Genomic DNA, 144,179 nt, shown 5'->3' with positions numbered 1-144,179 from the left:
GTTTCATCATCAACTGCCATAATTCTTCAATCTCCATCTCTAGCAAATCCTTGGGCTAGTACATACTCTGCCATTGCATCTCACTACACGTTGTCCATTCATATTTAAACTATTGATTACTTTCTTCAACTTTTTCTACTTCAGCTTCTGTTATTACTCTTGAGATTTCTCCAGATACTGTTGTAGATATTGCTTCCACCCAAACTTCCTGAATATTCTTGAATATATCTCCCTCTGCAACATCTAATTTCTGCTCCTTGTCTGCAAATTTACTTTCCAATGATTTAATGTTTTCATTCCATGGGCTAAGTACTATCATGGAATCTTCCTTTTCCTCCTTCATTTTACTGTTCTCCTGTGCCAAATATTTTTTCTCTTTGCACCAGTATCTTCATCACAACCTACAATAATACACCAATTATCAGAATTAAAAATATAAGGCCTCATTTCCTTTTCCTTCTCTGGAAACATTTCAATTTGATGTTCTGAGTTTTCCTCTAACTCCTTCATTAGCACATCAGTATGCTGATTTAAATTCTCAAAAGAATTCACGAGACTGTCAGCTAGTCTCTCTTCCACACCATCTGTTTCAATGATGTCTTCCTGCTCTTGTCCACTGTAGTGAACTTCTTCATTCTCATTCAGCTCTAATTTTACAACCTGAACACTTACTCTTTGGTTTTCTAGCCTTTTCTCCAAAAGACTTAACTCATGCCATAAATTTTCCATCTCACTTGGGATTTCTCCTAAAAGCTATGTACAATCATCACTATCTTCTTCTTTGTCGCAAGCATAATTTCTTGGTGACTCTACTTCTTCATTATTGATTAGAATAAATTTATGATCCTCCATCTTTGTGATAGTTTTAGATGTCTGTCCATCACTCTTCCTTTGGCCATTTAAGAAAATCAATTTCTCTTTGTCCTTACCAATAACAAATTCCTTATCATAAGACATAACTATCTCATCTCTACTAAAGATATTTCCTTCACTAAGCAAGGAATTTATGGACTCTTTCTGCTGTAATAACTCAACTTGATCTTCATTTGAAAGACAGTCATCATCATACTTTGCTTGGAAACTTTCAACTTCACTCAAGACAGTTCCATAGGATGGTTTGTCTTTTGCAATACTTGCATTCACACACAACTTGTTAGTTTTAAACCACAAGACCTCATGATGTCACTTGATGATTCAATCATCAAGTCCTCCTGTTGTTCCAAGTCCTCTACGTGAATTAGAAATATTTCGATGGTCTTCTCTTCAATCTCCTCAAGTCCTTCACTTGCTTGCTTGATATCCTTCTCCACTTCTTCTTTCTTTTGGCCATCATCGTGAGTCAAACTTCCTCTACTTTCAGTCCTTGCAATATGCTAAAAAGTAAAACTTTTTCCCAACTGTGTATGAGCATTTACATGAGACCTATCTATCTCATCTTCTTTCAAAACAGAATTTAGATTCTGCCTGTCTTCTTCCTCCTTTATGACAATATCAAAAAATTGTATTTCTTCACATGTTTCACCTGCAATCATACACAAATTATTAGATTTAAAATTATGTGACCTTTTGGTCTCTCTCGAAGTTTCAGTCTTCAAGTCTTCCTCCAAATACTCATTTATTCTGAGTAATTCTTCCTTCAGTTGAGCATTCATCATTTGCTCTTTCCTCTTCTGTAGTTTATGCCACCTTATCTTTCTTCTCATAAGAAAACCACACCTCTAGTCTTTCTCATTCCTCTGTAACAGTTCCATCAATACTTCAAGATGGACTATTATCTCAACCTTCTCCCTCTCATATTCTTCTTCATTCATCTGTCTCCATATGCCATTTGCTTTGGCATATTCTTTCTTCACTTTGTAGCTTTTCTCTGAACCTCTACAATGACTATCAGTAGTCATATTCTTCTCCATCTCTATGAGTTCTTCACCCACTCACTATGAGCTGCACAAGTCTTTGCAACAACAAGTCCTCCCTACTGCATGATACCTCACTAAGCTTCTCTCCTTTGAGCTCAGTCTTTTGGCATCTCTCTGGTTCTCTCCTCTGGAACCATATGAGCACTCCATGCTCTAGACTTCAACTCATCTGCACTTTTGAGAACACAATTGTCCTCTTGTATTTCAAACACAAATGAAATACTAGGTTTTGGCCACTCTCTCTCAAAAACCCTTACCGGCTTCCTTCATCACTGCTCTTCAGGTTGTGATCTTCTTGCTGAGATGCTTCACTAATTACTGTTACCTACATATCAATGATATTTAAAACAAAGATCATTCCAAGCTTTCAAAAGCTTGTTGCTACCAAATTTCTATGGCCACTTTAAAATGCTTCTGCTCAGCTTCCTTCTGAGAACACTCTTGTCCTCTCTATCCAACCTTCAGTCGGATTCTTCAGGTTCACTGCCACTTTTTTTCCAATCTTTCACTCACTATACAACTTTCCTTGTCTGTCTGCTTCTATCAATATTTACTCTATCTTTAACCTGCAAAACTCAAACCAAAGTTAAATAAAACAATACTTGTATGATTTTATAAGCAGTCTCCATCCACTCTTCACATTCGAGTGAATCTCCATTTTCCTCAAGAAAACAAACATTGTTGTGTTTTCTTTATGCTTCTGCAATCTCTTCTTAAGAGTATCACTTACTCTAATCTTATGTCATGCCTTCTACTTATCATATTCAAATAACCTGATCTCCTCTTTCTTTCGGAATCACACTTGCATTCTGCACAATTCTGCTTTAATTAAAAAGAGCTTTGACCAAATCTGATACCAAATGATGCAGCCTTAGCTGAAAATATCCACAGTATGCATACAAATGCATGTCATATTCATGTCCCAGGAATTTCCATCTCATACTTAGGAAAACTCTCTTAAATCAAGGTTTAATGTTCTTAATTAAATGCTTAAGCAGAAACGTTTGACATAGCTATCCAAGGTCTAAACCTTAATAAACCTTTGAGTGGAAACTATACGACCCTTCAATATCTTTGGTTAACTCTTATTACCCGTGCATATTAACCATGCTATATTTATTCCACTTTATTTCTATTATAACTCTTGTATAATAGAAATTACACATAAACCATTTAACCCTTCATTACTTTACCATTCTGCCGATTCACACGACTTTGCACATTTACCGATGCTCAACCTGCGCTTCAAATATGCACCGTTGATTTCTTCCTTCAGATCCAACGACTATCGCATCGTCTTCTCATCAACTAACTTGGACGATCTTTACCGTTGATCTGCTCCATCCGATCCAATGGCTGTTGCATCACCCGCTCAACTTTTGTGCAGCCAAATCTCCATCGTAGATCAATCATGCTTGATCCAATGGATATCGCGCAATCTCACGCTCCAACTAGCACGACTGATAAAATTTCATAAGCATGCGAGAAAAGTTTTTTTTCTGTGCTACGTGGCGCCTCCACGTTTTATCATGTAGAATTTTGAAATACCACTTACAGCCTTTAGGCCGTGCGAGATACCACTTCCGCCTTTAAAAAAAATTCTGTTATCACCCCAAGAAACTCTCCTATGGTTGTATCTCGGATATGCTCAGGAACATTACAAACTCAAAAAAATGTTGGAAATGGATGAATGGAAGGAATGATGCATATTCAAGCCAGATAACCACTTATACTATGCTTAACTCCAAACATGGGTGAACACCCCCATACTACAAGGCTTTAGACCACCAATTATTCATAGTTTGAGGATTAGGTGAACATGGAGAATACTGACCACACCAACAGATGCACAAGACCGTGTGATGGCTGGCTGCAACCAGTAAAGAGGTCTGCAAATCTATTTCATAATGCACAGACAGGATGACAGCTCTCTGGCATTAAGTAAATAGAAACCTGCATAACACATTCAATGATACATACTAGACTTCAACACAGAGGTGGGATGACAGCCCCTCTAATGCTAAATATCAAGAGCACATGAACAAATGCATAACAGGCACAGCCTAGAACAGAGTAGAAATGGAAAAGTGAGCAATTAACAGCGAAAGAAGCTTGTATTAGCTGAAAATGAAGACCAGACGCTGCAAGTATCAAAGTAGTTACAGTCTCCAGAAGTTGAACCTTACATCAAAACTACAACCATCAACCCTGATTACATCTGTGTTCTGGGTATATATAGAGTTTGTTTACAAAAATGATCTGCTACCAAGCGTGGAGGGGTCATAAGTGACCACCAACCGCTTTAACTCACTGATGGCATCTCTGCTACAATCTGCTTGCTTTAATGAATGAATTTGATCTTTTTTGCTGCTCTGTTGTCCTTCTCAAGCAGGTGGAGTGTAAGATGGATGAAACTCCATAACTGATAAATGCGTTGATCTGCTCAAGGCACATCCTCTTCCCTTCAGCCGTACTGTTTCTTGAATGAGGTAGTTGAGGATCTGACACAAACGGTACCGGGACTGGCTATACTCGTCCTTCGGATGCTCAGAGAAATTAAGGAGCGCGGTCTTCATGGTGGGTAGACGAACTAAATGGAGGAACGAGGCTGACCGTCGGATCGTGCAGATGGACGGCGGGGATCGTTTTGCAGGAGGAATTAGGAGATACGGGATCGGAGTGGACACAGGCCGTTGGATCTCAGGCATGCAGATCCAACAACTATCGGGAGTCGAAGGTACACGAGGGATAACGAGCAGGGAAAACAGTTTGGCGGTAAGCGGTATCCCCCGCACTGCTTTTCAAAGGTGGGTGGTAATCGTACGGAGGCTCGCAATCATAATCATCGGGTGACGCGTGGTGGATGGGACATGGTGAAAACCATGTTGATCATGAGTTAACGTGTGGGTGGCTTGCAAGAGCGAGAGGAGCGAATGTCGTCCAATCGCGGCGGGGATGATCGGACGGTGGGAAACAACTGGGCGAGTTATGTGTGGCGTGGGACCGTCAGATCGGGGTGTGGCGATCAACGGTTACGGTTAAAGATGACGATGGGTTACGGTGAAGACCTTATGGAGGCACGTAGACATGTGGGCGCGGGTCATATGGGTCTCAGGGTTTTAATGCCTGGGGCTTAAGAAGATCGTGTCATGTGATTTTAAACGGAAGCAAAGGAGATTAAGAGGGGAGTGGGCGAGGAATGGAAAAGGGAGAGGATATCCAGCGTAGGCCTTCTTTGAGTAGAACCAAGGACCGATTTCACTTCTTCTCCTCGGAAATTAGCAACCTGTAGCAGAGCTAACACTGGCTCCTTCTAGGGATGAGATCCTCCCTGTGAGGTCTCAAGAACTGCAGACCAATGCCTTCATACAAAACAAGCTTAAAAACATTGCCTAGTATTCCATTGGGCATGGAGTCTAATTAAGTCTATGCTAAAACCTGTAAAAGAACATGCTTACAATCATAAATCTTCAAAAACTGGCCATCTAGTGGACCATCAAAACTGTTTTTTCTCCTCTCGGCCGGCCTATCAGCCGGTTCATCATAGATCTGCAAAATTGGATTGATTTGATCCTCTACCTCAAAGAGTTTAGGGCATTTGACCTTGTTAGGTAGAGATGGTTTGTATTTCACCCCCTCTTTGTATGCTCTCATCCTTGGATGTTCTTCATAGGAGCCTTTGTACACCTGTTGAATGACAATGGTTGTTGTGCACTTGTCTGTGTCATTTGTGGCCTGCACAATTAATATAAATGGTGAACCAATGTATTCTTGTGTGGAGGACACAAAGACATCATCTGCTCCTGCATTTTCCTTGGAACAGTCCACGTCCAAGGAGGAGTCCCAAAACTGTGCATCCTCTTCCTCTGTGATCTGGCAAGCTGCCCTTTCAAGCTGTGTGGAGGCCAACTGGGCAGGCATCAAAATATCAAGACTGAGATTGTTAGTATCAGCCTTGGGCATCGAGCTATGGCCTACCTTAGTGCCTAATGGGAAATTATGAGGGCTTGTCTTTGGAACAGACGAAGAAGCACAAGATGATGGGGAGATTTCTTCTCCCTTTTTGATCACTGGACTGGGGATAACAGCAGGCCGGTCAATTTGCAGATCTGCATAGTCATGGGAAGATGGGATGGCTTTAGGCTCGAGGTCTTCGAGGATGGTGGGACCTGCTGCTGATTGCTTCTGCTGATAAGCTTGTTGTTCTGCAGGTACAACAAACTCACGAGCAGTGCCTCTGGATAATGACTCTTCATAGGCAGCTCTGGTTAAGAAAGGGGCACTGCCCTTATCTTCCAAACCATGGACCTCCTCCTCTTCTTCAAACTGCTCTTCTTCCATGACTATATTCTGAAAAAGGGTCTTCACCCTTTTGTCTTCGTTTGCATCTTTGTTTCTTTGCAAAATCTGCAACTTCTCCTTTGCTCCTCTATATAGATTTGGCTTTGGAAGAGCAAAGGTACTAGGAGCTCTTGCTTCCTCAGAATGTTGCTCGGCCATTAATTTGGAAACTTCAGAGGCCAATGAATCTATCATCCTAGCCAATTTATCGATCTTAGGATCAGAGGATGATGAGAGCTCTCCTCCCCGTCTTCTCCTATCAGCATTACCTCCGAGCCTCTCTGCAGCTATGATGTTTGATTCTACTTCAAAGGCTGCATCTTTCATATCAGCCAAAGAAGCACATCTTCTTTCTCTTAACAGCAGGCAGAATTGAGAGTCGAAGGCATTGGCATAAGTGAGCATAGCAGAAGTAAGGGTGGGTTTCACTTCAGCTGGCATTCTGTTGTACATATGATTGAATCTGATGTTGAAATCAGATAGCAACTCAGCATTCTCCCTCTGCAAGTTCCCAAATTCAGTGTGGTAGTAGAGCAGATCTTTATTATCCCCCCAATGCTTTAGGAACACATCATCTAAGGCCTCAATGTCTGCTATAGACCTAGGGGCTAATTCTCTGAACCATTTTCTAGCTTCTCCATCTAGGTTTTGGACGAAAACCCTCATCCACACATCATCTTCATTGATATTCGGGTTATCAACATAGCTATAAAAAGACTCAAGGTGTTCTTCAGCTGATACTCCCTCTGTACCAGTAAACTTAGGCATATATTTCTGATAATCTCTTGCAAGCATGGCATTCAAAGAGACAGGCAAGACCAGGGGTCCATACTTAGCAGCAACGATTCTTTCTATCTTTGTGGGAGCTTGCTGGCCTACCATGACTGAGGTGGGTGGAAGGATACTAGTAGATTGAGTAGTATGGATCAATGAAATGGATAACAGAGACAGAGGAATATGATGGACAACATGGGATGCTTTCTTTGGGCTGAAATCCGAAAGGGAAATGAATGAACAGGAGCTTTATGAATCTCTGAAGGTGATTTCTTCACTAGCAGAGATACATGGGATTTTTTAGGCTTACCTGATCCTGATGCTCCTTTCTGCAAAATTTTCTTCTGCTTAACGATCTTCTCAGGGTCAGGCACTGGTTCAGCTGGTGATTTCTGAGGATTTCTTTGAGCATGTCTCACAAACTGAGCCAGGACTGTAATGTGGAGTCGCCAAAGGATGGTCTTCCTCCAGTGGAGTTTCCAGATAGATGATTACAACCAGAAATGTGCCCAGACCTTGTCTATCATCAAAATCTGGAACTATGTCGTCTCCCAGGGAAGCTGAGCTTCAATCTCCCCTCCCCGGCAACGACGCCAATTAATGTTATCACGCCAAGAAACTCTCCTATGGTTGTATCTCGGAGATGCTCGGGAACATTAAAAACTCAACAAAATGTTGGAAATGGATGAATGGAAGGAATGATGCATATTCAAGCCAGATAACCACTTCTACTATGCTTAACTCCATACATGGGTGATCACCCCCAGACTACAAGGCTTTAGACCACCAATTACTCACAGTTTGAGGATTAGGTGAACATGGAGAATACTGACCACACCAGCAGATGCACAAGACCATGTGATGGTCGGCTGCAACTAGTAAAGAGGTCTGCAAATCTATTTCCTAATGCATAGACAGGATTGCAGCTCTCTGGCATTAAGTAAATAGAAACCTGCATAACACATTCAATGATACATACTAGACTTCAACACAGAGGTGGGATGATAGCCCCTCTAATGCTAAATATCAAGAGCACATGAACAAATGCATAACAGGCACAACCTAAAATGGAGTAGAAATGGAAAAGTGAGCAATTAACAGCAAAAGAAGCTTGTATTAGCTGAAAATGAAGACCAGACGCTGCAAGCATCAAAATAGTTACAGTCTCCAGAAGTTGAACCTTACATCAAAACTACAACCATCGACCCTGATTACATCTGTGTTCTGGGTATATATATAGTTTGTTTACAAAAATGATCTGCTACCAGGCGTGGAGGGGTCATAAGTGACCACCAACCGCTTTAACTCACTGATGGCGTCTCTGCTACAATCTGCTTGCTTTAATGAATGAATTTGATCTTTTCTGCTGCTCTGCTGTCCTTCTCGAGCAGGTGGAGTGTAAGATGGATGAAACTCCATAACTGATAAATGCGCTGATCTGCTCGAGGCACGTCCTCTTCCCTTCGGCCGTACTGTTTCTTGAATGAGGTAGCTGAGGATCTGATACAAACGGTACCGGGACTGGCTATACTCGTCCTTCGGATGCTCAGAGAAATTAAGGAGTGTGGTCTTCATGGCGGGTAGACGAACTAAATGGAGGAACGAGGCTGACCGTCGGATCGTGCAGATGGACGGCGGGGATCGTTTTGCAGGAGGAATCAGGAGATACGGGATCGGAGTGGACACAGGCCGTTGGATCTCAGGCACGCAGATCCAACGGCTATCGGGAGTCGAAGGTACACGAGGGATAACGAGCGGGGAAAACAGTTTGGCAGTAAGCGGTATCCCCTGCACCGCTTTTCGAAGGTGGGTGGTAATCGTACGCGGGCTCGCGATCATAATCATCGGGTGACGCATGGCGGATGGGACGTGGCGAAAACCACGTTGATCGCGAGTTAACGCGTGGGCGGCTTGCGAGAGCGGGAGGAGCGAATGTCGTCCGATCGCAGCGGGGATGATCGGACGGCGGGAAACAACTGGGCGAGTTATGTGCGGCGTGGGACCATCAGATCGAGGTGTGGTGATCAACGGTTACAGTTAAAGATGATGATGGGTTACAGTGAAGACCTTATGGAGGCGCGTAGACGTGTGGGCGTGGGTCATATGGGTCTCAAGGTTTTAATGCCCGGGGCTTAAGAAGATCATGTCATGTGATTTTAAACGGAAGCAAAGGAGATTAAGAGGGGAGTGGGCGAGGAATGGAAAAGGGAGAGGATATCCGGCGTAGGCCTTCTTTGAGTAGAACCAAGGACCGATTTCACTTCTGCTCCTCGGACATTAGCAACCTGTAGCAGAGCTAACACTTCCCACGTGCTCAAATCAAAACCTTTAAGGAAGACGCTTAACCAAAGGTTTAGCGCTTAATCTTAGTATTAACCCTTAACGCTAACACATAGTTTACTCTCTACCATCCTCTTCAATCATTGTTATCCTTCAATCTGGGCGATCCGACGGTTTCCGTGATTTGTTGTTTGATACTTTCTATGTCATTGATCTTCCGTTTGACTCCTTCCTGAGCTTAATTACAGTCCATCATTGGAACTGTTTAACCTCCAATTTTCTATGTACATTGTCTCAGCGCTCTGCCCTTCTCGATTTCGTTTGCACACACATATCTTATGCAAAAACACTTCATTTATAAATAATTACAATTTAATCACATATGTACTCTACACAGGATTGAAATCGAATTTCTATATTCGTAAATTTTTTGGTTTGAAATCGAATTTCTATATTCGTAAATTTTTTGGTTTTAAATCGAATTTCTATATTCGTAAACAAGTATTTACATAGTTTCTTCTCTTAGGCATGATTTCCAATATCAGTGGCCTTTGTTTCCCTATCTGTCGTAGGCTTACAATCAAACTCCTCTAATTCCTAACTCTCTAACTAACTAATTCTCTCTATGCCTTTTAGGATTACATTTATACAAAAGGTTTTGTAACCCATTTTAGTTCAAATCTTTAATTTGCTCATCAAGTCCTAAAATCTTTCAATGATCCCTTAGGGATCTCAACAACTCAACTAAATCCTAAGGATTCTCTTTAATCCCCAAAATCATGAAACCAATTCCTAATCTAAGATTTACAATATTTCAAAATCTCTCAATCCTCACTAATCACTCACCATCATTCATGTTCTCCTTCATTCGAGAACATTTACAATATTCCTCACAATATTTAATTAATTCATATTCTTAATATCTCTCATAAACTTACTTAAAAACCTTAATAATTACATTAATTTAATACTCAGGAAACCAACTTCCTTAAAACAAAATACCCCCTATGTCTACTAAAATGCAATGATATTTCTGAGCCGAATGCTCCTTCATGATTGAATTTTCTCTGTGCCAACTGTACTGCTACCAACATTGCTCTACGCTGCTTAGAATCTGACTACTACTAGCTACTACATCTGTCAATTTGGCACCTGACTGCACCAACTCACACTAGTCCATCTTGATAATATTGATTATGGGTTGTCGTAGAAAGGTCTTGATCCAAGAGGTGGAATCCTTAATGATCCTTCCCATCTTGTAGCTCTCTAGGGCTATAACTCCAGATCGCCCCACCTCACCCCTGGAGGCATCTCGACAATCATGGAAAATGCTTCCTCCAGTGTGGAGGAAAATTGTCGATCTCTGCGGATGCAACTTACTGATCATGCTTCTCCTCCTTGTCCTTTTTTCTGAGAGGACACTGAGTGTTGTAGTGGCCCAACTCACCACACCTGAAGCACTTGATCTTCAAAATATCCTTCTTTCTTCTGTGCTGCTCTTGTTGCCCCTTAGATGTAAGGGTCACATCCTCCTCTTCCTTTAATCCCTTCATCCCATTGTCTTTGCTGCAATTGATGGTGGCCTTCACACGATCATGCCTCATCTCCTCTTGTTGTAGATAAACCCACACACATTCCCAATCTGGTAGTTTTTCTCTGCCCAGGATACTCTAGACGAAAGCTTGCCAATATTTAGAAACATTTATCATCTCTAATCGTATGAACTCTAAGGGTTGGCGCATTGACCCTACTGAAGCTAGTTGGTCCTGGACATCCATAAGCCTCGTAAGGAAGGGGTCTACACACTGCCCTCTCTGCATCCTCGTGCATCTCAACTTCTCTTCCAAGTACATCTTCCGCTGCTCGGAAGATCCTTCGTATAACGTAGCTAATGCTTCCCACATTTGTCGGGTAGTATCTTTTCCAGCTATGTGAGATACCACATGATCTTGAACTCCATCGAGAATGAATCTATTAGCTCTCGCCATCTCCTTCTTATACTTCTTGAGCAGATCTGCATCGGCGGGTATAACTACCATGCTATCGACATAAGTTTTGAGATCATGCTCATCTAGAAGGTAGGAAATCCTGGCCTTCCAGATCACATAGTTGGAGGCTCTGTCCAACCAATCTTGATCTCTCAACCTAGCTAATACCATCTGTCTAAAGAAAGTCGATTTTTTCCTCTTCTCCTTTGCACAACTATTGCCCAACTATTCGCACTCCCTTTTGGAGTGAGAAATTATGCACACAGTTATTGTTGCTCTACTCAGACAATTCGAACTTCTTGGCTAGAAGTCCCCTGAGGAAAGAATTCCCTCAGTGTGTGCTCTCCTCTCCTTCTGGCACTATTTTACCAGCAACTGCTGCAAAATGACCGCATCCCAACTAAAGATCTGCTTTGTGTGGAAAATGCTACGCTGCTCCCTCTGCCTCTGCGAATCTTCGATCCAAAAAATTTACTCTCTATTGACTCACTAAGAGAAGTAATTTTCCACGAAAATTAGCCCTTCTGGCCAATGGAATGCGCAACCACTTTGGGGTTTCGAAATGCTATCTATGCAATATTTTCAAACTTCCTCTTTCGCCTGCAACTGAGCTATTTTTCTTATGATATGTGCTTTGATACCATTTGAAAAATCGGTTACCCGATTCCTACTGCAACAAACTGATGATATTTCTCCTATTTGTTAATTACTTGAACAAATTACTTGTAGTTTTCTACAACAAATATTGAAATACATACATTGCAGCCTACACAAATAAATATTGTGAAACTAAATACATCACATGAGAAAAATAAATACACACACACACGCACATCTACATGGTTGTTTTTGGACAATGTCCCCGGAAAAACCCAACTCAGGAAAACCGATGCAACAACTTAGGGTTTTATTATTATGCAGTAGTTTATGAGTACAAATCATTGGATGCCTAAGTTGGCTATCTGATACAGAGAAAAAATGGCAAAAAGTTAGTGATAAAAAATCTCACCCTGATTCGAGAGATCTGACATTGATCAAGGACAGGCTGGCTAACCCCACATTGCCTGTGCGCAGCTTCTACATCAATCCTATGCAGCTTCGCGTCACATTTATTGGCCTCTGCGTCACCTCCTCTTCTGATCTCTTGCTATCTGGAAATTTGACCCTCTGACCCTCTGGTCTCACACCTTGGCTTTTGGTACTAGATCTCGACTCTCCCAACTTTATTTTGAACTCCCTCTGAAGCTCTACATTGCCTCTGCTTGGCACTGCATTGCCTCTCTAAACTGCTCTATGCCTTCTCTGCCTTGCACCCTCCAAATCTAGAAAACCCTCCTCCAGACTACTATCCCTGCCCCTCACTGTAAGAAGATCACTCGATCTCACTCTGACAGCTCAACGCTGCTACTCTTGAGAAATTCGATCTCTGATCTCTCAATTGATGTGTTCTCCAAGTGCCCATCGAACTCCTACTTGTAATCTCTCGTTAGAGCTCCAACGACCAAGATTAAAACAAAATTAAGGGATAAGATTAAATGGGAGTTGATCTTAATCTTCTTCTAGAAGATTCACACCTGATTTAATTAATACCCTTTAATTAACCCTATTTCCTAAATTTAGACTTAGGGAACCATTTAAAAAAGTTAATTATTTTAATTAAATCATCTATAAGTGGAATTTTCCAAAACAAATTTTGGGTATTAGAGAATGCATGTGTCTTAGCCTCTTTGAAAAATCTCGAGGAAAGAGCACATCTGATGCTACAAAAATCAATAAATCTGCCATATCAAATCTGTGTTTAACCCTCAACTCACTTGGCTTCCCTACAAGAATAAACATCCCATCAAATAGTCCCTAGAAGGCTCCACACAACCTTCCCTTCCTCGTTGAAGTAGTCTCCTTTCTACGGCCTTCAACAGAAATATCCTTGCTCCCTTTGGCCAAGTTCCTTTAGTTCCTTAGCCTTTTTGTTGCACTTTGGATGTCCTAAATGAGACACAATCACCTCCTATATATACATAATAGAAGGGCTTCTACCAATGTCCTCCATGGGCTTCTCCAGCTTAAGTTTAAACTTAATCTGAATTTAAAATGGAGCTATGCTGGTTTAATCTCCCCCTTTAAATAGTTGTATTCCACATGAATACCATGGGCCATTTTTTTTTATTTTAATTTTGAAGGTTATTTTTAATTTTATTTATTTTATTTTGACAAAATTAAAATGTTTACATTACATTACATTAGTCTTCTTACTTTATTTTTGTTTTTATGTTTTTATTATTTTTTAATTGAGTGGACATATAGATGTTAATGTTAAACATTTATGATTTTTAATTAGGGCCTACATTGACATTAGATTAAATTTGTTAAATGTTAAATTTTAAACATTTATACTTGGCATCTACCCCATACTGGGTTGTAGATCGTGCCTCTGGTGCTATAATAATTTTGTAACCATATTTAAATTTCATTAATAAGCACATAAAACTTAATACTTACAATATAGCAAGATTTTTAACTATAAATATTCGCCCCCGCATGGATATTATTAACCACACCATACCATGGGCCAATATGATGGCTCATCAATACCACATGTCCAAAAACCATCTCTCATTTCACTATCAAAATAATACTTCTGAATTTAGGCTTCTGTGATCCATATTGTGTATATTGGAAAAATATTAGAAAAAATCACACACGAGACTTTTTTAGTCGACATGTTTAAACGTTTCATGTGATTTTTTTTCTTCTGAAAATCTCCAATATACAAAATAATATTTACAATATAACAAGATTTTTAACCATGAATACTTACCCCAATTTACCATGGATATCATTAACCTAACCACACCATATCATGGGCCAATACCATGGCTTATCAATACCACATGCCCAAAAACCATCTCTCATTTCAAAATAAAAAATTACATAAAATAAAATAGAAAATTATTAATTAAAACATTTTGACTCAATGAAATTACATAAAAATAAAAAAATAATTAATAATTAAATCAACTTAAATCCATCTTAACATTGGATATATTAAAGTATGAAATAGATCAAATCTCTAGAAATGCAAAACTTTCTTTAAATTCTATATTCTTTTTTAATTACTAATATTCTACATCTTTCTTATAACGAAATTCCAATAAATTTGTAATTTAACACGCTTGGTGTACTCAGTCCTCTTTCCTGTAAAATGATTTCAAATATTAGAAATAAACTTATATAATCATCAAAATTACTTGATGTACAAAAATTTTACCTCTACACTCCACTTGCGACAATGTTTTTTAAAAAGGACCCACCCCTCCTACATTGAGGAGCCATAAAGTTGAGGATGAATAATCCTCCATAAAGTTGAGGATGAATAATCCATAAAACCGTAATTCATATACCCATGATTGATTCCTCTCCAAGCGTTCAGAAGTATCAACATTCCATAATAATTTTTTTTTTCAGGTGAATTGGTATTTGTTAAATATTGTTAACAACAAAAATAACATATTTTTTTTAAATAATAAAATAATCAAAATTACTAATAACAACAAAAATAACATTTTTTTAAATAATAAAATAATCAAAATCAAAATAACGTATAATATAATATTTTCCCTAATTAAAAATAAATTATAATATATAATATTTTCCCTAATTAAAAATAAATTATAATATAAAATATAAATTATAATTTAAAAGATTATCTCATATAAGAGTCGATTTTTAAAATATAATATAAAATATAAATTATAATTGAAAAGATTATCTCATATAAGAGTCGATTTTCAAAATAAGGAAAACTAATTTTAACTATATTTAAAGTTCAACTTGGTGCGATATATTAGAATAAATTAATTTAGTTATTAATAAGTTTATTAAAAGATAAGTTTAATAAATTAATTTAGTTATTATTATTAATAAGTTTAGAATCTAATTTTTACTAGCTATTGCATTTGTCACTTTGGCACCTAACTGCACCAACTCACACTAGTCCATTTTGATAATACTGATTATGGGCTCTTGTAGAAAGGTCTTGATCCAAGAGGTGGAATCCTTAATGATCCTTCCCATCTTGTAGCTCTCTAGGGCTATAACTCCAGATCGCCCCACCTCACCCCTGGAGGCATCTCGATAATCATGGAAAACACTTCCTCCAGTCTGGAGGAAAACTATCGATCTCTACGGATGCAGCTTGCTGATCATGCTTCTCCTCCTTGTCCTTCTTACGGAGAGGACAGTGAGTGTTGTAGTGGCCCAGCTCACCACACCTGAAGCACTTGATCTTCGAAATATCCTTCTTTCTTCTGTGCTGCTCTTGTTGCCCCTTAGATGCAAGGGCCACATCCTCCTCTTCCTTTACTCCCTTCATCCCATTGTCTTTGCTGCAACTGATGGTGGCCTTCACACGATCATGCCTCATCTCCTCTTGTTGTAGATCAGCCCACACACGTTCTCAATCTAGAAGTTTTTCTCTGCCCAGGATACTCTAGACGAAAGCTTGCCAATCTTTAGAAACGTTATTAATCTCTAATTGTATAAACTCTAAGGGTTGGGGCGCTGAACCTATTGAAGCCAGCTGGTCCCAGACATCCATAAGCCTCGTAAGGAAGGGGTCTACACACTGCCCTCTCTACATCCTCGTGCATCTCAACTTCTCTTCCAAGTACATCTTCCGCTGCTCGGAAGATCCTTCGTATAACGTAGCTAGTGCCTCCCACATTTATCGAGTAGTATCTTTTCCAGCTATGTGAGATACCACATGATCTTGAACTCCATCGAGAATGAATCTATTAGCTCTCGCCATCTCCTTCTTATACTTCTTGAGCGGATCCGCATTGGTGGGTATAACCACCACACTATCGACATAAGTTTTGAGATCATGCTCATCTAGAAGGCAGGAAATCCTAGCCTTCTAGATCACATAATTGGAGGCTATGTCCAACCGATCTTGATCTCTCAACCTAGCTGATACCATCTCTCTAAAGAAAGTTGAATTTTTCCTCTTCTCCTCTGCACAACTATTGCCCAACTATTCGCACTCCCTTCTGGAGTGAGAAAATATGCACACAGTTATTGTTGCTCTGCTCAGAAAATTCGAACTTCTTGGCTAGAAGTCCCCTGAGGAAAGAATTCCCTTAGTGTGTGCTCTCCTCTCCTTCTGACACTATTTTACCAACAACTGCTGCAAAATGACCGCATCCAAACTGAAGATCTGCTTTGCGTGGAAAATGCTACGCTACTCCCTCTGCCTCTGCGAATCTTCGATCCAGAAAATTTACTCTCTATTGACTCACTAAGAGAAGTAATTTTCCATGAAAATTAGCCCTTCTGGCCAATTGAATGCGCAACCACTTTGGGGTTTCGAAATTCTATCTACGTAATGTTTTCAAACTTCCTCTTTCGCCTGCAACTGAGCTATTTTGCTTATGATATGTGCTCTGATACCATTTGAAAAACCAGTTACCTGATTCCTACTGCAACAAACTGATGATATTTCTCCTATTTGTTAATTACTTGAACACATTACTTGTAGTTTTCTACAACAAATATTGAAATACATACATTGCAGCCTACACAAATAAATATTGTGAAACTAAATACATCACATGAGAAAAATAAATACGCACACACACGCACATCTACATGGTTGTTTTTGGACAATGTCCCCGGAAAAACCCAACTCGGGAAAACCGATGCAACAACTTAGGGTTTTATTATTATGCAGTAGTTTATGAGTACAAATCATTGGATGCCTAGGTTGGCTATCTGATACAAAGAAAAAATGGAAAAGAGTTAGTGATAAAACATCTCACACTGATTCGGGAGATCTGACATTGATCAAGGACAAGTTGGCTGACCCCACGCTGCCTCTGCGTAGCTTTTACATCAATCCTATGCAGCTTCGCATCACACTTGTTGGGCTCTGCGTCACCTCCTCTTCTGATCTCTTGCTATCTGGAAATTTGACCCTCTAGCCCTCTGGTCTCACACCCTAGCTTCTGGTACTAGATCTCAACTCTCCCAACTTTATTTTCAACTCCCTCTAAAGCTCTATGTTGCCTCTACTTGGCATTGCGTTGCCTCTCTGAACTGCTCTATGCCTTCTCTACCTTGCACCCTCCAAATCTGGAAAACCCTCCTCCGGACTACTATCCCTGCCCCTCACTGTAAGAAGATCACTCGATCTCACTCTGACAGCTCAATGCTGCTACTCTTGAGAAATTCGATCTCTGATCTCTCAATTGATGTGTTCTCCAAGTGCCCATCGAACTCCTGCTTGTAATCTCTCGTTAGAGCTCCAACGACCAAGATTAAAACATAATTAAGGGATAAGATTAAATGGGAGTCGATCCTAATCTTCTTCTAGAAGATTCACACCTAATTTAATTAATACCCTTTAATTAACCCTATTTCCTAAATTTAGACTTAGGGAACCATTTAAAAAAGTTAATTATTTTAATTAAATCATCTATAAGTGGAATTTTCCAAAATGACTTTTGGGTATTAGAGAATGCACGTGTCTTAGCCTCTTTGAAAAATCTCGAGGAAAGAGCACATCTAATGCTACAAAAATCAACAAATATGCCATATCAAATCTGTGTTTAACCCTCAACTCACTTGGCCTCCCTACAAGAGTAAACATCCCATCAAATAGTCCCTAGAAGGCTCCACACAACCTTCCCTTCCTTGTTGAAGTAGTCTCCTTTCTGCAGCCTTCAACAGAAATATCCTTGCTCCCTTTGGCCGAGTTCCTTTAGTTCCTTAGCCTTTTTGTTGCACTTTGGATGTCCTACATGAGACACAATCACCTCCTATATATACACAATAGAAGGGCTTCCACCAATGTCCTCCATGGGCTTCTCCAGCTTAAGTTTAAACTAAATTCAAATTTAAAATGGATCTATGCTGGTTTAATCTCCCCCTTTAAATAGTTGTATTCCACATGAATACCATGAGTCAATACCGTGGGTTATCAATACCATGGGCCATTTTTTTTTATTTTACCTTTTAAGGTTATTTTTAATTTTATTTATTTTATTTTGACAAAATTAAAATGTTTACATTACATTACATTAGTCTTCTTACTTTATTTTTGTTTTTATTCTTTTATTAATTTTTAATTGAGTGGACATATAGATGTTAATGTTAAACATTTATGATTTTTAATTAGGACCTACATTGACATTAGATTAAATTTGTTAAATGTTAAATTTTAAACATTTACACTTGACATCTACCCCATACTAGGTTGTAGAGCATGCCTCTGGTGCTATAATAATTTTGTAATCATATTTAAATTTCATTAATAAGCACATAAAACTTAATACTTACAATATAACAAGATTTTTAACTATAAATATTCGCCCCCGCATGGATATTATTAACCACACCATACCATGGGCCAATATGATGGCTCATCAATACCACGTGTCCAAAAACATCTCTCATTTCACTATCAAATAAATACTTCTGAATTTAGACTTCTGTGATCCATATTGTGTATATTGGAAAAATTTTAGAAAAAATCACACGAGACTTTTTTAGCCGACGTGTTTAAAAGTTTCATGTGATTTTTTTCTTATGAAAATCTCCAATATAAAAAATAATATTTACAATATAGCAAGATTTTTAACCATGAATACTCACCCCAATTTACCATGGATATCATTAACCTAACCACACCATATCATGGGCCAATACCATGCCTTATCAATACCACATGCCCAAAAACCATCTCTCATTTTAAAATAAAAAATTACATAAAAATAAAATATAAAATTATTAATTAAAACATTTTGACTCAATGAAATTACATAAAAATAAAAAATAACAAAAAAAAATTAATAATTAAATCAACTTAAATCCATCTTAACATTGGATATATTAAGCTATGAAAGAGATCAAATCTCTAGAAATGCAAAACTTTCTTTAAATTCTATATTCTTTTTTAATTACCAATATTCTACATCTTTCTTATAATGAAATTCCAATAGATTTGTAATTTAACACCCTTGGTGTACTCAATCCTCTTTCCTATTTTATGTGAAATGATTTCAAATATTAAAAATAAACTTCTATGATCATCAAAATTACTTGATGTACAAAAATTTTACCTCTACACTCCACTTGTGACAATGTTTTTTAAAAAGGACCCACCCCTCCCACATGGAAGAGCCATTAAAGTTGAGGATGAATAATCCATAAAACCGTAATTCATATACCCATGATTGATTCCTCTCCAAGCGTTCAGAAGTATCAACATTCCCATAATATTATTTTTTTTAGTGGAATTGGTATTGATATATCTGTGGTGCAAGATGGGAATACGGATCAATTTGAGATAAGGTTCAATTTATGAAATTAGCCCATTGGATGTATGTTGGTCCTGCTCATATTGGAACTCTACGAGTAGCTAGTTCATTAAAAAATGTCCATGCCATTATGCATGCTCCTCTAGGAGATGATTATTTTAATGTAATGCGTTCTATGTTAGAACGGGAAAGAAATTTTACTCCTGCAACTGCTAGTATAGTAGATCGTCACGTACTAGCACGTGGATCTCGAAAAAGAGTTGTAGATCATATTATTCGAAAAGACCTGGACAAGCGGTGGAAACTACCAAGCTAGAGTACAGTAGGGGCAGAGGGAATTTCCGGTGGAGCGGTGAAATGCGTTGAGATCGAAAAGAACACCAATATTTTTTTTTTTTTTTAACAAAGTCAGTTGCTATATTAGTGGCTGAAAAAAGGAGAGGAGTCAGAGCTCTTGAAATACATTAGATATCAATGGCAGCTTGGATCAGGGGAGTTACAAAATAGAGATCTCTCCTTGATCCTTTTTCTGCTTGTTCTACTTCTAAAATTACCTGAGCTACTATAAGTTCTTACATATTGAGACAACCAAAATTGACATTTGCAGAACATTTTAATCTATTTCAATATGACTGATTTGCCTTGCGGTGGATTCCTCCGGTTTTTGATCCACTTCATCCTGTTTGGCACTTGAGGAACTGGGGGCTGCTTTATTTCGCTTGTCCATCATATACTGCAGGATTGAAATCGATTCTTCCGCATGGCTGCATCGATTTTATAAGTGACTAAACTGTTCATGAAGAGAGGCAACCCTATGCAACAAAAGGTCTATTTCAGCTCGATATTTCTCATTCAGGATGCGGTTCTGGTCTTCAAGCCTCGTCTCCAAGATCCTCTGCTGATTCTCCAAGATGCGTGTTATAGACATTTTTGTGCCTTACAGCATGAAGCATGAAATGTCAATAATCTAAGGGATCCAAAGTCCCTAAACATGTTGTTCCTACCCCTAGAGGAACAAGGTCAGCAAACCACAGCACTGAAAATCAGTTCTCCACCTGAAAACACTCAAAAACAAGCTAATTCTGGATCATGTCAACTGCTCCACTGAGCATCTGCGCTGAATGTCAACTGCTCCACTCGGTACCTGCGCTGAATGTCAACTAGGATGAAGGCTACTTGCGTTGGGCGAGTTTGGCCAAGTGGCACAGTCATTCCTCAAGGTGTCAATGCCCAGGAAGCTTCCAAAATGACACTTGGATCAGGGAATTCGCCTAGTGATGAGTAAGAGGGTCTAGATCTCCAAGTGGAAGCAAGAACCTCCAAGTGGACTCAAGAACTGAAGAATAACTGAAGTGGGAGAGGACACTAGTCAGCTCCATGCCAAGCTCAAGCTAACTCATCCTTTCTCCAAAACTCCTATATATAGAGCTCTCTCATGAGGTCTAGGGAGGATGGAATCTTGTGACTGTAAGGAAGTGCTGTTGGTTTGAGTATAGAACTATTGGGTGATTTGCTTGAAGGAGGTGAAGAGGAGATTTCTTTCTATTGGGAGGTGATGCTGGATTGGGCCTTTTATGGTTGTATTACTTCCTGAACTTTACTTCTTCCATTAATAAAGCATTTGAGGTTCTTCTATATGCATGTGTCTCAATGGCATATTGATACTTGTATATTTGATTTATTCTAATCCTTGAATCAATTATGAATGTATGCTTCTTGGAGTTTCCCTCTCTTGTTATTTTGTAGGATCTTGGTGTAGCTGGGCCAGTGAAAGAGCAAGGAGTTGGGAGCAAGCAGCAAAGAGGGAAGATTGGATCAATCATTAGCAAAAGACATCGGTTAGTGGATCTCTTCCTCCTCTCTCTTACATCTCATAAAGAAGTAATCTTGAATAGCTTTGCTTTGATTGTTGCTGAGGTACTATCACCCTTAGAGTGGGATAGGGTCATTCCGTATTGGATACTTTTCCCAACAACAAATTGGCGACTCCGCTGGGGATCGTATCTTGTTGGTTGTTTGTGTTTTTGCTATTCATTTCATAAACACAGGGAATACCGAATCGAACTGCATTTGGATCTTTCAAATGCAAAGTAGAGGGCAGCTACTCTAGCTCAGTTTCTGGGCATGTTTATGATTTGAAGAGCTGATTCACAAGGACTCTTAATAGCTCTTAGTGATAGATTTTCATCCTCCTTTTCATCCCTTAGTGTGTACTTGACCGATAGCTTCTGATTTGGCCAAAAACTGTGAATTTTTTAGCAATCTGTGACCCGGAAACTGAGAAAAACGAAAGTTTGAATCTTCAGTGCAGGCACTGTGAAGGCAGTCTGCATTTCAGCGTAGTTCCCGAAGGGGCTACCTACGCTGAAGGTCAAACTGCCAGTGTTCTACCTGCGCTGAACCAGTTTTGCCTAGTGCTACTGGGGTTCCCTCCTGTTTATTGCCCTGTTTTCACTCTTGTTTTTGCAGCCTGTTACCAGTCAATGTACCTATCTGAAACCAACTTTCCTTGCCACTATTCCGCCTCGGTTGTATAAAGAAACTGTGTTTGTTCTTTGTGTATTTCTTGTATCATTTGCAGTTTCCCATAACGAAAGTGAACCAGTCTTGCTGTGGCCTCTTAGATCTAGACCTGTGTAAAGTGTCGTTTTGATCTTAAGAGTTAGTTTGTTTACTGTTCATAGATGATTGAGCTTTTGCTTTCGTCATATGGTTTGAATTTATATATTTCTAGTGTCGAAACAAGTAAATCTTAAGGTGTCTTTTGATTTTGGACAAGCTTGTTTGCTTTCACTTGAAATTGAATTCAAAGTTATACAACAGCTTTCTTTTTGTATCGCACCAACATTAAGAAAGAGAAAAGAAATACTTGCATTGTGCATGTGCATTATGACAGTTTGCATGTTGATTTAGGAAAAAGTGCATTAGTGTGTGCTCTATGATCTGTGTGAAAAGATGATGTCTTTCTTTTCCCTCAGTAGTTAAGATTTTCAAAGTTGAAAGATTGAAAAGCTTGCTTATCATCTTAGACTGCATTTAGGAGTGTTACTATACATCTCGTGGTGATCCATAAAGGCAAACTGCTAAACAAGATCAACCTTAAAATAAATTGAATTTACATAACAACGCATTGAAACATAACGCAAACACATAGAGGTCTAAGCTAGAGACGTGTTACGGCGTCGTTAAACGTGATATCTTAGCGTTGAGTGGTTGGGTGATTCCTCCACGGTGAAGCGATAAGTATCAATACGGACTTGTGCTCCCACGTACCGTCGCGTATATATTGGGAGACACCTATAGGAACAAAGCCTTTATCCATAGGAAACCGTGTCGGCCGCCCTACTGATCGCAATGCAGTGAACACAGCATTCACGAAGATCGACCACTCGTACCGTAAAACGTATTCTGTGGTTTTGCGAAAAGTTTGGCACACCCTCTGCCTAGAACTCCAGAGCAGTTTCTTTTGGCCTTTTTCAAACTCTATAACTGAAAAAGTCCATCCGAGCATTTGTCACTTCGGGCTCGTTAAAACATCGAAGGAGACTAGAGTCATCTTTAGCTTTTTCTCGACTCTTAAAAAGTGAAAAAGGAAGTTGTGTCTAAAGCGTCGTTATAAAATTTATTTTAAACGGAACATAATCACCTCCTATTCCTGCGTTGATCTGTAGGTTGAGAACATGGAACGCCCCAACCAAGGAATTCCACATGATGGAAATCCTAGTCCTTTCTCCTCTTGGGGAGAAGTTGGTGTGCCCCACATGGCCACATTGTCGCTTCCAGGACTGACAATTGGCCTGCCAATTTGGCTATTCTCAACCAATGCAGTTCAGAACACCATGGTTCCTGAACAGTCGAGTCAACAATTAGATCAGTCTAGAGCTGCCCACCAACCTTCTACTTCCTATAACTCTTCCTCCAATCCTTCATCTTCGCAAGGTAGAGCCGGCAAAAGCCAAGCTCCCATGGAGAAGAAGGAGAAGAAGAAGAGAGAGAAGAAGAAGAAGGAGCCTAAGGCGACTGGGGGCAAGCAAAAGACATCTAACAAAAATCCACACACAGCACAGACCGGGCCTAAATCGCCATGTGTCATATGTAAAGGAGACCACTTCCATAGAGATTGTCCCTGTATTCCCCGGATACTAAGGGACTGGTCCCCTCGTTTGCACAATTCGGGAGCATCAACCTCTGACAGCCAGGTTGAATGCTTACCGTCAACCAGCGAAAGTGAAGGTTCAAGACAAAGAGGGGGAGCAAGATCCCCCTGCAGACTTTGTGAAGGCGATCATGCCATCCACCGTTGTCCCTTCTTAGACGAAGCGAAGAGAGTTTTGGAAGATCGCCCGGTTTCACCATTAAGACTTCCTCCTGGATACAAAAAACTCGTGCCAAGTCCTTCGTTGGTTGAAAATACAGCTGGCCCGCTCAAGTGGTCAGCTGAAGCGTCAGTCATTGAAAATGAACCTACTGAATCCAGACCAGACGAAAGTCTAAAGGTCAATACGGCAGTTGACCCGGTTCTTCCTTCAGAGGTTTCATCCTCAGATGACACCGTCACTAAAGATTCATCTTCAAATGACACCCTCACTGAAGAGAATAAGGATGACACCATCCAGATTCTTTTCATCAACACAGATTCTGATAAGCATCAGGGCAATGCGCCCATTCCTTTATCGCAGGAAGGAACATCGTCAGGGTCATATCCGGCCGTGTATTCGCTCCCACCACCAAGCAACCTGGTTGTATCCTTTGATTGGAATCAACTAGGCAAACCCCGGTTGCCAGCCAGTATACCATTCAGAATCATAGTCCAAATTTATAGAATGGTGATGGCTGGCACTATCATTGATGAAGGGGCATCTGTGAGTATCCTTTCCTCTGTTGCTTGGAAAGCACTGGGTTCCCCGGCGCTTTTGCCTGAGATAAGAAATCTCTCAGGTTTTGATAAAGGAACCAGTCGACCATTAGGGTTCCTCCCCAATGTGCCTGTTACATTGAAAGGGAAGACCGTTCAAATGAACGTGATGGTCGTTCAAGGACCCTTGGATTATAACCTACTCCTTGGACGAGACTATATATATTGCATGGGAGCTATAGTCTCCTCACTCTTTAGAGTAATGTGTTTTCCACACGAAGGAAGAATGGTCAAGCTCGTAGACCAACTTTCATTTCCGGGATCACGCATCGCAAATAGTCAGATACCAACCCTGAATGGTCTATTCACCCAAGAAATGTCTCCACCCCCAGTCCTCATTCCCGATGAGTGCGAGTGATTCGGAAAGACGGGACTGGAACCCAGGGGGCATGCATCCTGGTCTGCTTCGGGCAGAAGAAACCTTGGGTATAAGGTAGAATTTCCGCGAAAGAATATGACTAGTCCGTACCCCGTCCGTGGATGGAAGAGGGGTTGTTCTAGAACATGATTCTTTTGATAAGGTTACTTGTTTGACAAAGGTCATTCACCATTGTCTACTTCGGTAGACAGTGCCGAGGAAATGTTTTCGTTTGATGGTGTTAACAAAACAATCTTTGGGTAACCAGGAAGAGGCAAGCCTCACCCTTTAAAACAAATGTTTTATCGGATAAGTAGGGGCAGCCTTGAAATTGTACTTTATACCTAGGGGCATGCAAACCTTTTGGAGTGCAAGCTAGGAGCGGTTATTTATCTGTTTTTGGGATTAGCCGTTTCCGAACTTGCATAAAGAAAGGATGAGAGGGAGCATAGCTTATGTGAGGCGCAAGCTCTATAAAAATTGGAGTCTCACAGGAGACATTTCTTATCTTATGACTGGTATATCGAGCAGTTTTACCGCGGAATTTATGCTCGTTAAAAAATAGAAAAGCGAGATCCGAGCAGTTTTATACATAGTTCATGCTCGTTAAAAAATAAACATAAGATCGAGCAGTTTTACCGTGGAATTTATGCTCGTTAAAAAATAGAAAAGCGTGAGCAAGAGTTTCCTCCAGAGTTTAAGCTCACTAAAAAATGAACCTATCCCGGTAAATAACCATTGTGATCGTAAATTTATTAGCCATAAAAAGCCTTGGTCGTGTTTGCACCTGCCACCTCCATTCCATTTGGCCGATCGTTCGCCCCCATATGATTGTTTACCCATTTTGAGGAACAACTGCGAAGAGTAATTTCACCTAGCCATCCTTGTGACACTGCCGTGATTGGAAAATTCCAACCTGTACCTGGAATCTACTGCTATCCCTGTTTATCACTCGTTCCTCAAAAGACGAGTCTTCTTTGAGCTCTTTTCATCTGACTCGTAAAATATGAAAAGTTTGCCGAGTTTTGGCCTTCCAGCTCGTTAAAAGGACCGGAAGAGCTATCCCTCCTCTAGATTTTAATCTTTTTGGACCTGAGGGATTATTACACAAAAAGGTCGAGCGCTTGTTTTATTCGGCTCGTTAAAATTATCGAAAACTCATCCCTTCTGTATTGTTTTATACTTTTTCGGACTTAAGGGATTAGATGACGAAAAAGGAATTTTGGAGTTAACTTTCCGTACCTTTTCAGACTCTCTAAAAATGAAAAGGACCAAGTTTTCCTTGTCGTTAGACTCGTTAAAATGATTAAATAGCGACAAACTTGTCTTTAGACGAGAACGAGTTTCCCTATCGCTAGGCTCGTTAAAACATAGCGATGGGCTTGCCCGAAGGGCAGGTTATAGAACAATCATATGTTATCCTCCTCAAGCTTGACAAAAATAAAGAGGTACTAGTCAGAAATGACTGGGGAAAAATTGGGAAAACCTCAAAGCTTTAATGGTAGCAAGTCGCTCTTGAACATGACACTTTTCCTCTGTATCACATCGGGTTGGGTTGTTTCATTCACCGGTCTCATCACCATGGTCCTCGCCAAACCATCCACATTTGGGGTAATGCTACCGATCCATCGCATCAGTGTCGTTATATGTTCAGGAGATATTGTTCAGAAAGAGTCAACCATGTCCCATCCACTGCCATACATTATCCTTCATCCACCCATGATCGCCACCCTGAATCATATTTCACAGATTGTTTTCACCTCCACTAAAATCATTAGCTCCGTTCCGTGTCACTGATGTGGGATTCATTAAGGCCCTCCTTTGACGGATCGCTTCTTGTCGACTTCAGCTCATCATCCAAGAAGTTGATCTAGGAACACCGCCCTCAGTACTTCGAAGCTTGCATGCCTCAATGGCAAGTTTCTCACTTCCGGCGACAGGTATACATCAATGACCTTCGACCAGAAGATTTTGCGTGGTGTTCGACGCCAAGTCCTTTATTCACACCACGTAAATTGTACTGCAGTACCTTGAGGGTCATTATCATTATCGGTGATTCCTCTCGCGCTTGTTAACGGTTTACATCATTGACCGGTAATCAAGCGATGTCTTTCCATGTTCGACTTCAGCGCAATTCTCACATGGATCGACTTGTACTTAGAGTGAAGATCGAACGAGTTTGAAGACCCCGGATCTAGTTTCATCCATCCGGGCTGCGATATATATTCAGGAAACATAAAGACATTTGACATGTACATCATTGCAGCAGATGATCATCCTACTCAAAGGATGATAATTTCAGCAGAGAATTATCAGTCTATCATCAGACAATCGTCTGTTCTATGTACCAAAATGAATTTGTAGAGCTGAGCATGGGAATGCCCGCCTTAGCTAGATCATGAAAGCAGAATGAAAAATAATGTATTGTATTGTATTTTATTACAGGTCACCTCTCAGCGATTGAATGAACTTCGGATCCTCCTGATAAAGCATTTCACCCGATAAACGACCTCATACTTTAGGGGGCAACTGTTATAGACATTTTTGTGCCTTACAGCATGAAGCATGAAATGTCAATAATCTAAGGGATCCAAAGTCCCTAAACATGTTGTTCCTACCCCTAGAGGAACAAGGTCAGCAAACCACAGCACTGAAAATCAGTTCTCCACCTGAAAACACTCAAAAACAAGCTAATTCTGGATCATGTCAACTGCTCCACTGAGCATCTGCGCTGAATGTCAACTGCTCCACTCGGTACCTGCGCTGAATGTCAACTGGGATGAAGGCTACCTGCGCTGGGCGAGTTTGGCCAAGTGGCACAGTCATTCCTCAAGGTGTCAATGCCCAGGAAGCTTCCAAAATGACACTTGGATCAGGGAATTCGCCTAGTGATGAGTAAGAGGGTCTAGATCTCCAAGTGGAAGCAAGAACCTCCAAGTGGACTCAAGAACTGAAGAATAACTGAAGTGGGAGAGGACACTAGTCAGCTCCATGCCAAGCTCAAGCTGACTCATCCTTTCTCCAAAACTCTTATATATAGAGCTCTCTCATGAGGTCTAGGGAGGCTGGAATCTTGTGACTGTAAGGAAGTGCTGTTGGTTTGAGTATAGAACTATTGGGTGATTTGCTTGAAGGAGGTGAAGAGGATATTTCTTTCTGCTGGGAGGTGATGCTGGATTGGGCCTTTTATGGTTGTATTACTTCCTGAACTTTACTTCTTCCATTAATAAAGCATTTGAGGTTCTTCTATATGCATGTGTCTCAATGGCGTATTGATACTTGTATATTTGATTTATTCTAATCCTTGAATCAATTATGAATGTATGCTTCTTGGAGTTTCCCTCTCTTGTTATTTTGCAGGATCTTGGTGTAGCTGGGCCAGTGAAAGAGCAAGGAGCTGGGAGCAAGCAGCAAAGAGGGAAGATTGGATCAATCATTAGCGGAAGACATCGGTTAGTGGATCTCTTCCTCCTCTCTCTTACATCTCATAAAGAAGTAATCTTGAATAGCTTTGCTTTGATTGTTGCTGAGGTACTATCACCCTTAGAGTGGGATAGGGTCATTCCGTATTGGATACTTTTCCCAACAACAATGCGCCGCTGGGCCCTGACTTCTTCTGATTCGACTTGCAAGTCCGCACAATGCAGACAGTTTTAGTTGCGAGCCATATTTGTTGTTGAGGGTGAATGGGATGAGTAGCAGATGCAAACAAAGGTAGGGATAAAACTCACGGCATAGGGGGCAGAGAGGATGGAGGTAACATAACACTCAGCAGAATTTTTGAAGGTCTGAAACCGCCTGTAGGCGCAAAAGACAGTCAGATGGGTAGATAAAGGGAGGCCTGGCCAGAGGTTCGAATCGATACTTAGAGGGCAGAGACTGTCTCTGGAACAGAGGCAATGCGTCACTAAACAATATTGTCCGCAGGAAACCACTTGAAAACAAGAGCGCTTGGAAGCCAAGCGTCGGAGGGAGAAATAATTAGTGTTGGTGAATGAAGGAAGGGGGAGTAATATAGGAGGGAGCTGAAGGGAGATGAGGCGGGAGAGGGGCCATCCAGTCACGGGATGAAGGAGGGTATCCTGCTGGCGAACCTGAAAAAAATCCTGAAGGGTCCTTGAATCAGATCTGTTGGGAGATCTGCCGGCGAGTATGATGAGTTTGTCACGCTTGATGTATGTATTGTGGATTTCGTGTCCTTGGAATATCTTGTTGCAGAAAACAATCCCATTGACAGCCCAAGGAACATGATTCATTTCGACCCTGTCAGTGTTTTTGAGCTTGGCGCTGATGATTTTGTTTGGAGTCATGGCAAAGGTTGAAATGTTTCCTTGGAGTTGCATCTTAAGGTGCCAACTGGTCTTCCACACGCACTATTGGCGCTGTCATCAGCCTTCTTATTAAGGTTTCGAAGAATATGGTAATATTGAATGTCTTCCATTGCCTGGTGGAGGATTTGATTACGTCTATTAATTTGTTGAAGCAGAGTGTTGGGAGAGTTCTGCTGATGGACCATTAAGCGGATTACAACAGAGGAGTCCCCAAATACCATTGCTTTCTTTATTCCCAGTTTGCCTAACTGAGTTAGGCCCTGAAACAGAGCTAGAGCTTCAGCTCTGTTATTCGAAACCTTCCCTAGACTCCACTCATAATGAAGGATACACTCCCCATTGGCATTAATAATCAGTCCCCCTGCTCTAGCTATACCAGGATTTGATTTTGATGCCCCATCGAAGAACAAATAAAAGCAGTTGCTGCTTTGTATCCAATTGGCAAATTCTTGTTCTTTTAGTCTGACTTTCCATGATCTAGCTTTTGTGCCTCCCTCCTGTTACCTTCCTGTACATTATGATGTCTTTCCAAAATGTAACTTATTAAGTCTCGTTCCTCAACACTATATTTTGTTACATCGATTTTCCCAGTGGTGTTGATTGAAATAATTTCCAAAGCAAGGATTTTGGCTTTGCTGCAGGTTGTTCGTGTATTTGAGCTCTTATCTTGAAATTTTTTTTTATTTCTAGCTAGCCAGATTCGCCACAGCAAGGTGTGAGGGAGAGTGTTCCATACTCTCTTCACCAAGTTGCTTCTTTTTTCTTTCCATGGACAACATTTTCTCCATTTGTAGATTGTCTGAGCTATGGTGTGCTGAGGTTCCCAATTTAGATTGCCAATGGAGGACATCTTTTTCTAGCATTCGACAGCAAAGGGGCATTCTATGAATAAATGATGCATTGTCTCTTCGGCCTTTCAACAGTTGGGGCATCTGGATGGGCCATTAATGCCTCTTCTTTTTAGGTTCCTTGCTGTTAGGATTTTTCCTTTCAGCAAAAGCCATATAAAAAATTTAATTTCTAGGAGAGATTATGCTCGCCAAGCAATTTTCTAATGATTCCACAAACTCATTTGAAAGGTGTTGATGGCCTGCTCTAACTGTATAATTTGTTCTTGTTGAATCCCAACGAAATCCATCTGTTTCATCTTCTTTGATAAGAGCCTTACTATGGAGGAGCGTCTTCAGGCAGCTGAGACTAGGTTCTAAAGCGTTGGGAATTTCTGGGAAGGACCAACCAGTCCAAACATGGGAATGAGGGTCCCAGCTAGAAAGTTGAGGTAGATTATGGATACCTCTATTGTTGAGATATTTGATGACTGGAGTGGCCTCTTTATGCATAATCAAGGGTTGTTGTCCCAGGATTTTGTCAGTTCCAAAGTTGATGCTGGCTCCCCCCCTGGGACTTTCGAAATATTTTGAATCATAATAGGAAGTGCTTTCTTGCATAACCTCCAGATTTTAGTGGAGTCTCTGTTGGGGATATTGGAGTCAAGAAGATGCTGCCTGGGAAAGTTTAGATATTTGATCTCCAGCACCTTTTTCCACCACGTTGAGGGTCCTGTTATTAACCTCCATACAGTTTTCACACCAAAGGCCAGATTTAAGAATTTTGGAGATCTGATACCAAGACCTCCTCTATCTTGGGTTTGGATGACATGCTTCCAGCCGACTAAATTAAACTTGCTTTTATCATTCTTTCCCCCTTGCCAAAGGAAATGGCGAAGAGCAACTTCCAACTTATGGTGAAAAATGGCAGGAGCCTAATATAGAGAAAAGCGATAAAGGGGAAGGGAAGTGATACTTGATTTAAGGAGGATGAGCCTGCCTGCAGGGTTGAGCCATAGTGTTCCCCATTGTTGCACTTTCCTCTTTACTTTGTCAATGATCCTGTTCCAAGTTTCAGCCTTCAGAGGGCCCAAACTCACTGGCATGCCCAAGTAGGAAAAGTGGGTCCATTCCAAATTGCATGTGACACCAAATATGTTTGCAATGTTGTGGGTAACATGGTTTGAAGTGTTCCATCCGTAAATACAGCTTTTGAGCTGATTTACCAAGCCTCCAGAGTACCCCATAAATTGATCTAGCAGTTTCTTGAATCGTCTTGCAATTGTAGTGGAGGCTCCCCCAATTAATAAGGTATCATCAGCAAACTGTGAGTGATTAATATTTTTTACTCCATTCCCAAATTTGATACCAGTTATAAGACCCACTCTTCTATTGTGGTCCAAAGCTTGACTGAAGGATTCTGCCATGAGGATGAAGAGATAGGGGGAAAGGGGGCAGCCCTGTCTGAGACCCCGGGATGATTGGAATGCCTCACCTGGTCTACCGTTGATCAGGGGGGAGATCCAGGGCCCGGATATACAGGCAACAATAAAATTAATGAAGGGAGTTTCGAAGCCCATCTTATTTAAAACAGCAATTAGGAAGGAGTGCCTTACTCTATCGAAGGCATTCGCCAGATCAAGCTTTAAGACAAATCCTTTCTCTTTCCTGGATAGACTTGAATGGATGGCTTCTTGAACAAGAAGAATGGAATCAGTGATATGTCTGTTGGGCAGAAAACCTCCTTGATTTTCAAATATCAAAGAGGGGAGGAGGGGTTTGAGTCTGGTGGCTAAGATTTTGGTTAGAATTTTGTATGAAGAGTTGCAAAGGGAAATGGGGCGAAATCTGGAGAAGGAGGAAGGCCGGTTTTCCTTGGGTATGAGGGCTAGAAAGGTGGAATTGGTGAATCCTCCAAGTTTCCCTTTCTTTTGCACCCACTGAATCATCTTTGTCAGGTCTTTTTTTATTAGAGTCCAGAACTCCCTGTAGTAGCAGATGGGGAATCCGTCAGGCCCTAGTGCCTTTTTAGGATGCAGGCTCCAGATTGCTCTTTTAATTTCCTCTTCTTCAATTTCTTTGCTTAGATTGTCATTCATCTCCTTAGTGACTCCTTTGGGCAGATGCTGGAGCAAGTCAGAGTAGTCTTCTGCCCCTTTGACTTCAGTTAGGAGGTCCATGTAGTGCTTAGAGGCAGCATTCCTTATGGCTTCTTGAGTGTTGTGCCGATTTCCTTCGCTGTCCAAGATTGTATTTACATTGTTTCTGAGCTTTCGAGTAGTGGCTTGTTTCTGGAAGTAGGCTGTATTTTTGTCTCCCCCTTGAAGCCATAATTGTCTGGATTTTATGCGCCATTTGGTTTCTTCCTCCCTATTAATGTAGCTCAACTGTGCGTATAATGCGTTCTCTTGCTCTTTATTTTGCTGCGATAGTCCATGCTCTTCGATCCTTGCCTGCACATCTTCTAATTCATTTTTGACTTTCTTTTTGGTCTCCTCTGGCTCCTGATAACTTTCTTTGGCCCAATCTTTTAGTGCCTTCTTGGTTCTTTTTAATTTGGTTTCCCAAATAAAACATGGCGAGCCTTCCACATGCTAGCTCCAAGTTTCCTTAACAATTTCTCTGGCTGCAGGAATCCGATTCCAAAGAGGGCTGTATTTAAATGGAATAGGGCCAAGAGGACAGTGGGTTTCCAAAGTTAGTGTGATGGGATAGTGACCAGAGGCGGAGGTATTGAGGATGTTGGTGTATCCTATAGAAAATGATGAGAGGAACGAGATAGTGACTAGAAATCTATCTAGTCTTTCCATTATGTTGCCACTGCCAATCCTACGACTGCTCTAGGTGTATCTACGATTTTTTGGAATAATATCAACTAATTTATGATCTTGAATGATGGTCTTCAGACGGCCTCTGAAGGGATCTAGAGCGAAGGTTCCTCCCCTTTTTTCATTGGCATGCAAGATTAGGTTGAATTCACCTGCGACTATAATATTTGTATTTCGTTCCCCATCAATGCTTGTCTTCAAATCATCCTAGAAAATTTCCTTTTCTCTGTAATGGTTGGCTACATAAACATTATATATGATTACTGTTTGATTGCCTGTTCTGTTGTCAAGAGTAGTTCTGATCCAGTTCTGGTGGGGGTTTGCTGCAGTGCAGATCCATTTGCTGCTGTCCCAAATGGTGACAATTCCTCCAGAGGCTCCTCTAGATTCGCTAATGCTTCCTAAGTATTGTTTCTGCTGATCTATAATTTTTTTCATTTCTTGCTGATCTTGTTTTGTCTCCTGTATCAGCATAATTTATGGCTTCTCATTGTGAATTAGATCTCTGAGGGCAACTGTTTTAGAGGGGTGCCCTAAACCCCTGTTGTTCCATGAAAGGATTTTCATCATGATGCATTGGGCATGCGGAGAGGTGCTCGCCTCTCTTGGTCTTTGCCACTTGTCTCTTTCTCTTGGTGTCCAAGGATGAAGGACTCTATTGGAGTTTGTGTGCCCATTGCTATGTCCTTCTGGGCATTCTCGTCCCTATGTTGCTTAGTGGATTTTCTGCCAGGTCCCGGTTTTTTGTATGTATCGCTGGTTGCTCCATGTTCTTTTGAAGAGCTTCTGGTGATCCTTGATGAGAGGGGCTCGAGAGGGGTTTGAGTAGAGATGATCTGAGGTAGATGGGAGTTTGGGGGCTCTGTGGAGGGGTTTTCAGGGGCGGAATCGACAGTGGAAAGGATAAGAAAGGGGTTGGAGGAGGAAGGGAGGGGCAGTTCAGGAGGGAGAGGGCCAGATGGAAAGGGAGAGGAAGAGGAAGGACGCTGGTTAGAGGGTCCAGGGTTGTCAGAATCCATGGAAGGCTTGGGGGGGGGGGGCGGGGGGGCTGATTTCTTCTTTTTAACAGGTTCCCAGTGACCGTCTTGCTCATCATTCTCTACATTAACAATTTTAGTGCATCTGTTAGCAAAATGTCCGTATTCGTGACATACCTTACATTTAAATGGTATCTGCTCATGGTCCAGTTGTTGTATATGGCTCCAACTGTCCACTTTTAGCTTTATTGCTTTAGGCAGTCCTCTACCTAGATCCACTTCGACACAGATCCTTGCGCAGGCTTGCATGTTGTCCTTGGGCTCGCTTCGGTTAATGTATTTGCCAACAGCATTCCTTATGGCCCGAACCGACTCATCTCCCCAACAATGGAGAGGTAGGTGAGGGAGACGGACCCAAACTGGAACGGCACTGGGGATATCTGTCACGTACACATATGGAGTAAAATTTTTTTTTATGATGATTAACCACCATTTATTGACTCATACATGCATTCCATTTGATAACCTTATGAATACATACTTATAACATTTATAATAGTCAAGAACTGTTCGAATATCTATACATTTATTCGCATACAGATAATACAGATTCAAACTATGCAACCAATTCTAAGGTTCGCTGCGGAGTAACCATAATCTATTTAATTGGCGGTATAAGGTAATGTCCGAGGATGCAAAGGGTTTATATGCACAACCCAATATGGCTGTCAGTCCTTAAAGGCGTAATTATAGCAGCTTATCCCGAGATATCTGAATGTTTTAATGCTGTGTCCGGCCTTGACTTCGGAGTCCAGTTGGCGACGGCAGCATCGTCCATTTGGAAAGTTCAACGGTTAGATGGCATGCTGCCATGTGCGCCCGGTGCTCCAAGCACCTACGGCCTGACACCTCGGGCATACCAATTTCGCGCCTGGAGCCTATCGATCCCAACCGGCTATCGAACGGTGGAAATGATTCTCTGCAGATCAAGGGTTGAGACCATGCCACGAGTCGGTAAGAAAGGTATGATATATAATATATGTGTGTTCTCATTCAGCTCAGTTTTGTTTTTTCATTTCATTGCGACTGTGTATCGCAGCGCTGTGGCGATTCACCTACTCCAATACTCATGCGGCTTCATCCAACTCTAAGCTCCGGTTCTGTTCTACTTTAGCACGGTTGACTATCAGGTATATGATGACACTACCCAGTCTCGTTGTTGTCTGCACCAGTTCCTTTTCTCGTTACCATATTTCATTGATTAACCTGAGTTCTCTTTTTTTTTTTCTGGTTTGGCTAATGTGCCCAGGTGGATGGCTTGTCATTCACCATCGAGGAAAGGAACTTCTTCGTTCTATCTGCTAACCTGATAACAGGTAGATTTGATTGCCGCCTAACTTCGTTTGTTTAATCGGTTCAGGGTAAAAGCTGAACTCTTATTTTACTTGACAGGAATGCCGGGTAACACCACCGCGGCCTGGGGTCCCTGTACCAATTCGGGGTTCACCTTGGTTTCAGTCTTTGCTTGTCGGGGTTCCTACCCTTGTTTTAGATGATAATCTTCGGTTAGGAGATGATACAGGCTGAGCATTGTATGCTTGGCCGTAACCCCTTTATATGTATAACTGTTCAGCTATGAAGTTTGTTCTTGTTTGTACACAGACGGTATTATGTTAAGCTTTGATACTGAACTTGAGGGTTTGGTTCCCTGGTTATTGTTTATTCAATTTAGTGTTCCTAAATTGATGTCATTAATTGTCAACCCGGGGCTCGTAAGCTGATGAAGTGAAGGTGTACTATATGTACTTAAGCAACCTCTTAGAGTTTTTGTCGTTTGGGGGTGTTGTTTGTGGTTGATTTATCTTCGTAAAATGGAGTGGTGATTTATAAACAGATGAGTGATGGTGTGTGTAAAGTGAATTCTAGATGAGTGAGAGTGTGTGATTAGTGATTTCTAACTACTTGCTGAAAAGGAAAAGCTTGAAGGAAATAAGTAACTTAAAATAACTTGAAAGCAAAGAACCACTTTCTAATGGCATTAGACACCATTCATGCTGCTGCAAATAAAAGGTAAGAAAATCACTTAAAAGACCAATGATAAAGTTTATCTCTTCCTAACTCTCTGCCTCTAACACATAGTACTGTGTAAGACACGATTAGGAAGTAGCTAAAGATAAGTCTAAGAAATGATAAAAATGAGAAAAGTCTACTTTAAAGACTAGTTATGATGTTCAGCTCTCTCTAACTCTCTGCCTCTAACACATAGTACTGTGTAAGACACGATTAGAAAGTAGTTAAAGATTAGTCTAAAAAGCACCCAAAGCCAGCTGCAAGTTATTAATATTCTGATCTCTAAAAGATAGACAATTCATAATAAAGAGATCATTCATATGTTAGCAAACCACTTTGAGAAATAAAACTAAAAAAATCAGCTATGAAAATAAAGTAAAGGCAGCAACTTGAATCTGTCAACTGAAACTACCACTAGATATTTAAGCAAATACACAAACACAAAATCAATCTCGGGCTTAAAAACCTGCAAAAGAACAATGCTGATCAGCTAAAAAGAAAGGCTGGAAATGAAATAACAAGAAAGTAAATTACGCTGTACATGTTTCAACTAAGAGAAATGCTAAATAGAAATAAGGAAATGCTGCATATAAAATACATAAAATACTTTACAAGGCTAACATGAACAGGGGCCCTCCATTCATATCATCCAAAAGAGACTCAAGGAATTGGAAACTTCAAAACAACACTGTTTCTATTACTCCATGTGCAGAAAAATACAGCTCAGAGTGCTAGAACAGCACTATAAAAACAAAGTCTTCGAATGCTCTAAAATAACAACAAGTTTATAAAATGCAGCAACTAAAAAGTAACCTTCAGCGTATGCAAACGCTAGTTTTATAGGCATCTGAAAGACGACCTAATGCGTACAGCTAAAACTGGAAAACTAACTAACTGTCATGCGTAATTAAGGATCAAAACACGTCATAAGGCTGTGTGGATGAGCTGGAGGTTCTGGTCGTTATGGGCATTGAATCCAGAGTTGGATTATGTCCCCCACGGCCTGCATAAGACGGACAAGTCACTGTTTGAACTGACGTGACCCAACAGCTTACGTATCACCGTTAAGCTGCCTTTATTGACCGTAACTTGACCCTCGTTGACCGGAGGTACATATGACGTGGATGGCTGAACAGATAACACAGGAACCTCGAGCACCTTGATTCCTAAGTACCCATGTGGCTCATTTGGCAAAATGACACGTGGAACCTTGAGATTAACAAAAAGGCTGCGGGATCATCAGATGGCTGCGGAATCAGTAGATGGCTGCGGAATCAACAGATGGATGCCTGTAAATACATCAAAATCTAAACAAAACAGTCACACATTAGCAAAATCCCTAAATCATGCTTAATGCCATCATATGTAATGATCTGGGTGAGTTTATGCAGCAAAATAGAGCAAAAGGGAGAGATAAGTGAGGGAAAACTGTAGGAAATGATGGATAACCAAGTGTAAAGTGGAGACTCTACATACCCCCACTGCGAGGGTATTGCATGTCCTCATGCAATCAAAAACATGGTTCAGTCCACCTGCTGGGATGCCTCAGCTAGGACATCCAGCCTTCTCTTCTTTCTCTGTGTGGCCACATTGACCCTTGGTCTTTTCATCAAACACCTGAATTTCAGATTGATTAAAGCTCTGTTTAATTTTCTGCATCTCTTCTTGAGCTTTTTGTTTTCCTTCTGCCACAGACCCATATGAAGCATGGTGTTATCTTGGACCATCTTGTCCACATTGCCCTGTATCTTCAGTTTTTCATTTTCTTGTTTGATGTGGCGATTTAGCACCTCTAGCTCAAATATTTCCTGCTTCAGTGATTGGACTTGTTGCTCCAAGGGTTGAGCAGTGCTTGGCCCAGCCACTGCTTGTTCCAGCGTCTCCAGGTAATTGTAAACTTTTTGTTGATCAAGGTCAACCTCAGGTGACCGCCTTGGGCTATGCTCATACTGAAATTCGGATCCTTGTTCAAATTCAGGCTCATGCTCAAATGGACTTTCCTCACGTGGAGGACTGATCTCAACATACTCAGTGTGTGAAGGAATTTTCTCCAAGTCAAGACTTGTAGCACCTTTTTGAGGTGTGCTTAAGTCAATAAAGAATGACTGTTTACCCTTTGTGGCCCCTACTTTTCTGTTTTATAATCTGCTGCTCCTTCTCACAGAGGTGGTACTCTGTTTTCCTTTTGGTACTTTTTGCTTTTGTTTTTCCACCTTTTTGGAAAGGGCAATTTCATGGAGTTGAGCCAATCCTTGTGCTAAGGGCTGAGTGTCTTCCTCACTAGAATTCTCAGGAGTGAGGTAAGTTTCTTGAGCTATGGATTTCCCTTTATCTCTCTTTTGTTTCTTCTTACTCTCTTTTCTCTTTTGAGCAATTTCTTGGGCAAGTTCTGAAAGAGTTTCTGTGATAATTCCTTGAGCTGTTTGACCAATGTCCACAGCAGGCTCAGGATCAATATCATGTTCAGAATGATGTACATCAGTTTCTTCTACAATCTGCTCTTGAACAGTTTCCTCTTGGACAACAGTTTCCTCTTGGTCAACAGTTTCAGGGGTGGCCTCCTTTTGTTTTCTTCTACTCTTTCTAGGCACAGAGGTTTCTCCTGCTTCCTCAAAATGGTTTCTCACAAGAAATTTCTCCCAGGTATCTCTTTTTGCTTTCAACTGTTCCTCAACTAGCATTTTAACAAGACCATGATGACATAGATGTGATTCAATGTTTGTTGGGTTCTTTTGGTCCATTGAACACATTTTTCTAAGACTTGAGAGTAGAAAATATGGAAGGTTAATATCATCTCCTAAGAAATGCATCATGACTTTGGCATGGTAAACATATAAGACTCCAAACCTTCCCTCACAAGTAAAGAATTTTTGCACTAATAACAGTAAAGTTGTCCATTCTTCCTTGACATAAGTAACAGGAATCCCTTTTGTAAAAATGTTGGTATCCATACCTGGGTTCTTCAAGATTTGCTTCCACTGTTGGTCTTGTACTGATCGGTTTTTAAACCATCTTTCTCCAGTTTGTGGAAGGGAAGTGGCTTGTGCTATGCTGCTCTCAGTGACTGTAAACTTCAGGTCCCCTATCTCCACTTGATTATCTTTATCCCTGAAGGAACGTGCAAAGGCCTTCGTAACCTCTCTGTGGTAACCTTTGAATTTCTGGATGCATTGGAGCCAGTTTGCTTTCTGCAACGCTTCTTTAACTTGAGGATATCCCTCCAGAAATTTTGAACCCTCGGGTTCTGCCCTTAAAAGTTTACCCATTGACTCTACGGCTCTGTTCTTCAAACTTTTGGAAAAGGGAGGTTACACGGCTTCAACAGTAGCCTTAACACAGTGAATTTACGGCTCTGTTCTAAATCAAAAGGCTACACGGCTTCAACAGTGGCCTTAACACCGTAAAATTACGGCTCTAATGTAACAGCCGTAACACTGATAACCTGGATTAGCAGAGAGGAAGACGTAAAAAAAAAAAAAAAACAGAGTATGACTGAGGTAGCAGCGTAGTGAGCACAGCGGAATGAGGGAAATGAGGAAATGAAACAGCGTGAATGAAATGGAGTGATACGAGCGTATGAGGGTTATGAAGTGATGGGTGTAAATGGTTAGGTCCTTAGGCTTCGGTCACAGGTCTCCACTTGGCTGCGGGATTATGACTTAGAGAGACGTAGTACAGCAGTCTACGTCACTTAGGTACGAAACCCTTAATGAAAGAGCAGCCGCAATCCAGTTTCAAAATCGTGATGAATCATGACCGATGAGTGGGGAGATACGTGGATTTTTGGTCGTATGATGGATAAAAACGGATAATCATTACATTAAATGGCAAGAAACATAACCCCGGAACTTTAGCAAAATGAGATAACCGTAAGTTTAGGATTTTAGATCATACCTCAGGTTCGCGTTTGAATTGCCTTTGATTATTTTCCACTAACCCTTCATTGTGTTGTTGCTGTTGCATGACCCTTTTCCACTTATTGTTGATGACTTCTGAACTGTAACTTTTTTTTCAAACAGACTGTGTTTTTTTTTATGCAGGTGCAGAGAGCTGCGGAATCGTTAGATGGCTGCGGAATCTGCAGTAGTACCCTCCGGCTGCACAAAATAACTTTAGTTGTCTAAAAAAAATGACTTTATTGATGGAGTGAAATGTAATGAATGGATGGATGATAGAAAGAAATGAGGTGAAGTGAAAGGGTTGAGATGGTGAATGAGGTGGATGAAATGGTGAAATGAGATGGAAGAGAGAGATTTTTTTTATTGGAAAACATGAGGTGTCAGGTGACCCTGATTTTCACCTCAGGTTTTCTGTATGAGACTGCCAATCAAAGATTGGTTTTCAGGCTCATACATTTATTTTTCTTTTTTTTTCTTTTTTTTTTTTTCAAAAACCAAAGATTAGGCTGATGGAGGAGAAGAATCCTTCTCCACCAACCTGATTGCAGAATCTTCTTTGAACAATTTGACAAACTCTTCTTTTGAGAATGGCTTTTGGTAGATTTTCAAGCGGTGTCCATTCACAATAAGAGGAGTATGAAATTCATCAATAGTTTTTACTCGAACTGCTCCATTGCTAAAGACTTCATCAATCTCATATGGCCCAAGCCAATGAGTTTGAAACTTTCCTTTGAAGTCTTTGAATTTTGAATCAAACAATAAAGCCCAATCTCCTCTCTGAAACTTTCTTTCTTTGATATGACGATCATGCCATTTAGATCTTTGGTGCTGAACTAGATCGGTCCTTAGAATTGCATCTTGTCTTATTTCATCTAGCTCATTTAGCTGGTCCATTCTGTGTCTTTGAGCTTCTGAGAGGTTCATTCCCAATTGGACTGCCATCTTGAAGGTCTTGATTTGGAACTCAATGGGGAGCAGGACTTCCTTCCCATAAACAAGTTCATAGGGAGAATGTCCTGTTGTGTTCTTCCATGTAGTCCTATAGGCCCATAAGGCTTCAGGGAGCCTTTCCGCCCAATCTCTTCTATGAAGATGAACAGTCTTGGTGATAATGCCTTCAAGAACTTTATTGGTAGATTCCACTTGGCCATTGGATTGCGGATGGTAGGGAGTAGATGTTCTGTGCTTAATCTTATATTCCTCCATCAGCTTCTCCATCAATTTAGATGTAAACTGGCTGCCCTGATCTGTCACAATTTCCCTTGGGACACCAAAACGAGTGAAAATATCCTCAAAAATAAATTGAACAATTGAATTTTCAGTGGCAGAAGGCAATGCTTTTGCTTCTACCCACTTAGTAACATAATTAGTACAAACCAGTATATACCTCTTTTGCTTTGATGGTGGATTAATTGGTCCAACGAAATCTAGAGCCCATTTCTCAAAGGGTTCGATGCATACCTGAGGCTATAGAGGCATTTCATTTGAAGGAGTTGGTTTCCCAACTCTTTGGCAGCTGTCACACATTCTAACATACTGCTTTGCATCTTTAAAGAGAGAAGGCCAATAATATCCTAGAGAAAGGATTTTATAGGCTGTCCTCTTGTCAGCAAAGTGCCCGCCGCATGGTTCATCATGACATGCCTTAAGGATGTCAGGAATTTCATCTTCCCGAACACACCTTCTGATTATACAATCTGGCCCTGTTTTGAACAATTCATTAGAAATCCAAGAATAATGTGCACTCTCCTGAATTATTTTCCTTTTCTCATTAGGAAATAAGTGTAGAGGAAGCTTCCCTGTAACAAGATAATTAGCCATATCTGCATACCAAGGAGTCTTGGTAGTCACTGCAAACAAGTATTCATCTGGAAACTTATCTTCTACTGGAGAATCCTCATTAGTGTTTTGGATTCTAGACAAGAAATCAGCTACTGTGTTTTGTTTTCCAGGTCTATCTAACACAGTAATGTTGAATTCTTGTAAGAGTAAAAGCCATCTTGTAACTCTACCATTAGTGACAGGTTTGTTCATTAAATATCTTATGGCAGAGTGATCAGTATGGACAAAGGTTTCATAGTCGGTTATGTAGTGTCTAAACTTGTTGATTGCATGTACCACAGCTAAGAACTCTTTTTCTGTAACAGTATAATTTAACTCAGTGGGAGTCAAATTCTTACTTGTGTAATAAATGGCATAAGGGATCAAATCCTTTTGTCCCAAAACAGCTCCTAGAGCTGTATCTGAAGCATCAGTAGAGATGTGGAAAGGGAGTTTCCAATTTGGCCCCCTTAAGATGGGTGCTTCAGATATTCTAGACTTTAAAGCTTCAAAGGCAGATTGACACTCAGGATCCCATTTAAACTCACAGTCTTTGGTAAGCAATTTGAAAAGAGGAGATGCTATCATAGTGAAGTTTTCAATAAATCTTCTGTAATACCCAGTAAACCCAAGAAAACTTCTAACATCCTTCTGGCAATTTGGAACAGGTAACTTAGAGATGACTTCAACTTTGGATCTATCAACCTTAATCCCATTTCCTGAAATATGATGTCCTAAAACAATCCCTTCAGTAAACATCATAAAACACTTTTCATGACTTAAAGAAAGATTTGTTTCCTTACATCTTACCAGTACTTTTTCCAAATTTTCCAAAGCTTCTTCAAATGTATTACCATAAACTGTGAAATCGTCCATGTATACCTCTACACAATCATGAATCAGATCTGAAAAGATTCCTAATACAGCCCTTTGAAATGTAGCGGGTGCATTGCACAATCCAAAAGGGAGTACTCGGTAGGTAAAAGTTCCCCAAGGACAAGTAAATGTGGTTTTGTCTTGATCTTCAGGTGCTACCTGAATTTGATTGTACCCACTAAAACCATCCAAGAATGAGAAATACTTTTTACCTGCTAAAGTGTCTTGTACCTGATCAATAAAAGGTAGAGGAAAATTATCCTTTAAGGTTTCCTTGTTCAATTCTCGATAATCAATGCAAACTCTCCATTTACCATTCTTTGTGGGCACGATAACCAAGGGAGAAACCCATTGGCTATCTGAAATGGGGTAAATGAAGTTTACCTTGAGCAATTTCTGGAGTTCTTCTTTCACGATTTCCCTAAGGTTTGGATTCATCCTTCTTTGTGGTTGCCTAATAGGTCTGCTATTTTCTTCAATGTAGAAGTGATGAATACAATTCTTAGGATCGATTCCTTTCATGTCAGTGTATTCCCATGCAAAGGCAGTGGAATGTTTTTGCAACAGTTTAGTTAATTCTTCTTGTTGTGGTCTTCCCAAGTTTTTGTTAATGTTCAATGTTTTTCCTGGAAGGATTTCAACTGTAGAACTACAAAACTCTTCCATTGAGAAGAGAGACATCTGTCTAGAAGAGAGATATTCAATATCTGCATCTATCTGAAAATGTGTAGAGTCATATTCTAGAGATACTTCAAAATTTTCTAACGTATTTAGAATTTGACTGTCTTCACTAATCTCAGAGATGGTTAGAACAGGTTGAATAGTATCTTCATCCTCTACCCATTCATCTTCTCCTATTTCTGTTATATCTTTTGCTAGGGGATACAAGTTGAATTTCTTGGTGGAATTACCATCTGAGATATACATGTCCCCAGACCTACAGCTTATGAAAGCATCAGCTGTGGCCAGCCAAGGTCTTCCTAAAATAAGAGGATGTCCTCCTAGATTATTCTTGGGAGTTAAAATCATAAAATCAACTGGATATTCCCAAGAATCTAGAGAGACTGGAATATCTTCCAATACACCATCAGGTTTAATGATTGATCTATCTGCAAGCTGTAGCAAAGTAGGTGTAAAGAGAAGGTTAGGAAGCTTTCACTGATCCATGGTCTGTCTACTCATGATGTTGATTGCAGCTCCTAAGTCAATCAAAGTATTTGGGATTTCAACCCCATTAATATGAGTTTTGACAATAGGGCTACCGGGATCTACATATTTTTGCATGGTAATCTTACCCATCATTATGTCTGCAATTTTTCCAACTAGATGTATCCTTTTAGTATCTCTGGTTCTTTTTCCTGTTTTCTTCAAACTCAACTCCTTTATTGTCTTCGCTAGAATGGGAATTTCCTTAATGGCTTGTAACAAGGGGATCTTGATACATACATTCTTCAATTCATCTAGGAAGCTATAGTCAGGCACCCATATCTGCTTTTCCACCCCTTTGTCAATTTGCAATCTTTCAGGAAAAGGAGGTGTAGCTAAAGGTGTAGGTTGCTCAACTATGGGAGTTGTAGAGGTTGATTCTTTTTCTTTTTCTTTTTGGATATTTTGGTTTTGAAGTGATACTTCAGAACCTTTATTGACTTTGAGAGATTCCTCCTCAGAAATGCTTGGTTGTTGAACACTTGTAGAAGGTTGATCTAAGATTCTACCTGATCTAAGTTGTACTTCATTGAGAGGAACAACCATATAGGTAGGGAATGGTTGACCTTCCGTCATGTAAGCATTTTGAGGGTTCCTATTATTTGGATTTGGTAATGGCTGAGAGGGAAGTTGGTTTGATTTCTGCTGGGATTGAAGTGCTAGTTGAGAATTTTGATTTTGTGGAGAAGGTTGTTGTTGTTGAGGGTATGGCAATGATAGTTGTTGACCTTGGTTTGGAAGTTGTGGAGCTTGCTGATTCTGAAATGATGGAGGATATTGATAGAATTGAGCAAATCTCCCATACGGATTTTGCATGCTTTGCATCCATGCTTGGAAAGCATTTTGAGGTTGAGGCCAAGGTTGTTGCCAAGGATTCCAATTTGATTGGGATTGAGAATTCATAGAGTTGTTAAACCCTTGATTCTGTTGTCCTTGCCAAGGTCTCCTTGCAATAAAACAGAGAGATTCAAGTGTATCTGGATCCTCTTGAAAGACTGCTTTGAGGCCAGGAATTGAAGGACAATCCTTGGTCTCATGAGTTTCTGAGCAAATTACACATGTTTCTACAACGTGTGCATCTAAGGGACATTCCTTTAAAGCATGTTTCTTTCTACATTTCGGGCAAAAGATAGCCAAAGCCTCAGCTTCTGCTTTTTGTTTATTGTGAATCTTAAGGGTATCAAGTTGTTCACTAAGACTCCCTAAGATGTCAGTTTTAAATTCATCAAGCATACTGCAGATTTCAGCCCTACTCACTGATCCTGTTGCAGATTTATTTGCCCTAAGGAGAGAAGGATCTCTAGGCCCTTTTTGAGTTTTTGATTTGCCCCTTGAGAGATGGATACAAAGTTCTGCTATGTCATTGAGAGAAAGTTGAGAAATATCCCCTTTTCCCATCATGTTTAAGATGTCTATCCATTCATCCCTAATGGCTTTTAATAAGAGGGCTTTTAAGGTCTCTTCATCCAAGGTATTCATTTTTGCTCTTTTCAAGTTATATTGAAATCTTTCAAGTAAATCTTCTAAGCTCTCATCTTCTTTTTGTATCATTTTAAAAACCTCGTCCTTGTGATTAGTAGGCATGCAATAGTCCAGATACCTATCCAAAAATGTCTGTTTCATTTCATCCCAAGTCCTAATGGATTGAGTGAGTAACCCCATGAACCATTTCAAAGCTTGATCCTTCAGTGTTGAGGGGAACAATTTTAATTTCTGGGAATCATCCAGGTAGTCATAAGTTCGACACACCACTTCGAACTCAAACAAAAATGTTTCAGGGTCCTCAGTCCTTAACCCATGGAAGTTAGGGAGGACAGATGGTGATATGTTTTTCATGGTGGCTCGGGAATCCTCATTAACAATGGGAAACCCAAATGAATTATCCCCATTTCTATTTCCTCCTCCAATGGGACCTCTACCTCCATTATTGTTATTGTTGTTTCCTCCTCCTCCTCTACCTCTACCTCTACCTCCTCCTTCTTCCTCTGCCATGATGATTCTCCTAGGGATTTCAAAATCTTCTGGTTCCTCTACAAAAGGTGAATGAGAAGAGATTTCTCCTCCTTCTTCAGATGATTCCAATTCCTCAATTACAATTGGTCTTCCTGTAGGAGAAAGAGAAGAGTCTCTTCCTGGTTCAAACTCAATAGAAGGTGTAGGAGAGTCAACTCTTGGCTCTTGAATTCCAGGAATTCTAGGACTAGGAGTTTCGGTTGGAGATAAGGGGGGTGTCTCTTGTCTATCCCTTGAAGCAGATGGACTTGTAAAAATTGAACTTCGAGCTCTAGCTAAAAACCTTCCTCTAGAATCTCTAGCTCTATGCATGTCATTTTTTATTTTTTCTTCAAGTCAAGTTAATAGTTCTTTTTCTGATCTTCCAGTTCACTCTAGGTGCAAGAAGAGAGCATACTCAAGAAACTACCAAATCAATAACTTTCTCTTTTCTGATCCTCCAGATCACCTTGCAGTGCAAGAGGAGAGCATACTTTGATAGGTTATCAACTTCTTTCCTTGAAATCTTTTTTTATGTTTTTTTCTAAGAATATGGCTACTTAATTTCACTTCCCCGGCAACGGCGCCAAAATGTTTAGTCAATTTAGTGTTCCTAAATTGATGTCATTAATTGTCAACCCGGGGCTCGTAAGCTGATGAAGTGAAGGTGTACTATATGTACTTAAGCAACCTCTTAGAGTTTTTGTCGTTTGGGGGTGTTGTTTGTGGTTGATTTATCTTCCTAAAATGGAGTGGTGATTTATAAACAGATGAGTGATGGTGTGTGTAAAGTGAATTCTAGATGAGTGAGAGTGTGTGATTAGTGATTTCTAACTACTTGCTGAAAAGGAAAAGCTTGAAGGAAATAAGTAACTTGAAATAACTTGAAAGCAAAGAACCACTTTCTAATGGCATTAGACACCATTCATGTTGCTGCAAATAAAAGGTAAGAAAATCACTTAAAAGACCAATGATAAAGTTTATCTCTTCCTAACTCTCTGCCTCTAACACATAGTACTGTGTAAGACACGATTAGGAAGTAGCTAAAGATAAGTCTAAGAAATGATAAAAATGAGAAAAGTCTACTTTAAAGACTAGTTATGATGTTCAGCTCTCTCTAACTCTCTGCCTCTAACACATAGTACTGTGTAAGACACGATTAGAAAGTAGTTAAAGATTAGTCTAAAAAGCACCCAAAGCCAGCTGCAAGTTATTAATATTCTGATCTCTAAAAGATAGACAATTCATAATAAAGAGATCATTCATATGTTAGCAAACCACTTTGAGAAATAAAACTAAAAAAATCAGCTATGAAAATAAAGTAAAGGCAGCAACTTGAATCTGTCAACTGAAACTACCACTAGATATTTAAGCAAATACACAAACACAAAATCAATCCCGGGCTTAAAAACCTGCAAAAGAACAATGCTGATCAGCTAAAAAGAAAGGCTGGAAATGAAATAACAAGAAAGTAAATTACGTTGTACATGTTTCAACTAAGAGAAATGCTAAATAGAAATAAGGAAATGATGCATATAAAATACATAAAATACTTTACAAGGCTAACATGAACATGGGCCCTCCATTCATATCATCCAAAAGAGACTCAAGGAATTGGAAACTTCAAAACAACACTGTTTCTATTACTCCATGTGCAGAAAAATACAACTCAGAGTGCTAGAACATCACTATAAAAACAGAGTCTTCGAATGCTCTAAAATAACAACAAGTTTATAAAATGCAGCAACTAAAAAGTAACCTTCAGCGTATGAAAACGCTAGTTTTATAGGCATCTGAAAGACGGCCTAATGCGTACAGCTAAAACTGGAAAACTAACTAACTGTCATGCGTAATTAGGGATCAAAACACGTCATAAGGCTGCGTGGATGAGCTGGAGGTTCTGGTCGTTATGGGCATTGAATCCAGAGTTGGATTATGTCCTCCACGGCCTGCATAAGACGGACAAGTCACTGTTTGAACTGACATGACCCAACAGCTTACGTATCACCGTTAAGCTGCCTTTATTGACCGTAACTTGACCCTCGTTGACCGGAGGTACAGATGACGTGGATGGCTGAACAGATAGCACAGGAACCTCGAGCACCTTGATTCCTAAGTACCCATGTGGCTCATTTGGAAAAATGACACGTGGAACCTTGAGATTAACAAAAAGGCTGCGGGATCATCAAATGGTTGCGGAATCAGCAAATGGTTGCGGAATGCCTGTAAATACATCAAAATCTAAACAAAACATTCACACATTAGCAAAATCCCTAAATCATGCTTAATGCCATCATATGTAATGATCTGGGTGAGTTTATGCAGCAAAATAGAGCAAAAGGGAGAGATGAGTGAGGGAAAACTGTAGGAAATGATGGATAACCAAGTGTAAAGTGGAGACTCTACAGTTATCTCGTTGAAATGTTTTAGAAAATAAAGGGCATGAGAGATTCAGTAAGTTTCGGCTCTATGTATAATGTTCCTTTTGTTTATTCGCCTCCTCGGCAATGGCTATATATACAGACTTAATGTTTCAGGATTTATACTATTCCTTTCTAATTAAATCTTATTGCATGTCCATCTTTTCAAATGCTGAGTTCATATGTGCTCTTATGTTTCGATTTCAATGGTTTTCTTCTGGTTTTGCGTCCGGTTTAATGCGGACAAGGCGACTCTTCCATAACAGAGTTGCTGGTTAATCTTGACTATGTGCTTATAGATATATAATACATTCATTAGCTCTTTTCAGGGTATTATAGTGCTCTGTACATTTATTGTTTTACCATAGATATATACATGTATGTGTTTTTCGTGCCAAGCGACACCACTGTGCGGCTGTAACAGAAATGCCGAGGCGTTTAACAAATTTTCAATGCCAGTCTCCGGATTCGTTTCACGGTTCCGTCGACCGAGGTTTAAGGTTTTTTTCTTTTTACCATACTTATACGAGGTCGTAGTTTATTTACTTGGATTCATTGTTCTGGAAATCATACTAAATTTATTCTCTGGTTATATTCCCTTGCGGTTATGCGTAATTTACAGTTTATTCAGCAAGGTTTGCTCGCGTATTTCTCTTCATTTTTTGAATAAGTCAATGACTGGGCTATTTCTTTTAGTTTTGCTGAATATAGAAACGATTAGACTTCTATTTCATTTTCTGTCTATGAAGAGGGTTTTATTACATTCTCATCCTTGTCTTGGAATTCTTGCTTCCGCCTTAGTGGCAGGGATTCGTTCGATGTATCTATTCCTTTCATTTTTAAATAGAGAATACAGGTTCTAACTTTATGGGTCACATACAGTCTAGTATTCTTTTTCAGAAGCAGAATAAACGAATTATTTCCACTGTTTCTTTTTCTTTAAACACAGACTCACGCAAGTAATTTCTCAGTTAACAGGTTTAGTGAACCTTACCTGCTTAACAACAAACCTGTTTGTATTGCTTGTCAATCCACCCGTCCGTAGGAAGATTCTTCTTTGATCTTCCACCCCCAAGCACTTGCAGATCCTCTCGACTGCAATTTCACTGGCCCCGCCAGTAATCGCTATCTGGTCCTAACCAGACGTAGCGTACACAGGAAAATTCCTTTCCTCATCATATGCCATCTGATCCTCACCAGACATAGCATGACCTTTTTTTCTTTTTTCTTTCTGCCATCTGATCCTTACCAGACTTGGCAATCTTTCCCCTTTTTTCTCTGGGGACTCAACTACCTCCTGAAGGTAGTTAGGGTTCCATTGTAACTGCTTCCACAGTTACTAACCATGATTAATCATATGCTCAGCTCAAATAGTACTAACACAATTGTTTTTAATTAACATAAAATTAATAACAGAGTTATATACTTTTTCAAATAAAGTCTTTGTTCATAATTACTTTTACTATTTACCAACATTAACTTTTCACGAGGGATGTTACAATATCCAGTTCCGGATCGAAATCTGGGGTCCATTTATTGAGGTAGAGACCCCTGGAATCCATGAAGTACGGCCCATTCCTGAAGATTAAATCCTTATCTGCTTTGGATTCGAAATGGAATGTGTAATACCCTTTTCCGCAGAATCTTATTGATATTTTTCCTCGGATCTTGTCTGACCAATTTCGTTCGACCCATCTTTGAACTGTTCTTGGTGATGGCCAAAGGCCTGTAAATTGCCCTATGAGTCCTTTCTCAGCAAGGGATAGCGCTGCCATGCGAGGAAGGGTTGGAGGCAGCAGAACTTCTTGAAGAACATCTAGCTTCTTGACAAATTTCGAAATTGCAGGTCTGGGGCGCTGGGGAGGAAGTGATTTTACCAAATCTGAGAAGGCTTTTTGAGGATCGTGGTCCTCCTGAGGCGGACCCGTGAGGGCCATGGTTGGGGCCAAGGCCCAGCCGCTGCGCTACTGGTTGAGGTCGATCTCTTAGGGCATGATCAGGCGCGCGCGTAGCTCCAGTGGGTCGTCTCACTCTCGACTTTAGAAACTCTGTATTTGTTCAATATTATTAACAACAAAAATAATATATATTTTTTTAAATAAAAAAATAATCAAAATTATTATTAACAATAAAAATAACATATTTTTTTTAAGTAATAAAATAATCAAAATCAAAATAACGTATAATATATATTTTTTTCCCTAATTAAAAATAAATTATAATATAAAATATAAATTATAATTTAAAAGATTATCTCATATAAGAGTCGATTTTTAAAATATAATATAAATTATAAATTATAATGGAAAAGATTATCTCATATAAGAGTCAATTTTCAAAATAAGGAAAACTAGTTTTGACTATATTTAAACTTCAACTTGGTGTGATATATTAGAATAAATTAATTTAGTTATTAATAAGTTAAAAAAAAATTAATTAAATATAATTAAATTAGTAAATATAAATATTTTTTGGCCAGGAATATTTATTTTAGTGATTTGCCTTTTTCAATTGTGAGGGTTTAAGTTTCTAAAATAAGTTGAGTTGTTGGCTTATTTGTAATATATCTGAAATAGTTGCTTGCTGCAATAGCGAGAACAAATCTTGTAAAGTTATTAATTCTTTAAAAATTTAAAAAACACAATTAATTTACTAATTTTTATGGACAATGTAATTAATCCAAATATCTCTAATAAATACTTTGTATAAAATTTAAATCAATTTTGATTAAAATTTTATTATTATTATTTTTAAAGATATGTTAAGATTTTAAAAATAATAAATTAAATAAATTTTTGATTACTAGATGATGGAGAATCACATTTGTGGGTTCGAAACAAGTCGGCTACAATTTTTTTTTATGTGATTTCTACCTAAAAACATACTAGAAATTCTTTTATATTATATTTTTTAAGAGTTTTATTTGATAACTGAAATATTTGAAAACTTTCAATTACTAATTATTTATTTGGGCGATTTAATTTATGAATTTTAATTTTACTTATTAATTATAATAATTATGACAAAATTGGTTTACAATTGACATACTTTAGCAATTAAAGATGGTAATCTATTTGCGCAGGATAAATTTGTATTTTATTTGATAGGGACATTTTAATTGTGTAGAGTTCACTGATTAAAATTTTTATAAATTTACATTAGCACTCTGGACAAATTTCACCAAAAAACTTTTTAAAAGCCATACTTTATTTGTGATAAGCTTTGGAGTTTTTTCAGGCATATTTTCTGCTAGAATTTACTTAAAATCTTGTAAAAATTTATTGGAATTATAAATATAAATTGTGAACTTTTAAAATTTAAACATCCTAAAAGCTTTTAGAGTGTTGAATTTATATATATAATCAAAAAAATATATTTAAAACATCAAAATATTATAATTTAACCCAAAATTGTTTAACAAAATTTCGATAAAAAATTTCATAATCTAAAATAGTTAAACAATGTCGGTAATCACCCAATTTTGGCCAAAAATTTCAAAAGACAAAGCACTTCCAAAAAAATAGGACACTTAGAATATGGCCACTGGAAAGCAATCCAGTACACGCATATCAATTTTGGAAATGGATTCGACAGTACACTGGACGGTTTTCAAAATTGTTGTCGGTAGAGTAATTTAGTCAATTATCATATTTGAGACTGGTATCATTTGAATTTAGCCTGCCTCTGAAAAATCATTTGAATTTAGCCTTGTCAAGGTATTTTAATGTGTCAATTTCAGGAATCTAAATTTATATAATTCACAAATTTGAACAGAGATTACATAATCAGATTCTCAGGATCACAGCCGGACGGAAAAATTCAAATTCCCCTAAAACGTGTAGCATTCTTACCTAAAATTCTTATCAATCTAACCAAAGAATCGGATTCTCGTCAAAATTTATGAAAGTCCACCGGAAAAAGGAACTCGATTTGATACACGATTACCTTATTCCTTCTGTCAACTGGCACCAGATCAGCACTGCTCTGTGCTCTTTGACTCAGTACGCTAACGAGGTCACAATTTTGTTGGGAAATTTATTGAAATCTCAATAAAATTTGGTAAATTTTTTCGGAAATTAGGTTACAGCAATCAAATTTCAAGATTTTGGAGATTTAAGATTTTGGAGGCCAAAAGTTTTTTGTACTGAATCCATTTCCACTATTAAAAATTATTATTCAAACCCTTCCAAGATTAAATTTCTTGAAAATTTTCTTGCCAAACAGGCAAAATTGTGAAAGCCTATCTGTTCTCTTGACGGAAAATTCGAGTGGCTAGCGCTATCAATTGGACTGAATCCATTTCCACCATTAAAAATTACTATTCAAACGCTTCCAAAATTAAATTTCTGAAAAATTTTCTTGCCAGGCAGGCAAAATTGTGAAAGCCTATCTGTTCTCTTGACGGAAAATTCGAGCGGCTGGCGCTGTCAATTGCCTGAATTTGACAATGTAAGTGACGTTAACGGGAATCGCGGCACTGAGTAGACTTTTTTGACGGCACATGACGTTAACATCTAATGCGTGGGAAGCACGCCGCTTGCCACTTTCACGGGGATGGAAGAGCGTTCCAATTGTAGCATTTAATGCCAATATTCAGCATCCGGTCACGTGAGCCGGACGAAGACCGGACTGTGGGGCCGCCGCCCCACTCTCAGGCACCCGTGAATCTGTGAAGCGGGCGATGTACCGAACATTTAATGCTACTTCGAGTCGGCAAGGAGGTTGCACGGGTGCGCAGTCACATGATGTGGATTTGTTAACAGATAATGTTGTGATGGAGATAGTTGTCGAGTCTCAGTCAGCACTGGCAAGCACCAACCGTGAGCTCTTTGGGTTAGGGAGCTACCTGGTGTTTTGCCACGTCATATAGCGATTTTTATATGCCACGTGGCTGGAAAGCAGAGGGGAATATTCATGTCCTTGTGTTCAAAAAAAAAACTCTAAAGTGTGTAATATTCTCATGGAAAATGAGTGGTTGAGAAGGTACCGGAGGGTCCAGAGAATTGTCAACTTTCAAAGTGGTTGGATTGTGTGGTGCAAGCTTTTAAGTTGATATAATATTATATTTTGCAGATAGTTCTGGAATATTATCATTGTATGAAAATATATCATTATTAAATTCTTTTAGCAGGTTTATACATCTTTGTTTAAAAAAAAATTATATTAATATATTTTATAAAATTAAATTATATAAAATATTGATATATTTTTATAATTTTTACTTATGTTATTTAAAAAATTTATAAATAATAATTTTAAAATGAAGAGCTTTTATTTTTTATTCTTTTAATTATTTGTAACAATAAGTTCGTGTGTTGTATGAAATTTGTAATATTAAAATTATGATAAATTTTTGTATTTTCAATTTTTTTTTTTTTAATTTTAAATAAATTTTAAAATTTGTGTTTTTAAAATTTAAAATTTATTTATTTTATTATTATTATTATTTTTTAAAGTTGAGATATTTTTATGAAAAGAAAGATTATAATATTGTTCGTAATTTTCACAAAAAATAACTGGTCTCATTTCCATTGGAGTTATTGGTTAGTATATGTTCTACTATTATTTTTACATTAAATAAAATTGACTATAACACTATCCAAAACAAAAAAATGTTCCGATGACCAAAAAAAAAAGCATAATTAGAACACAAGAAGTTTGTTATTTGAGATTTGAGATTTAAATTAGGTTACTAGAGCTAGGTCTTTCAATTTAGTGCTTGGGTACTAATATCTTGAATTCACATTATATGTACTTCTCCATATGCATTAGACGAGCTTCCAAGCGATCAAGATTGTCTTGCAATCTCCATTGGCTCCTTTGTAGATCATTAAGGAACTTGGAGATGATCTCATTTCTACCATCATGCTTCTCTTTGAGAACTTGCCTTAATAACATCTTCAACTGCTAGTGAAGAGTAATCGTTTGCATATACTGATTTCTTCTACCCCTAGTGTGCCTAGGGTCCAAGAGCCAATGAGAGACTTCATCCAAAAACTTAGAATCCGAAAAGAGTTGTCTCTCCTTGCATATAGTCCTTTTAAGTCATTGAATTTTAGCCTAAGTGCTTGGAGAGGTTGTTCCTTGGTAAGCAACGACCACCTCCTAGACTTTCGCCTCAATACGAGGCCTAGTAGTCTGGCTGCGCTCCCCAACACCTTGTCGGCTATGCCCACACTTGTGTGGCATGATGACCCAGACTTTCCACCAAACCTTATAGCCCCTGAGGAGGCTACAGTTGCAGTTCCCCCGAACCCCAGGCCAAACAAACTCTGCGAGCGTAGACTGAAGATTCCAATTGTAAACAGGGACTAAACACCCCTACTTTCCAAAGTATTAGAGCCAATAAAAATCCTCCTCAACACCTGCAATGGGAATAAAAAGAAACGAAGCAATGTTGACATTCTAAGACCAGAGCCACGAGAAAGCAATGAATAGAAGAGGGAGTCAAGAGGCATGCAACCCAAAAAAATAGAATATGTATAAAAGAAACATAGCTTTAAAGAGTAAACCAGACTGAAAATCCACAACTTTTACTACAAAGAGGAACAAAAGACCTAGGTTACCACAACTAAAACATGCAAAGCGAAAAGCCCAAAGTTACCACAACTTACATCCTAAAAGAAATGCAAGCACTCTATTGCAAACCAACGTATAAACATTATTCCTCTTTGCACCAAACACAACTAGGAGCTGCATGATAGACATAAACTCTCTTCAACCCATAATTCCTATCTTTTCTAACCTTCTCCAAGCAAAAATAATATCCAATTACTTCCCCATACAAAAAAGTTTTGCTTTTAACAAGATTATGACACTCCAATCTTGGCTAGCATTCCCCAAGCGATAATTCCCACTCTAAACCTCCATTCTATTTAGAGTACACCAGCAACGATACTTAGAACCAGGCTCGCAATACCTAGAAATCTCCCCTGCAATCCTTGGATATCACTTACAAGATTCATAAACATGCTAACCCACATAAGGATCAAGAGAGGAGGGTTAAAGATCTAAGGTGTCAATAAATAGGTGTGGTCTTTCCACAAATGGTGCATGGGTGGACATAACACGTCTCCCCCTTCCTTGTTCCCCCTCCTTAATGGTCCCTATACCCTGCCACCGCATGAGCTCCATCCCCATATGTTCCTTCCACCCACATCAGGGTACTAGTTTTTCTAAATTTTATTCCGTTCAGAATAATTATACTTTATTATAAAATCAAAAAAACATTATACAAATAACAAAAAAATATAATTTACAGGAAAAATATAATTAATTACGTTAGGAGTTTAGAAATAAATATATTTTTTTATTATCAATTTTATTAAAATTTAATTAAAAATAAATAAATATTAATTAAAATTTAAAAATAAATAAATATTAATTATTGGGATTGTACAATTCAAATGTAATTGGAGTTTTAATTTCAGACCTCTGTGATCCATATCATTATTAAAATGAATTTCGGAATAATCTCATCGTTATTTTAGAGTCAACGTTTGGAACCATCAAAATGAATTTCGGAATAATCACATGGTTGTTTTGGAGTCAACTTTTCGAACCATCTATGGTGGTTCATCCTGAGGACAAGTGAACCACAATAGATGCTTCGAAATGTTGTCTCCATTATTCCAAAATTCATTTTGATAATGTAATTGGAGTTTTTCATGAAAACTAAATTTATTTTTGTCTTCAAAAAATTCAATTTTAATAATAAAAAATTGCAATTTAACCAAAAAAATTATGGTATTGCCTAAACATATTATTAAGAGTTTTTGGGTGAAATTCCATTAATATTTTTTTTGTCCAAATCTTAATTGTTGTTATTTAAAATGGGCTTTTGACTACATATATGGATGCGAAAAAACCCTAGGCCAATTGTGGTAAGTTTACAACTCAAACTTGTTCCAAAAACCCTCTAAAACATAGAACATATAGACTACAACTATACAATGTATTACAAAATGTCATATAAATTTGTTGGTTATTTTAGTGTGAAATAAATTTATTAAAAAATTAAATAATTTTTTTTTTTTTTAATTTTAAATGTTATATGATTTAGAATTTTTTTTTTTAATTATTATCTTGAATATTTCAAACTTTTAGATCTCTCAACACCATTAGAAGCTCCTTAAAATCTGTTAAAAACCCAGTGAACCCAATGGATAGGAAAGGTGTTTATGTCATCCGCTGTTCTTGTGGAACCTCATACATTGGCGAAACTCATCCGTCAAAGAATTAAAGAACACGACAGTTGACATCAAACATGGGAGGTCTTGCTCTTCAGCTTTGGTTGAACATGCTGAGAAGACTAAACACCATATATGCATTCAGGAAGCTAAGGTTATTGCGAAGATTTCTCATTTTGATCTGACATAGTAAGTTTAGGGAAACCATTGAAATTAAGAGGAGATCAAGTAATCAAAAACCGAATCATAGGAAAATCAGTACTTGTTGGGTTTTTCTCCTTCTTCGTTTAGAGGTTTTGCCAATTTCCTGTTTTTTCTTTTTATCTCATTGATTTTGGTTTCTTCTTATTTATTCCTAAGTTTTATTGATTCCCCTCTAACTTCTTCATTTTTAATTTTATTAGTTCTTAATTTTTATTCCTCCATTGGCTTAGGAGGTTATTTTTGGTTGATTTTCTTATAGATTATTGTCTCCCTTATTTTAATATTATTCCTAGCCTCTATTTATGGAGTGGGTTATGATCCCCATATATATATATATATATATAAAGTTATTCTTAGTCAAGTCATCGTCCTCGTTGTTAATTTATTTTTAGTAAATAAATAAATATCAATATTTATTTATTCACGTGTGTTTCAGTTAAGATTAAATTAAATTTTTATTTAAAATAATAACAATAATAATAAATTATATTTCTCCTTTGCTTAAGGTTATTTTCAGTTAAATTTCTTTTAAGGTTAATATTCTCATTATCCCTGACCTCATTCAAATTATAATCATTTATTTATTTATGTATTTAATCTAGTCAAAGTTATTTTTCTAGGATTTTAATTTATATTATTATATATATATTTAATTATTTAAATTATAACTAAAATATATTTTTTAATTAATTAGTTCAAGATTAAATAAAATATATATTTATCAATATTTTAATTAGTTTAAGGGTAAATAATAATAATATCAATATTTATTTATTTACATTTAACTCAATTAAGATTAAATTAATTCTTTCTCTATTTTTTACTTAGTCAAAAGTAGTTGTTTCCTTATAGCCTTTAGAAAGACTAGCCTTTAGAAAGACTAGCCTTTCTATTTAACCTACTGCCAAGCTTTTTTGGTATATAATTTGCCCATAATCTAATGCTAAATTTTAACATTACATTAAAATGTTAAATTCTATAAAGAATAGGGTAAACATAACTTTTTAAGCTTCCAATCTTAAATTGGATCTCAAATTCACTCAAATATGAAATTTCAAATAAATTTTTTAACTGTAATTTGTTAATTAGTTAAATGTTTTGTAGATGTTATTGCTAAATTAATATTTCATCTAACTTTTTCCTCTGTAATTTAGGGATACAATTTAAGGTGAATTTGTGATTTCTTGTTGTTTAAATTGCATTTTTGAATGCATAAATGGATTCATTACCATGAAAAACTCTAGAGCACTTGAACTTTGCAAATTAAACAAGAACTTATGATTTTTAAAAATCTCTACTATATTTGGATAGAATTGACAAAGAAAAAATATATAAAAAAAACCCATTAAAAAAAATAAAAATATTTATACAAATCAAATTTAAATAAAATAAAATAAAAATAATAAAATAAAATTAAAACTTTTGAAACTTTAAATTTAAATTATCTATTATTTAAAAATATTTAAAATAAATAATTAATTAACTCAAAATGAACTATAATAATGAATGAAATACCATTTTCTTAGCATATCAAATAACAAAATAAATATTCAAAAATTAATAATAAAATCTCAAGCCTATTATGCAATAATTTATTTTATAAAATTAATTTAAATATTAAAAATAATATATTTCAACTAACCCATTAAAAGAAGAGTTAAATTCACTTTTTTATATATCCGTATAAAGCTATATTCACTTATCTCTTTGAGTTATTTAGTCACTCTCCTTATCCAATTATTTGTCATTTTTTCTTTTTCTAAATAAATAAATATAATTTTTCAAATTATTATTATTATTTTAAGTTTTTAGATTTTTCAAATTTAAAATTAACATAAAAATCCAACTTGGTCAAATCATTCTTTTAATAAAATCCCGTAGCTACAAAAATAAAAAATAAAACACTATATATTTTCACAAATGCAAGAACAATGCCCAGCCCCTAACTATGGGAGATTGAGCAGAGGCAAACTTCAATGCTAGGTTAGATCAGGCTACCTATATCATTTGGGATTCATCTGCAACCTTTCCCTAAAAGCTATGGAAATTGACAATAGCTGGTGATACCCAAGCAAGCTATTTATTAAGGCAGATGGCCTAGCACTATATAGTTGAGAGTGACGTTAAGAAGAACCAAATCTTCAACAAAGGGTATGTTACTTTCTGTTTGCAATTAAGAAGGGTCATATTTAAAAGAATCACAGGGAAAAGAACCCATAAAGTACACAGGACCCTTAAGTGATGTTGTAACATGGTGGAAAGATCTATCACAGGGAAAAGAACCCATAAAGTACACAGCACCCTTAAGTGATGTTGTATCATGGTGGAAAGAGCTATCACATCAATCTGGTACTTATATCTTGAAAATGGAAGAAAGCATGAGTAAGGATCTTTTCTCTGGCCATCTGGTGAATGGACATTGGGCCTCCATTAAAAAGAATTGAGATTCTTTGACTTTGGCATCATATCCACGGATCAATATTCACCTTACAAGGTTTTGATTTTGAATGAGTAAAGCTGACTGTTCAATTTTCAAAGCACTCAACTTGTTCCTATGACTTGGAAGCTCTAAGTCTCACAATGTGATTCTGTGCAATTTTCATGATTTTGAATGAGTAAAGCTGACTGTTCAATTTTCAAAGCACTCAACTTGTTCCTATGACTTGGAAGCTCTAAGTTTCACAATGTGATTCTGTGCAATTTTCATGATTTTGAATGAGTAAAGCTGACTGTTCAATTTTCAACTCCATGTTTATTGACCACTCAACTTCTTACTATGACTGGGAAGCTCCAAGTCTCACAATGTGATTCTGTGCAATTTTCATGATTTTGAATGAGTAAAGCTGACTGTTCAATTTTCAACTCCATGTTTATTAAGCACTCAACTTCTTACTATGACTTGGAAGCTCCAAGTCTCACAATGTGATTCTGTGCAATTTTCATCCTAACAACCTGCAGCCCAGCCCAGCCCAGCCCAGCAGAGGGTTGAAACATTTTTCACTGGAGGGATTGCCACACAGGGGAAGCTCAATGATGGAAGGGAAAGCACCAGAACAATTTTTGGATGTCAGGAAAAATGTCTGTAACAGAGTTGCGCTCCTGTAAGTACACTGGCATGTGCATCTCTTGTCGTTGCACTTTCTCATATGACGATTTCTGGAGAATCCCAACCTCAATCAGTAAGGGAACCCAGCTTGTCATAGTTCCTTGTCTAGAAGTGGTTTGCAGCAGCTCTCTTAAGCTTTTCATTAACAGGGATTAAGATCCGGAACCTTCTTCCTTGACCCTGACCCGTTCAACTTTATCGTTGTCACTCCAAAAATCACCCCTGTCAAATGCAACTAACTGCTGCTAGATTCACCTACAAAGCCAGATTTTTCAACAGCAACTCAGAATTGTTACCCAATAACATGACACTGGGAAAATGATGGTTTGTTGTGCGGTCTGAAATGACCAATAACTGTGCTGCTACTATTCACAGCGGTTAAACGTTTGGGTCACTGAATTTGTGAGGTTAGTTTAGCTTAAACGTTTTGGAGACTTTTACGCTTTGGATTGACCAAGCACATTGGAATCTACATTAACCATTACCAAAATTTAATAATCATACATTATGACTTAAGAAATGGTCATTAACTACTTACAAATTTTTGATAATCATACAAATCTGACATGAAGTCCCACATGGTCTTAACATCAACAAACATATGTTACCTATCAGTCTATATATATATAATCTTTAAATAAACATTTTTTTAACAATGTAATATATACAATTACGGTGATTTAGAGCTTTGGTTATTTTTACGGTCAATCTTTAAAGTAGTTGTTTTTTTTATTACATGGAAAATAATTTTATATTTTATATGAGGAATATATATATTTTCGGTCTTTGAGGGACTGTGTAGACTCAACAACAAGACTAGAAGTCCTTCCAACCAAAAATTCATTATATCATTTGTGGTAATTGAACTTGGATAAGGAAGATAACAATCATCCCTCCCAACCACCCAAAATAAACCCAATTGACATATTTTACTTCTGTCTTTATGTGAAAAGCTAATAATCTTATCATCCTATTATATAAATGTTCCCAAGACACCATAGAATTTGATTGCTAAGTGAAATGTCAATTTCATAACCCTCTTTCTATGGTTCACTATCTAAATTAAGGTGATTTTAAATAGTAAAGTGAAAATAGCATAGCTCTTGAATCTATGAAGTGTTGAGATTTAAGAGAAATAGAATTTGATTGCTAAGTGAAATGTCAATTTCGTAACCCTCTTTCTATGGTTCACTATCTAAATTAAGGTGTTTTTAAATAGTAAAGTGAAAATAGCATAGCTCTTGAATCTATTAAGTGTTGAGATTTAAGAGAAATAAAAAAAAAATCTGGGTTAAAATATGGTTGGCCTTTTTAATGCAGATGATCGCATTACACTAAGACACCTTACAGGAAGTAATGAACATCTTTCCCACTTGGGATGTAAAGCACGTCACTTTTCCTTAGTGCATATATCAGTGGTGTTGCTATGCCAAGTTCAGAGTGTCTACTGAAGTTAGATGAGACCCTATAGATCTAATGGCAACTAGCAGAACTCAATCTGGATTTTTTCTCTTTGAAATACAAACTATAATAATGTGTTTTTGGATGTTAGTTTAGCAGGTTTGACAGTGTTTTGTTTGTTGTGGCATCGTCTGTTGTCTTCTATTAGAGATGTTGAAAAGGTTAATTAGTCCTGGTGTGCTGTGTTTTACTAGAGATGTTGCAATAGTCAATTAGTCACTAGATAGAGAAGAAAATTAGTGTGTAAAGTGAAGTGAAGAGAAACTTTCCTTCTTTTATTTTGACATTTTGAGATGACAAAGCTTTAAGCTAAAATGTAACTTCATGCTTATTAAAGACTCAAAATTGATAATTTAGAATGTTATCATCCTTTAGAGAGTGCCATTAACAATTTCTCTCTTGATAGGTCAATTGTAACTAAATGAAAAATAGAGAAAAAAACAAAAATCAATTATTCATCTCACCTAACAAAATCTCTACCCACTAAGTTCTAAGATTTTCTCAGACCTATAAAAGATCCAGTTTCCATGACCCTTATCAGAAAGGCTCTCTCTTGGAAATTCTAGTCAAACCCACTGCTTTACTTTTTTTTTCTTATGTTAACCTGATCATATATATGCACTTGGAACCCAAATCTTCCAAACCATTGTGTTCACCAAAAAAAAGCCACGTAACTCTAAATGATCATCCAAACACAAAATTATATATTGTCCACCATATTCAGGATTGTTCTGTGGGGATAATTGATGATAAATGAGGAAGTCTTTGCTATTGCATTGGAGAGATGTAAGGTTAAAATATCTATCCCTGTACTTGGCATTTATGAGATATTTATTAATCAATAAAAAAACAATCGGATTGTCCTGCTGTACAGGGTAACTTCTTTGACCCACATGTGACCTTCACCTTCTCATTCACTAACCAAGAAAACATGCATTTGATGCACTGTAGAATCTCTTTAACATGTCCTTTTTAAAATGCCAATTACTAGTCTGGTGGAACCACCTCTTCTTTGAGTACAACGCATGCTTGCATCACTCGTGATGGTTCATGCTTTCTTGAAGGTGTAGAAGTCCAACAGCTCTACCACCTATAATAAACTAACCCACTGTTTATTTTACTTTTTGCTCGAGTCTTTGAACATAGTTGCAGGCACACTCTCAACTAAGGAACTATGTACACATTGTCCCTCTGATCATACCCTATCTATGCTTTATTCACGATCACTCAGACAAAGAACAGCTTGCATTACCATCATTATTGTCAAGCTTATACATGTCAAGGACTTAAGCAGTGATTCATGAAAATAACGATTGGTTTTGAGATCAAACCTGGAAAATAAAGTAGTTCAACAATTTACATCTTTCTATAGAACGTAGTATACACAATTCAGCTTTTCATGAATCCCACAGGTGCAAAAACTGCGATTTTTCCTTCCAAAATGACGCCAAAGTCCTAATCATCCACCACCATAAAATGTGCTATCGATGATACTTTAACGACTAAGGATTACAGGCAACTTTGCAATCAACTAGCAAGGGTTCACACACAGAAAGAAACAGACTACACAAACAGAAAGAAATGATTACTAATTCCCGCTTTACGAGATCATGTCAAGATCCAAGTTTCACAATTCAACGGATTCTGGTTAAATAATGTAAATACATGACCAATAACTTTTTCATGAACTATCCCAATAACAAATACTGTGACTCATGGTTCATAAGGTGCCACTTAAAACAAAATGATAAATGCGACATGCTTGCATATCTAGAAGACAAAAAATATATAAAAATTAGCAGTAGACTTGAAGAGCGTCTATTCATAGCATGTTTCAACTACTCTTGACAGCGGGGAACCTGATGACATGAGGATTCTCCTGATAATTACCGCAAAGAATGTCCAATCCAACTCTCCAGACAAAGATGTAAAGGTCATGCAAGGTCTATGCTTTAGTACTTTTTCCTTTTAGCCCTTCATGGAGAAGCTACATGCTGAACAGCACTTGTATTATTTATCTATTTTAACACAAGAATAAAGACAATGGTTGACAATCCTAAGATGCAGCAGGCAATTAAATATTGATAACATAAAAAGGTAAGTGAAACTGGAAGCACAGTAACGAATGGCATGGCACTGCCAATTTAGTTTTCTTTTTAAAAGGGGTTTGGTTTACAAAATTTAAAATAATGGTTCTTGGTAGTAGAAGACAACACATCAGCGAAGAAGAATTTGACTTTTTGAGCATGCCTAATGAAGGTCCTATATTTAATGTGCATGAAATTTTCGGAGAAGCTTCCTCTTAATTCAATAAGAGCAGGAAAGCAGCAATGCTGAACTATAGGCATTGTGAAGATAGAATCAGTAATGGTATGAAACCCTCCAACTGAAAATCGTTGGGTATGCACAAAAGACATACTTCCCAGGTCAGCAGAGTCCCACTCATGCTCATAGCCAACAAAACAGAGATAAAATAATGTTTATAAGGTGCGCATTGTACTTTAGTACAGTGTGATGCACCTTTCGAAATAGTATCGGACAAAAACACTTGTCTTTTATGGCTTTAAGGACATCCATCTATTTGGTTCCCGCAGAGTCTGCTGTGAGGGACTCCTGGGGCATCTATGGGTTTGTGTCAGCCCGTGAAAATTCTTAGCGGCAGGCACAGAGTTGAATTGCTAATGACCATTATCGGAATATTTCTTTTAAACATTTGAAAAGAAATCAGAATTTCCCTTTACTTTGTCTCCATGGCAGATCTCTAACAAATAAATACAAAGATATCCAGACTAGAATCAGAAATCGCCACTGTTCAACTGGCACTTTACTAGAGCTATAGGGCAGAGTCCAGGCCTTGGATGATTGAGCCCAGAGACATTCCAAGCACCCAAGTGTGATCTGTCCAATACCTTTCCAACTCATAAATAATTTTTATATGCGAGACCAACCCCACTTAAAAACAGCATACCGTAGTCATTGCAATAAAATATTAGAGGATGCAAATCTTTCTACTTAAGTCTCAAATAAATGCAATTGCCATTTTTTTTGCTAATTCCCATCTGCCAAGCTGGAGTCTGCAGTTCCTGCAATACATTCCATTAATAGCGTCCTCTCACAAACAGAGAGATAGGTGGATGTTTACCGATAAAAAACAGGAATGCATAAACAAATTTTGTTCGTTCCAGCTGATTGCTCTAAGAATCCAAACGGCAAAAATTGCTTCAATTGAAGCATATCCTCATCATGCAAAGGAAGCAGCCCAGATAATCAATCTATAACACAGTCCATGCAGCAGAAACATTAGGGGAAACTAAGAGAATTCCAACAGCCATTCAGATCATATCTAAGGCATGGCTGTAAAACTGTAAGGCATGCAACCAACAATCCTTTCTCAAATGCAACAGAAATGAGAATAACCAGAATTGAACCATTTAAGAATTTATACGGTTGTGATGTCTTAAAGATAATTGTACAGATTTCGTGGATTTGTTTTTGAAAATAATACGATCCTCTATCATTCCCATAGAAAAGTAGCAACCTTTTCTCTGTAACAATGTTGTTCCATCAGAAATTGTCTGTTGATGAAAACGAACAAGAGATTTCTTGATCTTGGTTCGAAGTCTTCAAGTTCAGACTTGTTACCATCTATGGACAACAGACAAAAAGGGGAAAATTGTGCCAAATATCCTTACAAAAGATCATACATCGAATAGATAGTTCAATTATTTTGTATCTCCAGAAGCACCCAGATATTCAGTGGCAAAAAAGATCAGGATGCAGGCATCAACGCATGCGCAATCTGGTGTGTTCTCAAACATTCCATGGATGTGAACAAGCAGCCACAGATGTTACACTGTACATGTGTAAATCCAGTGTTTATCACAGGTCCCAGCATCTTCACTCTCTTATCAACACTCTCAGCACAAGCAGGTACTACAAGATCCTCCTCTTCCACTGGCGGCAGTTCATTCAGATCGAAAGGAAGCTCTCTTTCATTCCTAGCCAGTGCCTTTGGTTTCTGTTCTGTTGAAATCACACTGCTTGCTGTCTCTGTAACTCTATCCCCAGTCCAATGGCATCTCTTATGACCCCCAAGAGCTTGACCTGAGGGAAAGACCTTATGGCAGATCGAACACTCATGACCTTTGACCTTCTTTGATACTGCTACCAAGTCTGGGCAAACTTCTTGCTTCAAATGACTGAGATTGGCCATCTTCTCCTTTCTCGCAGGCGAAGAATGCATATTGTCAGCAGCAATTGGATACTCTATCCTTAACAGAGTACCTTCTTCAGTAATCTCCTCCTCTGTCACATCCTGCCTTTCATCATTAACAGTGGTCATAGCATAGCAGCCCTTAACTTTTTTATGACTTGCTCTATGACCTCCCAGAGCCTGGTGAGAATTGAAAAGCTTCTTGCATGTGCAGCATTTGTATTTTCCAGCAATCAATTCTTGCCTCCTCCCCAAGAAATTCCCAGATTCACCAACCTCAGCAGGCCTGCTAGCTTTATCAGTCTTTCGTTTCTTGGTCTCCTTGATGCTCTTCATCTTCCAATCCAGATCCTCTTCTCCTCTTGCTTCCAACTTGATAATACTCCCCTCTGATGCTCTCTTCCCTGACTGCTGTGCCTTGGAATCAGAGACTGATTCCTCCTCTGTCATTTGTCTCTCAACATGCTCTTTCCCCTTCTCACAAACCTTATTGTTAACAGTAGTGTCATTGTTATTGTTATTACTAGTACTACTTGCAAGCATGAAAAGGAAATAAGCAGTATCTCTATCGTCCTCAAGTTCCTTTTTATTTGTATTTACCTCTGCTTCTTCTTCTTCGTCTGCATCATTGCCATCCTCAGCTTGAGTTTGGCTAGTTCTGACTGGTCTCCTCCTACCGCGCTTAGCGGTCACAGACCATCTGAGGAAATTGCAGGTTGCCTGCTGCCGAGGCGCTGCTGTCTTCCCCGCCTTCTTGCTTTCTGCATCGCTCTCATTTTCTGAAGCCTGGTCTTCTTCTCTCTTCACTTCAGGGTACACCAGATCTTGGGACTCTGGTGAGCTCTGCCAAAAAAGATCAGAGCTTGCAGCAGCAACTGAGGCACTATTGTTGTTAGCGTCAACAGCAGCAGTGATATCATTAGTGGTGATGGGATCAGTATTAGTATCATCAGTAGGGGGCTGAATTCCCCTCCATTCCCGTTCAGGATGGCACCTCATGTGACCAAACAGGGCTTTAGACGAGCAAAACTCTTTTCCACATTGGTAGCAGACTCTGGAGGAATTGAAACAGTTATGTTCAGTCAACTCCGTGCTGAACTCCTGATCTGTCAGCCTGGTGCTCCGTTTGGGATTCCTCCTAAGAGTATACAGAGCCGCCATCCTATGCACAGACCCATTGCTCAATTCTTGTCCACCATCCATACTCACGTCTTGCTCATCAATATTCATATTATGCTCATCAAGTCCTTCATAATCCTCCTCTTCATCTTCAACCTGGTTGGTATTGGTGTTGGTATTACCACTGGATCTGCTGGTGGGTACGTCTGCTTTCTTCACTGTCGATGAATAATAATCACCCATCTGATCAGGGCTGAAGGAGCTATACATGCGAAGAAGTGAAGCCTGCCCTGTCTTAGGCCCATTAGCCCCATGGACCCTCATGTGGCCACCCAGAGCCCTCCCTGAGCTAAAAATTCTATGACAATATCTACAAACATGGGATTGCTTCCCACCATTCCCCCCGAGTCTCTTCACAGAGCACATTGACTTCAGCTCAGAGCTAGAATTCCCTCTGCAAACCAGCTCAGAACCAGTATAACTCACCATGGATGATTCAACATGGGATTCATCAGATTCCCTCATGTGACTCTGACCCAACTCCGAATTCCTCCCCGGCCTGCACTTAGGATATTGGATCCCATGGCTACCCAACCTCTTATACCCCACCATCTCCATGCAACTCGAATTCTCTCTTGCATGCCCCAAATTCTCCTTGCAGGGCTCGATCCCGTGACCCATTCTGAACTGGGGAGAAAAAAAAATAGCAGATCAATAATAGAAAAGCGCACACACACGCACCCCCTATGAAGGAACGAACCAACAAATGGGAAGCTTGACTGTCACGTTCTCTTTCACTCCGAATTGCTCGCTCAATAAGACAAACCCACTTCAAACCCACCTCGGAAATCATTCATATCAAGCTGCCCAAAAAAACACACACTATACAACTCCATATCCAATCATATCCAATCGGGTCTCTGCGTATTCTTCCCAGCTCACCATTATTGTCATTATGATTCCATTATCTCCATTATTATTATACGATGAAATGAAAACTGCAATCTACCGAGAGAGCTTTTTCCTCTTTTATTTTTTCCCCCCTTTGGCCCGGGATCTATCCACGATCCCGCCTCTGCCAATTTGGGGGCCGATCAAACGTGAAAACGGCGAGACCCAATAAGAATTTTATCGCCATTTTCCATCGAAACAAAGCCACCACCCGACGATAACGACAAAAATAACCGAACCACCGGAGCTCCGCCCGTCCTGACCTGAAAACCGTCGCCCGACGTGTGCACCGTTAACTCCGAGGCCGGGAAGACTAAAAGACGGCAAGTAGTCACACGAGATGGATTACATGCATTACTAAACCTGGAATCCGACGTGGCGTGATACTATTGGCCAGACTGCGGGCCCGGCAGGGAGCCGGGAGTTGCTCGCCTGACTGACTACCGCGATTGGCCTCGGGATGCGCGCACATGATGATGACGTCATTGATCTCATTGTGTAATGATGGGTGACGAGTGGTGAGTGGCGTGAACACAAATTCCCTCTTCACCTCATCGATAAAACAAAAGAAATAAATAAAAAGAAATGAGGGGCAGGAACATTACTAGTGCAAAAATTTTATCATTTCTTCGTTGCTCAAGAGGGGTACCTAGGAACCTCGACAAGGAGAAAGGTTGTGGGTCCCCTAAGGAACACAGTGAAGGTGGTTGGTTGAGATGGTTCACTTGCCTAGTTTAAACCGGTGAAGGTGGTTGGTAGAGATGTGGTTAACAGTAGTTTAAACCAGTTATGATTTTGATTTTTGATTTTTTAAATGGATTAAAAATTTAAAAGAATGGTTGAAAATGTAAATATTAATTAATTTAGGTGTAATAAGAGTTTTTGACCTTTTGTGCAATTAAAAATGTAAAATTAATAATGAAAAATTACAAAAAAAATTCAGATTTTGGGTGTAATAGGAGTTTTTACCGTATTGAATATATTTGTGCAATTAAAAATGTAAATTCAATAATAAAAAATTATAATTTTAATAATTTTTTTATTATCATATTTTAGTGATGTTTATGGAAAAGTTCAATATTTAAACTTTTTTCTTATTTCATCAATGTATTTGTGGGAGTTTAGAATGAAGGTTGAATGTCATTTATCAAGGATTCGAGGTTATTTATTTCTTGGGGTATACTATGCACATCTATAGTATTGGTATGGATGAGAGTCTATCTCATTCATAATCCAATCCACTTTTATTACTTTACAAACATTATGATGCTTCCATATGAGTCTTGTAATTGCTAATCATGATTAAACTTGCTAAATCCCATATTACATTAATGTTAGTTTTCCTATTTAAAATTTACTATGGTTAAACTAGATTTTTTTGGGTTAAAAATCTTCAAAATGGTACATCTATGATATTGACCCTAATCCATTCAAAATCTTAAAAAACCATAGATTACATGAAAATTTTCATATATATAAATCATAGTTTTTTAATTAAATAGCAATCTTTCTCTATACTATTACAATTTGATGACACAAGAGGTTAAAATTTTTATTGACTTTTTAATAATCTAAATCACTTTAATATTACACAAAATCACTTGAAGTATCATTCCACCCTGCACAAAGAGTGGAACTCTAATCATGCATAAAATATCTATGATATTCATCTCAAATTTGTCACATTTAAAAGAGAATCATTTTATTACAATATTCACTTATTGGTTAGGCAACCTCACATTTAAAAGAGAATCATTTTATTACAATATTCACTTATTGGTTAGGCAACCTCTTGTTCTTGTTCCTTTATACTTATATTATGATGGAAAGAAAATTGTGCATCCCTTTTTTATTATTATTAAAACTCAAGAACATTTTTTAGGTGGAATTGCAAATTTTAATTACATAGATTGTATACACGAAGTGTTAAAAGGTATCAAGTGTAGTTGAATCGGTTTTTGCAATCAAAATTTGATAATTTCAATATATTTATGGAAATTTTAGACGGTTGGATTTTAATAAAACTAAATTGTTAGCTTATTTTCCTAATTCATATTCCATTATTCAAATCCTTTAGTTGATGTAATAACACTTCGATATAATAATTAGAAATATTTCTAATCTTATACCTTGCTCATCATCTTTATTTTGTGGTTGTTATTTTCAATAATATATTTTTATATTATACTTTCATTCCATATTTTTATTAGTCTTTTTTTTTGGTGTTTTAGAGTGAGTGTTTGTATTAAAAGTTTGAGTTGAACCTATTGTTTTTGGATTTTTTGTGGTTGTTATCTTCAATAATATATTTTCATGTGTCTTGTATCAAAAGTTTGAGTTGAACATATTGTTTTTCGATTTTTTTCAAAATTGAAAAGCAATTGAAAGTTTGAGTTGAACATATTGTTTTTAGATTTTCTAAAATTGAAAAGCAACACTCATGATGATAGTTGACATTTGTAATTGTTATTTTGTAGAATATGTATAAATTATATTGTAGAATATGTATAAACAAATTAATGGGCTTTTATGATTCACTCCACTTATTTTTAGGAAGCTTTATTGCAATTTTTAAGAAATATGATGTGGAAAATATTGCAAGTTTATTACCATGTTCATGAATTATATAATAACAAGTGATATAATTAATAAACTTATGATTTAACAGGAAATTAGGTTGTAAATCTCAATATCAAACTTATTCAAAATATGAATAATAATTAAGGGGAAAATCCAAATTTTAGATTTGTTTTTAAGAAGAATGTTTTATAATTATTACGTTTTATTAAATAAATAATTATTGATATTAATAATAGTATTATTTAAGAAAATAATCCCATAAGATACTGGCTCTGAGGGTTAGTTCAGTTGGTTGAATTTTTGTTATTAAAAGTATCTTACTAATGGAAGGAAGGTCAATGTAAGTGAACTGCACAAAAAAAAAATCTAATAAGATATTAAAATTGACATATTAGGCTCATTTTTGTGTGGAAAAGAAACACCTTATATGACAGTAAGCATTATGTAATATAATGCTATGTTGACCCAACCAATATTAAAATTAAACAAATTAAAAATTAATTCTAGACTTAATCCCTCTAGATAATTGATTGTTAAAATTCTACATTTTCAAATTTAAATATATAATCTTTATAATCCAAACACAACTTAATTATTAAACCCTTATATAATAATTTATTTATAATTATGTGAAAGTTTTCAAATTAAATTTAAAAATAATAAATACTAATTAATACACATATTTATATACATACTATTTTATTTAAATAATTAAATTTAAAATAGGGAAGCACTTTACACTACAATAAGATGGAAATATTGCTATACCTCAATAACATTTATATATTGATTTTGAAAAACATATAATATGTATTATAACTAATGTATTAGATAAATATGAACAAAATTATATATATATATATATATATATAAAAGCAAGAATTTTTTTATATGTATATTTAATATAACAACAAATAAATCTTCATACCGCACAAAATTAAATCTTCATTTAACAACAAAGCAGATCTCCTAAACCAAACTTCTTCTCCAACTATCTTCAAAAGGACGAACACAATAGATCGTGAAGCTAAGACACTAATGTCCCAAGAGCCATAAGAGATGAAGGAGATGCAAGATAAAAAAAGTTGGAAGATCGTAGAGAAAAAAAAAGAAAGCTACAGCACCAATCTCGCCAAGAAAGATGAGGAGCCATACAACTAGAAACTAAGAAAATTATAGGTCCGATAGACCAATTGGGTCTCAGTGGACGTTAACCACCACCACCATCATCATCATAATAATTATTTTTTGTCAATTGGATTTATTTTAGGTAATTAAAAGGAATGTTTGTTTAATTGCTATTTTTTTATAAAGGTTTAATTCAAGAAAGTGATACGAAGAATTTTGATATAATTAAGGTAACATTATGACTTAAATGGTTGATAAATACTAATAGAATCAATTCATAATAGGCATGAAGACACTTACCTCATAATACATTTCACATTGTGAAGATTAAAAAAATCATAAAAATAATTGTATTATAATTTTATTTTAAATTATTGTTATTATTATTGAAAGTAAATTACCATTCCTGTAATAAGAGTTTTATATCAAAAACATTGAAATTTGTCTTGACCTACCACTAAGGAAACTAGACCAAACCATACTGTTGTCACTCATTACATTGTGGGTTTCATTTGGTCAAGGTTGCCAAAGAGCAGTGAAGTTTGGAGCCACTTTCCCAAGCCACAGAAGATCTTAGAGCTTGATCAGACCCCTCTAGTGCCTAGTGCTTAGAAATAGCTTTCCAGTGGTATATAGAAGTAAAAAAAAAGGACTCCTGGATTAGAAGTTAGAGCTTGTTGAAGATTTCCTTGGAAAGCCTCTAAAACCTAGAAAATGGCTAAGTGTGAGGGCAATCCCGCATCCCGCAAGTCGGCTGTCACAACAATCCTATAGTCACAGAAAACTTCAAAACTTGTCAGGGCTAATCTTGCGATATAATGTGAAATCTCCGGGGGAGGGATGAAAAAGGTTAACAAAGGAAACCATGAAAAAAACAAGCAGACGACCCCTCTCTCTCTCCTCCACGTGGCGTAATCTCGCACTCCCGCAACTCGACATATCGGCGGATCAACAGGTTCTAAACTTAAAAGAATTTGCAGGGGCCGATTCTGTGATATAATGTAACATCACCAGTGGAGGCAGAAAAAGTTTAACAAAGGGAACGCAGAACAAAACAAGAGCAGGTCACCCCCTTCTCTATCCTCCACATGGCGCAACCCTGCAAGCCCGCAACCCTGCATCCCGACGACCCCTCAGTCCCGCAGTCACAGCAAGCTCCAAAGACCGCGTGGGGCCGATTTGTGATATAGTGTTGCATCACTAGGGAAGGGATGAAAAGAGTTAATAGAGGAAAGCATGAAAAAACAAAGGTCGATCCACCCCCCTTCTGTCTCCTCCACGTGGCACAATCCCACACTCCCGCCATCCTGCATCTCATAATATTGGCAGATTGACGGGGTTTTCATTCCAAGACCATGCGGGGGCTGATTCTGTGGTATAGTGTAAAAGTTTCGGGAAATACTAAAATTCATTAACAAAGGAAATGCCTGCCAAACCAAGGCAGACGACCCCCTTTCTCTCTCCTCCACGTGGCAGTACGGAGGGTGACATGGTTGTACAAGAGAAATGTGTCACTCAGTTTCAGTGTTTTCATGGGTGAAATGGGGCCATTCTCAGGTGACACATGGCAGTGATGACATCACCCCGCAAATTGATGATCGCAACTGTTAAGGGGAAAAGCTAAAGGTAAAAGGCCATCAAGCGTCGTGATGCGAGATTCCAAGTAACAAATGGAAAAGGCCTCCCCTGGATGCGATAAGTTATTACGACATGATCTATAAGGATCTCGTGTTCGGACTGTCGGCCCACGCTAAGGAAAAAGGTAAAGGGTTCCTCTCTCCTGTAGTGCGATTGCGATGTCTTAGGTGGGCCCGATCCCGTAGATCGGTGATCACAAGTGTTTGGGGAAGAAGCTTAAGGCAAAAGCACGGTAAAGCGCGAATATGCAGGATTTTGCGATGCGAAGGAAAAGGCTCCCAGACACGGGTCTGAAGGCCTTAGCACCTGAGGGCTAAGCACTTAGTTCCAGCCCCCTGTCATATGAGGAAAGCCACATGAGGGGCTATAATAAAGGGGTCTAAGGGGGAAATAAAAAATTCTTGTTTCACCTGTTTTAGAGGAAAAAATCTCGCGCCTGCAAGACTACGTTGTTACACTGGAATGCATATCACCCACTACATCAAGGCACCGATAGTGTAGTACAAAGGTTTAATGGGCAAATGGGCCGGCAACTAGAAGACTTAAATGGAGCATGGGGCTGCATTGGAGTAGTACACGAGACTCAGGATGATTAATAGCTCAACTGGGGCCCCATCCCTCTACATAGAAAAAGACTATCAAGACGGGCACTTACAGTTGACCCAACCACCGCTTCACAGAACAAGGCATCCTAGCAGTAAAGGCAGAAGCGTCGAGGTCTATTAAGTTGCACAGGAGGCCATACCGTGAAAAAATTACAGCCTGAGGTAGAGGTGATCACACGATGGACACAAAGACTTCATTTACTATTATGTTTGGTTATTTACTTATTTTTGTCCTGTAACATGCCTTCCTTCCAAGGAGGCATTTAATTCTGTAATATTTTTGGGCCACAGATCCATTCATGACTGATATAGCTAGTCGACCTGACAGCTAAATCTAGACCATAGATATTGTTGTTGTAATGTATGTTCTGGCTCCCCTCTCCAGATAAATAGGGGAAAGTAAGACTTAGAAAAGGTTCGAAATTCTATAGAAAACACTACATGCTATTTTCAGACTGCATATCTTTGTAATACAGATCTTTTCAGAGTATCAAGGAAACAATGGTGATTCCCTCTTCAAGTATTACGGTATGTGCTCCCCTTGTCAAACTCATTTTATGTTCATGCTTCTTCCCCGAATTCATGCAATTATAGTTGCTAGAACTATTTCAAGCACCCTCATGGACTCATTAGTATTTACGTGTTAATGCAAATGCATGTAACATTTTCACAGATTCATTTGTCTCAACATTGTTTTTGTATATGCCTATGTGGACTATTGAAATTAGATCTTTAAATCTGCAACACATGAATAATAGCTTTCAGCTCCTCCTTCATTCATTATTTCTGCTTGTAACTCAAATAAGTATAGAAATCCTTAATTCCTCAAGCTCTATGTGTTAAGTGTAGAATGCTTGAAGCCTTATGTTCTACGTGATGACTTTTTCCTTCTCTTGGTCCTCTCTCATCTGCTCTGAAAAATCTTATTAAGCAGTAAGACCTTGAAACACTCGGCCTTCACTATTTTTATGCTTATTTTTGAGATCTAAACCTGTGAAGAAGTACCAGAAATCCATGTCTTATTTCTTTGGATAAATGAACCAATCCATTTCATATATATATATATATATATATGTATGTATGTATGTATGTATAACATAAGTGATGTCTCCAGTTTCCTGTAAATCATTTGAGACACCCCAATCTAGATGTGCCCAAGCACTGGTCTTGTAAGTAATCCAAGGCTGTCTCTGGAAGCTACAACATCTTTTGGCACCGTTTTTGGGGAACTTATTGAAGGATTTTTTCCCTCAGGATATGAAAAACTGAGCACCCTTTGTGTAGGTGAGCGAAGTTTGTTCTAATTACGTTCATATCACCTTGGTGACTCCACACCCCCCCTCATTATCATTCATAAACCTAACTTCAAAAAGGCCTCATACTCGCTCAGTTACATCCCAATAGAAATCCCCATTTTTATTTGACCCAGAAAAGTTGATTTTCAAGAAATTCTGGAAAGAGAAAACTCCCCCAGGCTATGTTACCATCTCACTAGCCTTTGAAGTTCCCTCATCCAGTTTTCAACCAGTTGCTCCTCATTATTCAAGACTTTCTCCTAAGGCCCTGGCATACCCTCTTTCCCCTCCAAACACTATGGTCTTGACCCCAGTCCCTCAAGCAAATTTTAATCCCCCTCCACTTGTCCAGATGACTCTTCCAGGCTTTTTACTAAATAAGTATGCACCTCTTGATCTACCTCAACCCTTGAGTGCAATGCCCCAGGACTGCTTAAAGCATCTGCCTAGGTTCAATGGGGAAGATGATAAAATGACACAGAGTCACATTGAAACCTTCAGTGCTTTTGCCGAGAACATAAACGTGGAACAACTGGATGTGGTCATGAGACTTTTTGTACAATCCCTCGATGGAGAGGCTAGAAAATGGTTCAAATCCCTACCCAATTCCTCCATCATTACATGGGAGCAACTTGAAAACTCTATCACCCATAAGTGGGGCAAAAAGAGGAATCATGAGTACCTCCTCACTGAGTTTAATGCCATAAGAAAAAATCCAAAGGAGGATAATTCAAAATTTATCAAAAGATTCAATAGGCAGTTTAATAACCTGCCAGTTGACATAAAGCCTCCCCCAGCTGCAACTCGTGTGGTTTTCCTGGGAGCCTTTGACTCTGAAATTGGCTTTACCCTAAGAGAAAGGAAGTCTACCACTCTATACCAACTTCATATCGATGCTCTTGAAGTAGAAGAAAATCTGGCCTCGACAGGGAAGTTGAGGGCAAAGCAAGAACCTACTGAACCCAAAAGAGGAAAAGAAGAGGCATCCTCCTCTGGTCGAGATGGAGTATCATCAGACTCAAAGTGGGACGATTTGGACAAACTCATCAAGAGTTTATCACAAAAGGTTGGAAAGCTCAAAATCAAGAACAAGAACCTCTCCAGGCATAATGCTCAAGTCAATAACTGGGGCTATAATCCGCAATATAGAAGGACTCCACTGCAACTACTTCCAAGGGAAAGAAAGGAGCAACTTGATCAGATCCCTCATCCCTTATACTTGGAAGATGGTCCCGACGAACAATCATCGGTTACACAGGAGATGCAAGGAAATATATATGCTGGTTTTGTTGAAGAAGAACATGAGAATATGGCTCACCAGGAGGCTAGTCATCATAGAGAAGTAGCCACAGAGGAGGAAGATATGGATTATTATTGCAAACAATTTTTAGAGTTCATGCAAACACAGCCACAACATAATTATAATATAAGATCTTCAAAGAAGAGGATGAGAGAACTAGAATAGCAAGGGGAAGCTACTTGCCAAGTGGTTCCTCCTGCACCAGACAAAGGGAAAGGTAAGCTCCATCCTAACCCACCCAAGGCAGGAGTCTCTGCAAATAAGGAGAGAAATTGTCCTAAGGGGCACACAGAAAAGGAGTGCCTATTCTGTTGACAACTTCCAATGGGAAGGGAGAAAGAAAAGAGCCAAGAGATACAGAAAAGGCCCAACATACATTCAATCTCCAGAAGGAGCTGGAAAAGGTAAAAATTCTTGTTCCTCTAACTGAGCTTCTAAAGAAGCCTCATTACAAAGCTCAAGTCTCTCAATTCATGCATCTAGCCACCTCTACACCATCCCATGATAGTTTGAACCTTCAAGAGGAGAGGCCCATGGTTGTTTTCAGGCCGCATGTGGAAGAGTTGGACGCTTCTACTGTGCCTTTCTATGTGACTTTGGTGATCCATGACCTTTTGTTGCATAATTTCATGTTGGATTTCGAGGCCTCACACAACCTCATGCCACTATCAGTAATGGAACAACTAGGTTTAGAGATCACCAGACCATACGAAGACCTGTACTCCTTTGACTCCAATAGAGTCAAGTGCTTAGGCATGAAAAGAGTTAACAAATGAAAGCATGGAAAAAAAAAGGTCGGGTCGCCCCCTTCTCTCTCCTCCATGTGGCGCAATCACGCACTCCCTCCATCCAGCATCCCGCAATATCAATAGATCGACAGGGTTTTCATTCCAAGACTATGCAGGGGCTGATTATGCGCTATAGTGTAAAAGTTTTGAGAGAGGCCAAAATTCATTAACAAAGGAAATTCCTACCAAACTAAGGTGAACGATCCCCTTTCTCTCTCCTCCATGTGGCAATAGGTGATGTGGCCGTACGGGAGACACATGTCACTCAGTTTAAGCATTTTCAGGGGTGAAATGGGGCCATTCCCAAGTGCCACGTGCCACCACTCATAGGGTGACACGTGGCAGTGATGACTTCACCCCACAGATCAGTGATCGCAACTATTAAGGGGAAAAGCTAAAGGTAAAAGGTCATCAAGCACCAGGATGTGAGATTCCAAGTAACAAAGGGAAAAGCCCCCCCCCCCCCAGATGCGATAAGTTATTACAACATGATCTATAAGGATCTCGTGTCTGGACTGTCGGCCCATGCTAAGGAAAAAGGTAAAGGATTCCCCTCTCTTGCAGTGTGATTGCGATGCCTTAGGTGGGCCTGATCCCGCAGATTGACGATCAGAAGTGTCTGGGGAAGAAGCTTAAGGAAAAAGCATGGTAAAGCATTGATATGCAAGATTTTGTGATACAAAGGAAAAGGCTCCCAGACACGGTTCTGAAGGCCTTAGCACTTGAGGGCTAAGCCCCTGTGTCCAACCCCCAATCATATGAGGAAAGCCACACGAGGGGCTATAATAAAGGGGGCTAAGGGGGAAATAAAAAATTCTCGTTTTGCCTATTTTAGAGTAAAAAATTTCGCTCCTGCGAGACTGCGTTGTTACAATGGAATGCATATCACCCACTACGTCAAGGCACTGATAATGCAGTATAGAGGTTTAATGGGTAGATGGGCCGACAACTAGAAGACTTAAATCGAGCATGGCGCAGCATTGGAGCAGTACACGGGACTCAGGAAGATTAATGGATCAACATGGAGCCCCATCCCTCTACATAGAAAAATATTGCCAAGATGGGAACTTACAGTTGACCCAACCCCCGCTTCACAGAACAAGGAATCCTAGCAGTAAAGGCAGAAGCGACAGGGTCAGTTGAGCAGCACAAGAGGCCATACCGTGAACAATTACAGCCTGAGGCAGAGGCGATCACAGGATGGACACAGAGACTTTCATTTACTTTTGTGTCTGGTTATTTACTTGTTTTTTTCCTGTAACATGCCTTCCTTCCAAGGAGGAATTTAATTCTGTAATATTTTGGGCCACAGAGCCATTCGTGACTGATACAACTAGTCGACCTGGCAGCTGAATCTAGACCATAGATATTGTTATTGTAATGTATGTCCTGGATCTCCTCTTTAGATAAATAGGGGAAAGTAAGACTTAGAAAAGGTTCAAAATTTTTATAGAAAACACTACATGCTATTTTCAAACTGTATCTCTTTGTAATACAGATCTTTTCAGAATATCAAGGAAACAATGGTGATTCCCTCTTCAAGTATTACAGTATGTGTTCCCCTTGTCAAACTCATTTTTATGTTCATGCTTCTTCCCTGAATTCATGCAATTATAGTTGCTAGAAATATTTCAAGCTCCCTCACAGATTCATTAGTATCTACATGTTAATGCAAATGCCTATAACAGTTTCACAGATTCATTTGTCTCAACATTGTTTATGTATATTCCTGTGTGGACTATTGAAATTAGATCTTTAAATCTGCAACACATGAATCATAGCTTTCAACTCCTCCTTCATTCATTATTTCTGCTTGTAACTCAAATAAGTATAGAAATCCTTAATGCCTCAAGCTCTATGTGTTAAGTGTAGAATGCTTGAAGTCTTATGCTCTATGTGATGAGTTGCTCCTTGTCTTGGTCCTCTCTCATCTTCTCTACAAAATATTATTAAATTGTAAGACCTTGAAACACTCGACCTCCACTAATTTTATGTTTATTTTTGAGATCTGAATCTATGAAGAAGTACTAGAAATCCATGTATTATTTCTTTGGATAAATGAACCAATCCATTTCATATATATATATATATATATATATATATATATATATAGAACATAAGTGATGTCTCCAGTTTCCTATAAATCATTTGAGACACCCCAATTTAGATATGCCTAGGCACTGGTCTTGTAAGCAATCGAAGGTTGTCTCTGGGAGCTACAACACATACAAAGAGTTTATTAATTTTAAGACAAAACATAAGAAAGGTAGTTTGAGATACATGGCCTCAAAGACCATTCTTAGACAAAAAACCAAAGAATATAAGAGTGGAGAGTGAAAAAAACAACTACCACAAAAATTATTTAGGACATGTCATAATCTTAAGCTTCAATAGGGATGGGATCCCTACCATTTTCTAGATAGCAACTTAGAACAAGGGATAGGCTGAGGTGAGTTTTGATTCTATCAAGTCTGTAGTCCATGGAACACATGTGCATTTGTATTTCATCTAATTGAAGGAGAATCCCTTCTATGTCCTTGTTTCCTATCAATTAACACTCGTCCCGACTCCCAACATCATTTTTTAGTGCCAGTAGAGGTCAATTGTGTGCATATGGTGTTTGAAGCGATCCCTAGAATGTCCCGTGTTTGGAAACCAATGTGCCACCTCTACAAGTACCTTATAATGTGTCAAGCACCAACATTCATCCACGATGTCTCGTGATGCTTGAGAAATATCTTCTGAATTTGTGGTAGAATATGGTCTTTGAAATGAGCAGTAGAGCTCTCTGCCCTGTGCTGGGCATGAGAGTCTCCCAACTTTCCATAATAATCCTTGCCACATCTAACTCTAGCATGTTACACTTTTGCCAAAGGGGAGAATCTATATTAGGGAAGGGAAGAGGTGTGGAAATGGCAACGACAGAGAGAGGGGGGGACTAGGAAGGCAATACGTGAAGGAGGGAGAAATTTGACCATAACAAGGGAATAAAGAAAGTGCAAGACATGTAGAAAAGTTTTGAAGGAAGTGGTGATACCAATAAGAGGTCCAAGAGGAAACTAAGATGAAGTAAGGAGAAAGAAAAGGGAGGAAACTTGAAAGCTTTAGCGATACTTGTAATTTGAAAAAAATTAACCCAAAGATCTAAAAACATCTTCAGAGAGGACGAACGAAGTCTTAATGAGAGACTAGAAACAACTAAAATAATAAAATGTGCTCATAGAAATACCTAGAGCCAGACCAATGATTCTAGGCAAATATTTTCCATGATGGACATTAAATAGTGAAATGACTTCACATGGATATCATAATCAATGTATCTCATGTGCAGGGTGGTGGCTCTAAGCGTAATGAGAACACCCTACCTCCATGTTTGGCTAATATGCTCCATGAACCCTTAACAAAATGTGGCATCCAATAAGCGAGAACATTTAGATTAGATCCACCTAAATGCTTGAGTGCACCGAGAGAGTTCAAATAGTAAATAAAGCCAAATAGACAGGATTGACGTCATAAGAATGGAGTTAAGGTGAACGCAGATCAATGTTGATGGGATGTGCATATTAAACATCGAGGGGGAAGACATTGCCACGTCCATCCTTTCTATCAACTAGTGGAATGATCACAATGCCTTCCCACACCTATCCCTTGTGAATCACTCTGCTCAGGAATTTAAATTATTTCTATTATAATTAATTATAAAAATAATTAATTTATGAGTTAAACATATATACCTTTTTAAAACATGTAACAAGAAAAACATAATATATGACAAGTGTGGACATGATATTTTTTTAATTAAATTGAAAATAAAAAAGGACATAACTAACTTTGAGATAAATCCTAAAAATATTCCATGGAGGTTAAATCCCTACCATCCACCTAATAATTATTGATAATTAAATTAAAATTTTAAAAACCATATTCCAAAATAAACACGCCTATTAACATAATGACAATAAAACACATATCTATAATATTTATATAAAAATAAAATACCATCACTTTTCTCTTCGTTTTAATATAAATCTATTTTATATCACTAAAATATTGACTTCAACCAACTTACTCCTTTATAAGAAAACATATTATCTATGTATCAAATGAATAAATTTGAAAATATGACAACATATTATTGTATTAAAAAAATCAAATATTCTATTTTCATTAGATATATATTAAGTAATTAGAGAATACTATTATATTGGCCTAGGTAGGAAGACAAACAATCAAGCTGAGGCTTATGGTTTGTTTCTAAGACTTTCCTTGGCTCAAAAAAAGGGCATCAGAAAGATCCACGTCTTAAGAGACTCAATGTTGATTATAAAACATATGAAATACAATTCATTAGCAAACAACATGAATCTAAATCAAATCATTTAAATATCCCAAGTTATGATTCCTCTCTTTGATCTGGTGTCATTCTTTCACATCGTAAAAGGGAATAACGAAGAAGCAGATAAGCAAGAAAATTTGGCCTACCAATTGAATGCATAAATAAGTATAGTGAATGAGATAGAGAAAACACTATACATTCCCTAATCATAATCAAGGTTTTCAATTTTTAAACTAAAATAAGCACTCTTAGCTCGACCAAGAAATTAAAAAATCAAAGCAATATAACAAACTTAGAGTTCGTAAATATATATCCTTGCCCCTCTCTCCTTTCACTCTAATTATTATCCCCCTCGACCCTTCCTCCCCCTCCCCTCATCTCCGATTTCACTTCTGATCATGGACATGGTCACAATTTTTCGATATACTCTTTTGGTTTTGGATACAATCGTGTCCATGTTTAATGGTCTTGACATTTGGTTGAGCACCTTTACTTCATTCGGGATTTGAGTTAAATTTTTGAATAATGAAGAAAATATTATAATTTTCTTTATTATTATTTAATATTAATGTATTAATAAAATGTAATTATTTAAAATAATTTATTATTATAATTTATAATAAAATAATTTTTCATTTTTATAGGGGAGAGGGATGAGCTATTTATTCATTAAAAAGCGTTTTTGTCTTATTATTGAATTTAATTGAAATTATTTTAGACCCTCACATAGAAAGAAAGTAAATACCAAACAAATACACTCACCAAGCATACCAGAAGAAAATGAATAATAAACATTGAGATTATATGTTTTTCTGTGGTATTTAATTTTAATCTCATATATAAAATTATATATTACATTTATTTTCAATTTAATATCTTTTATATATATATAATACAAATTAGAGGATAATATAAAATAATTTTTCATTTTTATAGTGGAGAGGGACGAGCTATTTATTCATTAAAAAGCGTTTTGGTTCTATTATGGAATTTAATTGAGATTATTTTAGGCCCTCACATAGAAAGAAAGTAAATACCAAACAAATACACTCACCAAGCATACCAAAGAAAATGAATAATAAACATTGAGATTATATGTTTTTCGGTGGTATTTAATTTTAATCTCATATATAAAATTAGATATTACATTTATTTTCAATTTAATATCTTTTATATATATATATATATATATATATATATAATACAAATTAAAGGATAATTAACCTAAAATATATAAGTTGTGAGTGTTAGTTTAGCTGGTCAAGTTCCCGTTGCTAAAGTACCTTGTTAATGGGAGGTCACAAGGTCAATTCTCTTCTACGCCTTTAAAGTTAGGATCTGCTAATACAACACTAGAATTTGATCCCTTCGGGTGGATCTGCATGAATATTTCCTATATATATATATATATTAAACCATAAATATGAAGGAATATTTAATAATTAATTAATATAATATATATAAAAAAAAACACAACAATGTTTTTATTATTATGTAGAATGTTTTATACAATATTTTATAAAGATAAGTGTGTCCCCCTAACCCTCCTCTAAGGAGCTCATTTGGCAAGCTTGTGAAAATGTAAAATAAAATTGAGTACAAAGGTCCCATGTTCAAATCCCTAGGTACTTACCCATGGTCATGTATCATAGGGTAGTGTGGTTCACCTGGGGGTTATAGTGGTAGAGACTATAATTGAACCTATGGCAGGGGAATATGAAATCGTCCAATTGTTGATTCCTCTAGACCAAAAAAAAAGAATTTTTTTGTAAAGATAGAAAGAAAAGATGCTTCATTACTATGTTACATGCCAAACATATTATACATATAATACATTTCAATTACAATAATGTTTATTCAATTCTTGCATGTGATTTGGTTTCATAATAGTTGATATATCTCATTTTCTTGGTACACAAAATGTTGTTATTAGGGTGCATATATTCTTATGCAACACTAATTAGGCTATCATAACTATCTTGGGGACAATGTGCATTCCCAATTGTAGGCAAATGCATTTTATTTGAACATGTGACTTGTTGAATGTATACACATTTTGTTGCGTGTGTGCATCTTAGATGCTAAGTTTGCAAGCACACTCTAATCTTAACACATGTTAGTTGCTAAATGTGAGAGTATGTTCTAATCTTACCACATGTTATGAGAGCAATGCCAATTATTTGTGTTGTTTCAAGGCATTACATTGAACTTTATGAAGCATTGCCCCTCAATCACATTTTTCAACAACAACAACACAATATTAGATATTAGAATTATTAGCCTTCCAACTTCACTAATAAGTAATCAAGGTAATTGTCCTTTAAACTTCATAAAGTGTGTTATACATCTCAATATTGGGATTTAAATATTAATTTAGTGGAAAAAGAATGATACAAAATATGACACTTTCTAACTTGCATAAAATTATACATCAAATATCCATGATTGTGTTTAACTCATTGAGAATTTTAACTACTCACCATATATATTACCCCATTATTAATTATTAAATTTATTTCATTACTCATAAATTAAATCAACATTCATATTTATCCACACATCTAGGAACACATTTACATATTTAAAAGAAACCCCACCATTACAATGTTTCTGAATGTTATACGCAACCCTTTACAATCTCCAAACTAGGAAAACATGCACTTCATAAAGACGTCCTAAACAAATAGTTTTAGCTACTAATTTCCAAGGAATGCTTTTAACTATATTAATGTGTAAACCCACTCTTAGACTCCCCTAGGCAAGCATACTGTGAACTATGCTATATTTGGAAAGTTAATTTTATGTGTACCTTAAATACAAAACACATGTAGACATCTCTAAATAGTTGTCCCAAAACAAAAAGTTCTAGGTATCAATCCGTAGGGAATGTTTTCAGTAAATTAATGTGCAGCTACTTTGAGATCCTTTGGGCAAGCATACTAAGAAGCAGTTCTATGATTGCAAGTTAGTTAAAAGACAACCTACATGAGCCCCACAATTAAAAGACAACCTACATGGGCCCCGCAATGCAGTGTCATGTAGTTAAAGTAGTTGACACATATAAATAAAATAAGGTGTGAAGGGAAAAAAGGCAAAAGTCACCTAATGAGATATTTTAAGTTTAGTGATACAAAATGCATACATCGTGTTGAATGCATATAAACACTTACTCAAAGTGGCAGATCCAACTAATTTGGAGTATTCACCCATTAAAGACATTGCTTTTGGAGTATTCACCCATTAAGGATGGCTTTGGCTTACCATTTTGGCATACCTTTTGTGTTCATTTTCTTAATAGGGTGTGCAGTGGTGTAGATATGTTGAAGTTGGACACCACCAGTGCAATAATAATATAAAAATCAATGTAGAGGTCAATTCTCTGTAATATGAAGGACAGCCATGCACGTTCATTTTTATCACATCATCTGTTGTTTGTTTTCTAGAAGACCATGGATTTAAAATTAGTTTTTTTCGTTTTTTTTAAAGAGAAAACATCAACAACATGGTATTATAATTTTTATAATTTTAAGTATGACATGGGATTATATAATCTTTCATCTTTAAGTGTGAGATCTTGATTAACGAAAACAAACTATATCTTCAAATTGGTACAGGGTGAAAATATAATATTATATTGATAATTTGGTAAACTAAAATTAAAAATATTATTATATTTTTAATTAAATTTAAAAGGTTTAAGATATATAAAGTTTATATATATATATATATATGAGTTATCTTTAGTGTGAATTTTTAGAAGGATTTTTTAGTGGATTTTTTTCAATCTAATTTCTTTAAAATCTGGTCGGAATTTATTGAAATCACAAGTTTGATGGGTAACCCTTGCATAATAGATGTGCCCTTAGGGTTTTTCAAGGTATTGAATCCATATATACAGTCAAAAAACTAGTTTAAATAAGTCAAATCAAGATTTCACCACAAATGTTTCCACTGGATTCCGACATCGGATACTCCAAAAAATGCACTAAAGACAACTCATATATATATATATATATATATATATATATATATATATATATATATATATGTTATTATCATTGAGATATGAATCATAGTTGTCAAGTTTTAATTCAAAATTTGAATGTTTAGAATTTTTTTTTTGGTTTTGTTTTTTTTTTTTCAATTTGAAAATAATTCACTCAAATTTGCTAGTATATTTCATCAAAATTCACTAGTAGATTTCACCAAAAATCACCAATAGTTTTCTCTCATAGTCTGCCTATATCGAGAATTGTATGCTCGCATAATTCTGTTAACTTCTCATGTATTTGAGAATGGTACCTATACTCCACTTGGTTTAAAAAGAAATGACATGTTATTCCTAAATCTGTTGTGATCCCTCTACCACAAAGAACATTGAAAGAGGTTGTCCTACGATGGCCTACTCACACTAGGAAGTAGTTAATCTGATCTACTTACTCCTAAGTTAACGAATAAAGAACAAAACTACAATTTGAGGCAAATCAAAATTGGAGTATTACCTATACATCTCTCCACCTACTATTATGGTGAGAATGGATTGAGCATCATCATTCTATAGAGAAACACATAGAGAGGGCGCAATACTTAAGTAGGTGCTCGCACATGGGCCCATAGGCCTAATCAATATGTGTATCGAGAAGGATGATTTTGATCAAGCCATTGCATTCTAAACTCATTATCAGTCCCACCCCAACCTAGTTATTTGTAGTGGGTGCGAATTGAATTTGACCAATAATTCATCTGAATCGAACAAACTGACAAATTTTCAAACCTGTCTCCCTCATTTGATCAAATTTGATAACTATGATATGAACATAATGAAAAAACCTCTTATAAACTAAAGATTCTAATTTGTCAAAATGATTATAGTTCATGAGTTGTTATACATTAAAGTATGAGAGAATGTTGCTTCCTATGAATGCATTCAAAAAAAATGTCCACAAAGTTTTATGGCTTACTAGTGACCCACTAAAAACCACACTTGCATGACAAACCTCTAAGGGCAATAGTGAAATCATCAAAAGGATGAAATTTTGTTTGGAGGTGAAACATTGAATATTGAAACTTAAATCATGGGCTGAATTTTAGATCTCATCCACCCCCTGAATTAAAATAAAATGGTACTACGATAGATGGGAGAATGTATTAACTTGATTATTGTCACTTATTGGAAAAATACTGATTACCCAATTGCAATTGGTTTTGCACATGGAACACATATGTAAAGTGATTCAAGTGCAAGTGAGGTGGATAAGGTGTTAAGATTGAAATTACCCAACATAGAACAACAATCAGGATAAATCTAGCTTAAACAAATAGAATTGATGCAAAATACACTACAAAAGGAATGTTAAAAATGAGGAATCAAATGTTGAAGGGACTATGTCCATGAAAGTAGGTGAAAGAAAATCATGCATAAAGATATTTTCCATAATATATGGTATCTTAGACTATGGAAAAAGCACCATAGGCTCATGAGATACTTGAGACCCATTATATCACCTTACTTTTGAAGCAAAATCACTAAATTTAGCCATATGACCCATCCAGATAAATTTGTGTAGTCACTTAATGAACCATTAGAAGAAACACACATGAGATAAAATTTGAAGAAGAGAAACAAACTAAATAATGGAAATCACCAGTCTTGAAATAGAGGAAAAACAATGGGCTAAATAAAAAAAAATTCTCCCTACAAGTGTTATAGAGAAAGCGCCCATTAAACTCATACATACAACCCCATTCCTTTGGTTCCTTCTTCCAAAGACCAAGAATTATGAGCAAAAGAAACTTATAAAATAAAGTGTTGACATACCATATTACACAGTGAGAAGAACATATGTCTAGAATGATTATGATCTTGGAGATATCATTGGCACAAATAGAAACTACACAAGCCTAAAATGTTGAGAGCAAGAAGAAGCCATGATATTAAAATGGTCATATTGATAAATAGAGAAGGATATGACATTGGAGAGAAATTTGGAAACTAGAGACATCACAATAAGCATACACAACAAGATAATGACAATAGTTCATTTGTAGAGACTGGAAGAAACAAAATTGAGGTGTCACCCAAAAAAACAACCACCATTAACCAAATCATATCTAATCCATAAACAATGCTCCAAGTCAACAAACTTGCTGCCAAATCCTGCCACAAATTTGATGTGCCCAAGTTTATTTATTAATGGATACCAATAATCTTTATCAAATATTTTTGCTACTTTATATATTTGTAAAACCTTTTGATTGATCAACGGGGAGCTACAAATCCCAATTGATTTATACATGGAGATGAGGTCAATGTGAACCATATGACCTTGAGGAGGGAATAACATAAACATTTAACCTCATATATGCCCCCCTTCAGGCCATATCAAACACCCTTGGTGGGGTGCAAGGAACAACATGCCTAATGACCTCATGTCATTGTTGACAAAGTGGAGTCAAGAGGAAAATCCCTCTTGGGATTAAAGAAAATGACCCAAAGCCTTTACAACACATGGTGTAGACAACACCATGTACACCAATATCTAGACCTTGCATGCCAAGTTCCAGTCCTGTGAATGCACACTTCATCATTCCATGTGCACTTCTACAACACAACTGCCAATTATCCCCCAATGATACTATAGAAAGCCAATATTTTTTATAACCAATTTTTTTTGCTTTTATATAAATATTTGCATCATACCTATCACTTATTATTTTAGGGTGGTTCACAGACACTAAGTGGCTGCTACATCCACCAGAAAATCCAGATAGATCAACTCGAAGAGATCTACCTGTCGGACAAACTAGCAAGACCTAACCCTAAGGGTGTCAAGGAGATTGGACCCCGTGACCTCCCGATAAACGAGGTACTTAGTAATAGGAACTCAACCAACTAAGCTATTCCTTGGAGCTTCATCATACCTATCACTTCATTCTTAAATATTTTCTTTTAAAGTTCCTCAAGAATAAGATTATACCTTTTGATTCTTCATAAAATCAAAACGTCCACTTTGTTTATTATATTGTTATGTATCTTTTCTGATCTTAATAACTATTGAAAATAACTTCATATTATATGTGAAATCTAATTGTTCTAAATTTTTATCTTTTTCATCAAAATTTAGTGATACAATTTTTAGTAAAATCATTATTATTCATTACTTATAACGCATTTTTATATACATATACTAATTAAAGCACTGGAAAACCCTAGGGCACTAAGCCTAGTAACCTCTGGATATATATATGATTTTAAATTCTCTTCGATTTGATAATATTCATTAAACTAAAACATTATGAATTAGTTTGTAGATCACGAACTTTGCATTAACATGATGCAAGTATCACGATACCCCATTTAAAATAGATTGCAAACCGTTAGTGATTTGGACATAAATACTCCCACCAGACAAAAAAAATTGGTTTTTCATAACATTTTAATTCAGTTTGGTTAGTAAAATAATGTTCATAGTTTTGTTCCACTTGTCACTAGAAGCCACCGACTTGTATTTATTAAGAATAGGTAAGAAAACAACTTATATGGTCACACGAGAAACTCCAATACAAAGTGGCATTGCACTAATAGCCAAATTACATACAAGTTGGCATTTTTTAATGATTAAATACGAAGATTACTTTATTAGGAATTATTAGATAATAAATGGACCTTTTAATTTTAATTGAATGTTTAAACTTAAACGTATGGTTTATCCTCAATACAGAGTTGTATGTAGATTAAATTTGAAAATGAGTACACCAAATCAAGCCCAAAGAAAATAATTTCCTACACGAAATGAAAGGGAAAAAGAAAGGTGTTAAATAAAATTTAGTGCTTCGTATTAGTGTATAAACAATATGGTATAAATTTTTAAAATCAGTTTGGAAGGAATGGAGATACAATTGGGTAGAGTCACTCATCAAATCAAAATATTTCAGGGAGAAAGAAAGAAACTTCTAATTTTTTTTTTAAAGTTTTTAATATACATCTATAATATTTTTTTTGTTTATTTCTATGTATGTAGACATAATTGTGTATCAACAACGTGAAATTTATGGTGGGTTGGAATTGAATCGGCAAATACTTAAAAAGTTAAATATAAGATGTGATTGGTGGCTGAGTGGGGGAGGAGACACACAAATCCAAAGCTTGAGGGGGAGAGCTTGTTGCGTGTTGTGAGTAGACCATAGTTGACTGCATTAAATTCTTCAACACCCTACCTGACAACTCAACCGCCAATGTTGAAAACAATTGAAGAGATGTGATTTGATATATATGCAAAGGGTTGTTCCCCTATTAGAAAATGCAAAGTGGAGGTTATTCATTCCAATTTTCCTTTAACCTTAATATTTTCTTATGAACTGATCCGTAAACTGCCGTGGATATTCCACTGGATAGTTCGTCACAACAGATGTAATAATATTATGTTGAAAATTTAAAAATTCTACACTATTACAATTTTATTAAACTCTAAAATCTGTAGATTTAACTGTAATCAGTGCATGCATGCAAATGGAAATTATGTAGAAAATAGACAATGATAAAATAGAGCTCACACATACACATAAGACACAATATATGCTATGGGAAACCCTTTTCGGGAGAAAACCTCGCTGGAAGGTGAGGTCGCTTCGCTTGCTTTCTCTGCCTGGAAACTAAGGCTACAGGTACAAAGAAGTAATTCCTATGGCCCTTGGGATGCTATAGTGAACAAATCCTCTTTGTGTGCTCTACCTCCTATCTCTCTTGACTATCTTTGCTCAATTATGGAACAAAATGTTCTCGAAAGAATAGAATGCCTCTTCCTCCTAGTGGCCCCGGTTATAACACAACCTGATAGCCTACTAGTGGTTAAGTTTTGCTACATCAACTCTTAACTAGATTTACAATATAGACTCTTCTAGAGCCTTTTACATTAAAAAAAACATGGCTAGCCCCTTTTCCATGAATAATGGGAGCTGACGTGGCATCCTCCCGAACTATAGATGTGAAAACAAGAAGATCAACTTCTGAGTGGCATAACTTTTTCATACGGAATCCATTTGACTTGGAAAGATCTTTGTGTGAAAAATAACATAAAATGGTGTGGCACTAAAGTGACAAAGTTTAACCCCCAAAAAACATTATTTGATGCCTCAAAACGCTCCCGAAAGGTTTCAGGCCCCGTTTTGCCAAACCGATTTCACCAATAAAAACAATCTCGTGAGTTGATTACTCCTCTTTTGTTCACTCCAAATGCATCTAGATGGATGAAAAATAATATAATGATCCAATCTGAATCACGCCTCCCCATTTTGGGAGGCTTTCGGTTCCCAAAATACAAGCCTTCCTCCCTACATCAAGACAACTACCATAGCATACACACTTGCATCTATCTCCACTTCAAAGGGTCACTACAAGTTGGTAATGCCATAATTGGTGTTTGGTTGATCTTCTTCTTTAGCTATTTGAAAGCGCTTTCCTAACCCTTTCATCACTAGAAACTCTTGTTGGCGTTATGGCTAAAGTGTTGTCCTTGATGGCAACCCATTCAGGTGATAGATCACAGTACTTCAAGTCAACAACAGAGATTGATGATCAGCTATCAAATATTGAAGAAAATAAGGGGTACGCAGGTACACCTTACATAAGGTGCGTACACGCAGGTCGGTGTTACATAAAGTGCGTACATACCCGCAGGTATCCCGTTCAGGAGGTGCGTACCCCAGTGCACACATTTCAAGGCAAAGAAAAGCACACGTGGGGTTTCTTATGTTTAACCTTTGGTATTTAGTCGACGGTTTTGTGTTATTATGGTGTCGGCCCGTGGTATTAATCCATGATTTAAGGAAGAGCTTTCCTATATAAAGCAAAGGAGATCATTTGGCTTGTGCAAGTTTTGGGTTGAATATCTTATGAGGGCTAGATCTGAAATATTATGATCTCTTGGGAGTATGTCTAGATCTAGATAAGGCGAATCTACTGATGGATTGAGATCTCTTCGGCGCATGTTCAGATCTGTAGATCTGACTGTCTGGGTTATTTCTGAAGTCTTGAAATGATCTATGCCCAAAGGTACGCAGGTACAGTGAAAAAAAAGTGCGTACATATGCAGGAACGAAGCGTTTCAGGTGCGCCGGTACGCAGGCACAGAAGGGTTGCAGGTGCGGAGGTCCGCAAGCAGTTCAATGGACTCAGAGCGAGGTACACAGGTGAGCAGTTGAGCAAGGTGCGTATGTAAGCAGGCGAGCAGTTGAGCAAGGTGCGTACGTAAGCAGGCGAGCAGTTAATCAGGGTGCGTACGTAAGCAGGCGAGCAGTTGAGCAGGGTGCTTACTGTAAGCAGGCAGTACATGGGTGAAGCTGCTTACTTCTCTTAAAATCTCTGCTTATCATTCTTATGATCTGGGTTGTTGAAGTGATGTTTGGTTCTAATATTATGTTCAGATAACAACAGTAATTGAGTGAATGATTATGATTAACTTCAGTTTTGTTGGATGAATGGATCGGTTTAAAATGACTTATCTTCATGTGATCTGATGTACTAGATCTGGTTGATAACTCTCATAATATCATTGTATATGTATGGAGCTGATGATTGGGTGATTCAGAAGGTTGTTTGATTATGAGCTTCAAAGTTGTTGTTGGGTTCAGTATGAAAATTGGATGAAATGTGGCCTTTCAGATTATGTGTTGTGCTTCAGTGTATCCAGTCTGAAAATTGATGAAACGTGGTACCTGGAGGAGAGAAGATTGTAGGCCAGCACCTACGTACTAGTATCTAAGCTAGTACAAAAGCTAAGGGAGATCTTTGGAGCATTGTAGCAGGTAGCAGCCTGCGTACTAGTAAATGGATCGGCTAGTACAAGAGCAAAGGGGGTTGTAGCTCCCGTACTAGTATAAGACTGCACCAGTACAAATATTGTAAAAGGATTTTCTTATTAAGAAGAAGATTGAGATGACTTGCAGCAGGTGGTTTTCTCCCGCATTGGGTTTCCACCTTATATCATGGTGTTCATGTGTGTGCCTTATGTGTGATGATCTATTCTATGTTACTGCATTTGTTAGCTGATAATGTGGTTGATAAAGTTCTAATGCACTCATTGAAGATTAATTAACTTAATCATAAGGAGTTGTGGAAATAGCATATATGAATCTGATTATGGAAATGAAAAAGTTTTATTAATATGATAATACTGATTCACCCCCCCCTCTCAGTATTATTTCCAACAATTGGTATCAGAGCAGGTCCTTTGATAGAAGCTTGATCGCTTGAAGGAGATCCGTGGAACAATGGGAAAGAAGCTTAAGAAGAAAGCATCTAAGAAAAAGAAGTCATCTCAGATGAACTATGACAGTGGGAGAATCGATTGGGGATTAGGCATAAGAGGCTCTTCAGATTCAAAATCATTATCAGGTATGAATATATTATCCTCTGATATTCCAGCTATCTTTCCTTTTGGAAGAGATGAAAGTGATAGCGAAACTACTGAATTTGCTCTTATGGGTGAACAAGAAAGATATCAAATAGAGGCAGAATTTAAAAGGCTGACAGACAAAATTAGAGATCAACAAGATCTATTGAACAAAAGGGAATGTGATTTCAAAGAAGAAGCTACCAAACTAAAGGCCCAACTAGAAGAAGGAAACAAGGTAAGAAAGCTACTCAAGGACAAGGAAGACCAATGTCAAAAATTGCAGCATGAAGTGACATCATTAAGAAAAGAAGTCAACGAAAGAAGCACAACCATCAAGAAACTCAAAGATAGATCCAGCTACTATGAAAATCTTGAAGCTACAATCCTCTCACTAAAAGAAGATCTTGAAGAATCAAAGAAGCAGAATACAGATCTACTCCAAGCTATTGCAAAACAAGAAAACGAAGTCACCAACTTAAAATCTCAACTAGAATGTGCCTTCCGAGTTCGTCAAATGCAGCAGGATCTGAATGAAGAACAAAAAAAGGAGATTCTCAAACTAAGGGAACAAATGGAAGAAGGAAGGAAAGCTGAAGAAGATTTGAAAAAGCAATCTCTTAAAAAGGAAGAACAGCTTCAGGTTGAGGTAAATATCTTGAAAGGTAAACTAGAAGAAAAGGATAAGCTTTTACGATTCCAAGATAGTTCTAAAGTCTTGGATGATATTCATAGTAGTCAAAGGTCTCCTGCTATAAAGACCGGTCTTGGTTTCTATGAATCTATTGAAGGTGAATCTAGTTCACAAGGTGAAGCAAGGAACTCTAAAGAGAAATCTAAAGTGATCAACGAAGAAATAAAATATTCATCTCATCATCAACCAAGGAAAGAGTTTCCCCAAAGAAAATCCTTTACTCCTCCTATGAATAATGTTGAATGTTATGTATGTCATAATCTTGGACATGTTGCAGCTAGATGTAGAAGAAGAAGAGTTCAAGACCATTATGCAGAAAGGTCATCTCAATCAAGGTACTTTTATGGATATTGCTTTGCTTGCAATATGTTTGGTCACAAAGCTGCTGATTGTTACAGGAGGAATATGAAACATGTAAGATGTTATGCATGTAACAAGCTTGGACATATAGCTAAGGAATGCAGGAACAAAGTATGGGCACCATATCAAAAGAAGAAAATGACATCATCACGCTTGAAGATATGGAGGAAAAAGGAAGTACAGTCAGAAAAAGGCGGCACAACACAACGTACAGACATACCAGAATCAGAGGGAGCTGAAAGTACAAAACTTCAGTGTCCTGAACCTCATATGCAAACTCCATAAAGGGAAGTCGCGTATATACGCGAATTGGATACTGCACAATCGCGTATATGATTGTTTGAAGAAAGGTAGTAGGAAAAGTGAAGTTGATCTATGAAGTATGATCTCTTGAGCACAAGATTAGATCTGGAAATCTAAATTGGGTCCTAATCTAAGGTACGCAGATCATTCACTATGAAAGTGCGGGCGTACGCAACAGAGCGTAAGACCGGGCGCGGATGTAAGCAAGTGAAGACACAGTCCATGTGCGGAGGTACGTAGCTTATCAGAAGAGCACCTGCGGACGGACGCGGGGAGACAAAATAAGAGGTGCGTAGTAAGATCGAAGGTACGCGGCGCGATAGAAGGATAACCTGCGTAGGTACATAGAAGTACGCAACGCGATAGAAGAACAGGTGCGTGGGTACGCTCTGTAGTGGAAAACTGTCTGCATATGTACGCAGTGAAGCGGAAGGATCTCTGCGACTGTACGCAGGGGAGCAGAAGATGAAGTGCGTGGCTACGCAGGACAGATAAAGAACAACTGCGTACCTATCTTAAAGCATTTATTGGCTAACTCTTCTTATTGATATGCATGATCAGATCTGACAGATGGCACAGGTTTAGGGGGAGCATATGTTCTTAATGCATTGTTGGCATTATGGTCCTTGGTGATGATGCTTATGATTCATCTTTCTATGGTTATGAGTTGGTCACATGGTTCTTGGATCAGATTTATGGTTGATTCTCTAATCGTGCTTGCATGGAGTCTTTATTATTCTTGGCACATATATGGATGAAGATTGTTGGCTGGATACATGGATGATTATTCAAAGTTTCATTGTTGGAGACATGATGATGATGAGATCTTACCTATATGATGATAGGTTTCATTCATATGTTGATTGGTGCAGATACTCCCATTTGATGACTCTTAGTTCATGCAGATCTGGATGGCTATGGTGTTTCTCATACCTTGGAGGTTCATGCACTAATGCAAGTTGATGTTGACAGATACTATGAAGCAGATCATACAGTGTTGATTGCTGATATTTATCTTAGGTGATTGGTCTTTATGTAATAATGTGTCTCTTTTGTAGTTACCTCTTCAGGTCATGTAACGGCCTTTGTTTCCCCACTATGCCTGGGATGAATGATATCATATGTAAACTTTTGATGTATCACCATTGGAATGGATGTATGTATTGAGTCTTTTGGTGATAGGAAGGTCATTGATGATATATAGAGTCATGTTCTTCTTGTAGAACATCTTTTTGCAGTCAGGGGGAGCTTGAGCATGAACAACACTATATAGCAGAGCAGACATCTCAGCTCGTTCTCAGAAAGAGCATTATCAGATTGGAGCACCATGGCATATACAAAGGGGGAGTTCATTCAGAGACTTCAGCAGATCTAGTTTATAGAGCATGTTCTTAGGGGGAGCATAACCCTTTGCCCTTGATGTCAAAGGGGGAGAGTGATTTGGTGTTGTTGCCATCAAGTCAAAAGGGGGAGATTGTTGGCATTATGATGCATGTGTTGTACTTGATGGCAACCCTCTCATAGAATATCATCTCACCTATATACATTCAGATGAATCTACAGAAGAGATATCAGATGTGACATAATACATAGATGCAGGACAGCTCAAAGGAATCAAATGGCAAGTTTTGCCATCAAGTCCAAAGGGGGAGATTGTTGGCATTATGGCTAAAGTGTTGTCCTTGATGGCAACCCATTCAGGTGATAGATCACAGTACTTCAAGTCAACAACAAAGATTGATGATCAGCTATCAAATATTGAAGAAAATAAGGGGTACGCAGGTACACCTTACATAAGGTGTGTACACGCAGGTCGGTGTTACATAAAGTGCGTACATACCCGCAGGTATCCCGTTCAGGAGGTGCGTACCCCCAGTGCACACATTTCAAGGCAAAGAAAAGCACACGTGGGGTTTCTTATGTTTAACCTTTGGTATTTAGCCGACGATTTTGTGTTATTATGGTGTCGGCCCGTGGTATTAATCCATGATTTAAGGAAGAGCTTTCCTATATAAAGCAAAGGAGATCATTTGGCTTGTGCAAGTTTTGGGTTGAATATCTTATGAGGGCTAGATCTGAAATATTATGATCTCTTGGGAGTATGTCTAGATCTAAATAAGGCGAATCTACTGATGGATTGAGATCTCTTCGGCGCATGTTCAGATCTGTAGATCTGATTGTCTGGGTTATTTCTGAAGTCTTGAAATCGTCTATGCCCGAAGGTACGTAGGTACAGTGAAAGAAAAGTGCGTACATACGCAGGAACGAAGCGTTTCAGGTGCGCCGGTACGCAAGCACAGAAGGGTTGCAGGTGCGGAGGTCCGCAGGCAGTTCAATGGACTCAGAGCGAGGTATGCAGGTGAGCAATTGAGCAAGGTGCGTATGTAAGCAGGCGAGCAGTTGAGCAAGGTGCGTATGTAAGCAGGCGAGCAGTTAAGAAGGGTGCGTACGTAAGCAGGCGAGCAGTTGAGCAGGGTGCTTACTGTAAGCAGGCAGTACATGGGTGAAGCTGCTTACTTCTCTTAAAATCTCTGCTTATCATTCTTATGATCTGGGTTGTTGAAGTGATGTTTGGTTCTAATATTATGTTCAGATAACAGCAGTAATTGATTGAATGATTATGATTAACTTCAGTTTTGTTGGATGAATGGATCGGTTTAAAATGACTTATCTTCATGTGATCTGATGTACTAGATCTGGTTGATAACTCTCATAATATCATTGTATATGTATGGATCTGATGATTGGGTGATTCAGAAGGTTTTTTGATTATGAGCTTCAAAGTTGTTGTTGGGTTCAGTATGAAAATTGGATGAAATGTGGCCTTTCAGATTATGTGTTGTGCTTCAGTGTATCCAGTCTGAAAATTGATGAAACGTGGTACCTGGAGGAGAGAAGATTGTAGGCTAGCACCTACGTACTAGTATCTAAGCTAGTACAAAAGCTAAGGGAGATCTTTGGAGAATTGTAGCAGGTAGCAGCCTGCGTACTAGTAAATGGATCGGCTAGTACAAGAGCAAAGGGGGTTGTAGCTCCCGTACTGGTATAAGACTGCACCAGTACAAATATTGTAAAAGGATTTTCTTATTAAGAAGAAGATTAAGATGACTTGCAGCAGGTGGTTTTCTCCCGCATTGGGTTTCCACCTTATATCATGGTGTTCATGTGTGATGATCTATTCTATGTTACTGCATTTGTTAACTGATAATGTGGTTGATAAAGTTCTAATGCACTCATTGAAGATTAATTAACTTAATCATAAGGAGTTGTGGAAATAGCATATATGAATCTGACTATGGAAATGAAAAAGTTTTATTAATATGATAATACTGATTCACCCCCCCCTCTCAGTATTATTTCCAACAACTCTTACCACTTGTTTTTATGGCATGGAGCGGTGCTGCTACCACTGAAAATGAGATAATGAATTTCCTTAGGTACTGTGTTTCCCCAATGAAACTCTTGACCTCATAAACATTAGTAAGCACTAAACATTTAATGATGGCCCCCATCTTGTAAGGATCTATCTTCAGCTCTCCTCCACCGATGACATACTCCAGATACATCAAGGACAACTACATAAACTCACACTTCTTGAGATTTTCTAGGAGCTTGTGATTCTTCAATGTTTCCAGCACCTACGTCAAATGTGAAATAGTTTCCTCCCAAGTGGTACTATATACTAGTATATCATCCAAATAGATAATAATAAATGAATCTATAAAAGGGTGCAGTATACCATTCATTAATCTCGTAAATGTAGCTGGTGCATTACATAGACCAAATGGCATGACTAACCAATTATACATACCTTGTCTGGTTTTGAAGGTGGTCTTCCATGTATCTTCTTCTTTGAATCGAACTTGGTGATATCCATACTTCAAGTACAACTTAGTGAATTACTTTGCTTTTTGCAACTAATCTAGCAAATCATCTATCCTACGCAGGGGGTACCTGTTCTTGAGCGTGATTTTTTTGAATGCCCTATAATCTATACACATCCGCCAAGTCCCATCTTTCTTCGACACAATGATGATGGGTGATACGTGTGGTGATGTACCCAGTTGAATGACACCTTGCTCCAACAGCAGCTGCAACTATTTCTTCACCTCACTTGCTTCTATAATAAACTTCCTGTACAACCCAATATTTGGCAATGGGGAATTTGCCAATAGCTAGATCTCATGCTCCACTTTTCTCTTAGGTGATAACACTTTAGGCTCTCGGAACACATCCTTGTATTCCTATAACTACTCCTCCAATTGTTGTTTTTGTTTCTTAGTACACCCCTCCAGGGATGTTGCCTCTTATTGACTCCTCTCCATACTAAATTTCTCTTAAAAACAATAAAACATATTTCTTGTTGGAACCGATCAATTTCTTAGCTTGGTTGGCACTTTCCAGTGATATTTTCGTCTTGCATTTATGTACGTCGATGATGAACGATTTTCCATCCTTGACAAGTCGATACTGGTTGGATCTCCTCATGAATATTACATCACACACGTACATGTATGGACTCCCAAACATGACTCCACATACATCAAAGGGAACGACATCTAGGTCTACTTCATCAATAAAATTAACACTAATAGAAAATCTAATTTTACATTGTTTTGATACCTTCAGCTCTGCATCCTTATTTACATATCCCAGTTGATATGGGTTTGGATGATCACAAACTTCCATCCCCAACTTCTTGACCAACTCTGTTGCAATGATATTTTCTCGCAATCTTGAGTCAAATAGAGCATCAATCTTTGTCTTCTTGACCTGTATCTTTATATGGAAGAGTATGGTCATTTCTTTATTTCTTGTTGCTGAAGGCTACTCAGATTCACCTCCTTTTGTTCTGATGTACATATGATTTTCCCATCCACATCCGAGTTGCTTTCAATTTGGTTGCTCGAATCAATGGTCATGAGATTCTTCTTCTTGTTATCTTTCTTCTTTTTCTCCAGGTTTAGCTCTGGATGCAACTTCCAACACTTCTCCTCTGTATGACCATCAATGTTGCAGTGGTTGCTAGGATCCTTACACTAGTGTGTTCTAGCTGTCATATTTTTATCTTTTTCTCATTTTTTCTTCTTCTTCCCCTCCTTAGAAGCTTCATGTTGCTCCTTTTTTTTCAATCCACTTGATTGTGCTCTTTTCAAGCATATGTTCTCCAGGTACTATGCTTGTACACAAGCCTTGTCCACCAATTTGGGCTTGAATAACATCAATTTATCGTGCAGATGGTGGTGTAGATCCCCAAATACTTGAGTAGTACATCTGGGTTCTTTGGAGAGATACCCAACATTATAGCCATCTTTCTGAATTCCGTGATGTACTCCTACACGCTTTAGCCCAGCTTTTGCCTGAAGTAATGCCATCGGATCCACTGGTCCTCCATGTACCCAATGGGATAAAACTATGAATTAATGAGGCTTTTGAAATCTTCTCATTTAGTCACTAGAAGTTATCCCTCCAACCTTAGGGTTTATGTGTGGCTCTCTACTTTCAGCCACACGAATGAGATCTTTTTCCCTTCCTCGATCTGATGGACACTGAAATAAAATTCCAATTGCATCAACCAATGGTTTAGCTTCAGAGCATCAATCTCGTCGTGGTATGACTTGATATCGACTTTTAGTTCCATTTTAAACAGGTACTGTGATTGGTTCACGACACTCAAACTAGGTTGATCTTTTTCAGGTCCTTTCTTCAACTAGTTCTTTGTTTCTCTCCAATCTTCTGATCCCCATTCCAATTTTTCCTTTACATTTGAACCCCCATATTCTCCAAATATCTCCAACTTGCTATTCAAGACTGCCATGAGTAGGCTTACATTGTAGTTGATATCTGCGAATTGTTGTTCCAACTGTGTAAACCTCACCTTTGCAGGATCATGAGGTTCATTTACAAATTCAATAGCCATGATTAAGGTTTTATGATTTTTGTCCCTATTGATCTAAATCCTTGCAATCTCCACAAATATCCAAATAAACTTTCCTTTATTCCAAATGATCCATAAATTGTCGTGGATATTTCACTGGACAACTCATCACAATAGATCTAATAATATTATGTTAAAAATATGAAAATTCTACACTATTACAGTCTTATTAAACTTTACAATTTGTAGATTTAATTGTATTTAGTGCATGCATGCAAATGGAAATTATGCAAAAAATAGAGAATGGTAAAATAGATCTCACACACACACATAAAACACAAGATATGCTATGGGAAACCCTTTCAAGAGAAAACCCAGTTGGAAGGTGAGGCCGCTTTGCTTTCTTTTTCTAACTAGAAAATAAGGTTGCAGGTACAAAGAAGTAATGTATGTGGCCCGTGGGCTACGACAGTGAACCAATCCTCTCTATGTGCTCTACCTCCTATCTCTCCTAACTATCTTTTCTCAACTATGGAACAAAATTCTCTTGAAAGAATAGAATGCCTCTTCCTCCTAGTGGCCCGGTTATAACACAATCTGATAGCCTACTAGTGGTTAAGTTTTACTACATCAAATATTAACTAGAGTTACAATATAGACTCTTCTAGAGCCTTTTACATCAAAAACACGTGGCTAGCCCCTTTTCTATGAATAATGGGGTTTGACGTGACATCCTTCTGAACTATAGGTGTGAAAACATGAAGGTCAATTTTTGAGTGGCATAACTTTTGCATACAGACTCTGATTGACGTGCTTCTTGCGTCGTTGGAAAGATATTTTTGTGTAAAATAGCATGGAATGGTGTGACACTAAAGAAACAAAGTTTTACCCCCAAAAAATGTCGTTTGATACCTCAAAAAGCTGCCAAAAGGTTTCAGACCTCGTTTTGCCAAACCGAGTCCTGCCGCTAAATACAGTCCCATGAGCTTATTCCTCCACTTTTTTCCAAATTCATCAAGATGGATGACAAACAATATAATTATAATTATTTTATTTAGTTATATATTTTCATAATATAAGATCGAGAAATAAATAATAACAATAGAGGACACAAAAACTAAGCTCTCAGCCACAACAAAACTCCTCCAAGGGGAAAACCTAAAAAAATCTTCTCCTCTTATAAAATCTCCTTCCAATGAGAAATAAAGACACAATTCCTAGACTAAGTCCTCCTCCAAGTACCAAGTTAGCCCTTCCAGTAAGTCCTTCCTTGATCTTTCTCCAGCCAGCTTCAAAACTACAACTTCGATCTACTAGCTTCAATACTGGAACTCTTCTATAGCTTTGATCCTGCAACAACTGCAGAAAAACCCTAAGACAATTATTCTTGCAATCCTCCTTTTAGAAAAATAAGCCTTCCTAAGGTCAACAAGATCTAAACATACTCACTCTTCCTGTAACCTGATGCTACCCCTGCAACTCGAATTTGCAATTTTGGCCCTTCTAGGAAGCTGCAAACACCATAGATTTCACACATGTGAGAGAGATAGAGACAAAGACTAGAAATTTTACTTCCTCCTTGGATTCTTCTTACCTTCTAAACCTCCACTCTTTCTTTTTCTAGCTCCCCAGCTACAGATCGAAGTATTCCTTGAGAGATCAAACCTCTTGGTGAGTGAGTGATAAATGAGGTTGAATTGCTCCTTTATATAGCCTTTCCAAGGGGTTGGATTCCCTCCTTTAGGCCGACTTGTACTTTTGTGGTTTCCAGGACTTCCTAGAGTAAAAAATATTTTTTTTTCTAATTCCATTTTTCCTGGAAGGGTCTTATAAACATGATGTTGATTCCTTTGACTCGTGACAATAAATCCTAAGACCTGAAAAACCATAGATGCATGAAGAACGTGCTTTTACCTAAAAGACCATCAATAAGAAGCATGAAACCCACGCTTTAATAATAATATATTTTTATTTTATTCTTTTGTTTGTGACACAGGATACATATTGAAATGAGTACAACAACAATTATGAAGACTGAAACTAGTTACATTTTCAACATTCCCTCTTAACTAGGGAGGTATTCATAATTATACAACCAGTACAACATCATTCTCAAACTAAAGAGTTCTCATAATAAGAGTTAGATTGATATGCCAAATGTAAGCATCATTATTATAACCAACATCCTCATTGAGGCCTAACTTGACAAGATCGACTTCATTCGAGAGAATTATGTTGGGAGACTTTATGTGTGATACCACATTACCTATACAGGGCAGATACCCCATCTACATGTTCACAAGGTATGTCCTTTTAGGACTATTCTTATCTTGGATCTCCAATCCTGATCCCTTAAAGAATATTGGTCCTCTTCAACCACTCTTCTCTTGGATACTTGTCCCATCCTCAAAGAGTGTCAGTGCCTTTCCTTTATTGGATTCTTTATCCTGGAGGAAACCAGATATGCTTATTCAGTCCTCCACCATTCTTTCTTCACCGCATCAATAATAGAATGAAAATGTGTTGTCCAACATCACTTCCTCTCGACCAGAGAGGATATTCCTATTCTATTTCTAATCAGAGAATAGATCCTTGCTCCTATATAAGGAGACTCCTTAACCCCCTCTCAAATCTAGAGGAGATTCGTCACTTCCTTTATAATTTAGGAAGTCAACACCACAAGCATTATAGGTTATCTTCGTAAGAGTATTAATTACCAGTTCTCCATAGCTTTCTGGCTCCCTCTTTTCTCTACATCTCATTGTATCGATTTTTCTTCCTTTCGAGGTATCATGGATTCATCTTCACTCTTCAATATTGTGAGAGGATCCAAGTCATTTTTCTTGCTCATCACTTTCATCTTCAACGTAATATATGAAGGCATTGCATTGATCCATTCCAAACTTCAAGTTGATCACAACTTCCTCATGAAAATGATCTCCTTTGACCTTCAGGTTATCTTCTTGCACTGCTACCTTTCAATCCCAAGATGGACACATCTTGAATTCACAATTTCTAGGTACCATATATTGAGCTTCAATCAACATTCTTCATACATTTCCATTCACACATTTTAACTTTCCTCAAATGTCATCATGTATTCCTACAACATTCTTCCAGATAGGAAAATAATATGTTAACCAGATAACCAACAATAATTAAAATCAGAATTACCTTATCATGAAGGTCTTCTCATTCCATCAACATCCCCATGGTCCATCTCCAAATGAATCTTCCTTCATGCATCAGAGTGCCTAAGGATCGAACTTGATTACCAAGTTATAACCTTTTCTTTCGGAGATTATATTGGATTTTAATCATTATTTCAAATATAATCTAGAGAAAGTCTTAATTCTTTATTCATCCTTGAGTAAGTCAAATTATTTTCTTTAGAACATCACAAAATCATACAAAGCATGTCATAAGATTCTAACCGTGTGAATATTATCCAAGATTCACTATCAATGTGTATTCCTATGCTTCTAATTCCATCATCTAGCTACATATATGTTTCACAAAGAGCCTACGACCTGACCCATTGCATTCCTTCATCCTTTAACAATATTGTTTCCACATTACATGGAACATATACTACCTTGTCATAATGCTTCTCTCAAGAACCTTCCAAAATGATGGTTCTTTTAGGATCATGATGATCCACCTAAGCATGATGACTACCTCTAACGTAATGTTAGAGTGCCTCGATGAACAATATGAAATATGGTCTATTTATCCTTTTAAAGACTAGATTATTTCTACAAATAAACTTAACCAAGTAGACTATACATATGTTACTACCACATGCTTCTCTCTATGATGTTACGAAAAATAAAGATTACTTTTAAAATAAACAACAATGCATGTTATCCTAAAGAAAAGACCAATTTTACAAAGAACCTGTCAAATAAGATGCCTTCTTTAGTGGTAAATATCTTTCACATCTTATTTCTTCGGCTTCTTCTCATGTTCTCCTATTTCCTTAGCTATGTGGGCCTCACTTCTTTCCTTTATCTTGTTGTTTTGTTGACTTGGACAATCCCTCTTATAGTGTCCATATTCATTGCACTTAAAGAATTGAATCTTGGACATATCTTTCTTCTTGAACTTCCCTAATTTTCCCTTCTTCAGCTTCTTTGACTCAAGCTATAAAGGCTTGAGACTACTCATTTGATCCAATGTCATCTTTTACTTTGATCCTTTATTCTTCCAAGATGCATTGAGCCCACAACTCATCAAAAGGAGTTGAATTTTTCTTAGAGTAGATGCTTGTTGCAAATTTGCTCCATTCTGGTGGCAATGAATTTACACAAATGGTCATTTCCAATTAGAAATTGTCTCTCCAAGTCCCTGCAAGTGATCTCTTAATCGAGATATCTTCATTATAAAGGATGCCATGTACTCATCCTTTGATTTCTTTATCTTCTATAGTTTATTCCACAAAGACATATTTTGTCCTTATGTACTCATGGAGTACAAGTTCACTAGCTTGTCATACATAGCTTTGGAAGTTTTCAAATTTTAAATAAATGGAACAAGAGGATCTTTAATGGATTCAACTATGATCCTTTGTTCCCTTAATTCCCCTTCCTTGTAATTTTCTAGTTCTTGAATCTTGTCTTTACTAGGTTTAGTAATTTACCTAGATACATATTCCATTACCTCATGCTCTATAAGCTCCAAGTCAATCATTTTCTTCCATGATAGGTAATTTGATGCTCCAATAAGCTTATTACTCTCCTTATAGAAAGAACCCATATGACTTGTAGATTCAAACATACGGTAATAATATGATACTTACTTGATAACCAAGATTCTTCTCTTCCTTGATGATGTCTTCAACCTTTCTTGATGTCCCCAAGACCTTTAAAATATGTTTCCTAGGATTCCTCCAACAATAGGTTTCAAGAGTGATGAATGATACCAATATCCTTTTGATTCTTTCTTCAAAGATGCTTTTCAATGATCCTTTAAATATATCTCCTTATCTCAAGAGACAACCTTTCTTGTAGTATTCCTCTCAAGCCTTCCTTTGATGAGAACTTGATGTAGTATTGATCTTCTTTAATGTAGAAACCCTCCTCTCAAATAAATAAATATTCTACTTCTTTTCTCCACAAATGATTCCCCTTGAAAAGAAAACTATTATTTGTCCCCACAAGATGATTCTTCTAGCTACCTTTTTGTTCACCTTAGCTCTGATCCCATGTTAGAAAATGTAAAGTGGCAACTATTAATTCCAATTTTCCTTTAACCTTAATATTTTCTTATGAAATTTTTTAATATTCTTATGTTCTTTGGTTAGATATTTTCATCAAAAAAATATCAATAACAAAATAGTAACAACAGAGGACACAAAAAATAGTCTCTCAGCCAAGGAAAAACCCCTCCAAGGTGAAAACCCAAAAAAACTCTTCTCTTCTTATAGATTTTGCTTCAAATGATACATAAAGACCTAAGTCCTAGACCAATTCCTTGATCTTGCTCCAACAAACTTCAAAACCACAACTTCGACCTACCAACTTCAACACTGCAAGTCTTTTGCAACTTCGATTTTACAGCAGCTGCACAAAAACCCTAAGACAACTCTTCCTGCAATCCTCCTTTTAGAAAAACAAGTCTTCCCAAGGTCAACGAGGTCCAAACAGAATACTTGCTCTTCTTGTAACCTAATGTTGCACCTGCAACTCGAATCTATAATTTCGACCCTTCTAGGAAGCTATAGAAACCCTAGATTTTGCACGTGTGAGAGAGATGGAGACTAAAAACAAAAATTTCACTTCCTCCTTGGATTCTTTTTGCCTTATAGACCTTTGCTCTTCCTTTTTCCAGCTTCCCAACTATAGATCAATTCTTCCTCAATAGATCGGATTTATTGGTGAGTAAGTGACAAATGAGGTCGAGCTACTCCTTTATATAGCCTTTCCAATGGGTCAAATTCAGTCCTTTAAGTGAACTTGAAGCTACTAGGGTCGGCTTGTACTTTTGGAATTTCCAGGACTTTCTATACTAAAAAATAATTATTTTTCCAATTACATTTTCCCTGGAACAATCTTATAAACATGATGTTGACTCCTTTGACTCATGACAATAAATACTAAGACCTAACAAACCCTAGAAGCATGAAGAACGTGCTTTTAACTAGAAGGCCATAAATAAGAAACATGAAACCCATGCTTTAATAATAATAATAATTTTTTCTTTCTTTCCTTTGTTTGTTACATAGGATACATATTGAAATGAGTACAACAATAATTATAAAGACTGAAATTAGTTACATTTTCAACATCCCCCCCATAGATTGAGGCTAGGGAGAGTTGTTGCCTCAAGAGAAAAGACGTGGGTCAACGCAGAGGAAAAAAAATGGGGAGAATTAGAGAAAATATAGTGGAATGCAACGACTATTGGAGCAAAAGTAAGAGGGAGTAGTGTTGGAGTTGTGACTAATCCCAATGCTTGGTGATTGTGTATGATATTCCCTATATTGGTGTGCTTTTACATCATTGGACTGCCTGTCTAAGTCTGTGTCATCAGTGGGAAGCTCAGTGATGATCAAATCACTATGGTGCTTGTTGTATATATGCTAAGCCACTTGGATAGTGTAATTTGAGCCATTGTGGTGCTTTTTGGAAGAGCTATTGAACTACCTACATGGTGGAATGTAGACCCATGTGTTGGGTTCCTAAATTGTTTCAAAATAAGAATCGAGTATCAACATTAATATCAACTCGATGATTCATCTTTTTCTTTCAAGCTAATGGGTAAGATCTATGCAAGAGGTTACTAGCAACTAACTCTAGCCTTAAAATGATCTATTTTGCGACCCAATAACAAAAATTGACTCTTGAATTAAAGAATACACTACTTAACCAATAAAAACAATTCTTGCTTGAAGGACTATGATTAATTCTCACAATGAATTAAGATCCCGATTAAAAGAAACATGATTATTTGTTCTAAGAATGAGATCACTCTAATATTTCATGAAATAATTCTACGCATAACTAAATGGAAACATGCTTCAGAAACAACAATTGAGAATAACAATCATAACGAAAGAAACAACAAGAAGCAACTAAGGAAACAACAAGTTTAACATCAATTAAATACCGTTTTCGTAAGAAACAGAAGTGCAATTAAATAGTTCTTAATGCTCTAAATCAAAAGAAGTATAAGAAATGATACCAATCAATTAGATAAAATGAAATGATAAGCAATTTTACTAAATTAATAATACACATTGAAATACATTGCTTCATCCAGGAAGCGGGCCCAAACCACTAGGAGTCGGACTGTCTTGGAGAAAACTCAGATCAACAGAGCAATTGATAAAAAAATGAAATTAATTGGAAAACCTTTGCATTAACTTTTTCTGAATAATTACAACTCAACCTCAGTCTCTATTCTTGTATCCAAAATACAACTCTTCTTCATTACCTGTGCAAGAGCAAACTTCTCTATTTTATAATACAAAAAGAGCAATTACAAAAATAAATATCTAGAATAAGGAACAATATGAGAATAAAATATTCTCAGATCTTTCATTATTAATTGAAATCAATTCAATATCTTCAAGTGAAAAAACTGATAATGTTGTTTGCAACCAACTCCTTAGTTTAGAGGCTGCCTTGCTTGAATCTACCACGTATAGTCTTTGAATGCCATCAACTTTCATCCATCTTCAGCATGTTCTCATAACCCTTATTTGTGATCAAGTATCCAACCAACAAATTAATGATTATTTATAAATATAAATAACTTTATCTAAGGTGATATTATGAGAACAAATCAATTCTTTTTAAGCTTGAATTATACTAAAAAATGAATCATAATTATGAAGAAAAAGGAAAGAAGTTGATATCAAAACTTAATATTATGATGGAAATATATAATACTTACAAGGCTCAAAATTTTGCCCCAGCTAACATATTGCATGTCATGCAAAAATATTGTGTCGGGAAAATAAGTGATTAACATGCAAGGCAGTCAGAGAGTAGCCTTCGCAAGTCTCCTCTCCTCTCCATACCTATCTCTAATTTCCAGGAAGGCATAATTATGAAGAAAAAATGCAAGAAGTTAATATCAAAGCTCAATATTTTGATGGAAATATATAACAATTACAAGGCTCAACATTACCCCCTAGCTAACCTGTTGCATGTCCTCATGAAAATATATTGTGTTGAGAAAATAAGTGATTGACATGCAAGGCAGTTTATGAAGGAGAAAGAGCTTCGGGTCGATGGAAACTAAGGAAATTGATTCCAGTGTACATCCAGCCCCGGCCTTTCTTTATCGCTAAGGAATACACAACGGACTTGGTTCACCTCCACCCATTCACTCAATTGGGTCTCGTTATCCAGCTATCATTAGGCCAGCTCTCACTGCCTGGTCACCTGGAGTTAGTGGGCCAGACCTGCTAGAGTTAGTGAGTTGCGTGCCTCCCAATGAATGGAACTATGGCCATAGGTCCTAATTCCGTGCCAGATGGAGAATCTGACCGCACGAACCAGCTCACGTTCATTCCATTGCATTCCATATACGAGAGCTCATCCCTGGTTTATGTAAGGGATGAGCTTGGACCCACATGTAGAATTCAGAACTCACAAATCCATCCCAATAATTATTTGATTTGGCTAAGGCACAAAGCCCTGTTTGGCTAACCCTGGTACCTAGTCCACTGTATTCACGATGAGCTAGGAAAGAGAACCATCATTAATGATAGCCCCACATGAGTCTCAGTGCCTTAGTGATTCCAGGACAAGGCATAGGGGTGTTGATGCCCTTTTTAAAGGTGTGACGTACTATTATTTGCACCCAATGGCTTACGGCTCAGTGTTGCTTCAAGCTCAATATTGCCTGCACGGAGTGAGCCGCATACGAGTATGGTCAATTTCATTCCTGAGATGGTGTCAAACCCAGGAACACCATGCCTTGTAGGAATCATCATTCTCGTATATTGGGTGTGACTTCCTTGTTGGTTGTCCAGAAGTCAAAGAGTAGGCTTCATAGGTCTCCTCTCCTCTATACCTGTATCCATACCCGTCTCTAATTTCCCGAAAGGATTCATACATCCCTTTCTGTGATAACTCATAGTCATCCTGATAATAAGATTATGAGCACCAAATCATGGGGCATCGATACCTGCACCTCGTCCAATTGATTCATATTTCCATCAGAATTGAGACATAGGCACAAACCCTGGAGAGGGCTTGCTGGAAATTATGCAGCTCAAATGGATCTTTTTTCTTAACCTCTTTCGATGATCTCATCCATTTTAAGTTGGCTCCACTCACTCCTCCTTTCCGTATATCTTCCAGGTATTCAAGTCCTGAATTCAATACCCCTACATGGATGCTCTTAAGTTTAGTAACAACATTGAGCTTCTATGAAAATATTTTATGCCTAAGATACATGGAAAAAACATTTTTTGGTACTCCCCTTATCCACAAGTCACAATTTTTCTCATTTCATTCATAGGTATTACAAGCTTTCTTCTATTCTATTTGATTTACTGGATTTGAGAGCAAGAAGTTTTGCAAATAAAGTTCACACAAAAGAAATTGTGTTCATCATGTTATGAAAAGCAGGTATGAAATCCAAGATACTAGTGAACTCATATGGATGACCATGATGTACAACCTTAATATTAAGCATTAAGTAGTGCTCTGTTAAGAATAAAGAATAACTACAAGATGGAGCTCTGCAAGTTATGATATCTGGGATCATTGAATAAATATCATCCTTCTCTTTCTTCAATTTATGAATTTTCTCCTATAGATTATGGATTTCCTTTCTAGCATCTGCCAAGTCCCTTATTGTTTTTATCTTTGTATGTGTTAATGCCTGAAGTCACTTAAACAAATTTTTTTGTTCCTCTATAGGGACTATCTCTTTCTTGTATTTGGATATCATCTCTTTCAATACCCTTATCTCAACCTCTACAATTAGTGGAGTGTAGGGGGCACCACATCTATTTGCACCCATGTTTCAACTAAAAATGGGTCTTTTGTCCAAGTTTCGGTGGTTTGAAATTCAGGAACTTTTCTTTTCTTATGAATCTAAAATTACTTGCCTATTTCCTTCTAATTTTTTTTTTACCAATTACCATTTGATTCTTAAATTTTTGCACCTTTCGTTTCAATATTACATTCTTCCTTTTAAGGAAATAATTCTTTCATAAAGTTATTCCTCTTCCTACTTTTCTTATATGCAGTATTTTTATTATCTTGAGACAAAATTGTTGGAGGAAAAGTAAAGGCTTTAGTTTTAGGACATTCAACAATTATTTCTTGAGTATGAGAAGCCAAATAATCGATCACCAAAAGATCAACAGATAAATCACAAGCTTTTGTAGCTACTGAATCAAAAAAAGTTTCTGAGAAGGCAGCAACCGAAAGGTCATGCTATGACTTTTGTGTTGTAACAATTAGAACATCAATATGAAATATTTAGGTTATATCATATAGAGAGGAAGGTTCTAAGAGTGTAGCTACATAGTCGATAGAAAATTATTTCACTGTAGTGGCTGCAAAATTAGAAGATGGTTCTAGAATTTTAGTGGTTGGAGACTTAGTGGAAAAAGTTTGGGCTTCTATAGCTGGAAGATCAATTGGAAATTCTTGGATAGGGCCATCAAAGCATTCTTGCATCACAACAATCGTCTCATCTCTCATATCCATGGATTCCAATAAATTTTCCACGGCTTCCATTGTTTGTGCCACTTCCATATTAGATTCTTCTTGATCCAAATCCATTTTCTCGAGCCCTGGTGGGTCCTCAGGATTATAAGTTCCTTGATCCAAATTTTCATCGAGAGAGCTATTCAAGGTTTTGTACTTCCCTTTCATTGGGAATTTATTGAGTTAAATCTACTTCATTGATGGGAGAAATTTATTCTCTAGGAGAAGATGAAATTTGACCTTACTGCAACTTACGCAACCTAGTCGACCTTCTCCTTCTTTTGGGTAAAGAAGCTAAGAAAGATGCAATTCACTTTTTTGTCCTACTATAATTTTGAAAAGTTGAAGGTTCCTGTGGAGTGTTTTCAAACAGAGTGGCATAATTTTGAGAGATCTCAATGTTTCCTTCAAAATTCTGCTCCTCAATTCCAACTTATGGGTGTTCATTACCTATTGTGGTTTCAAAATTTCTACTTTCAGGTAGGGTTGCCTTAGGGTTTTCAACAACTTCGAGGTTTTCCTAATCATTTTCCTATTGGGCTTCTTGTTCATGCATGGCTTCTCCTATAAGACTTTCCAAAGTCTATTGGGCTTGGTTTAGACTTCTCATCACCAACAATTTAACTATCCCATGATGACTCACTATTGGGGCAGGGTCCTTAGCTTTTTCATTCTACATGCATTCTCATGTAAGATAGATTTCAAATTGAAATTGATATTTAGGGATACCCTTTTCCTCAAGCACACCATCATCTTGAGGTGGCATCCACAGAACACATCGTATTTCCCATCGCATGTAATATATCTCTGAATAACTCCTACCAATTCCTTCAACAATTCTGAAAACGAATTGGATTGTATCCCTTCATTTCTTAACTAATTATTCTCCATCATTTAAAAATAAGAAAGATTAATTTTGTAGTGAAGTGTGCATTTCATACCATTTCTCTCCCTCTACTACAAGTCTCGTAACTTCCGCTATATCCTTTTCATCAACTTGGACTTGCAAAATTTTCACTATCGTTATCCCTTTGCTCATATTATGCATGAATTCTAATGTTATTTCCCTGTCAAACCCTTGAATCCTTCAAAGTAATATATCCATATGATGCAGTTCAAGATGTGTGTGGTTCATATGCAATTAGCAAATGACTAGGTTCATGCTAAACAGACTGTCCTCCCATTGTTGCAACCTCGTCAACTATTCAAGAAGAGAACAATTGTAAGTTCTACAAGATAATGTTAGCCTTACCAATTGCCTATTGTTCACAACCAAGGTTACAACACATAAAATAGACAAGGTATTTGGTACCAAAATAATAACATATGAGGCTTGGCATGAAGCAATGTAATCAAATAATTACTCATTTATTACAACCTCATGCCCCCAATGAAATTAAAGGCAATCCTCAACTAACATGTACATCAATCATCATGCAAGAAGTTAGTCAATTGGTGATTCCAAGTAATTGAAAGTTATGGTAGGTCACCATAATGATGTTGACACATAAAATAATCAAGGAGAGGTCCTCAAAAGGTCATTTTCGAAAATCGTAAAATAATGATTGATTCATTTTATGTGTATTTTTGAAGGGATAAATGGAATGATGAGGGATCACCATTAAAGTATAGTGTATCAACAAGTATGATCAGAAAAATAAACTTTCAAAGGGCATTAGATAAGGGCCTCTAAATAGTGATTTGATCAAGTAAATTATTTATCTATGTTTAAAAGTATGAAATTTGTAGAATAAGAGAATAATAGGTTAGATGATGCAAACTGCCAAATTTCAGATTTCCAAAAAGACTTGTCCCTAAAATGTAAAATAAATATTTAAAAGTCTTGTCCCTAAAATGTAAAATAAATATTTAAAATTTGCTAATAGACATAAATCATATCCATCACTATCCGAGAATTGACTAAATGTCACCTCATAAATTATAAGTTCTAGGAAACATTATACATATACAACAATAAACTTTATTAGTAATTAGCTTTGAAAAGGCAAGGTAACCAAGTAGATCATAGTATTAAATTAACTTCCATACCATAGGCATAGCCACTGCTTCCAGCAGGCGTCCATAGCCTCAACAACATTTCCCTTTTAATCCATTGAGATTCCAGTGTCCCATATATTAGAAATAAATACATAGTTACAAGGTAATTTTAGTTTATTCAGATGTCTAATGAAGATCATTGTTCTGGCGTGGTGACTAGTTAATAATGATACCATTCATGGGAACTAATAAAGTGAACAAGTCGGCTTGTGATGAAACCTATTATCCTTCAGCCTCATGATCGAAGGCCATTACCTTGGCTTGGTGATCAGTAGTGGTAATGTTACTTCATTAATACCTATAATCATGGTAGGTCGACTCGTGATGAGACCTCCTATCCTCCAATGACTCTTTTTTGTTTTTTTGTTTTTTGTTTTTCAAATTCAATTATGATTATTGCTAATCATAAAATATTACTTAATATATGGGGTGGAAATTCATCTCCTTAAGAGCTAGGGATGGCATACGTTTTTTTTCTAGTAACTAATTTAAGCTTGGCTAGTCTTGCTTTTCAAAAACTAAGAACCTTAAAGTGACTGTTGATAAATATAATTTTCTTTATTAAGATTGAGGTTGAAAACAATTCATTTCGTTCAAACTTCCATGGGGAATCAATTGAGGGCTTTCGTATAGGCATGAGGAATCATCCAACCCCACACTTTCTAATTGGACCCCTTGATAATGTCAAAATGATTTAAAAACAATATAATCATCATCGATTTTACAAAATCAGGAACTTGACAAGTTAGGAAAGTTGAAAGTCAACATGATGAAATCATCCTTTTAGAAAATTATCCTCTTACAATACAATTTAGTTTATAAATAAACAAAGATAACTAATAGCACAATCATTAAATAAAAAAGGATATGAAAATACTGAAAAATGTTTGTTGATTTGAACCAAAGAGGAAAGATTAGCAAGACCTATAAGTATTGAATGGAATAAGAGGAGAAAAATGATAAAAAGAAATCAAAGTAGAAATAAGTGTAACCAAAGTAATAGTAGTCGTGATTTAGGTAACAATGATTGTGACTTAGGTAACAACAATCAGTAATCAGCTACTGTGGAACAACAATTGTGCCTTAGGTAACAACAATCGATAACTGACTATTGAAAATTAAGTAACAACAGTTGTGATTTGAGTAACAACAATTGTAAATTTGGGACAAAATAAAAATGAAAAGAAATATATACATAAAAATACTAAAAATAAACAAATAACACTCTTTTTTTTAATAAAACATTTTAAAAGAAGACTTACGAAATTGCAATTGTGGGGGTATTCCCCTATTCGGCTATAATATGCAATTTTCATCATCCGTAACTGCATGAAGAAATTAATCCTTTGTAACTGGTCAATGATAGAGGGAGAGTCGATGACCATTGGTGAGAAAAGAAATGATAGAATCATTGATGGTAGTGAGGCGCACAGTTCCATTATCATGTACCTCACTAACTTCATAGGGGCCTAACCATCTTGTTTGAATCTTCCTCGAAAATTCTTGAAACTTGGAATCGTTTAGTAATGCATAATCACCTTTTTGAAAGGTTTTTCTTTTGATAAGGCAACCATGCCATTTTTCCCTTTACTATTGGACTAGAAATGTATACTAAAGAGCAGCAAGGTGCATATTGTCTAATTCATTAAGTTGTTTTAAACATTGTTTTTTTGCTTCTGAAAGATCCAAACCAACTTCTTAGGAAGTTTTCAGAGTCTTGATCTCGAATTCAATTGGAAAAATTGGGGTTTGACGATAAACAAGCTGGTAAGGTGAAAAATAAGTAGTATTGCGCTAAGTTGTGTGATAGGCCTATAAGGCTTCAAGAAGCTTAGAGGTCGAATCTCGGTGATTAGAAGCTACTATCTTGGTCAAAATATTTTCCAAAACTTTGTTAATGCTTTCTACCTGACCATTTTCTTGTGGATGATATGGCGAAGTAATTTTGTGTTTAATATGATATTTCTACAAAGTTGCAGAGATCTTATGGGTTGTAAACTAGGTTCCACCATCAGTCATGAGTTCCCTAGGTAGGCCATATCAAACGAAGAGTTCAAATAAGAAATTTATGACCACCTCCTCTGTAGCTCTTGGAATAGTTGTCACTTTCACCCATTTTGTGACATAGTTTTTACATACCAGAATATATGATTTTTGGTTTGAATATGGGTTGATAGGGTCTACAAAATCCATGGCCAGACTTTGAAATGGTTCAAATGCAAGTTATGTCTAAAGGGGAATTTCATCAGACTAGATGGGTTGATCCATTCTCTGACAGTTGTTGCAACTCTGAACATATTTCTTAGCATCTTTAAATATAGTGGGCCAGAAATAGCACATCTACAATGCTTTGTGTCCAGTCTTACAATTAGCGAAATGATGTCCACATGACTCATCATGGAAAGCTTTGAGGATATATAATCAACCTCATCTTCTCTAATACACCTGTGAATTTGCAAATCTGCCCCTGTGTGGGAAATATAATCGTTTATCCATTAAAATCGAGCACTTCATTGAATAATATGTTTCTTTTCTCGAGGCAATAGATGTGGTAGTAATTTTCCACCTGCAAGATAGTTTGTGATGTTAGTGTACCATGGTGTCTTAATTGATACACCGAATATATGTTCATATAAAAATCGGTCTTCGATAGGGGAATAATTAGGTGGAGGGGGAATGCTACACAAAAAGTTTGCGATGAGATTCTCTTTTCCAAGCGGTATTTTATGGTGATATCAAATTCCTACAACAATACTAACCAACATGCCACTCTACCATTTGTAACAGGGTTTTTATCTATGTAATTAATAATATAATTATCGATATACAAAAAGAGATATTAACCTGTAATATAGTGATGAAATTTGTTAACATCATAAATAATGACGAAAAATTTGTTCTCCATCACAATGTAGTTTAATTTTATAGGCATTAAAATTTTTGCTAATATAATAAATGGCATAAGGTTTTCTATATTCCTCCTGTCCCAATACTGCTCCTATAGTTGTATCATATGCATCACAGGATATGTCGAATGCCAATTTCTAGTTTGGACCCCTCAATGCCGATGTTGTCAATAGTAATTTCTTCAGTTCTGCAAAAGCATCATCACATTTGTCAATCCAATAAAACTCTACATGTCATGTTAATGAATATAAAGGTGTTGCAATTTTGGAAAAATGAGCTATATAATGTTGATAGAAACCAAAACTATCGAGAAAACTATGTACCACTTTTGGTGTTCGAGGAACAAGAAGTTTGAGAATTACCTCAATTTTTGCCAAGTTTACTTGAATGCCTACAACAAATATGGAATTTCCCAGTACTACACCTTTGGTCATCAAAATATGGTATTTTTCATTGCTAAGGCATAATCTGGTAGTTATACATTTGATGAGAAATTTTTCCAAATTTCTTAAAGATTCATCAAATTCATCACCATAGGGTGTAAAATCATCCATATAAAGTTCAAATCCTTCATTAATCAGATCAAAAAATATATTCAGAATTGTTCTTTGAAAGGTTGCGGGTGCATTTCCAAGACCAAATGGAAGAACTTGGTATGCAAACATAACCCATGGACAAGTAAATGTGGTTTTGTCTTGGTCTTCTTGAGCAATCTCAACCTAATTGTATCCACTAAATCCATCTAGGGAGGAAAAATATTTCTTCCCAACAAGGATATCAAGGAATTGATAAATGAATGGAAGAGGACAAATATCCTTCTGTGTGACCTTGTTTAATTCCCTATAATCTATGCAAATTATCCATTTTCCATTCTTTTTAGGAGAAAAAACGAATGGCGAGACCCATTGATTATGGGATATGGGATATATAAAATTAACATTGAGAAGTTTCTGGAGTTCTTACTTGAATACATCCCTAAGGTGTGAGTTTAGCCTCCTTTGGGGTTGATGAATATGGTGGGCATATTTCTCAAGACTAATATGGTGTGTGCACAATTGTGGTTCAACGCCCTTCATATATGTATAGTCCCAAATGAGAGATTGTTTGTGTTTATAGATAAATTGTATTAATAGTTCACATTGAGAATCAGCAAGGCCATCATTTATGTTTAGTGTTTTACTAGGCTCAATCTCAATAGGGATTTTATTACAAAGTACTATCATAGGAATGTGATCACTAGTAGATTCCTCCATATGATCACCTTGGGCTTCATTGTCCAATACAACTCCAAACATTTGACAAGTTGGATATTCTACAGTACATGGTTGGCGAAGAAGTTGTTGAGAGCGTCGAATATTTTTTTAAAAGTAAGGGCTATCAATAGGGAGGCCAGGATGCAAATTATCTTTCTCATAATCAGGAAAAAACCATATCGAGTTGCGAGCCTCCATGATGGGCTTGGCAGGTGGGTATAGGGTAAGATTCTTGGTAGCAATTCCGTTGTAAATTATCATGTTTCCAGTTCTACATCCAATGTACACATTAGAAGTGGCAAGCCAAGGCCTGCCTAATATCAAAGGATGTCCTTCTAATTTATCTTTAGGATTAAGAACTAGGAAATCAAATGGATATTACCAAGATTCTATAGAAACAATGATATCTTTAAGAGCTCCCTCTGGTTTAATTATAGATCTGTCAGCTAGTTCCAGTGTAATCAGTGTTGGTTTTAGTGTATCCAATTTAAGGAGAGTTTAGGATTTAAGCGTTATGCTATTAATGATAGATCCTAGATCCACCAAAGTATTGGAGAAGTTAATGCCATGCACTTGAGCTGTGACTATAGTATCTTCGGGGTCATTATATTTTGCAAAGATCTATTTTCCTAAAATCATATCAGATAGTTTGCCCACCACATGAATAGTAGGAGGGTTCTTAGGTTTTCGTCTAGCCCTTTTAACACATAGCTTTCTAATATTTTTTGTGTAAATAGGCACGTCCTCAATGGATTGAAGAAGAGTAATTTTAACACGAAGGTTGTGCAATTCTCGTATCAAATCAAACTCAGGATATATTGGTTACCTCTTTATGGTCAATCTTTCTAGAAACAGGGGAGAAGCAACTGTAACTTTAGTTACTTTTTGGTCTCTAGTAGGTTCATCGAGTGATTTTGACCCACCATAAGTTGCAATTGTTGAATCTTTTTCAGATTGGATTTGCTCTATATTGTGTTTTTCACTCTCTAATTGTTCAAGGCTTATTAGAGAGTTTTATGTAGAAATTGTCTACCCCGACCTTAATTGAATTTCATTACATTCCAAAGAGTGGGGACAACAATCATAATCATCATCAATTTCTACAAGTTGTATAGGTCTATTATTTGGATTCAGATTCAGTTGTGCAAGAAATTGTGTATGTAGCAGTGGTAGAGTGTTTGAAGGTAATTGGAGTGATGGTTGTGATGATGGTTGTTATTGAGGTAATTCTCCTAATGATTGATTAATAAGACCAAAGGAGCTTTGCCAATTTTGGGTCCGTATTGGCCCTTGAGTGACTTGGTTCACACATTGAAGAGGATATGGAACATTTTGTGGGTTTTTCCAAAGCAACCCAAAATATTGTTGATTTTTCAATGAGTGTCCAGGGAATTGTTGATTTGGCCTGGATGGTGAATATTTTGGGGTTTCCAAGATGTTCTATGATGTTGTTGACTTTTCCATGGTGACACAGAATATTGATGTTGGTTATATTGATCAGGGAAAAACATAAAAGGGTCTTGGGCCATACCGAGAGGGAAGGACTGCCATTTTCATTGTTGGACCACCATATATGCTAATTCAAGTTCCTCCTCAACTTCCTTAAAAACATATTTTAATCCTGGGAGAGATGGACAAGGATCATTCGAATGTTCCTTTGCACAAATAGCACATATTTCAGTTGCATCCAGTGGGCATTCTTTATGGCCATGCTTTCGTTGACAATGAGCACAAAAAAATTTAATGCTTATTTTGTCTCAGCATGCTTTTTTTTCACCTGTAAAATATCCAACTGTGTAGTTAGTGTGCGTAATATATTAGTTTTAATATCTTCTAAAAAATTACAAATTTTTGCACGAGTGACTCCTCCACATGCAACCTTGCTAGCTCTGTGTAAAGGATCACATATCCCATGCCTACCTCTTACGCTTCCACTGGAACAAATGTTACAAAGTTTAACAATTATCATCATAATCTTCCTGAGAAATATCCCCTTTCCCCATTAGATTGAGTGTTTCTAACCATTCATCCTTCATTCCTCTAATTAAGGAAATTTTTAGTACTTCTTTAGGAAGAGTGGTATAAGGTGACCTTTGTAATTACTCTGAAACCTCTCTACATATTATTCCAAAGTTTCATCTTCGTTATAAGTCATTTTAAATATCTCTTCTTTTAAATCCCTGGATCAACAATAATCCTGGTATTTAGTGAGAAAGGCTTGTTTTATTCCATCCCATGAATTAATAATGCCACCTCCTAATCTCATAAACCATCGTAGAGTTGTTGCCTTCAAAGTAGAAGGAAATAACTTCATTTTCAAGGGATCAATGGTGTAGTCATAACCTCGACAGAAAACATCAAATTCAAATAAAAATGCATCTAGGTATTCTGAGGCCAACCCATGAAAGTTAGGAAGGCCTTAGAGGGGAATAAATTTCATGGGTGCATTTGCTTGAGGATCAACAATAGGAAACTCTATCGTTGAAGCTTTTTTACTTTACACCTACCCTGCCATTTGGTAAAAAATCTACCAGTACCCCCAGGGATTCCAAAATTAGGGGGTACTAACTAAAAAAGGTTGGTTTGATGATGAGATTTTGAACCCTGTCTAGGCCTTACGACACTGCTCAAGTTAGGAATGTTGACTCCCTTTTTATAACGGGTGTTATAGGTAGCTCTTGTTAACAAGGTTGAAAAGGTGGATTACTCATTTCACCTCTCCCTTATTTTAAATTACAAGAGTGCCCCTCACTCTTTTCAAGAGGATCAGGATGCTTGTCTGATGGGGCTTGAAAACTCCTCATATCCCAAAGTTTTATTATGAATCTCAGCTTCAACAGCGCAAAGGATTTTGCTATAGGAGGGGTAATAACAGTAGAGCCCTTCTTGGATATCAATCGGGGTCCTCCAGAGCTTGAGACTCTGATCTTCGAATGATTTCATCTATAAAGGTCATTCATCTAAGACCAACTTAACCTTGAAACAATGTAAAGTATTAAACGAGAACTGTAGTGAGTACCCATTTTTTTGATGTAGAAAAAAATGATTCGATTTTGAAAAGTGTTGATTCAGAATACACCATTTTTTTAGCATATTTTTGACACTTGTAAAAAAATTTATGTATCAAGTATGAACATTTTTCTTAAAATGTTAGTGATTTTCATGCTAATTTTGAAAAGTGTTGATGCAACATCAATCCCTTTTTTTAGAGGGCCTTTTTTTACACCTTAAATTTTCTCATGTATTAAGTGTGGATAATTATTTTTAAATGTTGGTGATTTTCATGAGGATTTTGAAAAAATCAACATTTTTTTAATGCATATTTTTAAGACTTTAAATTTTCTTATGTCCTAAGTATGCACATTTTTTTTTAAATGTTGATTATTTAACCATTTTCAAGTTGTTTTATTTTTCTTTTGGCTTTTCTTCCTAAGATGTTTGTTTTTAAGGGTTTTCCAAACATGTATTTTTTGTTTTTCTTTGCAATGTTTTTTTTATTGTAATAAATTTTAATTTTTTTTTGCAAAGTTTAAAAAAATAATAACATTCATATTTTGAGGTTGAGATTTCTTATATATTTATATATCGTTGATTAATACTCCAATACACAAAATAATTGTCACTAAAAAACAATAAATTTAAACACTCGACAAAAAATACACATTTTGCATATAGGTATAATTAAAAAATATGTATTTTAGGACCTTTGCTAAAAATGGCATGTTAAATAAAATATTTTTATTTAAAAAATGAACAAAAAAAAGTTAGAAAAATAGCAAATTTTATGAATTTTATATCCAAAGATGATGACATTTGAAGTTTTCTTTTCCAAAAAAAAAATGATTTAGATAAAGTTTTAATTAAAATTAACAAAAAAAAATGTTGAAAAAAATAAAACATTCAATTTATGAAAAAAAAAATCATGTAAAAAACATTTAAAAAAAACATTAAATTAAATTAAAAAACAATAAAAAAAATCATATTAAAAACTATATATATATATATATATATATATATATATATATATAACATTTACAAAAAATTTCAAAATAAAATAATAATAATAATAATTTGAGGCCTCATGGGCCCTTGGCGGGGCAAGGGCAATGGGCCTAGGCGAGACAAGGGAATCACCCTTGCCCCGCCCAGGGCCCATGGGGCCGCTGGGCTGCGCGAGGAGGAAGAGCATTTAAAAAATAAATTACTCTTGGTGTAATGATTCTTTCATTTAGGTGTTCATTTTTAAAGTTTTTTTAGTCATAAATTTATTCCATAATGCCATGGTTGAAACATGTTGAAAACTTAAGGTTTTTTGTAGTCACGGTCTTTGGTTTTAATTCCATCGTTGAAAAATTGTCAAATTTTTAAATTTTTTCTAAGTCATAATATTTTATCTTTAATGTGATGATTGACAACAATTGTAAATATTTTTTCTTAACAACATGGCTAAAAATTGTTGGAAATTTAAGGCTTTTCAGAGACGTGATGTTTTTATCTTTAATGTCTTGCTTGAAAATTGTCGGAATTTTAAGTCTTTTTAGAGATGTGATATTTTATCTTTAATGCCTTGCCTGAAAATCGTTGGAATTTTAAGGTTTTCAAAGTCATGATATTTTATATTTAAAGTCATTATTAAGAAATGTTGAAAATTTACCCCGAAAAAAATTACATTATTCCAGCATCAACATTTTTCATTTTAAGGGTGCTTTTTGCACAAAAAATTGGTTTTTATTGGCTTTTACTTCAAATTTTTAAAAATGTTGAAAATTTACCTCGAAAAAGAAAATTTATTCGAGCATCAACACTTTTCACTTTCAAGTTGTTTTTCATGTTTTTTTGGCTAGAGTTCTCGTTTCGAGTTTATAGTTCATGTTTGATAATTTACATTGTTCTCGTTTTTAGTGCTTGTTGAAGCAAATTTTGGATCTATTTCTATTTGATTCTTACCTCTAGTTTTCTTCCTCGTCATGCATGCTTAATGAATTGAAACTAACGACCAAGGGCAGACACCACCATAATTGTTTTCCTAGGGTGCGTGCATAGCTTCTTACCTTCCATCTTCAATATCCAACCCCCAGGGAATCAGGTATGCATCTACAGCCAAATATTTGTACCATAACACTCTCTTTTGACAACATCCCTGACAACAACGCCAAAAAGTTGGGTTCCTAGATTACTTTAAAATAACAATAAAGTATGAACATTAATATCAACCCGAGGGTTCATATTTTCTTCCAAAGTAATTGACAAGATGTATGCAAGAGATTACTAGTAGCTAACTCTGGCCTTAAAATGATCTATTTTCCAACCCAATAATAGAAATTGACTCTTAAATTAAAGAACACACTACTTAACCAATCAAATCAATTCTTGCTTGAAGGATTATGATTGAATCTCACAACAAATTAAGATCCTCATCAAAAGAAACTCACAATTATTCATTCTAAGAATGAGATTATTCTATATTTCACGAAATAATTCTATGCCTATCGAAATGGAAATCAAGCTTCAGAAACAATAATTGAGAATAACTATTGTAACTAAAGAAAAAAAAAAACATCAACTAAGGAAACAACAATTGTAACATCAATTAAATATCATTTTCATAAGGAACAACAAGTGTAATTAACTACTTACTAATGATATAAATCAAATGAAGTGTAAGAAACAATACCAAGCAATTAACTAAAAGAAAATGATAAGAAATTTTACTAAATTAATAATACAATTTGAAAGACAATGCTTTGTCTAGTAAGCAGGCCCATGTAACACCTCCTCCCACATTTACCCACTACGAAAAACTCTCCAGGATTAACATGAGCTGAGTGTCACTATGACATGACCTAACCTCCAAGCTCCAGTTATGGAAGTGTGGCCGACTAAATGACAATTTATAGCCATCCCTTAGGGACTACATACCACTTAGGATCCTGCAAACCACCCTAGGTGATCAATCCTTGAGCTAGAACTCTTTTTCATAAGAGAAACTCGCCAACCACACCCATAACACTACATGCATGTGGTTGGGAGGCTATAACTACACAAGTAGGCTTGGCTGCCAGTGGTTATGACCCAGATTCCTCAGTTCGGTGCATGCAATCACGAAATATATGCCACTTTTTCAGGAAGGCCTCCATACCACTACCCAAAACTACCCATAACTTTCTAGAATCATGAATATCATGATAACAAATGCTAAAAAACCAAAACTTGAGCAATATCTTGACCAATACATGCCTAATGCAATATAAACATTTCTTCAAACATATGACATTCATATAAGCTAACAGGTCATGAATGCTTATCTAATCATAAACTTCTGAACTTCATCTAAAAATCACGAAGAAGGCTCAATTCCCTCTCAACCTAGTTGCAACAACACTTGGTAGCCCATGCATTCATCAACCATTCAACAACTAATCAAATCATGAGAGAGATCCATAGTAAGAGCACTTCATTTAATCAAGCATTTAACCAGCATATAACCATAATAGAAACCATGAAAAAACAACCATAAGATCACCATAATAAGGAGTACAAGTGCTCATAGATCACAATAGAAAAATATCTCATATTAACAAATGAAAAGGCCAACCATGTTAGGGACTTCCAAGTACCACACGACCATAAATTAGGTTGAACCATATATTTCTTTTAGCCAATCACTCCTACACCATATTCCAAGCATGATTGTGGGATCATATGGGTTAAGTCAAAATAAAACTAACCAAGGCTTCTAGAGGCCACACCACCTCAACCCTTAACCATAGTGATTTCACCTGATTGGTCCAGAAATCACTAATACCAAATAAAATTGTTCTCTATCCAAGTTTTCAAGGGCTCCATAAACTAGTATCTTAACCCACAACCTCCAGGGAACCTAATTTGTTTCATGGCTCTAGAGTGTTTTTCCCAACCCACAGGCTCTAAGGACTAGTAACTCAACCTACAACCTCCAAGAAACCAAAGTTGTTTCAGGGCTCTAGACCATTTGTCAAGTAATCTCATCTACCCTGATGCCTTTGACACACTTCACAACTTCCCACTAGATATTTTCTTTTCCCTCGAGACTGAAGATCGTCATCGTGGATTTCATATTCTATGAATAATCACGCAATACAAAGAAATTATTCATCCCAAGTAGCCATGCTTATGCATCCTCTGGTTTCTTCACATCCCCATCAAAAGTCGGAGGCTTGGATTTCTTGAATTCTTCTAGAAAGTATTGCTTCTCACTCCTCCTATAATGATGCTAGCGGTAATGATGATGATGTCTCTCAAAACCGGAGCACGAATAAAATCTATGAGTGTTAGCTCACTAGCAAGGTGTATCCAAAGATCTGCCAACTTAGACTGTGTCAATAATTTCCAACCTATATCATGTTCGATACATGTTTCCATATGCCCCAGTAGTCTTTTCCTCATGTCCATGACTAATCCTCGGCTATCCCTACTTCTACAAATATAAAAGGCTCTAAAGGATGGTTGCATTAACCTCTACTTTATTTTCTTGAGCTCTGGAGAGCCTTTCTTGTGCCTCAATCAACATGTTATTATCTACCTTACAATTTCTAATTTATGCCTTTAAACTTCTTAGTGTATCTTCTACATCAAGAGAGTACTCTTCTCCTTGCTACTCAACTAACCTGTCCCATTCCATTGAATTCACATCAAGCCCGTAAGGGGAGTCATATGAATTGTAGTCCACCATTCTTCTATTTATCTTTGATCTTCTATTTCTTGCAAACATGTCATGCTATATAAACCAAATAGAAACATAATCAAAATCATACCTTAGTGTATTTCAAGGGAGGTTATCATATCTGCACAAGTCAATCCATATTAGCATGATATAGATACATAATGTCATAAACATATCAACATCATGCATGATAACACAAAACCACAATAATTTCCACATGCATACTAACCATAACCATCACAGTGCATGTTATTATGCTTGCATTTAGCCCATTCAATCCAAGTGTTTGAACCTAGAAGCTCTAATACCACCCTATAATGCCTTCTCCCACATTTACCCACTTTGATAAACTCTCTAGGGTAAAATTGAGATGAGTGTCATTATGACATGACCTGACCTCTGCGTTCCAGTTATGGAAGTGAGGCCAACTAACCTCCAACTTATAACCATCCCTCAAGGACTACATACCACTTAGGAGCTAGAAAACCACCCTAGGAGATCAATCCCTGAGCTAGAACTCCTTTTCACAAGAGAAAATCCCCAACCTCACCCATAACTTGCATGCATAATGTTGGGAGGCTATAACTGCATGCATATGGATGGCTTCCAATAGTTATGACCCAAATTCCTTAGTTCAGTGCATGTAGTCGCAAGATTTATGCCACTTTTTTCACGCAAGCCTCTAGACCACTACCCAGAACTTCAGGTAACTTTCCAGAATCATGAATCATGAATAACATTACAACAATGCTAAACAATCAAAAATTGAGAAATATCTTGACTAATGCATGCCTAATGCAAGATAGACATTTCGTTAAACATATGGAAAACATATAAGCTACATGTCATGAATGCATATTTGACCATAAACTTTTGAACTTCATCTGAAAATCACCAAGAATGCTTAATTCCCTCTCAAGCTAGCTACAACAGCACTTGTTAACCCATGCATTCATCAACCATTCAATAACTAATCAAATCATGAGAGAGATCCATAGTAAGAACACTTAATTTAATCAAGCATATAACCAATGTATAACCATAATAGAAACCATGACAATCAACCATAAGATCACCATAATAAATGGACAAGTGCTCATAGATCACAATAGAAAAATAGCTCATATTAACATATGAAAAGGCTAACCAAGTCAAGGACTTCCACATACCATGCAACCATAGATTGGGATGAACCAAATCTATCTTTCAGCCAATCACCCCCGCGTCATATTCCAAGCATGAATGTGGGACCATATGGGTTAAACCAAAATAAAACCAACCGGGGTTTCCAGATGCCACACCACCTCAACCCTCAAACAAAATGATTTCACCTAACCGGTACAAAAATCACTAATACCAACCCATATTGGTCTCTATCCAAGTTTTCTAGGGACCTAAGAACTAATAACTCAACCCATAGCCTCCAGGGAATGCAAGTTGTTTCAGGACTCCAGAACATTTGTCCTAACCCGCAGGTTTTAGGGACTAGTACCTCAACCCACAACCTTAAGGGAACCTAAGTTTTTTCATGGCTCAATAGCTTTTGTTCTAACCCACAACCATAGGAAACCTAAAAACCATCAGAAAAACCAAGTGGGGAAATCCACTACACCATGGTTATCTAGGAAATGGCAAGGCAAGGTTGAAACCACTGTCAATCTAGGCAAAGATCCATGCTAATGACATCACATAACCAAGGAATCACATGCATATATCATGCATCCAAAAACCAACAAGGAAATCACACATGCAACTTGTTACCTGCAAAGTATCCTTATTGTAGTTTTTGAACCAACCTTCTCTTCCGCTTCCTTGCTTTCCTTTGCTTGCTTTCTCCAAATCCAAGTGAATGCTAGAATGCTCCAAAGATGCTCTAAGAATTCTTTAAGTGTGCAAGAGTATGAGAGAATAAACAAGAGCTCAACTCAAAAGTATCAAAAAGCTAGCAACTGCCTCTCTAATGTGCTTTTATAATTGATGTCTCATTTTTCTTCATTTTCCTTCATTTTCCCTTGCATGCAAATTTGTGTGTCTTCACCTTCATTTTCTCCTATTTTCCTTTATTTTCATAATTAAATTCCATTTATTGATTCTTTTCCTTTTCCAATTTCCATATCCTTAATTAATCCATGAGTGATGGCCACTTTAACATTTACCTACCATTTAGCTTGGAATACATGTCCGATGGCCTTGGTCTTATTTATTTACATGGAAAATCAACTAAGGGTTGTCACAAATCCCTCCCCCTTGGGGGAACAAAGTGCTCGTTGTTCTGTGACATTTATGACCCAAAAAACATACTGCTTATGGACCTTAATAAACACAACTCAATGCAGTATTTAAAACATACTTCTTATTGGAGCTTTATAATACAACCCATTGTAGTATTTAGAAGACACTTATGCATAAATAAATATAAACAATAACACATAAACCAAACACATCTTCTCAACTAACAAATAAAGAAGGATACAAATCCCACATCTGATCAACCATCTCCCATGTAGCTTCATTCAACCCGAAGTGCTTCCACTGCACTTTAACTTGCTTTATTGCTATGTTTTGGAGTGAGTTTTTTTCACTGCAAAATGCATTGTGGCTCTGGCCGGGACCCTCCCTTTGGTTCCACCTGCAATATATACTAATAAATCAAATTATTAACATCCTGGACATATCTCTTAAGCAATGAAACATGGAAAACATCATGGACTTTCATTGTTGATGAAAATGAAAGTCGGTAGGAAATTAGTCAAATCCTCTCAAGGATCTCAAAAGACCCACAATACCGAGGTGTTAGCTTGGCACATGACCCAATCCTCGAGGAGATCCTCTTGGGATTTATGTGCAAGTACACATGCTCTCCAACCTGAAACTCCTTGAATTCTATATATTTATCCACATAACTCTTTTGCATCTCTTGTGTTTCCTTTAAATTCCTCTTAATAACCTACATCTCCTCCTCCATCTCAACCAACATATCTCGTCCAATCAACATCATGTTTACTAGATCACTCCAGCTAATATGGGTATTACAACTCCACCCATAGGGAGTCTCAAATGGACTCATCTTTAAGGATTCCTAATACCCATTATTATATGAAAACTCCATCAGCGAAAGATACTCCTCCCACTTCCAATGTTGATGCATGACATACATTCTCAAAATATCCTCAAGAATCTTGTTAACCCTATCCGTATGTCTATTTGTTTTCAGATGATAAGACATATTGAAAGCTAACTCTCTCCTTAAGCCTACAAAGAACTCCTTTGAAAACCTAGAAGTGAACTTGGCATCTATGTCTGATATAATCTTCTTGGGAGCACCATGCAACCTCACTATGTCCTTGATGAAGATCTGAGCTAACTCACTAGCTAAATTAGTAGACTTCACTGCAATGAAGTGAGCTACCTTACTCAACCTATCAACCACAACCATGATGGAACCATGCTTGCTTGATGTCCTTAGCAACCATGTAATGAAGTATATGGAAATGACCTCAATTTCCATTATGGAATCATAATAGGATGTAGCAAACCAATTGAGTTTTTACACACTGCTTTCACCTTCTTACAGTCCAAACATATTAGAACAAACTCAACCAAATCTCTCTTAAAGTTCAACCAATGATGGAAACTCTTAACAACTATCAAGGTCTTCTGATATCCTAGGTGGCTTGAATACAACTTGACATGAAACTTCCTCAAGATAAGCTTATTGAGCTCACTACTATCTAGCACATAAACCATGTTCTTGAATCTTACCAAGCCATATGCCATGAGGTGATACACCTCATCCCTATCACCTTCACCCTACTACTACAATCTTTGCTTCAGTTGCTGGCACCTCTCATCATGTTGCTCTACACGCAAGATCCGCTCCTGTAAATCTATCCCACAAGAAATCACAACTGAAATATGATTCACCTGCACTCTCATACTGAGAGCATATGCAACCATGTTTTCCTTGCCTTTGATGTACCTAATATCAAAGTCATACTCACTGAGGGTAGCCAACCATATAGCTTTCCTAGCATTCAGATTGGGTTGGTCAAACAAATACCTTAGTCCACTATGATCACTCATCAATATGAACCTTCTACCAAGAAGATAATGTCTCTGCATCTTCAATGCATGAGTGATAGTTGCAAACTCAAGATCATGAGTCACATAGTTCTTCTCGTGCTCATTCAACTTCCTTGACTCATAGCATAACAACTTCCCTTCTTTCATTAGGACTCCACCAAGTCCTTCCTTGCAAGCATCTATACAAACCACAAATTTCTTCTCAAGATTTGCAATATTCAATACTGGAACATTTGTAATCAAATGATTCAATTGCTCAAAGCTAGCTATTGTTTAGTGCATTCAAACTTATTCCCTTTCCTTTGCAAAGATGTAATAGGATAGCCAATTCATGAGAATTTCTTGATGAACCTCCTATAATGACCTGCTAGTCCCATGAGTGTTCTAACCTCATCCACATTTGGCCACTCCATGATAGCTTTAATATTTTCTGGGTCCACCGTTATTCCCTCCTTGGAAACAACATGTCCCAAGTAGTGAATATGAGACTAAAAGAAACTGCACTTGTTGAGCTTGGCATACAATTGATGCTCTCTCAACAATCTCAACACTGTTGCTAGGTGCTCTGCATGCTCTTCCTCATTCTTGGAATATACCAACATTTCATCAACAAAGACTATCACAAACTTGTCCAGATAAGGATGCAACACACTCTTCGTTAAACACATGAAAGTGGCTAGATCATTAGTAAAACAAAAAGGAACCACCACAAACTCATAATGCCCATACCTGGTACATAATGTGGTCTTGTAGATATCTTCTTCTTTGATGTACACCTGATGATATCCTAATCTCAAATCAATTTTTGAGAACACTACTGCTCCCTTCAACTGATCAAACAAGCCATCAATTTGTGGCAATGAATACATGTTCTTGATAGTCACCTTATTCAACTATAAGTAATCAATGAAAAACATGAGAGTACCATCCATCTTCTTTACAAACAACACTGGTGCACCCCAAGGCGACACACTTGGCCTTATATATCCTTTATCAAGAATCTCCTTAAGCTGCAACTTCAATTCCACCAACTCTGGAGTACTCATATCGTACGGTGCCTTAGATGTTGGTGTTGCTCCCTACATCAAATCAACAGAAAATTTTACTCCCCTATGAGGAGGAAACTATGAAATATCTACTGGAAACACATCCTTGAAATTGATGCAAAATAGGATACCTCTTTAGGACTTCATCATCCTCAACGTCCTTCTCTTTGTCATTAGAAATATGAACTCCAAAAAATACACATATTTTTCGGAAATTATGCTTTACCTACATAGATGTAACCATTCTCATTGATATATGCTTGTTCTTTCCCCGCAAGATTCTCCTTTTCCCATCATCATCTAGGCACTCAATAGCCTTATCATAGCAATCCACTTTAGTCCTATGAATGAACTATGAATCCAAGCCAAAATCACACTATATGATCTCAAAGGAATCACTTTTAGATGTGCTGATATAGACATACCATTCAACTCAAATACACAAGATCTCACCGAATGATGAACTCTTCTCTTCGTCCATGTCGTCAACTGCACCAACCAAGAGTCTACATGCACTTATTTGTTGAAGCAACACTTATCCACCAAATTAGGACCGATATAACTATAATTAGTTCCAAGGTCAATAAAAATGGAAAAAAATTGATCATGAAGATCACATTCGATCTCAATAATGGGTGTCTGATGATCATCTTGCCCGTTATCCACCACTACATACATATAAGGAATGCTCTTCCCAACATCTCCAATTGTCTGTACCTCCTAAGAACTGTAAATCTAAGGCCTACCACCCTGATGTGATGGGAACTCACTCTGATTTTGCTCTCCACCACACGTTCAACACCTCAAAGGCTTCCTACCATCGCCCTTATTCTGGTCCTCAGGCTAAAATCCATGTCCTTTGTCAACTGCATCAAGAACTTCTTATAGAACGCTACATTCTCCTTATCACCTCCATCCTTAGGTCTTCCTCACTTTTATCCCACTTCCCTTTAATCTTTTCATTAATTTTCCAATCTTGCTTAGGCTCATAATTGTGCTTAGGTTGCTCATAAGAATGCTTCAGCTTCCTGATAACTTCCTCCAATGACCAAGGTTCATCATACTCAATCCAATCTTTAAATGATAAAGGAAATCCACTGATGAACCTCTAGACCTTTGTCTTCTCATCCTTGAGGTAGGGCACATACCTCAACAACTCCAAAAACTTAGTTGTGTACTCTTCATTGTCATGGAACCCATCTTCAACTCATAAAAATCCTATATCTCTTTGACAAATGATTCTTCCTAAAGAGTCTTTTAAACTCATGCCAACTAAGATCCTCTACCCTAATGCCTCTGACATGATTCACATATTCCCACTAGATATTTTCTTTTCCCTTGAGACTGAATATCACTATCTTGGCTTTCATATTCTATGAATAATCATGCCATCTAAAGAACTTCTTCATTCCAAGTAGTCATGCTTATGCATCCTTTGGTTTCTTCACATCCCCATCAAAAGTAAGAGGATTTGTTTTTTTTTTTAATTCTTCTGGAGGGTACTGCTTCTCACTCCTCCTATAAGGATGATGGCGGTAGTGATGATGATGTCCCTTAGAACTGGTGCTAGAATAAAATCTATGAGTGTTATCCCACCTGTCAGGTGTACCCAAAGATCTACCACCTCTGCTTGTGTCATCCCTGTCCAACCTATATCATGTTCGAGATCTATTTCCATATGCCTCATTAGTATTTTCCTCCTATCCATGACTGATCCTTAGTTGTTGTTGCTTCTACAAATCTAAAAGGCTCTAAGGGATGGTTGCTTTAACATATGCTTTCTTTTCTTGAGCTCTAGAAATCCTTTCCTATGCCTCAATCAACATGTTATTATCTACCTTACAACTTATGATTTCTGCCTTTAAACTTCTTAGCGTATTTTCTATATCAGGAGAGTAGTCTTCTCCTTGTTGTTCAACTGACCTATACCATTTCATTGAATTCGCATAATGTTTGTAAGGGGATTCATGTGAATTGTAGTCTACCATTCTACTTTTCATCTCTGATATTCTATTTCTGGCAAACATGTCATGTTAGAACCAAATAGAAACATAATCAAATTCATACCTTAGTGTATTTCAAGGGAGGTTATCACATATGCACAAGCCAATCCATATTACCACGATATGGATACATAATGACATCAACATATTAACATCATGCATGTTAACACAAAACTGAAATAATGACCACATGCATAATAACCATAACCATCACAATGCATGTTATTATGCATGCATTTAGCCCATCTAGTTTAAGTGTTTGACGCTGGAAGCTCTGATACCACCCTATAATGCCTCCTCCCACATTTACCCACTTTGACAAAATCTCTAGGGTAAACATGAGCTAATTGTCATTATGACATGACCTGACCTCCAAGTTCAAGTTATGGAAGTGAGTCCGACTAATCGAAAACTTACAACCATCCCTCGTAGACTATAGACCACTTAGGAGCCTGCAAACCACCCTAGGTGATCAATCCCTAAGATGGAACTCATTTTCACAAGAGAAACTCCCCAACCACACCCATAACATTGCATGCATGTTGTTGGGAGGCTATAACCGCACACATAGGTCTAGATGTCATCAATTATGACCCAAATTCCTCAGTTTAGTGCATGTAATTGCGAGATCTATGCCACTTTTTCATGCAAGCCTCCAAACACTGCCCATAACGGTCTATAAATTTCTAGAATCATGAATAACATGATAACAATGCTAAACATTCAAACTTGAGAAAGATCTTAACCAATGCATGCCTAATGCAAGATAGGAATTACGTAAAACATATGACAAACATATAAGCTATAGATCATGAATGCATATCTGATCATAAAATTCTGGACTTCATCTGAAAATCACTAAGAATGATTAATGCCCTCTCATTCTAGTTGCAACAACACTTGTTAACCCATGCATTCATCAACCATTCAATAAATAATCAAATCATAAGAGAGATCCATAGTAAGAACACTTCATTTAATCAAGCATATAACCATAATAGAAACCATCACAAATCATCCATAATAACCAATACAAGTGTTCATATATCACAATAGAAAAATAGCTCACATTAACATATGAAAAGGCCAACCAAGTCAGGGACTTCCACTTACCACCCGACCATAGATTGGGCTAAACCAAATCTTTCTTTTATCTAATCACCCGTGCGCCGTATTCCAAGCATGAATGTGAGATCGTATGGGTTAAACCAAAATAAGACTAACCAGGGCTTCTAGAGGCCACATTGCCTTAACCCTTAACCACATGATTTCACCTAACCGGTCAATAAATCACTAATGTAAAACCATATTGGTCTTTATCCAAGTTTTCAAGGGCTTCAGGAACTAGTATCTCCACCCATACCCTGTAGAGAACCAAATTTTTTTTAGGGCTCCAGAGCATTTGTCCCAACCTGCAGGCTCTAGGGACTAGTAACTGAACCCACAACCTCCAGGGAACCCAAGCTATTTCAGGTCTTTGGAGTGTTTTTTCCAATCCACAGCCATAGGAAACATGAGAAACAATTAGAAAAAACAAGTGGGGAAATCCACTACACCATGGCCATCTAGGAAATGGCAAGGCAAGGCTAAAACCACTGTCAATCCAGTCAAATTACCATGCCAATGACAACACATAACTAAGGAATCACATGCATATACCATGCATCCAAAAACCAACAAGGAAATCACACATGCAACATGTTACCTGTAAAGTATCGCTGTTGTAGTTGTTGATCCAACCTTCTCTTCCACTTCCTTTCTTTCCTTTGCTTTCATTCTCCAAATCCAAGTGAATGTTAGAATGCTCCAAGGATGCTCTGAGAATTCTCTAAGTGTGCAAGAGTATGAGAGAATGAACAAGAGCTCAACTCAAAACTCTAAAAAAGCTAGCAACTAATTCTATGATGTCTTTTTATCATTTATGTCTCCTTTTTCTTTATTTTCCTTCATTTTCCCTTGCATGCAATATTGTGCCTCTTCACCTTCCATTTCTCATATTTTCCTTTATTTTCATAAGTAAATGTCATTTATTGCCTCTTTGCCTTTGCCAATTCCTTTCCCAATTTCCTTAGCCATTATTAATCCACAAATGATTCCCAATATAATGTTGACCCACCACTCAACTTGGAATACATGTCCCATGACCTTGGTCATATTTATTTACATGGAAAATCAATCAGGGGTTGTTAAAGCCCAAACCGCCGAGAGTCAAATTGTCTTGGAGAAAACTTAGATCAACATAGCAATTGATAAAAACTGAAATTAATTGGAAAACCTTTACATTAACTTGTCTAAATAATTACAACTCAAACTTAGTCTATGTTCTTCTCTCCAAATTTACCACTCTTCTTTAGTACCTGTGCAAGAGAAAGCTTCTCTATTTTATAATAAAAAAAAGAGTGATTACAACAGAAAATATCTAGAATAAGGAATGATCTAAGAATCAAAGATTCTCAGATTGTTCTTTCTTAATTGAAACCAATTCTATATCTTCAGGTGAAGAAACCAAGAATGTTTTTTGCAACCAACTCCTTATTTTAGAGATGGCCTCACTTGAATCTTCCATGTACAGTCTTTGAATGCCATAAAATTTCATCCATCTTCGACATGATCTCATAACCCCTATTTGTGATAAAGTATCCAACCAAAAAACTAGTGATTCATGTATAAATAAAAAGTAACTTTATTTAAGGTGAGATGATGAGAACAAAGAAATTCTTTTGAAGCTTGAACTATACTAAGAAATGAATCATAATTATGAAGAAAAAGGAAAGAAGTTAATATCAAAGCTCAATATTTTGATGGAATATATAACAATTACAAGTCTCAACACCCTACAGTGATTTTATGAAAAGACAGTTGTGAAACCGCCTAAATAGTGGATTCAATTTCCTATAACTAAGCAATAGACCATCTATAATTTGGGTGAAGCCCTATGATTAAACTCAGAGAGTAAGTTATTAATTGTGGTGCTTACTACCATAGAGAAATTGTTAAAACACTAGGAAAATGAACTCCATCTTATGGTTTTCTACCAAACTTTGGTGTGAATTTCCCTGTGTAAGCATCCCCTCAAACTTTGGATTTAGCTCGGGGGTGGTCAACTACAAGAAAGACTGCAATGTAGTTGGCCTACGATTGGGTGGATAATTGAAGTCCCTCCTTTAGTTGCTAGCCATCTTAACATACTTAAATAAGTATTTTGTAGTTATATCTTTGATTTATGGAATGTGATGTTTCATGAATTTCATATATCTGGTATAAGCTCTTACATATTCCTGAATGGTAATGAATGCTTGAGCTGGGATGTTTGCTATTATGCACATAATTGGCATGAAATCTCTTATGTCTATGGAAATGATGAATGACTGGACTATGTTTTCCAATATTGTGTTTATGGTTGATGTGTTAATTGTGTGCTTGTGATCCATCAATTGACTATTATGACCAAACAATGTAATAGGTTATTCACTTAGTGAACTTATGTTGATTTATCTACAATTCCTCATGTATCATTATTAGCCTCAAGTGCTTGAATTGTGTTATGTTGATAAATACTTAGTTCATCAATAATGTGATAAATGGCGGGTTTATGCACACCCATATTATTGTTGTGGCCGAAGAATGTGATGGTTTTGCCTAATGGTGACAAAATGGCGTGTAACAATTTTAATGCTCAAAGTTTCCTTATGGTTTAAAAGCTATACTATAACTCTCTTGAGCAATTATGCAGTCTAGAGTATTTCATGTTATTTAAATTGGTTGATTAACTTCCTCTAAATCAGTTTGACTATATTATTAGAGGCCAATAGAGCTAGAATTAAGGGTAGATTACTCCCCATGCAACATTGATAATGGATTTTAAATTTAAGAACCTCTAGGCCACGAGCCTCGATACGTAGAGGAGATGGCGCGAGGAAACCACCCTTCTTTATTTTAGTGAACACCCCCAGCTTGGTTATTCTTTTAGTCGCCAAGACTAACATGGTGGAATAACTGTTGATATATACACGTAAGTGTGTGTGAGAATCTTGACGTTGAGGGGCTGAGGCAGAACCTCACCCCATCATAACCATGACTTTGTGTTACACAATATTTTATTCAAATTCCCAACTCTGTACCTAAAGTGTCGTCCTTTGTGCCACTGTCGTCACAAATATAAGTTATTCACTGAGGATAGTTCTTTTACTATGTCAACCTCGTAAAAAAATGAAATAGGCTCCCATGAGTATAGCTCTTTTACTATGTCAACCTCGTTAAACAATGAAATAGGTTCCCGTGAGGATAGTTCTTTTACTATGTCAACCTCGTTAAAAAATGAAATAGGTTCCCATGAGGATAGTTCTTTTACTGTGTCAACCTCATAAGAATATGAAATAGGTTCCCATGAGGATAGTTCTTTTACGATGTCAACCTTATTAAAAAATGAAATAGGTTCCCATGAGGATAATTCTTTTAGTATGTCAACCTCGTTAAAAAATGAAATAGGTTCCCATGAGGATATTTATTTTACTATGTCAACCTTATAAAAAAGTGAAATAGGTTCCCATGAGGATAGTTATTTTATTATGTCAACCATGTTAAAAAATGAAATAGGCTCCCATGAGGATAGTTCTTTTACTATGTCAACCTCGTTAAAAAATGAAATAGGTTCCCATGAGGATAGTTCTTTTACTAAGTCAACCTCGTAAAAGAATGAAACAATGTGTCATGAGCATGATTCTTTTCCTGTGTCAAGCTCGTTAAAAAATGAAACAAATCCCCTTCCAATTCGAGTCTTTTATTAGATCTCATAAAATCCTAGTTGAATCTTTCACTTGATCTCGTAAGTGAACCTTCATTTCGTCCACCTGTTAGTAACCAGTAGTCTACTTCGATGAATGAAATGAATCTTGGGGGGCATGTACCTCAAATTGAGTCATTATGTTAGGGGTATGCGAACTCATCTCAAGCATAGTTTATCTTTTGATTCATGTCGTTGATATCTTCAAGAGAAATCCTATCTACAAAGTCAAACTTCCTATACTTATTTGAACTTCTCTGAAACAATCCTGAATCATTCCTATCATTTTGATATATCCTATGTTTTGTGCTGATGATGTGGGAAACATTATGGCCCTCCTTGACATATCACTTCCTATTGACTTCAGCTCATTATCCAAGAAGTTGATTTAGAAACTCCCTTTCAGTACCTTGGAGTTAATATGCCTTAATGGCAAGTTATTCATTTTCGACGACATGCTTACATCATTGGTCTTCGATCGAATGATTCTGCAAGTGTTCGAATTGAGCTCACCTATTCACACTTGTAGATTGTGCTGGTGTACCTTGAGGGCCATCGTCATTATTGGTGGTTTCTCTCATTCCTATTAACAGTTTACATTATTGACCGGTAATCAAGTGGTTTCTACCATGTTCGACGTCAGCGCATCTATTCACATGGTTAGATTCATACTTCGATCGGGATAGAGATGAAGACCCTGGATCTCATCTATTAAAATCTAGGTTGCGATGAGTTATTAAGTATTCATGATTGTATAGATGATCCTTTTCATACAGATGGTTGTGTCCATGCCAAGGGTCCATAGACATGATATGTTTTAGACGAATGGTTGTGTCCATATTGTGGATTCATGTACTATATTTTGATGCCTATTCATATGTATTATTAGGCATATGTATATATCAGAGATGTCATATATTGTATCATGTTTGATTTGCAGGTCTCCTAATGGTGGTTTTCCAAGCTCCTTGCCTTAACTAATAAAGCACTTCAACCATCACTTCTTGTTCGGCTTTCATGCTTTATGGGGCATCTGTTACACAATATTTTGTCTGATTCCCATCTCTATACCTGAAGTGTCATCCTTTGTGCAAATGTCGTAAAGCTACAAAATCTATGTAAACTCATTGACCATGAATTATATGCTCAATGAATCCCTGAAGAGATGGAGAACTAATGTCTTAAAGCAATTCTGTAAAAACTTGTGAAAAACCCTAATTTTCAAGACTAGTGCCACTTTTAGTAGGCAAATCTGTGTTGGTAACCTTTTGTCTAACTAGTGACTAGCGCTGGCAGCGTGACTTTTGATAGGAAAATCTGCAGTGATCCTCTTCAGGCAGTTTCTCCAAAAATGGAGCAGAAGCTTCTCTTACTAGAATCCTCGAGAACAATGAGTTAGTAGTTGTTGGATGAAGATATGGTCGAGTACTCCCATTTAGAACATTTTATCCTACCTTTAGGGATCTTAAATTTGGGATAATGACCTTCCTCCCCCTTTGGTGGATCTCTAGCCTCCTCTCCATCACTATAAATTTGTTCTTCACTTTCCTCAATGGGTTGGTCATTGTTGGTTGTCATTCCTCTGCTCAATTGTGCTTAGATGTTGCCATTTTAGTGAGAGAGGAAAGGAGATCTTGTTAAGTTTGGCTTGGACTTAGAACCATCCTGAAGGAGGCCTTCAACATCAAGGCACCAGTTGTATGCTTCCCTCTTTGATTTAATCATTAATACAAAGCATGCTTTACTTCCTATAATCTTATATATGATAGTTTGTTTAGTACAATACTCCTTGATCTCTTATATAAAATACATTGGAATGCATATGCTATGATATCTCTTGTTGTTGTATTTTGATCTCTCTTACAGGTATTCAGACGCAAGGAATAGTGAGGATTGATCTTGGGAGCTAAGGGATCAGGATCATCATCAATGGTCAAGCACATAGGAGAGAGGTGGGCCATCTCCCTTTCTCATTTGTCATTATGATCTAGGTTAGGGAAATTTTCTTGTTTTGTCATAGTTGTTACTAGAACCACACATTGAGTTAGAGGGATCACTTCTATCCGTAGAAGGGATTGCCTAGATAACACTTTGGACCCCATCAAGTGGTCAAACCCCCGAGGTATTTGTGTGAGCCTTGATATGGAGAGGTCCAATGTTGATGGGCCAATATCAGACATCATCCATAAAACTTACATGTGCAAGGAGGTAAGGAAACTCTAGATGATGTGGAACGATGGGTTCCACCTCAGGCCTTAAGCCTTAGACCTCAACATTTTCCAATTGAAGTTAGAGTACAGGGAGGCGATGGACCCCGACTCCAAGATGTTGAGATGATGTGGGCTAATGGGATCCACCTCAAGCACATAATATAATGAAGTGAATCACATATCTTGAATCTTATACCTTGGAATTTTCCAATTGAGGTTGGAGTAAAGGGAAGTTCAAGAACCTAATACCAAGATGATGCATCTTGGGGTGTTATGGCTTAGGGTTGACCCTACTCTCGGATCTAAGACCTTAGCATTTTCCAATTAAGGTTGAAGTAGAGGGGAGGTCTAGAACTCAATTTTGATATGATGTGGCTTGGGGGTGGACCCTACTAGGCTCACATGTCTCCAAGCCACTGAGATTAGCACCACTCTGCTTATCTTTGATTGATGACTAAGATTGATTGAAGGAACCCCTTTCTCAAATTCGAAACCATTGCTGGATGGGTTTGTGATACTAATTTTTTTGGTCGAGGTGGTTTCAAACCCAAAACTAACACACAATATGGCAGGTGACTCGGTGTATAGGTAAGTGATCGCAACAATGCCACATGGTTAGAGGAAGAGACACGTGGGTGCCATGTGGAGATCCATGGATTGATGTGGACCCTTTTAATTTGGAAAACTTCTAATTAGCATAAATTGCAATCCATGAGTAAGATCAACATAAAATTTATATCATCGGAAATCTCTCTGTGAGTTATATGAAATGGTGGTATTAGGTTTAAGGTTCGCAAACCTTGATATATGATGTATTTGTAACCCCTTATTCATAACAACCCTTATAGGTTGGGTTAAAAATAAAAGGTAACACCTCACATAACCCACGATAAGCCAAATGGGTGGGAGGGAATGTTACAGAGTAGTATCAAAGTGAATGTTCAACATCAGACCTAAAGAAGCACACCTACAAAGAATAAATTTTAAGTTGATAGTTAAATTGTTAGATATATATGTTGATTTTCAGCTTACAAGTGATGTGAATACTAACCTTCATAGAATGCTAATATGTCATTTTGTTTTCTAACTTGCATACTGACATGGGAATTGATTTTTCAACTAGCTTCAGATCATCATACTTAGTCTAGTGTTGATGGTGTTGGAACGTTTGCCAAAAATAAGGTGGTCTCTTTGGTATAAATTCCCAATTATACCTCACATCATTTGGGATATGAGCCCCATCTAGACATTGGCCTAGATGCCATTATGTGCATTTTTTTCTCTTGGATATCGAATGCAAATACAAGTGTGAGATTAAGTGTAATATGTTAGAAGATTGATGACGAGATCAACTCTCCATTGATATCTTGTGAAACATGATATAAGAATACAAAAATATAAAAATAACATCATGAGCAACAACATGCCTTAAGGGAGCATAAGATAGGTGAAACTAAATACGACATACACAAAGTGAAAGTGCTAGCAATCAACTGCAAATCAGTTCACAACCAGCCACTAATATTAACATTGAATTAAGAGTAAAGATCCAAACCTAACACACAATCTGCATGGAAAAGAATTAGTTCATAAATATGTAACTGTGTGTAAACCACATGTATACATAATTTAAATATTAGATATCCCATATAAAAACAAAGGAATGCACGGGAATCAATGCAGGAACAAAAAATATTCTCATTAATATTGTTACCCATTCAAATACATGTACAACAAGCTCATCAAAACCCAATAATGGGATGGGAGCAGGTCATATGATCTTCATAACATAGCACTAGCCTCACAATCCCTCTAGTTATAGGTTACTAAGAATGAATGCTTTCAGCTCCTCAAGCACAAAGTATAAATACTATTACTATCCTAACTTAAGTGCTAAAAGTCATTTTACTTATGGCGTGAGGTTACATTCATAGAAATGAGAAGGGTGACCTTTCACCTTCTCCTATGAATTTTGGACTCCCTCGTAAACTTTCAAATTCCAAATGAATTTTCATCTTCTCTAATACTTTTGAGATCCTCTAAGACCTTTAGACTTTCACCATGCCTCTTAGATTCCCATGTGACCTTTGGAATTCTCTTTTGTCCTTTTCATGATTACAATGTTTCTCGTTTATGAAAAAATAATACGTTTTCAATATGATAATTGGAAGTCAATGAGATACAACATAGCCTTTCGAGGAGGACATGGGATTCATGAACTTTGTTGATGTCTCACACCCACCTAAGATAACCCTGGTTCTGAGTTGAATATTCCACGACCACCATTACTTTGGATCTTGCATCCACGAAGTATCTAAGTGTAAATGATTGATAATAGTTCAACCATTTTGATCCTGCAAACACATACCCAATAACTAAGACTTAAGATGAACACATTTATATTAAATAATCAACAATATTAAAAATAAGAATTAAATATAAATCAATTTGAGGAATAAATAAAAGTTCATAGTCCTGGATTTCAAATAATAAAATGCTTAGATCCATCTTCCTTCACTTTTTTGTGGTGATGACCCTTTCAATTTGATGATCTCTTTGTTGTCATTTATCCCTTTGATTATTCTTGTGGCATGCGCCAATGATTGTGTGCAAGTCTTCAATTTATCTTTCACTTAACATAACCCTAAAGCATCTTGTTTGAATCTTTTGGAGATGAAATATGTAAGATTTTTCCTTAAAGCATCTTCTTTTGACAGTCCTTCACAATATGGTGTGTGCATTCCTTTATATAATTATGCCTATAATATAATGGTGTGGTTCATTCGCAAGGGCCAATACATATTTCATCGCTACTTGTATTCAAAACGTACATGGGCTTTGCATTTAGTTGATGCCTTATTGTATATTGAAGACCTTCTCTTGTGTTGGGCATGGAATCCCCCCAAGGCACATGTTGGGGCTTAAAGCCCAAGTTTTGACCGAATCTTGTTGTAAAAGCTCAACAAATTGCGGGCGCGGGGCGCGAAAGTATAATAAAGTCACAAGGTTGTCCACCCTAGTTTTTGTAATGCAATGTTGGCTGGATAGACCTACCCATGGTACACGAACCATGGGATTGTATAAATAGAGCAAGGCTCTAAGTGTAAAAGAGAACCAATGAAAAGAAGAGAATAGAAGCATGAGAAGTCTAAGTGATTGAGTCGAATTGTAAAGTGTGCCTGTGGGTCGTAAAGTAGGAGAAGGCTATGCATCTGAGTGCGCAGAGACCTAGTAGTCTGTAGATGAGTGCGCAAACCCCTGCAGCTAAGTGCGCAAGGCGAGTCGAGTCTGTAACAATTGGAAGAATCAATAAATAGAAGTTTTTCTATAATTTTGTTTATCTTTTCCTGGTTTAATGCATGATTGGATATAATTTGCAAGTATACTATTTATTTATTGCGCGAACCTGTATGAATGTTTTATATTGTTAAGTATAACTTAAGACATTTAAGTAGGCAAAGGTGCTTAATTAGTACTGGAAGATAAATAAGATCTCGGGTAATAGCACAAAGCGTGGCACAACCCCTGGTTAGGGCTGTGCGAAGGTAGGGTATTAGGCCACAAGGAATGGAAGGTGTGTGAAGCCACCTACGCGCAGGAACAAACAAAGGACTAGTCGAACCTCTCAGACATCTCAAGGGTGCGGAAACCTGGTTCTAGCACCCTCCCATACTACTTCGGGTGAGACCTCAGTCCGTGCCCTGCAGACTGTTGCCGAAAGGGCCAGTAGTACAGGGATTTATTTAGCTAATTAACTCCGAACCTGTGTTAGGCCCCAACAAGCCAACAAATTGTTTCGTTGCCGAGATTGGGATTTGCATAGAGATTTCTGATGTTGTATCACTAGAATCCAACAAAGAAAAGAATTGAAGAGTGGTTGGATAGAAATATTCATGAGTTCGCGGCGCAGGAAAACAAGAATCTGCGACTGTCAAAGGAAGAGTGGTTAGATTGCTACTTGTATACGAATATCCACGAAATTTTCTTTGCATCCTTCCCTACTGAGTTGTACGAGTGGATCGCAAAGCTAGCAGATAGCCAAGGAAGGTGTAAACTCGACAAACCTATTATGTGGACTCCAGATTGGTGAGCATACTAGAAGCATCAAAAGATAAGATTGCGCACGTTGTCGATCACTAGCTCGATCGAATCATAGGAGGATTCATCACCGAATTCGCGGTAGATACTTCAGTCAGCTATAGCGAGGCAAAACAATTTCCTCAAGGGATCGCGAGGTAAGTACGTTAAATCCTTGAAAACTTGGATTAAAATGCTACTATGTGAAAAATAGGTTATGCGAATAAATTGATGTTTGGGGCTACGTGGAGTGGGAGAATCTACAGAAACGAAGGTAGCACAGAACTAGAAACTAGCCCCTTGATTTCACCTCCGCGAGGGGTGAAGAAGAGCTCGCGAAGGTTTCACCAAGAAGTGCGATCAATCTGATAAGGCAGAGAATTCCGCACATACCACCCCCACCCACACCACCACTAGTTTCACCATCTTCACCCCCAACTTCACCCATACCACCTCCGCCACCACCGCGAAGCAGTATGGCCAGCGCGATAAAGCTACTAGTGTTCAAGGGAGTAGGGAATGAAGATCCGGACTAGTTTTGGTTCGTGATAAAAGCTGTATGGGAAGCACAGGGTGTCACAGATGACAATATAAAGAAGGCAATGTTGGTCAGCGCTCTGCAGGATCGTGTGCTAACTTGGTACATTAAGCATTCCATTGATAATCCAAATTCAGGGATAGAGGATATCCAAGCTATGCTAAACAAAGAATTTAGCAGGCCAAAATCGGAGGCACAATCGATCATTGGATTCAAGGAAATCACAATGCTACCAGGTGAAACCCCATGGGAGTTGGATCAAAGACTGAAGTGCACAATTCGTGAAGCAAACATGACATTAACAGATGGGCAACACTGTGAATGGTTTGTAGCATCGTTAACACCGTATCTACGAAACGAGTTGTCGCAACAAAGGCTAACCACTCAGGTTGAGGCTTTCGAGGTCGTGATGAGATTAAACAAGACTCTGATACAGGATCCTAACTTGGGAGTTCAGTAGATTAACATGCAGTTGAAAAACTTGTGCCTTGAGATGCATAGTTTGAAACAAGATAGGACAGCTCGCCCCAAAGTGCGCGATGAGGTATGGTATGTAAAATGCAAGGGTCAGGGGCACGACAAGGACCACTGCCCAGTGTTCACAAATTACCTAGCGGGAGGAGGGCCAATGCCACTAAGACCGGAGGTACAAGCAGGACCAAGTGTGGTGCCTACGTTATGGTGCGCGATTTTTCAGATAGGAGGAAGGCATGCTATAGATAACTGCCATCTATTACAAAATTATACGCAGAATTCACAGCAGTTGATCTGTAATTTCTGCAGGTCAGTAGGACATGATGAGCACACCTATAGAAGATATGAAGTGATGATGGATCGAACTACTACCTACAGAGTTCAGGCCAAAACACCAGCCCTCGACCAAAACACAAGAATGGTGCGCATTAGATTTGAGGGGCGCGGACGAGGCCGAGGTTGAATGGGACTAGGAAGAGGTTGCGGACAACTGATATGTTACAATTGCAGAGTGCCAGGACATTATGCCCACGATTGTACGAATCCAACACTACCATCATGCTTATATTGTACATTGTCTGATCATGAGACAGAGGACTGTCCAACATTGATAGCGAGGTTGTGCGATAAAGGAGCACTCCAACCTCCCAGAACCTACAAATGATGAGTTTTGAGCCATGTGAGGAAGACCCTAATG

The 144,179-nt window shown here is 37.3% G+C and overlaps 1 protein-coding gene across 1 annotated transcript; it reads right to left on the bottom strand.

Moving 5' to 3' along the window:
- Positions 1-64,360: 64,360 nt before the first annotated feature.
- Positions 64,361-67,532, bottom strand: LOC149172059 (uncharacterized). The gene is made up of 2 exons (XM_089424191.1): positions 65,908-67,532; positions 64,361-65,781 (listed from the first exon to the last, which is right to left on the bottom strand). The coding sequence occupies exons 1-2, from the start codon at positions 67,105-67,107 to the stop codon at positions 64,864-64,866; spliced, it is 2,118 nt and encodes a 705-aa protein (XP_089280317.1). The 5' UTR covers positions 67,108-67,532; the 3' UTR covers positions 64,361-64,863.
- Between the last annotated feature and the right edge of the window lie 76,647 nt (positions 67,533-144,179).

This window comes from Pinus tabuliformis, chromosome 4_2 (assembly GCF_031772625.1).
Source record: "Pinus tabuliformis cultivar Carrire ecotype Pingquan chromosome 4_2, CPIR1, whole genome shotgun sequence".
Classification (NCBI taxonomy): domain Eukaryota; kingdom Viridiplantae; phylum Streptophyta; class Pinopsida; order Pinales; family Pinaceae; genus Pinus; species Pinus tabuliformis.
The sequence above is the reverse complement of the archived record's forward strand: the minus strand, read 5'-3'. Positions and strand labels throughout refer to the sequence as shown.

Coding starts and splice junctions, on each gene's coding strand:
- LOC149172059 (XM_089424191.1), bottom strand. CDS start 67,107: ATGGGTCACGGGATCGAGCCCTGCAAGGAGAATTTGGGGCATGCAAGA. Junction 65,782..65,907: donor ACGAAGAAGAAGAAGCAGAG/GTAAATACAAAT, acceptor GTTTGTGAGAAG/GGGAAAGAGCATGTTGAGAG.